This window comes from Maylandia zebra, linkage group LG17, assembly GCF_041146795.1.
Source record: "Maylandia zebra isolate NMK-2024a linkage group LG17, Mzebra_GT3a, whole genome shotgun sequence".
Taxonomy (NCBI): domain Eukaryota; kingdom Metazoa; phylum Chordata; class Actinopteri; order Cichliformes; family Cichlidae; genus Maylandia; species Maylandia zebra.
Window position 1 is genome coordinate 14,243,025 of NC_135183.1, and position 132,815 is coordinate 14,375,839.

The window sequence follows — 132,815 nt, forward strand, 5'->3', positions numbered from 1 at the left end:
AGCACAAAGTGTGCAATACTCAGAGACATGGCCAAGGTAAGAAAGGCTGAAAGACGACCACCACTGAACAAGACACACAAGCTGAAACGTCAAGACTGGGCCAAGAAATATCTCAAGACTGATTTTTCTAAGGTTTTATGGACTGATGAAATGAGAGTGAGTCTTGATGGGCCAGATGGATGGGCCCGTGGCTGGATTGGTAAAGGGCAGAGAGCTCCAGTCCGACTCAGACGCCAGCAAGGTGGAGGTGGAGTACTGGTTTGGGCTGGTATCATCAAAGATGAGCTTGTGGGGCCTTTTCGGGTTGAGGATGGAGTCAAGCTCAACTCCCAGTCCTACTGCCAGTTTCTGGAAGACACCTTCTTCAAGCAGTGGTACAGGAAGAAGTCTGCATCCTTCAAGAAAAACATGATTTTCATGCAGGACAATGCTCCATCACACGCGTCCAAGTACTCCACAGCGTGGCTGGCAAGAAAGGGTATAAAAGAAGAAAAACTAATGACATGGCCACCTTGTTCACCTGATCTGAACCCCATTGAGAACCTGTGGTCCATCATCAAATGTGAGATTTACAAGGAGGGAAAACAGTACACCTCTCTGAACAGTGTCTGGGAGGCTGTGGTTGCTGCTGCACGCAATGTTGATGGTGAACAGATCCAAACACTGACAGAATCCATGGATGGCAGGCTTTTGAGTGTCCTTGCAAAGAAAGGTGGCTATATTGGTCGCTGATTTGTTTTTGTTTTGTTTTTGAATGCCAGAAATGTATATTTGTGAATGTGGATATGTTATATTGGTAAAAATAAATAATTGAAATGGGTATATATTTGTTTTTTGTTAAGTTGCCTAATAATTATGCACAGTAATAGTCACATGCACACACAGATATCCCCCTAAAATAGCTAAAACTAAAAACAAACTAAAAACTACTTCCAAAAACATTCAGCTTTGATATTAATGAGTTTTTTGGGTTCATTGAGAACATGGTTGTTGTTCAATAATAAAATTATTCCTCAAAAATACAACTTGCCTAATAATTCTGCACTCCCTGTAAATGTCCCAATACGTAGCTTTCTCCTGAGCCCATTTTAATTTTGGAGAAGCTCACTTTGCAACAGTTTTCTCGACGACGAGTCGTATAGCGCTTCTGTTCTAATCGTACAGATCTGCTCAAACAGAGATCATCAAATGAAACTTTCAGTGCGCCATGAAAGTAACAAAATAAAAGGAAAGAAAGAAAATAAAGGAAAGCAAAGGAAAGAAAGGTCTTGTTTAAGTCATGACCAGTTTTGGGACTAACGCGTTATTAAGTAACGCGTTACAGTAACTACGTTGTTATTGTGGTAACGAGCACGGTAACTAGTTATTATGCCAAAACCGGGAACGCGTTACTCGTTACTGGGATTTAAATAGGCTCGTTATTCATTACTTCGTGTGGTGGCTATCGGAGAGCTTCCACAGATTCAGTAACATTAGCAGGTGGAAGCCAGCAGGTGGATGAAGGAAAAGGGAGGCAAGAGGAGAGACCCGAAGCGGCCGCTGGTCCGAGAGTGTCAGGTGAACTGAACTTCAGGTAAGAAGTTATGACCTGCAGTCTATCTGGGTCAGATATGAACCAAGTTTAGTTGGAGTTTATTTTCGTTATGCTGACTTTTTCAAACTGCGTGCTAGCTAGCATGACGGAGTTTCTATACAGCTGGGTGGGTGCTATGATGTTACTGATGTTGAACTTTATTTTGTTCATAAGGTTAATTATCAGAGTTGCCAACCGTCCCGTAAAAAACTGAATCGTCTCGTATTCAGAGAAAATATTACGCGTTTCGTATTGAGGTGAAAAGGAACAGTTTGTCCCGGACTTCAGCTACAATGAAAAAGACACAAAGCTGGAGTTATTCTGTGTTTACGCTGCACAGCTGCCTCTTCTTCTCTCATTCTCTCCCCCTCCCTCTCCTGTTTCTACTTCAATCATGAAACTGATCAGTGATCAGCTGACTGGCTTTTCTCTCTTGTTTATTTATCTCCCACTTTGCACCAGAAAGAGGAAACCAGCGGATGTCGCGGTAAACAACAGCAGCACGTTTAAGCACGATCAGCTGTTGTTAGAATTTATTTATTATTAATTTCTAGTATCAGCTGATGTTTGCTGGAGCCACAGCTGTAAACCTGCTGGTCATGATATCGGTTTGGTTATGTGGTGAGAGGGAAACATGAAGATGAAACCAGGAGATGTCCTTACTGAATCATCAGAGCTGTGATGGAGAAACAGGTTTACCTTTTAGTTAACATGAATGATTTGAAGGGAAGTTATGAACTGTTTCTGAGAGACAAATAACACCAGGATCCTTTTCTAAGTAGCTGAGAGCTGGTAACTGTGCAGGGGCGGGTCTAGCAAAGTGTTGCCAGGGGTCCATGTAGGGCATTAAAAGGGAAAGGGGGGCACAAGGAAATACTTTCTTATTCTCATTTAAAATGTCTCACTTTTAAAAAAAATAATTATCTGAGTCTTACAACAAACAATTGATAGATTGATTCATATGTACCATCAGAACAGTGTACATCACTGTCACAACAGTGTTTATTTTCATTCAAAGACTTTATGATTTTTCCTATAATGGTGGGCCGGTCTCTACTCAAAATGCCCGGGACAATTTTTTTGTCCCAGTCCAGCCCTGTAAGCAGCTCATCTGCAGTCTGGTGTTACCTACATCTTCCTATTCAGAAGGCAGAATTTCCGAGTTCTGAGTACAATCGAAAGCACCACGACTGCAGTTTTTGTGTTGGATGTAAAAAGCAGGCTAGGATAGAATCAGGTGTGGGATTTCTCTCGTGGAAATGTGCACATTATTTTTTCCTTTCTATTGGTAGGTGGCACAGTGCACTTGTGGCAAGTAAGCAAGCTAGAAGACTGTCAATCTTGCTGGGTATCCAGTTACGGAAACAACACATTAAGAAGAGAATTCTGAGTAAAACCAAAGTTACTTTCCCTAGTAACTAGTTACTCTGAAAGTAACGAGTAACTTGAAGTAACTGAGTTACTTTTGATATAAGTAACTAGTAATGTAACTAAGTTACTAATTTAAAGTAACTTACCCAACACTGGTCATGACACGTGTTCTTCATGCCAGGGGGATAAATCGTACCAACCCAATTGGCAGGCTCAACTTAGTAACAAAAGACAAATCAACAGCCAGTTTAATCTCAAACATTCATCCAATCACACACAACATACAGCATAACCCTGTTGTCTTAGCACATAATAAGTTTATTCTCATGTAACTAAATGTGTGCCTCATTAAAACTTCTTCACACACCAGAAACTCACAATCAGCTCACTCAGCTCACTCATTTAAGACCTCTCATCAGCATTCTGTTTTCTCCTCTATGATGCAACCATCTGTCCTCCTATAATATTCAGTCCACTAGTCTATGTATCACTTTCATCTTACTAGTGACTTGGACAAGATGGCAAACAGAATCTCATGCTTAAGATGCTGTCTGGTCTTCATGAATATCATTGTACATTCTATACAGGCGCTGTGGAGAGCATCCTCACACAGAACATGACATCGTGGTTTGGGAACAGCTGTGTGAAGGACCAAAAAGCTCTCCAGAGAGTGATCCGTACAGCAGAACGCTGCTGCAGGATTGCTCTCCCCCCGCTTCAGGACACCTACACCAGGAGATGCCGGACTAGAGCAGCGCAGATACTGAAGGACCCGTCCTATCCAGGCAACAAACTGTTCCAACTTCTGCAATCTGGTAGAAGGTTCCGCATCTTCCGGGCAAGGACAGAGAGACTCAAGAGGAGCTTCTATCCCCAAGCCATCCGTGCCCTAAACACACACACCCGCCCTCTCACATCATCTATAATTGACTGAGACAGGACTCTCTTCCAGACACTCTAAACCAAGGCACAATGTACATTTCAATTCCTTTAATTTTAAATATTTTTATATTGTCTATCCTGTAAAATAGTCAGATGTCTATTCATATTAATGTACAAAATTCACCTGCTTGCTGCTACTACTGCACATTCACCCAGTGTATATACTATATGTCTGTATATATATATATATATAATGTTCTTCCTCTACACCCCCCCCCCCAATTTTTGCACATGTCGAGGAGCGTGTCAGGCTACATTTCACTGTGTGTTATACTTGTATAACTATGCATGTGACAAATAAAGAACCTTGAACTTGAACTTGAACTTGTATGTATATATGCATGTAGGGTTAGTATAGTTAATGCATTTTCTGTATGTTTTTGTGTTCCTCTGTCATCACATTTGCATTATTCTCATCACTGCTTAAACAACACACATCTCGCTCTCTGTTTTTCTCCAAAACAGAAAATAGCATTACAGCTGTTTCAGGCTGAGAAACACCAAACACTCTTCATGTTATCATTCATCCACACAACTATTTTATTTCTTTTTGTCCACTGGGCAGGTGACCTTCAGAATCACATCTTCCCCAGCTGGATACCTTTTCACACACACCGTGACATCAGACACGCTAGCACTCACTTCTGCTTAGAGCACAATTTCACTTCATTCGTCAACGATCCACACACCACGTGCTGCCCAATAAAAGCTTTGTAGTGTATTTCATCCTCTTTCAAGGCAGACTTACACAGTTTATTCTCCATTACAAGACAACAATCAGCCACACTCACGCAGACCACGTCTGGCCCGCACACACACAACATAGGCCAATTGTCTCTACGCCCCACACAGCGGAGAAGCCTGCGTCTCTCATGCGGCTAGCGCGCTCCCGTACCTGCGTTCAATGCAGGGTCACGCAGCCGCTCTCTAAGGCCTTCTGTACTCACTGTTCGTGTTGTTTTCGTTCATGGGAAGAGTCTCTGGATCCCGTCAATTGCCATCCATCCCGAGTGGAGTTCAGGCGCAAACTGTCCGGCCGGGTGACAAAGTGAAACACCAGGGCTTTACGTCAATAGTCCCAGACGTTGCGGTGGCGTCCTCTCCCTCTCCTCGGTGGATGCGATGTGTTAGGTTCCGGCTCCGAAGGACCAAATAAATGTTGGGTCTGTGTTTCCACAAGCCCCGCTAATTCTAGAGACTTATTCATCATGAAGAAAACAAGACAGTCGATCGATCAATTAGTCGCGCAAGGGAGGCCTCGTCTGTGTCCACCACGGAAATGACCCCAACGACGGCCTCCTCTCACTGCCTTTTATTGAGAGACAGTTCACACAAAACACAACACAAAGCAACGCCCACATGGTTCTAAGACAAGGCATTGCATGTATATGTGTGAACTTCTGTAAAAATGTGTGTGTGTGTGTGTGTGTGTGTGTGTGTGTGTGTGTGTGTGTGTGTGTGTGTGTGTGTGTGTGTGTGTAAGAATGTGTGTGTGTTACCTCCTGCTGACCAAAGGGTCATAAAAGCAGGAGCAACATCACAAGAAGCAGATCTTCCAGATAGGATGTATCTGTAATAAAACATTACAGCCCCCCCACCCAGAACCTTGAGAAACTGGGGGGAAGGACACTGGAATTCCTTTCATCAGATTTGGCAAGCATAAAATGACAACATTTAACAATTCACTCTAACAATAACAACAGCTGCATCAACATCCATCACCGCAACTATAACTACAACCACTGTGTAGGGCTGCGACAAACTATTATTTTGATAGTCGACTGGTCACCGATTATTTTTGCGATTAGTCAGATCATGCATCCATTGGACGTAAAACGTACAGCTTATTGCACCAGCATGCACCTGCTTTTATATGACTATCATTAAATTACAGCTTTAAGTGTTTAAGGTATGTGCTAACTAAAAATAAAGAGAAGATGATAGTTTATTAAATTCTAATGAAATTTGCAGATTGTTTCGGTGGAGTTTAATAAACCTAGCTGTCTGCTCCTTGCTATCTAAATTATAACAGGACACCGGAGTATATTCTCTAGGATTTCACACTTCTGATAATCAGTTGTCTGCTTGATGTTTATTCAGCTGTGTAAAAACTATAACTTTAATCACAGCCAAACCGATTTACTCAGGAACAAATAAAACACCGAAAAAAAGGCAAACAATTACATTTTTAAGTTATCCGAGTGACTTATATATCATGTTTAACCTGAGTAGCAAAAGAGCGGGGATCTGAAAACGATGAAGTCGCGAGTCCGCTGTTCTTGCCGCAGAGGTGTGGACTCGAGTCACATGACTTGGACTCGAGTCAGACTCGAGTCATTAATTTTATGACTTTAGACTTGACTTGAAAAAATGTTCTAAGACTTGTGACTTGACTTGGACTTTTACACCAATGACCTGGGACTTGAATTGGACTTGAACCTGTTTACTTGAAAAGACTTGATATTTCACGCCAAATATAAAATTTAACATGCATATTATATAGAGATTGAAAATGTGACGTCATTCAGGCGTAAACCGCAAAGGATTCTGGGAACTCGTGGCAAGAGGTACTAGCGCACGCAGGCTTTCAATTGAAATCAGTGTCAGGTTCGACGGTGCCCCGACCGGCGACCTGTGTGTGTGTGTGTGTGTGTGTGTGTGTTTGTTCTCCCGCTCTGTTTTTGTCTCCGTTGTAGTTGTTACGCGGTTGTGTAGCAACGGGAGATGTCCGACCCGGAAGTTCCGCCACTCTGAGTGGTCCCACCTGCAACTGATTCCTCGCCAGCTGCTGCCAATCATCCACCATTGTGACAGAACTATTTAATGGTGTGGCTGAGTGACAGACAGCGCTGGAGTATTCCACCAAGCCGGGTAGTGACTCGAATTCAGCGAGTGTTAGACAAACGTTTGATAGCGGAGGGAGGCTAACCGCATCTGTTTGCCTTTTTTCCAGGCTACGAGTGAGACGGAGATACGAGAGGAGAGACGTCACTGTTTACGAAAGTCGTATGGACACACGAGGGGAGCACGGAAGGGACTTAGCACTATGGATTACTTTGGATTTGCTTCACTGTAAATAAAGACACTGTTCAATCTTAACGAGCGATCCGCGTCTGGGTTCTCTTACTCATCACTCCCGTAACAGAATACTCCAGCCACTTACATGGACCCAGCGGACGCCGCTCCGGTTCTGCGAGAACTCTCGATTCAAGGTGAGATGTTGGAACGCCATGAAAAAATGATGAAACATGTTGTTGAAGAACAAACTGTGTTACGGCAGCTGGTTGCTGAATTAAAAGGGATTTTGCTAACTCCCCCTGGGGCTGCAGCTGATGCTCCGTCGCCCGGGCCGTCTCTCAGCACAGCCGCGGCTTCTCCTCTGCCTCCTTCCCCTCCCACACTGCAGCGCGAGCACCCGCTGCCGGCCCCTGAGAAGTTTAGTGGGGATCTGGATAAGAGCCGCGGGTTCTTAACACAATGTTCGTTCATTTTTAGAGAACAGCCTCGGTCTTATTTCTCAGATGGAGCCAAGGTGGGGTTAATGGTGGAATCAATGACTGGACGCGCTTTACAATGGGCCCAGGCCGTGGTAAGCATGCAACCTGCTATCTCTTATGAAGATTTTTTGTGCAAATTTCGTTGTGTTTTTGACAAAGGCTCCAGCGCCGACAGCGCAGCACATCGCATGTTTTCCCTGAAACAAGGATGGAGGAGTGTAGCGGACTTCTCGATTGACTTCTGGATTTTGGCCGAGGAGACCGGCTGGCAAGAAAATGCACTACGAGGGGCTTTCATAAACGGCCTGAACGAAAATCTAAAACGTGAGTTGGCCTCAAGAGAACTGCCTAAGTCGCTCAGTGCTTTGGTGAATGTGTGCATTCAGTTGGATGAGCATAGGCGTGAGTTTGGACGGCGACCAGCGGGCGGCAGCAAAACCTCGGCAGGGCCCTCTCTCGAGTGGAGACGGGAGTGGGAGGAACAGCCGTTGGAGGAGGAGCAGCCCATGCAGATCGGTCGAGCCAGCTTTAGGTCTGTGGCCTGACGGAGAAGACCTCAGGGGGGTGAGTGTTTCACTTGCGGAAAGAGAGGACACTTTTCTGATAAATGCCCAGAGTCGGGAAAAGACGCTGCTCGTCAGTAGCCGTGGGCATACTGACGGGCGTTACCGCAAACATCTTGCCCCACCTCAGCTGTCCTGCCAAATTGATTTTCCAGTCCTGTATTCACCCATGTAGTGCTTTAATCGATTCGGGGGCCGAACAAAGTTTTATTGACGAAGCCCTGGCCCAGACGTTGGGCATACCTGTTGAACCCTTACCTGAGGTCCTCCAGGTGGCGGCGCTGAATGGTGCCCCCTTGGCCAGTATAACACATCGCACTACTGATTTGACTCTTTCTCTTTCCGGAAACCATGTTGAACAAATCAGCCTGTTTCTGTTCAAGGCTCCTCACACTCCGCTAGTTTTGGGCTACCCCTGGCTCGAACGCCATAACCCGCAGATCGATTGGGAGAACAGCAGGATAACTGGGTGGAGTCCTAAGTGTCATGAACAGTGTTTACGTTCTGCTACAGTTAGCCAGACGTCCACTAGCCCATCTTCACCTGACGCTCCTCCCGATTTGACTGCAGTTCCAGCTGAATATCACGACCTAGCCCAGGTGTTCAGTAAAGAAAAGGCCCAGTCTCTTCCCCCCCATCGTCCGTACGATTGTGGGATAGACTTGCTACCCGGCGCTCCCTTGCCCACAAGCCGTCTATACAGTATTTCGAAATCAGAGCGAGAGGTAATGGAGGGCTACATCACCGACTCGCTGGCGGCCGGGATAATCCGGCAGTCCACCTCTCCTCTCGCGGCAGGTTTCTTCTTCGTTGAGAAGAAAGACAAAACGCTCCGCCCCTGCATTGACTTTCGAGGTCTTAACAAGATAACCATTAAGAACAAATACCCGCTTCCTTTACTCACCTCTGCTTTTGAACTCCTTCAGGGGGCTGCCATCTTTTCTAAACTGGACCTCCGCAGTGCTTATCATCTGGTGAGAATCCGGCAGGGGGATGAGTGGAAGACGGCGTTCAACACGCATCGTGGGCACTTTGAATATTTGGTGATGCCTTTCGGGCTCACGAATGCTCCGGCGGTCTTCCAAGCCATGATAAATGATGTTTTACGGGACTTCATTAATCATTGTGTTTTCGTTTATCTAGACGACATCCTTGTGTTTTCTCGGAACCCGGCTGACCATGTCAAGCACGTGAGAATGGTGTTGCAGCGCCTGTTGGAGAACCGGCTGTTTGTAAAGGCAGAGAAGTGTGAGTTTCACGTGCAGACAGTCTCCTTTTTGGGGTTCATCATCGAGGAGGGACGGCTGCGGGCAGATCCGGCCAAAGTGAGGGCAGTGGTGGAATGGCCTGAACCCAAGAACCGTAAGCAGCTGCAGAAGTTTCTGGGATTTGCCAACTTCTATCGACGGTTTATCCGCAATTTCAGTCAGGTCGCCCTGCCTCTCACCAACCTAACCTCTCCTAAGCAGCCATTCCAGTGGTCTCCCGGCGCTGAACGGGCTTTTGTGAGACTCAAGCACCTCTTTTCCTCAGCTCCAGTGTTGGTACAGGCAGACATCAGTCAACCTTTTTTTGTGGAGGTGGATGCTTCAGACGCAGGTGTGGGGGCAATACTATCCCAACGAGTGAATGCAAAATTACACCCATGTGCCTTTTTCTCACGTCGCTTATGGAGACCGGGAGCTCCTCGCCATTAAGTTGGCGCTTGAAGAGTGGCGACATTGGCTCGAAGGCAGCGAGCATCCGGTGGTTATCTGGACAGACCACAAGAACTTGACCTACCTCCAAGCGGCCAAAAGACTGAATGCCCGGCAGGCCAGGTGGGCTCTGTTTTTCACTCGGTTTAACTTGACCATCTCTTACAGACCTGGCTCCCGCAATCTTAAAGCAGATGCTTTATCGCGCCAATTTTCCCCGGATCTCGACCCAGACGAGAAGGAGAGACCCATTCTGCCATCCTCGTGCTTCGTGGGGGCTCTGACCTGGGACATAGAGCGGGTTATTAAGGCTGCCCAGCGGTCAGAACCTGATCCGGGCACTGGGCCCGATGGGAGGATGTTTGTTCCCACGGCGGTCCGAAGTAAGGTCCTTCACTGGGTCCATACGGCCAAGTTTGCCTGCCACCCGGGTAAAAACCGCACTATCGCCTTTCTGCAACGTTTGTTTTGGTGGCCGACTCTAGGGAAGGACGCTCGGGAGTATGTGGCCGCTTGCCCCGTTTGTGCCCGAAACAAGGTCTCCTGTTCACCCCCTGCTGGCCTCCTTCGTCCATTGCCTGTGCCCAGCCGCCCGTGGTCTCATATTGCACTGGACTTTGTTACCGGTCTTCCCCCCTCCTCGGGTCACACAGTCATCTTGACCGTGATCGATCGCTTCTCAAAGGCTGTTCATTTCGTTGCTCTGCCGAAACTCCCTTCGGCCCTGGATACTGCCAAGATTCTCACGCAGCAGGTGTTCCGTCTCTATGGGGTTCCCCAAGATATCGTGTCCGATCGGGGTCCCCAATTCACGTCGCGAGTGTGGAAGGAGTTTTGTAAGGAACTGGGGGCCCAGGCCAGCTTGTCGTCCGGCTTCCACCCTCAAACCAACGGGCAAGCGGAACGGGCTAATCAAGAGCTCGAAGCGATGCTGCGTTGTGTGGTCTCTTCGAACCAGTCATCATGGAGCGATCAACTGGCGTGGGTCGAATATGCCCATAATGCTAGCACGTCGGCAGCTACTGGGGTTTCCCCGTTTGAGGCCTCCCTGGGGTATCAGCCCCCGCTTCTCTCTGTGTCGGAGGGGGAATTGTCGGTTCCTTCAGTCCAGCACCACCTGCGGCGCTGCCGGCGGGCATGGCACGCCACCCGGACCGCCCTCTTGAGGACCGCTGAGCAGAACAAGAGACTTGCGGATCGCCGCCGTGCTCCGGCCCCTGCATACCAGGTCGGGCAACAGGTACGTTTCTCTCTTCCCCGTTCCATGAGAATTCACAATGTCTTTCATGTGTCCCAGGTGAGGCCTGTCCGGACCAGCCCTTTGTGCCCGCCCTCCGGGCCCCCGCCACCCGCCCGGATTATCGACGGCTCGCCGCCGTATTCCGTATCGCGGATATTGGATGCCCGGCGCCGCGGTAGGGGCTTTCAGTTTTTGGTGGACTGGGAGGGGTACGGTCCGGAAGAGCGTTCTTGGGTGCCGCGCTCCGCGGTTCTCGATGCTGCCATGGTGAGAGACTTCCGCCGCAGGCACCCTGATAAGTTTGCTGGGTCGCCATTCAGGGGTACCCATTAGAGGGGGGGTACTGTCAGGTTCGACAGTGCCCCGACCGGCGACCTGTGTGTGTGTGTGTGTGTGTTTGTTCTCCCGCTCTGTTTTTGTCTCCGTTGTAGTTGTTACGCGGTTGCGTAGCAACGGGAGATGTCCGACCCGGAAGTTCCGCCACTCTGAGTGGTCCCACCTGCAACTGATTCCTCGCCAGCTGCTGCCAATCATCCACCATTGTGACAGAACTATTTAATGGTGTGGCTGAGTGACAGACAGCGCTGGAGTATTCCACCAAGCCGGGTAGTGACTCGAATTCAGCGAGTGTTAGACAAACGTTTGATAGCGGAGGGAGGCTAACCGCATCTGTTTGCCTTTTTTCCAGGCTACGAGTGAGACGGAGATACGAGAGGAGAGATGTCACTGTTTACGAAAGTCGTATGGACACACGAGGGGAGCACGGAAGGGACTTAGCACTATGGATTACTTTGGATTTGCTTCACTGTAAATAAAGACACTGTTCAATCTTAACGAGCGATCCGCGTCTGGGTTCTCTTACTCATCACTCCCGTAACAATCAGTCACACAGCGATAAAAAGAAACACAAAAATGTCAAGAAGCAGTTGTATTATTAACTGCAATAGCCGGTCGCATGACAGCCACGGGAAGCCGACGGGTAAAGAGATCGGTTGTTATCGGATTACGTCGTTGAAGAGAAATTGTTCAAGCCATGTTTCCGAAGTAACAAAGACGCGACGGATGGCCTGGATTGCAGCCATTCAAAGAGCAAATATAACGTCCCAGAACCCTCCAGCTCACAGGTTAGTCTGCTCCAAGCATTTCCACAAAGGTCAGTCTGCTGTTGTAGTTAATGCGTCATTTTTCTTAACATAATTGGTGATATAGGTTACAAGCAAGTCTGGCGCTGAACAGAAATTGTCGCGCTATGCTCCTTTGTTTATTGTGCATAAATAGTGAATTGTCCTGACTCAATATTGCGTTTCGCCTCTGTTATTATGGTACATTGACAAAAACATGTACTTTTATTCACAGGATAAAACAGGTTTTTTGTATCACTAATTGCCCAGTACGATTACAGCATACAATATTATTGTCACTGCTACATTTCTGTGATGCGTACCAGAAATTATTTCCACTACTAATTAATTACCCTTGAGCTCAAAGGTCCTATTAATAAACGGTTAACGAATGTGTATTTATGAAGACAATTTGTGAGACTGGTAAACTTATGATAGGTACGATGGTCTTTCGTTCTACACGGTGCATTTCAAGGTCCTGTACCCATCCATCGGTAAACTGTACCTGGGCTTGTTGCAGTGACCTGAAGTTACTAAACTTCATGAGTGTATGCACTCACTCCAAGAACCGTATGATTATAAATATGCATATAAATATGCTACGATGAGATAGCTGACTTCATCTAACTAGCAAATGTTGTCCAGGCTACGTTGGTGATGCAGTTTTTTTTAATATGTATGATATTTTTGTCATGCGATTTTAAAGCCGGTCCTACAACCGCATCCAAGAATAACATGCAGATTATCTCAGAACTGTCGGTGAAAATTATTCTTGGAGCTAGGTTTAATTGAGCTGCATTTTAAAGAGGTGCAATTTCACAATTTGTGTATATTTTCTAAGTTCACTATTTTGTCATGTGTTGAGAAAAACACAGATTTAAAAATTACATGGTCTAATATTTACATTTAGCATATAACTGCAACATTCTTTTTTCGTTTTTTTTTTTTTTTAAAGACTCGAAAGGACTTGAAATTCAAAATTTCAGACTTGTGACTTTACTCGGACTTTTACACCAGTGACTTGAGACTCGACTCTGACTTGCCTGACATTACTTGAGACTTGACTTGAGACTTGAGGATAAAGACTTGAGACTTACTTGAGACTTGCAAAACAATGACTTGGTCCCACCTCTGTCTTGCCGGCTCGAGTGACCACTGCACCCCCCGGCTTGCTATCGGTGGGTAACAGACGTCTCCGAAAACGTCGGCGCACTTTTGCAAATATGCGATGTCTTGATAAACCAAGCAGATATTTGAGATTTACACAGCTACATCTCGCCTGAAAATATGTTTTAAGTTTATTTTGTGACCCAGAAAGAGTAATAAGACTAATTTTAAAACTTAGCAGCGGCCGCCATTGTTGGCAGCTGAAATTTTGCTGGGCCGCGCTATGAATTCTGGGATATGGTGGGCCACGAAGGACACACCCGACCCATCCTTCAAATTCGGGGAAATGAAGGATGCATTTGTTGGCCGCATTTGAAAGAGTCGACGATTTGGGACAGCCTTCGTCGCCTGACTGTGCAGCCTTCGTCGCCTGACTGTGACGTAATCGGCCTTCAAATGCGGCCTCCGGAGGATGCAACCGACGTTTTGGGACACAGCTACAGACTCACAGGCAGGCACTACAACAGAGGGAACAGAGACGTGGGACCAGGGCAGACACTGACTGGACACGGGGATATAGCAGACAGGGGAGACAGCAACTAAGGATTACACAGAGACATAAACCACAAGACAGAACTCTAACAAAGAAACCAAAGACTAGAAATGATAAATAATATAATAAACTCAAAAAAACTCAGTGTATAAAGTGTGTAATGAGGGGTTTTACAGCCTTAAAACATCTATAATATTTTTAAAAAATAAAGCTGGCTACTTTGCAGATTTAATCTGTCGCAGGCTGTTTCCAAAACGTAACTCCTGCGATAAATGATGGACCATTGTGCAAGAAGTCCATTTACCATTTACCAAAAATCTAAGTTGTGTCAATTATGACTCATGAAACAGGACATGAAGTCATTCTTATTTAATGAAAAGTTAACAACGTAAAAGAAAATTTCTGAGCTTGTTTTGATGCATGAATACTTGTTGTTTAATTGAAGAAGAAAGGCGTGGTAAGATGCTTTGACATCATGATTTGACGAAAGAAGACTTGACTGTATGAATGATCATGCTGTAAAAATGTAAACACACCCAAACCTGATGTCACCTGTTCAGTATATAAAGTGCAGTGCTGCTCCTCAGCTTTAGTATCACAGTCCAGGGAAACTAATCTGCAGAACTGACCTGTTCATCACAATGAAGCTGCTGTTTTCTCTGTTTCTTCTCTGGGCACTCTCCACCACAGGTAACTACACTCATTTCACCTGCAGGTAGAAGGGAGTCTAATTTAAAGCTTTAAATCTTTTTTTATCTTACATTGTAATTTTTTTCCAAAGTTAGTGAGTAGTATTGACTCAACTGTAACCTGCTGTAACCCAATATGAACTTTCAAAACATCTCCTATTTGCTATATATTTAAATTGTGATGATCATTTCTGTATTCCTCTCCTGATTGCAGCTGGAGCCCTCCAGTGCCAAACCTGCACAAATTCAGCATGTTCAAGCACAGCACTACTTACATGCTCCTCATCGGAACCAATGTGTGTTACAGCTACCATTCTAGGTAATGTTTTCTCATATAATATTTAATATTTTCACTAAATTACATCCACTGTGAAGCTATTTGTGTTCCATCAACATTAACAAACTGGACTTTGCCTTTGTAGCTACTTCATCTGGAACTCCGGTCACACAAATCTACAAGGCATGTGCATCTTCCTTCCTGTGTCCAGCCGTAACCTCTCAGACATTTTCAGTCGACCTGGGTTTTCAAAGTGCTCTGGCTTCTGCTCAATGCTGCAACACAGATAACTGCAACTCAGTAACTCTGCCAAGTAAGTTAAATACTACATTGCTCATTGATGACAAAAGAATAATATAAAGAAATAAAAACAATAATCTGATGTTGTAAGAGTCTCTGTTCTGAAATGAAATGGCCTTCTTTTCTGTTTCAGATCCTGCTTCTCAGTCAAATAATGGTGGAGTATGCAACTTTTGTGACCCTTCCACTGGTCAGTGCTCCTCCACATTACAGTGTCAGGGAGTGGAGAACCAATGCTTCCAATCAACGAGTAAGTCTTTATGTTGTATCAGTTGTGTCATCGGTTTTCAATCAAAGATGATTTCAAATTCTTTTGTGATACTTCTGACATATAAATGAGCGGAAAATTTTAAAAAGCTGTTAAGTTGTTTTTTGCATGAAATATATTAAGCTTCCTGGAAAGTAGCCAATTTAAAACATATCCTGAAATTCTTCTTTTTCATCTGCAGTCAAAAGCAGCACCGGCACGTATCCAGGTTACGGCTGCGCATCTGCAAACCTGTGTGCAGCTGCTTCAATGCTGGGTTCTCTACCTTTCATGCAGAGCGTTGGTACAGTATCAGGTGTTGCCTGTTCTGCAGCACCAACTACAACTGCTGCCCCAACTACAACTACAACGACCACCCCAGCTACAACTACAACCACCACCCCAACTACAACTACAACCACCACCCCAACAACAACCACCACCCCAACTACAAGCACAACCACCGCCGCAACTACAACCACCGCTTTAACAACAACCACCGTCCCAGCTACAACTACATCCACCGCCGCAACCACAACCACTACCCCAACTACAACCACTGCCGCAACTACAACCACCACCCCAACAACAACCACCACCAATGACCCAACTACAACAACCGCCGCAACTACAACCACCGCTGCAACCACAACCACCATCTCAGCTACAACTACAACCACAACCACCATCCCAACTACAACCACCGCCGCAACTACAACCACCGCAACTACTACCACCGCAACTACAACCACCGCAACTACACCCACCACCACACCAACAGCTACAACCACCGCCCCAACTACAAAAGCCGCCGCAACTACAACCACCGCTGTAACAACAACCACCGTCCCAGCCACAACTACATCCACCGCCGCAACCACAACCAATGTCCCAACTACAACCACTGCCGCAACTACAAGCACCACCCCAACAACAACCACCACCAATAACCCAACTACAACAACCGCCGCAACTACAACCACCGCCGAAATAACAACCACTGCTGCAACCAAAACCACCGTCCCAGCTACAGCTACAACAATTGCCACAACTACAACCACCGTCCCAACTACAACCACCGCGGAAACTGCCACAACTGCCGCAACTACAACAACCACCCCAACTACAACCACCACCCCAACTACTACCACCGCCGCAACCACCACCACCGCTGCAACCACCATCCCAGCTACAACTACAACCACTACCGCAACTACAATAACCACCCCAACGACAACTACAACCACCGCGCCAACTACAACAACTGCCGCAACTACAACCACAGCTGCAACCACAACCACGATCCCAGCTACAACTACAACCACCGCCGCAACCACAACCACTGCCCCAACTACAACAACCGCCACAACTACAACCACCGCTGTAACAACAACCACCGTCCCAGCTACAACTACATCCTCTGCCGCAACCACAACCACTGTCCCAACTACAACCACATCCACAACTACAACCACCACCCCAGCTACAACCACCGCCCCAATTACAACAGCCGCCGCAACTACAACCACAACCACTGCCGCAACTACAACCACCACCCCAACAACAACCACCGTCGCAACTACAACCACCGCCGCGAAAACAACCACCGTCCCAGCTACAACTACAACCACCACCACAACTACAACAACCACCCCAACAACAACTACAACCACCGCTGCAACTACAACCACAACCACCACCCCAACTACAACGACCGCCGCAACCACAACTACAACCACCGTGCCAACTACAACCACCGCTGCAACTACAACCACAACCACCGCTGCAACTACAACCACCACCCCAACTACAACCAGCGTCCCAACTACAACCACCGCCGCAACAACAACCACAACCACCACCCCAACTACAACCACCGCCGCAAGTACAACCACAACCACCGCTGCAACTACAACCACCACCCCAACTACAACTAGTGCTACGACAACCACCACCCCAGCGACAACCATCAACCCAACAACAACCACCACAACTACAATCACCGCTCCAACGACAACCACTACAACTACAACCACCGCTCCAACGACAACCATTACAACTACAACCACAGTCCCAACTACAACCAGTACAACTACAACCACCGCCCCAACTACAGCTACATCCAGTATCCCAACTACAACAACCAGCTCAACAACAAGCATCCCAACTACAACCTCCGCCTCAACAACAACTACCATTGCAACTACAACCACTACACCAACTACAACCACCACCCCAACTACAACCACCGCCTCAACAACAACCACCGCTCCAACTACAACCACCGCCTCAACAACAACCACCACCCCAACTACAACCACGGCTACAACTACAACCACCACCCCGACTACTATCACTACAACTCCATCCACTACCCCAACTATAACCACCGCCCCAACTACAGCTACATCCAGTACCCCAACTACAACTTCCGCCTCAAAAACAACCACCACAACTACAACCGTCACCCCAACTACAACCACGGCCACAACTACAACCACTACACCAACTACAACTACAACCACGGCTACAACTACAACCACTACACCAACTACAACCACGGCTACAACTACAACCACTACACCAACTACAACCACCACTCCAACTACACCCACTGCCTCAACTACCACAACCACTACCCCAACTACAACCACTGAAATTACAACCACTACCCCAACTACAACTTCAACTGCAGGATCAAGTACAACTACTGCCTCCACAACCAAAAGTGATGCTTGTTCCATCAGACTGGGAATGATCCATCTGCTGCTTGGACTCCTTCTCTTTACCTTTCATTGAAGTCTGAATAACACAAAAACAAACAAAAAAACATATGATGTCACAAACCTTTTCGAGATTTGAGTTGTTTAGAAATCACTGTTAAACTGAAGTCCATGAAAAAAGGTAATAGAGTATTGTTGAAGCAGACTTGGAATAAGTATGCAAGACTTCTTTGTTTGTTGGCATAGTCAATTGTGTCAGTTCAATACTTAATATTATTTATAATATTTATTTTAAATATGTGTTATATGCATATTGTTTTCCATGTATGTATATGTCTGGATTTTAGTTTATACCAAGTGGGTGAAACAAAGGAGTCCTTGTAATAATAGCAAAGCATGCTTTGTAAATAAAAGAAAGAAGCACAATTATATTTATTTATTGTTTATTTGTTTCCCTTTGTCCCTTTGATTTTCTAAATTTCTCTCTCTACTTAATCTGCTGTATATTACTTGTGATCAAGATACAATGAAGTGTTTCAAGGCCATTTCCTAAATCTGCTGTGTGACCCACGGGTCACACATGTATACCAGTCGGTTAAAATGGGTTTAATTTTAAAAATAAAACCCAAACAAAATTGACAGCCGCAGCCGCCACAATATGTCAGATTACACCAGGTTAAAACAAATTAAAATACACCGCTGTATCGGGTCCTCGGCCCGCAGCCAGAAATCCACTCGGCAAAGCAGCAGCTCTGTACTCTGTAAATAAAAGCAGGAGATCACTTATGCTAGACAGTAAAACGCAGCGGGAGTATCTCTCCAATTATTTTGCTTTCATTACCTGTCCACAAGTTCGCGTCACACTAGAGCAGGGTGATATGACCAAAAATATTTATCACGATATACATTTGAAAATTTGCGATAACGATATAACTGACGATATAATTGACACTAGACAAAATACTTTACAACTCCACAATTTTATTAGTGCAAAAAAACCCATCAATGTATTTTCACTTAAACAAGCAGCTGTTTTTTACATTAAAGTTATATAAAAATGTAACAGTGCAAATGCAAATTCCTTGCTGACAGTTTAATCAAAAGGCATTTCCAGTGGAAATTAGCCAACATATCCTCAGCATAACCGTGTATAATATCCACAAAACTTAAAAAGAGCTTATATACACGCAATACGGTAACATTATGTTGAAGCACAGTACATATCACTCCGCGAGGCTCCTGCCTACGATAGCCATAATGCTCTGACAATCCATCAAGTGGTGCAGGTTTGTAGCTTAGCAAAGTCGTACTAAAACATCAGTCAGTAAACACAACCAGAATTCAAACATAAGGCACACGGGATTATAAGATATATATTTCTAGATTTATATTTCAGAAAAATCAAAGGATTGATTTTAAGTGTGCCATATTTTCCAAAAAACATGGTAATAACCACGGTCCGCTAGCATGCTCTACCAAAAATAGTGCTTTGTTGTGTATCCGGAGGACGAAAGCTAAACCAGTTCCACACCACTGAAGTTCCAGCATTTTTACAAACCAATTCTGGTTCATCCGTTCCATTCAACGGTCCGCTTTGGCCCTTGTCATTCTCCATCGCCGCCGTGCCTTTTTCGCTATGTGCGTATGAAAACAAAGGCACTGCGCATACGCGTTTTACCCATATTCTATTGCGATATTTCATTTTCTTGTCGTTGCCCAACATTATACTGGTATTAACGTGAATGGTATGATATGGCCCCGCCCTACGTCACACCCTAATAAATATTGGTCAGTGGCGGTGGACTCCACTACACATCTCTCTGCCAGAGTAGCGCAATGTTTCCCACCTACCTACAAGGGTGCAAATAACTTTAAATCTCTGCCAAAGAGCCAGACCTCAAGTGGTCCATTTGCTATGACCTACCGTTCTAACAGAAGGCTAGCGTCCATAAAAGAAGTTAAAAGTGCCAACTTGCCCGGCTCGGACCAAGCACTCGCAGCTTCAGGTGCGCTCCAGAGAATACCTAATTGCCCAAACCTGAGCTTATGAAAGGGACAAAAACCAGCTCTGCTTATCAGGGGCAGTTCTCAGGACTCACCTATCTCACATGCATTTGGTGCTGGGGAGGCTGCTGCTTACAATCCTCTGTACAGTTTTCATGACCATCAGCAGGGTCATCTTCTGGGAGGAGGGCAGGGAACTCTCCACCACAAATCTGAGTGATATTTTGCAGCATTCTCTATTGTCCAGCCTTTAGTACTTAAATGTTATAGAGTTTATACACTTATACAATAAGGCAATGATCCTCTGTCAGGACCTTGAGGTTTGACTGGAAAGTTCCATCATTCACCCGAGTTCCTTGGTCTCCACCCCTGGGCGGAGCCATCATCTCTCCTGCACTCCTGTACACCTGAGGCTGATTCTGGGTAATCAGGTTGAGGATTTAAGCTCCACCTAGACTCTCGTTCACCACCAGTTCGTCAACAACCTCATGTTGGTATCGTTTTTTCATGCTCTTGCTACTTCTTTTTTCGTTTACTTTGAGATTAGATTAGGACATTTGGTCAGGGAATTTTATTCCCATATTGATTATAGGGTGGGACCCGGGCATCAGATAATAAACTGGCGGTTAGAGTCCACAGTGATGCTTCCAGAGTTATTTAAAGTACTTAGGACGGGAAGTTGGACTTCCTAGGGGCGCAAAATGTTCTGAGGGTTATGCCTCCCCTCTGTTCCGGATGCGGGACATTGTCCTTGGGCGAGAGGGTTAATTCGGTTGGCCACCGCGAGCACTAGGGACACACGTTAATAGCTAGTGGTCAAGCACCACTTTACTTGCACCATTTGATGTCACACTTCTGATAATCAGTTGTCTGCTTGACGTTTATTCAGCTGTGTAAAAACTATAACTTTAATCACAGCCAAACCGATTTACTCAGGAACAAATAAAACACAGAAAAAAAGGCAAACAATTACATTTTTAAGTTATCTGAGTGACTTATATATCATGTTTAACCTGAGTAGCAAAAGAGCGGGGATCTGAAAACGATGAAGCCGCGAGTCCGCTGTTCTTGCCGGCTCGAGTGACCACTGCACCCCCCGGCTTGCTATCGAGCGGGTGGGTAACAGACGTCTCCGAAAACGTCGGCGCACTTTTTCAAATATGCGATGTCTTGATAAATCAAGCAGATATTTGAGATTTACACAGCTACATCTCGCCTGAAAATATGTTTTAAGTTTATTTTGTGACCCAGAAAGAGTAATAAGACTAATTTTAAAACTTAGCAGCAGCCGCCATTGTTGGCAGCTGAAATTTTGCTGGGCCGCGCTATGAATTCTGGGATATGGTGGGCCACGAAGGACACACCCGACCCATCCTTCAAATTCGGGGAAATGAAGGACGCATTTGTTGGCCGCATTTGAAGGAGTCGACGATTTGGGACAGCCTTCGTCGCCTGACTGTGACGTAATTGGCCTTCAAATGCGGCCTCCGGAGGATGCAACCGACGTTTTGGGACACAGCTACAGACTCACAGGCAGGCACTACAACAGAGGGAACAGAGACGTGGGACCAGGGCAGACACTGACTGGACACGGGGATATAGCAGACAGGGGAGACAGCAACTAAGGATTACACAGAGACATAAACCACAAGACAGAACTCTAACAAAGAAACCAAAGACTAGAAATGATAAATAATATAATAAACTCAAAAAAACTCAGTGTATAAAGTGTGTAATGAGGGGTTTTACAGCCTTAAAACATCTATAATATTTTTAAAAAATAAAGCTGGCTACTTTGCAGATTTAATCTGTCGCAGGCTGTTTCCAAAACGTAACTCCTGCGATAAATGATGGACCATTGTGCAAGAAGTCCATTTACCATTTACCAAAAATCTAAGTTGTGTCAATTATGACTCATGAAACAGGACATGAAGTCATTCTTATTTAATGAAAAGTTAACAACGTAAAAGAAAATTTCTGAGCTTGTTTTGATGCATGAATACTTGTTGTTTAATTGAAGAAGAAAGGCGTGGTAAGATGCTTTGACATCATGATTTGACGAAAGAAGACTTGACTGTATGAATGATCATGCTGTAAAAATGTAAACACACCCAAACCTGATGTCACCTGTTCAGTATATAAAGTGGGGCAAAAAAGTATTTAGTCAGCCACCGATTGTGCAAGTTCCCCCACCTAAAATGATGACAGAGGTCAGTAATTTGCACCAGAGGTACACTTCAACTGTGAGAGACAGAATGTGAAAAAGAAAATCCATGAATCCACATGGTAGGATTTGTAAAGAATTTATTCGTAAATCAGGGTGGAAAATAAGTATTTGGTCAATAACAAAAATACAACTCAATACTTTGTAACATAACCTTTGTTGGCAATAACAGAGGTCAAACGTTTACTATAGGTCTTTACCAGGTTTGCACACACAGTAGCTGGTATTTTGGCCCATTCCTCCATGCAGATCTTCTCGAGAGCAGTGATGTTTTGGGGCTGTCGCCGAGCAACATGGACTTTCAACTCCCGCCACAGATTTTCTATGGAGTTGAGGTCTGGAGACTGGCTAGGCCACTCCAGGACTTTCAAATGCTTCTTACGGAGCCACTCCTTTGTTGCCCGGGCGGTGTGTTTTGGATCATTGTCATGTTGGAAGACCCAGCCTCGTTTCATCTTCAAAGTTCTCACTGATGGAAGGAGGTTTTGGCTCAAAATCTCACGATACATGGCCCCATTCATTCTGTCCTTAACACGGATCAGTCGTCCTGTCCCCTTGGCAGAAAAACAGCCCCATAGCATGATGTTTCCACCCCCATGCTTCACAGTAGGTATGGTGTTCTTGGGATGCAACTCAGTATTCTTCTTCCTCCAAACACGACGAGTTGAGTTTATACCAAAAAGTTCTACTTTGGTTTCATCTGACCACATGACATTCTCCCAATCCTCTGCTGTATCATCCATGTGCTCTCTGGCAAACTTCAGACGGGCCTGGACATGCACTGGCTTCAGCAGCGGAACACGTCTGGCACTGCGGGATTTGATTCCCTGCCGTTGTAGTGTGTTACTGATGGTGACCTTTGTTACTTTGGTCCCAGCTCTCTGCAGGTCATTCACCAGGTCCCCCCGTGTGGTTCTGGGATCTTTGCTCACCGTTTTCATGATCATTTTGACCCCACGGGATGAGATCTTGCGTGGAGCCCCAGATCGAGGGAGATTATCAGTGGTCTTGTATGTCTTCCATTTTCTGATGATTGCTCCCACAGTTGATTTTTTCACACCAAGCTGCTTGCCTATTGTAGATTCACTCTTCCCAGTCTGGTGCAGGTCTACAATACTTTTCCTGGTGTCCTTCGAAAGCTCTTTGGTCTTGGCCATGGCGGAGTTTGGAGTCTGACTGTTTGAGGCTGTGGACAGGTGTCTTTTATACAGATGATGAGTTCAAACAGGTGCCATTCATACAGGTAACGAGTGGGGGACAGAAAAGCTTCTTACAGAAGAAGTTACAGGTCTGTGAGAGCCAGAGATTTTCCTTGTTTGAGGTGACCAAATACTTATTTTCCACCCTAATTTACGAATAAATTCTTTACAAATCCTACCATGTGAATTCATGGATTTTCTTTTCACATTCTGTCTCTCACAGTTGAAGTGTACCTCTGGTGCAAATTACTGACCTCTGTCATCATTTTAAGTGGGGGAACTTGCACAATCGGTGGCTGACTAAATACTTTTTTGCCCCACTGTATAAAGTGCAGTGCTGCTCCTCAGCTTTAGTATCACAGTCCAGGGAAACTAATCTGCAGAACTGACCTGTTCATCACAATGAAGCTGCTGTTTTCTCTGTTTCTTCTCTGGGCACTCTCCACCACAGGTAACTACACTCATTTCACCTGCAGGTAGAAGGGAGTCTAATTTAAAGCTTTAAATCTTTTTTTATCTTACATTGTAATTTTTTTCCAAAGTTAGTGAGTAGTATTGACTCAACTGTAACCTGCTGTAACCCAATATGAACTTTCAAAACATCTCCTATTTGCTATATATTTAAATTGTGATGATCATTTCTGTATTCCTCTCCTGATTGCAGCTGGAGCCCTCCAGTGCCAAACCTGCACAAATTCAGCATGTTCAAGCACAGCACTACTTACATGCTCCTCATCGGAACCAATGTGTGTTACAGCTACCATTCTAGGTAATGTTTTCTCATATAATATTTAATATTTTCACTAAATTACATCCACTGTGAAGCTATTTGTGTTCCATCAACATTAACAAACTGGACTTTGCCTTTGTAGCTACTTCATCTGGAACTCCGGTCACACAAATCTACAAGGCATGTGCATCTTCCTCCCTGTGTCCAGCCGTAACCTCTCAGACATTTTCAGTCGACCTGGGTTTTCAAAGTGCTCTGGCTTCTGCTCAATGCTGCAACACAGATAACTGCAACTCAGTAACTCTGCCAAGTAAGTTAAATACTACATTGCTCATTGATGACAAAAGAATAATATAAAGAAATAAAAACAATAATCTGATGTTGTAAGAGTCTCTGTTCTGAAATGAAATGGCCTTCTTTTCTGTTTCAGATCCTGCTTCTCAGTCAAATAATGGTGGAGTATGCAACTTTTGTGACCCTTCCACTGGTCAGTGCTCCTCCACATTACAGTGTCAGGGAGTGGAGAACCAATGCTTCCAATCAACGAGTAAGTCTTTATGTTGTATCAGTTGTGTCATCGGTTTTCAATCAAAGATGATTTCAAATTCTTTTGTGATACTTCTGACATATAAATGAGCGGAAAATTTTAAAAAGCTGTTAAGTTGTTTTTTGCATGAAATATATTAAGCTTCCTGGAAAGTAGCCAATTTAAAACATATCCTGAAATTCTTCTTTTTCATCTGTAGTCAAAAGCAGCACCGGCACGTATCCAGGTTACGGCTGCGCATCTGCAAACCTGTGTGCAGCTGCTTCAATGCTGGGTTCTCTACCTTTCATGCAGAGCGTTGGTACAGTATCAGGTGTTGCCTGTTCTGCAGCACCAACTACAACTGCTGCCCCAACTACAACTAAAACCACCACCCCAACTACAACTACAACCACCACCCCAACTACAACTACAACCACGGACACAACTACAACCACCACCCCAACTACAACTACAACCACCACCCCAGCTACAACTACAACCACCACCCCAACTACAACTACAACCACCACCCCAACAACAACCACCACCCCAACTACAAGCACAACCACCGCCGCAACTACAACCACCGCTGTAACAACAACCACTGTCCCAGCTACAACTACATCCACCGCCGCAACCACAACCACTACCCCAACTACAACCACTGCCGCAACTACAACCACCACCCCAACAACAACCACCACCAATGACCCAACTACAACAACCGCCGCAACTACAACCACCGCTGCAACCACAACCACCATCTCAGCTACAACTACAACCACAACCACCATCCCAACTACAACCACCGCCGCAACTACAACCACCGCAACTACTACCACCGCAACTACAACCACCGCAACTACACCCACCACCACACCAACAGCTACAACCACCGCCCCAACTACAAAAGCCGCCGCAACTACAACCACCGCTGTAACAACAACCACCGTCCCAGCCACAACTACATCCACCGCCGCAACCACAACCAATGTCCCAACTACAACCACTGCCGCAACTACAAGCACCACCCCAACAACAACCACCACCAATAACCCAACTACAACAACCGCCGCAACTACAACCACCGCCGAAATAACAACCACTGCTGCAACCAAAACCACCGTCCCAGCTACAGCTACAACAATTGCCACAACTACAACCACCGTCCCAACTACAACCACCGCGGAAACTGCCACAACTGCCGCAACTACAACAACCACCCCAACTACAACCACCACCCCAACTACTACCACCGCCGCAACCACCACCACCGCTGCAACCACCATCCCAGCTACAACTACAACCACTACCGCAACTACAACCACCGCTGCAACCACAACCACGATTCCAGCTACAACTACAACCACCGCCGCAACCACAACCACCGCCCCAACTACAACAACCGCCACAACTACAACCACCGCTGTAACAACAACCACCGTCCCAGCTACAACTACATCCTCCGCCGCAACCACAACCACTGTCCCAACTACAACCACATCCACAACTACAACCACCACCCCAGCTACAACCACCGCCCCAATTACAACAGCCGCCGCAACTACAACCACAACCACTGCCGCAACTACAACCACCACCCCAACAACAACCACCGTCGCAACTACAACCACCGCCGCGAAAACAACCACCGTCCCAGCTACAACTACAACCACCACCCCAACTACAACAACCACCCCAACAACAACTACAACCACCGTGCCAACTACAACCACCGCTGCAACTACAACCACAACCACCGCTGCAACTACAACCACCACCCCAACTACAACCAGCGTCCCAACTACAACCACCGCCGCAACAACAACCACAACCACCACCCCAACTACAACCACCGCCGCAAGTACAACCACAACCACAACCACCGCTGCAACTACAACCACCACCCCAACTACAACTAGTGCTACGACAACCACCACCCCAGCGACAACCATCAACCCAACAACAACCACCACAACTACAATCACCGCTCCAACGACAACCACTACAACTACAACCACCGCTCCAACGACAACCATTACAACTACAACCACAGTCCCAACTACAACCAGTACAACTACAACCACCGCCCCAACTACAGCTACATCCAGTATCCCAACTACAACAACCAGCTCAACAACAAGCATCCCAACTACAACCTCCGCCTCAACAACAACTACCATTGCAACTACAACCACTACACCAACTACAACCACCACCCCAACTACAACCACGGCTACAACTACAACCACCACCCCGACTACTATCACTACAACTCCATCCACTACCCCAACTATAACCACCGCCCCAACTACAGCTACATCCAGTACCCCAACTACAACATCCGCCTCAAAAACAACCACCACAACTACAACCGTCACCCCAACTACAACCACGGCCACAACTACAACCACTACACCAACTACAACTACAACCACGGCTACAACTACAACCACTACACCAACTACAACCACGGCTACAACTACAACCACTACACCAACTACAACCACCACTCCAACTACACCCACTGCCTCAACTACCACAACCACTACCCCAACTACAACCACTGAAATTACAACCACTACCCCAACTACAACTTCAACTGCAGGATCAAGTACAACTACTGCCTCCACAACCAAAAGTGATGCTTGTTCCATCAGACTGGGAATGATCCATCAGTCAATTGTGTCAGTTCAATACTTAATATTATTTATAATATTTATTTTAAATATGTGTTATATGCATATTGTTTTCCATGTATGTATATGTCTGGATTTTAGTTTATACCAAGTGGGTGAAACAAAGGAGTCCTTGTAATAATAGCAAAGCATGCTTTGTAAATAAAAGAAAGAAGCACAATTATATTTATTTATTGTTTATTTGTTTCCCTTTGTCCCTTTGATTTTCTAAATTTCTCTCTCTACTTAATCTGATGTATATTACTTGTGATCAAGATACAATGAAGTGTTTCAAGGCCATTTCCTAAATCTGCTGTGTGACCCACGGGTCACACATGTATACCAGTCGGTTAAAATGGGTTTAATTTTAAAAATAAAACCCAAACAAAATTGACAGCCGCAGCCGCCACAATATGTCAGATTACACCAGGTTAAAACAAATTAAAATACACCGCTGTATCGGGTCCTCGGCCCGCAGCCAGAAATCCACTCGGCAAAGCAGCAGCTCTGTACTCTGTAAATAAAAGCAGGAGATCACTTATGCTAGACAGTAAAACGCAGCGGGAGTATCTCTCCAATTATTTTGCTTTCATTACCTGTCCACAAGTTCGCGTCACACTAGAGCAGGGTGATATGACCAAAAATATTTATCACGATATACATTTGAAAATTTGCAATAACGATATAACTGACGATATAATTGACACTAGACAAAATACTTTACAACTCCACAATTTTATTAGTGCAAAAAAACCCATCAATGTATTTTCATTCAAAAACTGCAGTCGTGGTGCTTTCGATTGTACTCAGAACTCAGAAATTCTGCCTTCTGAATAGGAAGATGTAGGCAACACCAGACTGCAGATGAGCTGCATACAGGTCTGGACTGGGACAGAAAATTGGCCCGGGCATTTTGACTAGAGACTGGCCCACCATTATAGGAAAAATCTTAAAGCCTTTGAATGAAAACAAACGCTGTTGTGACAGTGATGTACACTGTTTTGATGGTATATATGCATCAATCTATCAATCGTTTGTTGTAAGATTCAGATAATTATTTTTTAAAAGCTAGACATTTTAAATGAGAATAAGAAAGAAAAGTATTTCCTTGTGCCCACCTCTCCCTGTTAATGCCCTACATTTACAAACCAATTCTGGTTCATCCGTTCCATTCAACGGTCCGCTTTGGCCATGGTCATTTCTCCATCGCCGCCGTGCCTTTTTCGCCATGTGCGTATGAAAACAAAGGCACTGCGCATACGCGTTTTACCCATATTCTATCGCAATATTTCATTTTCTTGTCGTTGCCCAACATTATACCGGTATTAACGTGAATGGTATGATATGGCCCAGCCCTACGTCACACCCTAATAAATATTGGTCAGTGGCGGTGGTCTCCACTACACATCTCTCTGCCAGAGTAGCGCAATGTTTCCCACCTACAAGGGTGCAAATAACTTTAAATCTCTGCCAAAGAGCCAGACCTCAAGTCAATAACAAAAGTTTGATTAGCCTGTAGAAATAGGAAAGAGAGAAACAGAAAAACATGAGTCTGTGTGGCGGTGTGTGTGTGACAACTTTGCACGCCCATAAAAGGACACTGGCTGATGTGCTTAGTGTGGGACCAGAGAGAGAGAGACTTAGTGTTAATACAGGTGCACTGAAAACGTGAGTACAGCGGCAAAAGCATAGATTAACAGAATTGGGAGTTAAACAGGCCAGGCTTTGGCTTAAATTTTGACAGCTTCACCACTCATTGTCTCCTTATCCTGAGAATAATAATAATAATAATAATAATAATAATAATAATAATAATAATAATAATAATAATAATAATAATAATGGATTGCATTTATATAGCGCTTTTCGGGGGCCTCAAAGCACTTTACAATTCCACTATTGTAAAGTGAAGAAAGAGGAGAAACTTAAAGGACAGTCAATCTCCTGATGAAGACAGGAGACAGACAGAACACTGTGTACTTGAATAATTACCAGCAGGCAAAAAGACAGTGCAATTGAACTCCCCAATCAACAGGACCAATTCTGTTTACATTATACATGCTTCCCTTAGGCAGTATCATTAGAAGACATAGCATACATTTTCACTGCTATGCAGATGACACCCAGCTCTATCTGTCCATGAAGCCAGATAACACACACCAATTAGTTAAACTGCAGGAATGTCTTAAAGACATAAAGACCTGGATGGCTGCTAACTTTCTGCTTCTTAATTCAGATAAAACTGAGGTTATTGTACTCGGCCCTGAAAAGCCTAGAAATATGGTATCTAACCAGATTCTTACTCTGGATGGCATTACCTTGGCCTCCAGTAACGCTGTGAGGAACCTTGGAGTCATCTTTGACCAGGACATGTCCTTCAATGCACATATTAAACAAATATGTAAGACTGCTTTCTTCCATTTGCGCAACATCTCTAAAATTAGAAATATCCTGTCTCAGAGTGACGCTGAAAAACTAGTTCATGCATTTATTACTTCCAGGCTGGACTACTGTAATTCATTATTATCAGGATGTCCAAAAAACTCACTGAAAAGCCTTCAGCTAATCCAAAATGCTGCAGCAAGAGTACTGACAGGGACTAGAAAGTGAGAGCATATTTCTCCTGTTTTGGCTTCCCTTCATTGGCTTCCTGTTAAATCCAGAATTGAATTCAAAATCCTGCTCCTCACATACAAGGTCTTAAATAATCAGGCCCCATCTTATCTTAATGACCTTGTAGTACCATATCACCCAATTAGAGCACTTCGCTCTCGCTCTGCAGGCCTACTTGTTGTTCCTAGAGTAATTAAAAGTAGAATGGGAGGGAGAGCCTTCAGTTTTCAGGCCCCTCTTCTGTGGAACCAGCTTCCAGTTTGGATTCAGGAGACAGACACTATCTCTACTTTCAAGATTAGGCTTAAAACTTTCCTTTTTGCTAAAGCATATAGTTAGGGCTGGCGATTTTGGTTCTGTTCTCCTCTAATTGGTGTTTACCCTGTTCCCCCCCGTGTGTTCCTGTTTTATTGTGACGGTCTGCGTCTTATGTGAGTGTTTTCAGTTTGCCTCCCTGGTCTCGTCATGTTAATCACTCCCAGCTGCGTCTCCCACCTGTGTGTAATCTCCCTGTGTTCTCTGAGTGTATTTAAGTTGTATTTTCTGTCTTAGTAATCGCTGGTTCGTCTGTGTTGTTTCCCCTCGGTCTCCCGGCGTCTCCCCGTATGTATTTCTCCGGACCTCCCTGCATCCTCATTCTGGTTTGTCTTATTAGTTTACCCAGTTTAGGTTTCCGGTTTCATGTTTTGTCGCCACCGCTGTTTGTACTTACACCCCTGTAAATAAACACTCACCTGCACCAGAGCTGCTGCCTTTTGGGTCCTTTTCTACATTCCACACGGCTTGCCCCGGCAATCCGTGACAGTACGAACCAGCCACCATGGACCCAGCGGCAGTAAATCCGTCCGAGGAGCTCCGGGACGACATTACGTATAATGTGGAGATCCTCCTCGGGCTGTGGCTGGAGAACCCCCCAGAGGAGCTGCGTCGCGCCGTGGAAAGACGGCTACAACGGCTCTTTTCCGGCCTGCCATGGCTATTGGAATCGCTTCCCCCGACCGCGCAGGCCTTTCTCCACCTCACACCTCACCTTCTCTCCGCCACAACTACCTCGCAGCCCAACTCGCTGGATGTGATCTTGCCCGGCCCGTCGGAGCCATCTGCGGGGAGGAAACGCCGATCGCGCCGCGGGCGCGCCACCCCACAGCCGGACGTTCGGACTTCTAATTCACCGGCTGTGGTGAGTGAGGACTCTTTTTCATTTTCGGACTGTATGACTGTTCATTCTGGGGCGGTGTTCTGTGCAGCAGATGATATTGTGAATAGCATGTCACCTGCCCCGCAGCCATTCTCAGCTCAGCCTCCAGTGTCGCTTTCAGCTCAGCCTCCAGTGTCGCTTTCAGCTCAGTCTCCAGTGTCGCCTTCAGCTCAGTCTCCCGTGTCGCCTTCAGCTCAGTCTCCCGTAGCTCCAGTGTCACCTGTAGCGCAGGCCCCAGTAGCTCCAGTGCCGCCTGTAGCGCATGCCCCAGTAGCTCCAGTGCCGCCTGTAGCGCAGGCCCCAGTAGCTCCAGTGCCGCCTGTAGCGCAGGCCCCAGTAGCTCCGGTGTCCCCGCTACCCGTAGCTCTGGCTCCGGTATCCCCGGTTTCACTCATTCACTCCATGCAGGGAGAAAGTCTAATTTCACCTCAAGGTGCTTTTCATGGTTCAGCCGCCATTGGCACAGTTTGCCACTCCAGGGCTTCCCCAGAGGCTAGGTCTCAGTCCCCGGCTGATTCTGGACCCCTGAAGTCTAAGCAGCTACCTGAGAACTGCGCCATGTCAGCATTGCCTGTGCAGAGCCCGTGCTCAGCGCATTGCCAGTTGCCTTCGTGTTTGCCAGAGGACTCCATGACTGCTGGCTTAGTGATGACTTCTGCTGGAGGGTCCGTAGGACCACTCCGGCCTTTGTTTCTAGTCTCCGCTGGTGGGTCCGAGGGACCGCTCCGGCCTTCGTCTCCAGTCTCCGCTGGAGGGTCCGAGGGGCCCGTTCAGCCTCCTGCCTCCGCTGGAGGGTCCGAGGGGCCCGTTCAGCCTCCTGCCTCCGCTGGAGGGTCCGAGGGGCCCGTTCAGCTTCCTGCCTCGTCGGCTGGGGGGCCCGAGGAGCCCGTCCAGCCGCCTGCTGCAGCTTCATCATCATCCTCGCCTGCTGCAGCTTCATCATCATCCTCGCCTGCTGTATCTTCATCATCATCCTCGCCTGCTGTGGCTTCATCATCCTTGGTGGCGCTGTCACTTGGCGTTCGCTCGCTCTGCGCTTCATCAACCTCGTCTGGTCCAGCCTCCGCGTCTTCAGCCTCGTCTGGTCCAGCCTCCGCGCCTTCAGCCTCGTCTGGTCCAGCCTCCGCGCCTTCAGCCTCGTCTGGTCCGGCTTCATCCGAGTCTTCAGCCTCGTCTGGTCCGGCTTCATCCGAGTCTTCAGCCTCGCCTGATCCGGCTTCATCAGAGTCTTCATCCTCGCCTGGTCCAGCCTCTGCAGCCTCACCTGGTCCAGCCTCTGCCTGTGCTTCGCCTGGTCCAGCTTCTGCCTGTGCTTCGCCTGGTCCAGCTTCTGCCTGTGATTCGTCTGGTCCAGCTTCTGCCTGTGCTTCGCCTGGCCCAGCCTCTGCAGCCTCACCTGGTCCAGCCTCTGCCTGTGCTTCGCCTGGTCCAGCCTCTGCAGCCTCACCTGGTCCAGCCTCTGCCTGTGCTTCCCCTGGTCCAGCCTCTGCAGCCTCACCTGGTCCAGCCTCTGCCTGTGATTCATCCGGTCCAGCTTCTGCCTGTGCTTTGCCTAGTCCAGCCTCTGCAGCCTCGCCTGGTCCGGATCGCCATCGCCTGAGTCGCCGCCATTGCCTTCCGCGCGGTCGGCCCCCTGAACTGCTCCGTCGTCTCCCTCGTCGCCGCCGTTGCCTTCCGCGCGGTCGGCCCCCTGAACTGCTCCCTCGTCTCCCTCGTCGCCGCCGCTGCCTTCCGCACGGCCGGCCCCCGGACCATCTTCGCCTGAGTGGCCGCCGTTGCCTTCCGCACGGCCGGCCCCCGGACCGCCATCGCCTGAGCCTGAGTGGCCGCCGTTGCCTTCCGCACGGCCGGCCCCCGGACCGCCATCGCGTGAGTGGCCGCCGTTGCCTTCCGCATGGCCGGCCTCCCGAACTGTGTCCACGTCGCCGCTGTTGCCGTCCGCACGGTCGGCCTCCCGAACTGTGTCCACGTCGCCGCTGTTGCCGTCCGCACGGTCGGCCCCCCGAACTGTGTCCACGTCACCGCTGTTGCCGTCCGCACGGTCGGCCCCCTGAACTGTTTGGACTCCTGTGCTGTCGGCCCCCTGGCCAGCCCCCTGAACTCTTCTGTTTTGGACTCCTGTGCTGTCGGGCCCTGGCCCCCTCCTGGGTCCTTTTGACCTAGCGTTTTGTGTTTTCTCTTCGCGATTTTGGTTCTGTTCTTCTCTAATTGGTGTTTACCCTGTTCCCCCCCGTGTGTTCCTGTTTTATTGTGAAGGTCTGCGTCTTATGTGAGTGTTTTCAGTTTGCCTCCCTGGTCTCGTCATGTTAATCACTCCCAGCTGTTTCTCCCACCTGTGTGTAATCTCCCTGTGTTCTCTGAGTGTATTTAAGTTGTATTTTCTGTCTTAGTAATCGCTGGTTCGTCTGTGTTGTTTCCCCTCGGTCTCCCTGCGTCTCCCCGTATGTATTTCTCCGGACCTCCCTGCATCCTCATTCTGGTTTGTCTTATTAGTTTACCCAGTTTAGGTTTCCGGTTTCATGTTTTGTCGCCACCGCTGTTTGTACTTACACCCCTGTAAATAAACACTCACCTGCACCAGAGCTGCTGCCTTTTGGGTCCTTTTCTACATTCCACACGGCTTGCCCTGGCAATCCGTGACATTTGGATTACGGACATATTTCCCCATTACATGAAGCTGGACCCTTAAAAAAAATGAACTTTAAAAAAGAAACTTTTAAAAAAGGACCAAACGGACTCTGAACAAAAGGACTCTTGCACAGAAAAAAATCACAGCATTAATTTATCAATTAATTGTGGGCAGGGGAGAGGTCACTGAGGCAGTTAAACAACTCCTTGGTGGCAGAGTCTCTGGTGTGGATGAAGTCTGCCCCGAGTTCCTGAAGGCTCTGGACGTTGTAGGGCTGTCCTGGTTGACACGCCTCTACAATGTTGCGTGGGGATCAGGGGCAGTACCCCTGGACTGGCAGACCGGGGGGGTGGTCCCCATCTTTTAGAAGGGGGACCGGAGGGTCTGTTCCAACTACAGATGGATCACACTCCTCAGCCTCCCTGGGAAAGTCTATGCCAGGGTGCTGGAATGGAGAGTTCATCCGCTAGTCGAACCTCAGATACAGGAGGATCAATGCAGTTTTCGTCCTGGTCGCGGAACACTGGACCAGCTCTTTATCTTCTCAAGGATATTTAAGACTGCATGGGAGTTTGCCCAACCAGTCTACATGTGTTTTGTGGACTTGGAGAAGGCATTCGACCGTGTCCCTCGGGGTGTCCTGTGGGAGGTGTTGCGGGAGTATGGGGTGTCTGGCCCATTGCTACGGGCCATTCGATCCCTGTACAACCATTGCAAGAGCTTGGGTCGCATTGCCGGCAATAAGTCGGACTTGTTCCCGGTGGGTGATGGGCTCCGCCAGGGCTGCCCTTTGTCACAGATTCTGTTCATAAGTTTTATGGACAGGATTTCTAGGCTATTTCTTGGCTTCATAGAGTGATGGCCTCCAGCTCTCACCGGAACGGTTTGTAGCCGAGTGTAAAGCAGCGGGAATGAGGATCAGCACCTCCAAATCTGAGGCCATGGTTCTCAGCTGGAAAAGGGTGGAGAGCCCACTCCGGGTCAGGGGTGAGTTCCTGCCCCAAGTGGAGGAGTTCAAGTATCTCGGGGTCTTGTTCGCAAGTGATGGGAGAAGGGAGCCGGAGATCGACAGATGATTGGTGCTGCGGCCGCAGTGATGCGGTCTGTCGTGGTGAAGAGGGAGCTGAGTGTTAAAGCGACGCTCTCAATTTACCGGTCGATCTACGTCCCTACCCTCATCTCTGGCCACGAGCTGTGGGTAGTGACCGAAAGAATGAGATCGTGGATACAAGCGGGGGAAATGAGCTTCCTACGAAGGGTGGCTGGGTGAGAAGTTCAGCCATCCGGAAGAGGGGCTCAGAGTAGAGCCGCTGCTCCTCCACATCAAAAGGAGCCAGCTGAGGTGGTTCAGGCATCTGACAAGGATGCCTCCTGGGCGCCTCCTTGGTGAGGTTTTCCGGGCATGTGCCACCGGGAGGAGGCCCCGGGGCAGAACCAGGACACGATGGAGAGATTAGATCTCTCGGCTGGCCTGGGAGAGCCTTGGTGTTCCCCCAGATAAGCTGGAGGAGGTGGCTGGGGAGAGGGAGGTCTGGGCTTCTCTGCTTAGGCTGCTGCCCCCTCAACCCGGCCCCAGATAAAGCGGGAGAAGATGGATGGATGGAAGGATGGATATTTCAGTGCTTTTTTTCCCTGAGATGTCATACACTTCAGATTCTAGCCAAACATTTTACCTTTCCAAGGATAGTAGGCGGGCCCAGGTACATATGTTTACTTTTAGAGCAGAGCTACAGATTAAAAATGCCCAAGGAAAAGCGGTCAACAGTCTGGCTGTACTTCACAGCAAAAGATGCAAACTCAGCAGCCTGCAACAAGTGCTTTTAGGTGATACTGTGCAAAGGAGGTAACACCTCGAATCTGATAAAACTCCTGGCGACTCATAGCGGGTTTTTTTAAAGCCAAGAAATGCACGGTACCTACTACGGATGTGGTGCCTGTTATCGGACCTGGAGTTAGCAACATTTGTTTGTTACAGTCAGCTTTATAGAAGTGACCCCATCATAAAAACCCCATGGTGTGTTGGCAAACTCTGTGTTTGTGTGTGTATGCACGAGCACATGAGTGCCTGTGTGTGCGCATACCCGTATCGTTAGCTTCATAGCATAAGTGCTTAAGTCATTGACTTAGTCAAATGACTTAGGCACTTATGCTATGAAGCTAACGGTATGTCTATGTAAGTGCACGTAAGTGAATGTGTTTGCGTACCTGTGTGTATGTGTGAGTGCACACCAGTGAGTGTGGATGTGTGAGTGTAACAGTTTAAGCACTGTGTGTGTGTGTGTGTGTGTGTGTGTGTGTGTGTGTGTGTGTGAGACTTCCTGACGGTCATAAAAGTAATCTCACCCAAGCTACACCAAATTCCTCTACACAACATAGAAAACAGAGTTAACATATTACAAACACTGAGACCCCCACTCTGCATCCACTGGGCCATTGCCCTCTTGTTGTCTTACATTTACAGATAAGGATGTGGAGAGTCTCCTGCAAACCTACTTCTAAGTTATAACAATTATGAGTTTTTATTAAAGGTACAAGCATCAGCATCAGCAACCCCCAACTGTAGCTCCCTGTCTCCTTTTATGACAGCAGACCCCCAGTGTCAATAAATGCCTTTCCCTCTAAACAATTACACACACTCGCAAGCCTACAGCTAACCCAAACTGAAACACACACTGTTACAAAAAACATCTTTTAAAAAATGGTAATATTCCAGCAGCTGGGGCGCCAAAATACTACCGTAACATAACAGAAAATGACTTCCTCATAAAAATACGGTTATTTCCAGTAAGGACAATACAGTTTGTTGCGCTAATTTTACATGGGATCTTGCCTTTTCAATTAATTTTAAACATTAAATTAGGAACATGGTAATGTGATTAAACAATGAAATTATCTATAAATAGGGGGGGAAAAAACAAATCTTAAAAAAACAGTAATATTCCAGTAGCTGGGGCGCCAAAATACTACCGTAAAATGACAGAAAATAACTTTCTCATGAAAATACAGTCATTTTCAGTAATGAAAATAGAGTTTGTTGCGCTAATTTTACATGGGATTCTGCCTTTTCCAAGTGTTTTTAGACATTAAATTGGGAACATTTTAACGTGATCAAACAATGAAATTACCTATAAACAAGGTCAATGAATGTGGCAATATGAATCATAATACGTAAAGGTACAGAAATATACAGTTAACAGTTGGTTTAAATAATAATGGATTGCATGACAGAAGCAAGGCTGCCATATCGCACCATCGGCCCCTCTGGCCATCACCAGTAGGTGAAGACTCTTGACCACAAACACAATACCGAGCGCGTCCGAGCCGGGGCTCGAACCGGCAACCTTCTGACCACAAGGCAAACTGCCAACTCTTGAGCCACGATCGCCCTAAATAGTGATGATAATAATACTGTGATGTAACTCAAGCTTATAGGAATCATGTTATATACTTTTCCATAGCATTACATTTGAATTCAACAGTTCAATCTTTCAAATAACGGACAGATATTTGTGAAATCATGATACATTTGTGAATGTATTTTAACAATCTAAATATGCATATGTACAGACAGATACATTTAATAATCATGAAAATTATGTTTTATTACATTACAGTGATTTAACATTAATTTACATTTGAAATGTGAAATCACAGTCTATTTACGTAACTTTAATGATATTCTAGAAGAACAGAACAAAACTGTAAAATGCACAGTAAAATACTTTTATATTAGGATTTTTTCCTACAGTGCAGCCATACCCACGACCTTGTGGTTGTTAGTTCACATTCATTGGCTGATGCTTAGCGTCATGTTATTATGTCTCCCAACACCCAATGGCATGTCACATTGTTTTCATGGCCACACCCTCACCCCAGGTGCAGAGGCCTACAGGGTGTTAGATTTTGTATTGTTGATTGTCATTTATGCTTAGAAATATTTAACCATATATGCTTAGAGGTGTATAATCAATTGTGTAGTGATAGGACTGTGATCTTTAGCAGGCTGTAAAGGCTTGGTGTGTATTCCACACTAGAATGCACACCCACAGTCTAGGAACATCAGAGAGGTCCTATCTTCTCATTGTTGATATATGGTATAGCAAACACACGTATATCTCTTTAAGTATAAGAGCCTTTTGTTTAGATAGATCTGCTAGACGCCTGGCACCAGCTTTGGGGAGTCTTCACAGGGTCACATCTTGACCTCACACAAATCATTCCACACACACACACACAGGCAAAGTACTCTTTGTGTGTATGTAGACGTCATATGTTAATGAACCTATGCATATTCATGTAACCTCAATAAAAGGGCAGTGTTACGGGAGAACGGACGAGAGCAACTGGGGTCAAGCGAAGGAACGGCGTTTGTCCGGTTATCTCCCGTGCACGAGAAACATGAAGAACTTTGCCTACTTCGTGTCTTGCTTTGCAGTGTAATTATATTGTCTCCAACGTTCCAGCGGATGGGTTCAAGCTACAAACCTATCATTAATTGGTCCTTCGATGTCGGATCCCTGGAGTCGGCATTCACCGAGGGGAGAAGAGGCACGCTGAAAGACTGACGTCAGCCAGGAAGTTCCTGTGGATTAACTGTCTATCTTTTCTCCTCGATGAATGACGATCGGCGGGATTCGAGGCTGTATTACACGCTAAGCAACGCCGAGTAAGTTGAGAGAGCGACTCTATAACCGCAGAACTGGGTTAGTGTCCCGAAAAAGAGGTTTTGGTAAAATTGCCCAAAGGCCCAAGTGTCCGGTGTGTGTCCGGTTTTGAAATCGCCCTGGGTGTGTGTCCCGAGCGTCCCTTCATTGGGTTTTGAAATCACCCTGGGTGTGTGTCCCGAGCGTCCCTTCATTGGGTTTTGAAATCGCCCTGGGTGTGTGTCCCGAGCGTTCCTTCATTGGGTTTTGAAATCGCCCTGGGTGTGTGTCCCGAGCGTCCCTTCATTGGGTTTTGTCACGCGACTGGGTGAGCGTCCCACAACTGGGTTAGTGTCCCGAGCGGTCCGGTGTGAGTCCAGAGTAGGCCTATTTTGTGTTGTTGTCGTTGTCGTTGTTGTCGTCGTCGTTGTTGTCGTCGTCGTTGTTGTTGTGTGAGTGTGTGCGGAGCAGAACACGTGGTCTGTGACACCGACTGTTGTTGTTATCATGGGTTCCTAAGCAACCATGAGTGTGTCAGAGGGTGACAGACGTTTGTGCTGGACTTTGCTCCTGGCAGCACAAAGTATTTAAATAAAAATGAGAGAGAGTGACGGCTCCTTAGCTGAGCGGGTTCACGCGAGCGCGGTCGCGCGGGTTTCACGCGGACCTGAGCCGTGCGGTTAATCGCAGGCTTATAAATGGAAGAGATTCAAAGTTTTCAGAAAACACACCAGCCTTGAAGAGCGTGTGGAGAAGGCCTGCCACATCAGCAGCACTTGAGATGTGCTGTGGTGAATGGCTTTCCCCCACCCCCTTGCTGACACAAAATGTTTATTCTTTAGCTTGCCCTGATCGACAACAGCCTGTGTGCCAGACCATAGATTTAATTGAGGTGGATAATTGTTAAAAGTTGCTCAAATTTATTACAATGACATATGAGGTGAAGTGATATAGATAAATATTTTAACTAATGATGTGCATAGAGGCACTTGACCTGTGTGAAAGACTGTGAAGAAAATATAATCTGATCAAACATTATTCAGCTTTAAATATTGTTCAGCTTTAAAGTTACTGTGCAACTGTGTAATAAAAATGTGCTCACGACTTTGGCCTTGAGAGCGATAAGAAGCGATCGCCTCATCCTGCAGGTGAAAGATATCTGCAAGCGAAGAGACTAGAACACCCAAGGCCGCTTTCCTTTTATGGAGTTGTTTTTCTGCTAATGCAGCACTTTCCTCACAACCCCCTCCTGTAAGTTTTAGAGAATATATACCCATCCTCACAGCAAATATTAGGAATCTCCTGATGTGAGCTGTGTTGAGAGGTTGTCTCTGTCTCAATAAAAGTTCACTGATTCCCCATCTGCCGCAGGTGTCCGGTTGTCTTCATTCTCCGCCAGCCTGGTTAAGTCAATTCCTCCTTAACATCTAAAAGAACCTATTTAATGAAGGAAGACGGGTTCACTTTGTGTTTAATATTATTCTATTGCTGTTGTTGTTTTTTTTATATCCTTCAATTGGCGTCACGAACAGGATCCGCTCCAGGTCAACTGGAACGGAGGGGAGGACATCGGCCGTGGTTTGAGTGAACGGAGTTTGGACAAAAGCTGTGTGCACACAAAAACAAGGTAAGCAGACCTTTTATTTCTGCTATATTGAACATTATAAAAATACTTAGTGTCCAAACTCCTAGTAATTCATAACCAAAATTGTCTGGCTTACTTAAGGCTTGTTGAGAATCAGACAAGTGAATAAGAGATAAGTGAATAAGAAATAAGTGAATAAGTGAATAAAGATAAGAGTGAACTGAGGTCTGACCACGGTTGCAGCCGACGGGTTGCTCTCCGGTGTCGGATACATACCTCAGTGCAGGTCTGGGACCTTGAAAGGGTTTATTAGTAACGCCTTTCTAAACAAATTAAAAGGTTAAAGGCCTTGAGAATATTTTTTAGTAATATTCTCTAAACTACAGAAGGGTTAGGAAGGCCCAGAGGACTTTATTAGAAAAGATCCTCTAAAACTTAAAAAGGAGAAGTACTGGTTGGAGTCCAAAGGAGGGGTCCCTTTGATCAATAGGAGAAAACGGATCTCTTCTTAAAACCCCGATGATTTTAGTGTTTTAAATGTTTTGATGTTCTGTTTGATATTGGACACACATAAATACACGCTGAATGCTTGCTGTGGAACACTGGGCAGGACAGTTTGGTTCTCCGTTGTTCACAGATTACACAATTAAAGGAACTAGGTTCCTCTTTTGGTTAAAATAATACACCACACATAGAATTTTTTTACACATTTATTACATACATAAGGAGGGTAATGAGTGACTGCAGGTAATGTATGAAGTGTGAATGAGACGTGTGAACAAGGTGACAACCAACTAGCACCCCTATCAGGAAGCTCTAGGCAAGGTTACCCGCCAGACTCCGGTTTGGTAGAAGCCTGGTAACACCTGAAGGGATATTTCAGTGCTGACTCACCTTTAAAGCAGCGCCCCAGCTGTTAGTGCCTAACAGAGGCAGAAACCCAGCTGGCCCAAATTCTCCTTTAAAATCAATAAATAGAACATAAATTACCGGTGTGTGTAAATAAGTTGTATAAATCTGTTAGATCTGAAACTCCTGCTAAAAAACTTCCTCTCTACAACTCTTTTCTCTTCTCTCCCTCTTTCTCTCAGTTGGGATTCTGTGTGTGTATGTGTGCTGGAGAAATAAAAAAAAAGGAAAAGGGTCTCTCTCTCTGTCTCTGTGAGAGGAAAAAGGTGGGGGCCGAGTGAGCCCGCGGGGCCGAGCGGGTCCGCGGGAGCGAGCGTGTATGCTGTATGAGGAAGAAGGGAGTGAGAGGGAGCGAGTGAAAAGAGTAATCGAGTATTTGGTGATTTTTTTATTATTTCAGAGGCACTGGGTAAGAGTTTTGACTTTAGCTGTGAGAGTTGTGAAAAGAGCAGGTTTTTCTTTTGTTGTAGACTGTGAGTAATCGGTGTTTTTCTGCCTATTGTGCTGCGTGTAAGACACAGAAGTGTAGAAATGTTTGTGGTTTATCTTTGTTTGACGTTTTATATAGAGTTGGTTGATTCAGGGTGATTTCTCCCGTTTAAGGGAGGAGTTGCATTGTGGTTATGTTAAAGCTTTGCTGTAGGGGTATGTGTGTGATTTTGTGCTGGCTTCGCATGTTTAAATGGATGCATAGAAGTTTGTCAGTGAGAAATTGTTATGGTGGGGTTTTAAAGTTAGTAAAGAGTCAAACAACGCCCACTGTTTTAAAAAAGGCCCAAAACATCATAAAAGACACCTCACATCCTGGCCACTCCCTGTTCGAACTGTTGCCCTAAGGCAGACGGTACAGGGCAATCAGAGCAAGGACTAATAGACTCAAACACAGCTGTTATCCAACTGCAATAACACATCTGAATACTACAAAAATGTCCACCATGCCACTCTTGTGTTAATCTATGCACGGTCTGAAGCATGACGGTGGGAATACTTAGTATTTTAAGTATTCTATCTATTTTATTGATTGAATTTTATTGTTTTTTTATATTTGATATTACTAGGGATGATGCAATGATCGGGGACCATTCTTAATGTCGTCGGTCTCATGACAATGACAATAAAGTTTTTGATTTTGATTCTGATTCTGAAATACACCCTCCTCAAGAGTTCAATGATTTAGGCAGTTATGTTTATACAAATACTAAATGTATGTTTAGTGTCTTCATACAGGTGTTTTTTCTTAACCTGGAAGCCTGAGTACGGCAGCAGAAGACAGGCCAAGCTTTGGCTAAAATTCACGGCTGGACACCAGAGTTGTCCTCACCCCTCCCGGTAAAACAAAAAAGAGAGAATGTAGTTTGAGGCGGGTTTTTCTCGCTGAACTGCTCTGGGTGCTGTGTCCCTGGATCTCACCAGTGTTAACCTCTGGCGGAAGACATGGAGAAAAGGAAAAGATGTTCCTGGTAAATCACTGAAACAAATAAAACCACACACAACCAGAGAAAGATATGAGAAGGGTGAGGAACAGACACGTGTGCGTGTTAGAGAAATGCCTCGTTTGAGAAAAAGTTAAAGTAACCCATATACAGACGCACCCATACATGCAATGAAGAAACAGCTTACATACATGTGCACGTACATGCAAGGTTAAAGTAGCGACACTTAACATACACCTGTTTTTAAATGATATAGTTTATACATTACTGACAATTAAACGCTTTGGGTTGCAGGACAACAACGTAACGTCAAAAGACAAAGACACTGGTCTGAGGATTAAGTGAGGACACGACAAATTTAGTGGTTAAAAGGGTCGACTTGGGACATGTTTTTGTTGATTGTTTAAGACAAATGACTACTGAATGATAGGAAATTCCTTTTTAGGTTTCTAAACAGGATCTTAAGAATTTTAACACGTACCTGTGTTGTCCTGTCAACTTGAGGGGTTATGAGTTGATTATATGGTGAAAAAAAAAAAAAAACAAAAACAAAAAAAGGGGGGAGACGAGATCTCGTTGTTTCTCCCCTCTCGGGATAACACAGCCAACACAGCACAGCCAACACAACATCATTTTCCTGTTCGCCTGTTTTGTTTTGTTTTTGTTTTTTCTGAGAGCCGAAGCTGACCTGGACTCCTACCCTCCCCTCTACCATCGTTGCCCTCTCCGCGACCATCTTTGACCCTTTGACCCCTGAAGGCCACAGCAGCTGGACTCACAACAACAACTTGAGGATGTCAACAGTGCTGCAAAAGAGTGATCTCATGCAGCAGAGACGGAGAGCACTAAACCTAAAGCCCGTTTCACTACACGGGGGAAATTCCCAGGCTGCGTCAGCTGACAGAGCTGTGACGAGACGCGCATTAAGCCCGGAGGAAAAGGGACGGTGAGCAGAAGGATGCTGACCTCTGAGAAGAGCCGAACAGCAGAGCTGCAGAAGGCCGTGGAGCAAAGTAAGGACAACATAAACAGACCCAAAGAGGAGGGGAGGACCCTAGGCCATGCGTCAGGCCGCTGGTTTACCTAAACTACAGAACAGGAAGGTGATGAACACAAACATATACCAACACACGAACACACACTTCTGCATGCGCCTACTTAGAATGAAGGGAAACACACACATGAACACTTATGCACTTGTTGAGGGAGTAAAAACTGATACATACCCATGCACTAAAATCAAAATGTTGATTTAATTTACTAAGAAGTGACACACAATGCTCCAGCTGCTGCAATGAAGAATGCTTTACTGACAAAGGCTCAATGCTGCACACAACAAAGTCAAATACAGAATTTGCTATAATAATAAGCCCAGGGGGCATTTGTGTGGTCTGGGGAGCAGAGTCCGGAGCGGTTTGGTTATGAAAATGATGCCCGTGCGAGATATCTGGGGCTTAAGGCCTCGACTTAATTGTTTACTCTACACTAAAAAGAAAAGAAAACACTCTGAGCAGTGGTGCAGAGTGAAAACGAGGAATTGACAGTGTGAGTTTTATTTCAGAGCGCCACGTCATTGTGATGGAGATTTAATAAAGGAGGAACACACGGACAAAGAAGAAGAGAAGGGGGGGCAGCCCTTGAACGCGATTGCCTGAGGCATTAAAGTTCTGTACTAAATTCTGGTTTCCAGTGTGAGAAAAGTCACGCAGTGCCAGTAGTAGAGCTAGGTTGAGTGATGATTCTAAATTACTGTAAGTAAATCATCGTACACCGTTCAAGTTTCATGATAACGGGGATCTAGACTTTGTTGAACCCTAGGCAATTTGAACAGGTAAAAGTCGAGTGACCAAGTAGCAGTTGAATAAAAGTCATTGAATAAGTGTTGAAATAAACTGGCAGAATTAAGAGAATTAAAACATTTCAAGAGCTCAACTTACTTAATGGTTCAATTTTGTTTCACGAACGCAAAACATATAGGTTTATGAATATGAAAAGGTTGAGGTGGTGTTGATTTGACTCTGTGTAGGTTTAGGTTGGTATTTTTATTGATGGGAAGAATATTCAGTGACAAGTCCTAAGACCCGGGCGTCTGCATTCTGTTTTTGTTATTTTTCATTTTATTTTGTTTTATATTTACTGATTTTTGTTTGTGAATCTTTTCTTTAAGCAGATCTGCACATCGGAAATTACAAGCATTACACGTCGGCGAGAAAATTGTTGTAAGTGAGTTTCTCCGCATTGAAATGGGTTCTGGAGGAAACACTTGTGGGGACAATTAGAAACGAGAGTCCCTGTTTAAAAAAGGATTCAGCGAGGTAATCCAAACTCAAGTTCTTGTTTCTTTTTGAGATGACGTCATTTTGCTGAGTGTGGAAACTAGATGCGACGACAGGTTTCACTATCAGCAAAGAACGGATGAATGGATGAAAGACTGGGAATAAAAACAAACGGACTGACTGGTAAATGATGACAAGACTTGACCATGACTCAAGGTTAACCACCTCCACCTAGATAGGATAAAAGGGTGGATGAATTTATGTGGGTTTCTTTTACAGGAGTAGAAGGATGACAAAATATTCGAGGATGAGTGAACCTGTAAATGCCATTTTTGTGTCTTGTGTTGCTTACAGAGGTAACTGCGCAGCGTTACCATTTACATTTTCTTCCCTACAGGGTTACAGTTTTAATGTTTTTCTATTACAGGATTTCTGGGCGGATGTGTGAAGAAACGGTGTTTATGGGTTAGGAGTTGGGGATGCTATTACACTGTATTCTGGTGAGAGTGTTGGGGGAGACACACCCTGTCTTGAAAACTGTGATTCTTTTACAGGAAATGTTTTATAGCACCTATGGAATGAGGATGCCTGACTACGGTCAATGTGCTGCTAATGTTTGCTTTGCTTTGGTGAGAGGGGTGCAGTAGAAAACAGACAAGTGACATGAAAACAAGTAATAATAACAAATAACAAATTTGGGGACAGTTTGACCTAGAGCCCACTAACTGGCCATTAGGGGCTCTCTCTCTCTCTCTCTCTCTCTCTCTCGCTCTCTCTCTCTCTCTCTCTCTCTCTCTCTCTCTCTCTCTCTCTCTCTCTCTCTCTCTCTCTCTCTTGGAATAACATTGCCCAAAGGGTGAATAAAGCAAATTGTGGCAATAATAGTGATTTAATGATTGGAGAAACCTGAACATGATACTTGTCTGTTGAGCTGAATCGTTTATTACTCTTATGATTTTCCGGTGGGACTATGAAGATTTTTTGGTACAGATTGCAGGTTGTTGCTCTTTAACTCCTAGAACACGCCCTTGGCGAGGTGGGGGGAACTGGACCACCTTTCTGTGCTTCATCATCCTCTATTAGACGACATCCAAGCTAAGTAAACATGTCTTGGCCCTTTCCCCCTGAAATGACAGGCAGGCAAAGATGTTGCGTCTTTGTTTGCTTCCTGGCCCTGGGTCTCATTCCCATTGGCATAATCCTGATCTGTGAAGGGCCCCCGACACTTCTGACACCTTCAAGTTCAAAAGCTTCGCCCCCTTCTGACAGTCCCAATCTGACAAATGTAGCCCCTAGGGTCTTGCCCACCACTTCCTCTCCAGTTTTACCATATTCACTTTTGAATGTCCTTAGCAGTTACCGTTCTGGGTTTATTTTACGGTTGATTTATTCTTTCACATTTTCACGTTTATATCTCTCATTATTATAGTATACTCTGTACTCTCCACATTTTTATCATTACTTATGCTTTTTGGTTGCTGAGTTACAGGAACTGTTAATTTTGTGTCACTACCCTGGTTGCACTAACTCGTTGTATCCGTGTGTGCAGGACAGCTGTTACTGCTTTCGTCGGGAACCGAGACTGCTTGCAGCCGACCCCTGGGCAGGGTGGTGCCTGGACTCTTTTCTCCTCATCTGCAATGACAGATAAAGACAAATGATAAGACCCGAGGAGTTTTTCGAGCCAGGCTTCGACACGTCTCTGTGTTCCTTTGAATGTTACTTATTTTTGTGTGTTGACCCATTTAAGATGGGTCAAAAGGGGGATTTGAAGAAAATATAATCTGATCAAACATTATTCAGCTTTAAATATTGTTCAGCTTTAAAGTTACTGTGCAACTGTGTAATAAAAATGTGCTCACGACTTTGGCCTTGAGAGCGATAAGAAGCGATCGCCTCATCCTGCAGGTGAAAGATATCTGCAAGCGAAGAGACTAGAACACCCAAGGCCGCTTTCCTTTTATGGAGTTGTTTTTCTGCTAATGCAGCACTTTCCTCACAACCCCCTCCTGTAAGTTTTAGAGAATATATACCCATCCTCACAGCAAATATTAGGAATCTCCTGATGTGAGCTGTGTTGAGAGGTTGTCTCTGTCTCAATAAAAGTTCACTGATTCCCCATCTGCCGCAGGTGTCCGGTTGTCTTCATTCTCCGCCAGCCTGGTTAAGTCAATTCCTCCTTAACATCTAAAAGAACCTATTTAATGAAGGAAGACGGGTTCACTTTGTGTTTAATATTATTCTATTGCTGTTGTTGTTTTTTTTATATCCTTCAACTGTCGTCTTATTATGAGCCATTGTTGAGATATAGAGCACACCTGTGAAAACAACTAATATGTTGAACCCTGTATGAAACATCTAAAAGTACATGATGGAGAAGCTGAATTGAATATGAAAGTGTAAGACTTTGCCACTGTGGGCAGAGCATGCAACTACTGTGTGATGTTGCGTTGCAGTCTCTTCTGAGCTGATGAGCAAGCTACACATTATCAGATCGAGAGTTGTCTGAGAGCTACTCAAAGAGAGGGAAACAGAGCTATGATAACTGTGATAACTGGAGTGTGCAGCGTTTCCGTGAGCAGTTTTCCTGCATCTTGACTCATGTGTGTAGAGTGTTCATAACATCAGCATCATGTTTTGTTATTTGTTTTGTTGGGTCGAAAATAGGCAATAAAATGGCAATAAAAGAGACAGTGGGACAAAGAGAGACACAGGACAAAGCTGATGGAGAACTGCCGGCTATTGGACTGTTGAAGTGGAAGAGGACAACAGAGTGAGAGAACAACAGACAACAGAGAGGAGTGGTGAGAACACAGAGGAATGCTGTTATTTAAATGTGGGAAATCAAAATTTGGGTTAGCAAACCTGGGGAAAAGAAAACTGACTGCTTAAGTTGGAAAATTGAGAAAGAGTCTGAAACACTGCGAAAATAGAAACATATACAAATCACACAAACAAGCAGAACATGCATTAACCCTACTAATACAAACAAAAGAGAGCTCATGAAGATTAGACAACATCTTAAGCATGTGAGTCTGTTTATCATCTTGTCCAGGTCACTTAGTGTGATGCCAATACCAGTGGACTCATAGCACATTGGTTAAGAAATGATCAAATAATAGTAGAGAAGTGTGTAGGAAAGGCAGCTTTAAGAACATGCCCTGCTGGAGATGCAGCTCCACAGACATGCATTAAACCTGCCTAATAACACAAACACATGTAATGAAAATCAGCTTGTTATCTTTCATCAGTGTTAAAATAGTGTCAATTTAGCAGACACTTGTTATCAAATACTGAATTTATCCAATTCAAAAAATTGACTCTCTAGGTTGCAGGGCAACAGTTTAACTTTTGTGGGGAAAAAAAAAAAGATCCTGGTTTGACCAACCAGTGATCAGACAATAACTTTAGTTGTTGATATAGTAAATTGGGAGATGCTTCCTGCTTGATTGATGCAGCACAAGTAATTTACTGTATGAGGGAAATTCTATTTTTGTGAGAACATTTTGAACATGCATTTCTGTTGTCCTGTCATCTTAGTGTGTTAATAGCTGATATGCAAATTAGTTGATCGTTCTTAGATTAATGAAAGGTGACTGAATTCTAGCACGAGTGAATGGAATGTGTTGGAGTTTGTTGTGTGTTGAGTGGAGACTCTAAAACACTGAGTTTCCTGTTTTGATGTGCGAGTGAATCCTGTACCTAGATACACAACTCTGAATACATAAGAATAAACATCTTTTGTGAAGTACATGACAGCATGTCACATGTTTTATGATGAAGGAAAAAAGGAAAATAGGACATTAGGCTTATGTTGTGTGTTGTGCAGCTGATGGTTGGTTTGGAGTTAATCTAGCTGATGATTTTTCTTTTGTTGTGAAGTTGAGCCTGCCAATTAGTATGATGGTATGATAAACCATGCTAATGGTATGATTTACCCTCCTGAGATGAGGAGCTTGTGTCATGACTTAACAAGGCCTTTTTATTTTGATACTTTCACAGTGCACTGAAAGTTTTGTTTGAGAATCTCTGTCGTTTGAGCAGATCTGCACGATTAGAACAGAAAGCGCTGTACGACACGTCGTCGAGGAAATTGTTACAAGTGAGTTTCTCCACATTAAAATGGGCTCTGGAGAAAGTCACTTACCTGGGACAATTAGAAAGTAAGTTCCTGTCCGAAAAGGATTCAGCGATGTAATCCGAACAAAAGTTCTTCTTTTTCTTTTTGAAATGATGTCATTTTGCTGGAAGGGGAAACTAAATGCGACGACAGGTTCCACTATCAGCAAGGAATGAATGAATGAGTGAAAGGAAAAAAAAAAAAAAAACTGACTGACTGACTGGTAAAAGCTAACAAAAGCTGACAAGACTTTACTGATGTAACACGACTGTGTGAAGTTAACCCCCACTTGACAAAGGTGCAGATGAATCTATGTGTGTTTCCTTTTACAGGAGCAGAAGATGACAGCCACTTTCGAGGTTGTGTGATGATTTAACCTTTTAAGTGCCACTTTCTGTGTCGGTGCATCTACCAGGCGTGTTATTCACTAGCTTGTGTTGCTCACAGAGGAAACTGTGAGAAAGTGTGTATACATCTGCGCAGCGCTAACATTTGCATTTCTTTTCTACAGCATGCCAGTTCTTCATGTGAATTGATGATGCGATTTATACCAGGACAACTGGTTGATGTTTTTTTCCTACTACAGGATTTCTGGGTTTATGTGTGAAGAAAACTGTGTTTACAGGTTATGAGTGGTGATGCTGTTACACTGTGTTTTTGGGAAAATGTGACAGTTACTTTGATGATATGAATAACATTCTTTCCACAGCAATGGATGGTTGATTTTATGGTCTTTTTTATGGCACCTCTGGGACCTGTTGACCTGTGTCTGACCTGCGTCTGACCACAGTCAATGTGTATTGCTAATGTTTGTTTTTCTGAGACTGCATGTAGAAGATTCAGCAGAAGCAGACAAGTGACATGAGAAAAACAGATAGGAGATGCAGTGTTTATGGAAAAGTTGAATATGGGCTCTTAGCTGGCCACTTTGAGCCCATAGTAATATATGAGTGGAGTGACTTTGCTTAAGAGCAGTCACCGATTACGTTAATGTTGCCTGAGTACATGGGATTATCCATGTCTGAGGCGCCTTATGGAAATAATTGTAGTTTACTGATTTGAGAAAACCTGCACATGACACTTGTCTTGCTGATGTTGAATGCTTATTGCTCTTATGATACAATTGTTTACAGGTATGAAGTTTGATTTCACTTCCAGATTTTGCTTTCCAGGCCATGATGGTGTGTATGCAGGCTCCTGGGAGAGCCAGGTGTTAAGCAAACTTAATATGCAAAACACACTAACATCTTTTATTGCAGGGTTACGGAGTTACTCCAGCGGAGATGCCCTGATGTTGCCTGGGACATGATCTAGCTAACCTTTTTCTTTAAGACAGGGATCCAGGTTTGATGAGTTGACGCGTGGGAGTGTCCATGCGTCAAGAGGTGGAGTCCAAGGATTAACATTAAACAATGTTTTCTATTATTGTTGCAGTGATTTGTGTGATTAACCGTTTATTTACAGGTATTAAACCTAGGCAAGTGGTGCATCCATGTTCAGATGAGGCTTTGATGGCCTATAAGTGAAGTTCACTGAACTAAAGAATGTGGTTTGATGATTGTTGACATGCTCTCCAAATAGAAGTTTTTGCTCCTAGCAAGGAAATACAGGTGCAGCAGTAATCTACTGAGGAATCTTCAGAGGCCCAGTGAGAAGCGAGAACCATTCCAGGCATAGCTGACAGCCCAGGCAGTGGTTGAGGTCAAAGGTCAAGCTGGTTGGGGCCCATCATGAGATTAAACTTCGAAGCCACAGCAAGGACCATGAAACTGCGTTGGAATGAGAGCTGTGCCAAGGGGGCTTTTCCAGAGGCCAACAGAGGAGATTGTGGACAACAGACGGGCACCTGAAGGATGAGGGGAGCGTGCCAAGGTCCATCGACAACGCAGAGGGAGTCTAAGGATGGCATCATGATTTTGTGAAAGCACAGGAACCAGAAGCTATGGTGGTGATGACAGCAGTTTCCTATGAACATCACCTAATGCTGTGCCACTATACTGTGCATACGATGACACTCTGAAGGCTGCTGGGATCATAACAGCAGTAAGATAACTGAACCCAGCACCCTTTCCACAGAGGTGTTTTTCTGCAGAGCGTGGACAATTGAGGAGTCATAAATATCCCCCTCGCAGGACGAAGGCCTGAAGTGAGGTGATGGGGGTTGGTAGAGGCCATAAAACTTGAGTGCTGAGAGGTCTGCAGCTTTGGAAATAGCTGAGACCCATGTTGACAAACAACAAAACTAACTGGTATGTTTGAATGTTTATTCTACAGGACTCTGGTCCTATGGACAGTCATGGAAACAACTGGAAGAGACATTCATGACGCCCTGCAGAACTCAAACCACTCTGCAGAGAGACATGTGATTTGCACACCCGGAGGAAGCCCCACCAAGCTGAGATGTTGTTGAAAATGTTACTTTCTTATTTTAACTATTAAATTAACAATTTCTTTGTTTGCCTGTAGGATGCAGTTTGCCATTGGATGAGATCAATGAGGAATGGGATCACTGCTAATACATTTGTTAAACTGTGTACTTTTACAGTAATTTACGGTGATTTGACATATGCTGTGTATAAAAATGTTTGCATTGAAACTGTCAGACATGAGGTATTCATAACTGGGAACTTTTCTAGCATAAAGGTCAATAAAGGGGGGAATGTTAGATTTTGTATTGTTGATTGTCATTTATGCTTAGAAATATTTAACCATATATGCTTAGAGGTGTATAATCAATTGTGTAGTGATAGGACTGTGATCTTTAGCAGGCTGTAAAGGCTTGGTGTGTATTCCACACTAGAATGCACACCCACAGTCTAGGAACATCAGAGAGGTCCTAACTTCTCATTGTTGATATATGGTATAGCAAACACACGTATATCTCTTTAAGTATAAGAGCCTTTTGTTTAGATAGATCTGCTAGACGCGTGGCACCAGCTTTGGGGAGTCTTCACAGGGTCACATCTTGACCTCACACAAATCACTCCACACACAGGCAAAGTACTCTTTGTGTGTATGTAGACGTCATATGTTAATGAACCTATGCATATTCATGTAACCTCAATAAAAGGGCAGTGTTACGGGAGAACGGACGAGAGCAACTGGGGTCAAGCGAAGGAACGGCATTTGTCCGGTTATCTCCCGTGCACGAGAAACATGAAGAACTTTGCCTACTTCGTGTCTTGCTTTGCAGTGTAATTATATTGTCTCCAACGTTCCAGCGGATGGGTTCAAGCTACAAACCTATCACAGGGAGTGCAGAATTATTAGGCAAGTTGTATTTTTGAGGAATAATTTTATTATTGAACAACAACCATGTTCTCAATGAACCCAAAAAACTCATTAATATCAAAGCTGAATGTTCTTTGAAGTAGTTTTTAGTTTTAGCTATTTTAGGGGGATATCTGTGTGTGCAGGTGACTATTACTGTGCATAATTATTAGGCAACTTAACAAAAAACAAATATATACCCATTTCAATTATTTATTTTTACCAGTGAAACCAATATAACATCTCCACATTCACAAATATACATTTCTGACATTCAAAAACAAAACAAAAACAAATCAGCGACCAATATAGCCACCTTTCTTTGCAAGGACACTCAAAAGCCTGTCTTGATGTTTCAGCTTGTGTGTCTTGTTCAGTGGTGGTCGTCTTTCAGCCTTTCTTACCTTGGCCATGTCTCTGAGTATTGCACACCTTGTGATTTTGGGCACTCCAGTGATGTTGCAGCTCTGAAATATGGCCAAACTGGTTGCAAGTAGCATCTCGGCAGCTGCATTCTTGACTTTTCTCAGTTCATGGGCAGTTATTTTGCGCCTTGGTTTTTCCACACGCTTCTTGCGACCCTGTTGACTATTTTGAATTAAACGCTTGATTGTTCGATGATCACACTTCAGAAGCTTTGCAATTTTGAGACTGCTGCATCCCTCTGCAAGATATCTCACTATTTTTGACTTTTCTGAGCCTGTCAAGTCCTTCTTTTGACCCATTTTGCCAAAGGAAAGGACGTTGCCTAATAATTATTCACACCTGATATAGGGTGTTGATGTCATTAGACCACACCCCTTCTCATTACAGAGATGCACATCACCTAATATGCTTAATTGGTAGTAGGCTTTCGAGCCTATACAGCTTGGAGTAAGACAACATGCATGAAGAGGATGATGTGGACAAAATACTCATTGGCCTAATAATTCTGCACTCCCTGTATTTCTGTTCAGGAATGTTGTGAATACTTTGAGATTTATTGCAATTGCAATTCCTACCTCTACATTTATTTTTTTAAATATATAATTAGAACAGCGTGGCCGTGCAATGTTTATATGTTTTTTTTAGTTTTTATTCCTATTAATTATATTTTCACTTGTTACCTCTGAATTATTGAGTCAGATCTAGATGACCTGAAATTTTCAGCACAATTATAATTCAAATACTCCTTTAATTATTGATTATTCTCATTAATTTTTGATCATTTTATATATTTTTCCATAGTATTACATTTGGATTTAACAGATCATTCTCTCACATATCAGACAAATATTTGTGAAATTATGATACATTTGTGAATGTATTTTTACAATCTAAATATGCATATGTACAAAAAAATATATTTAAAAAACAAGTAAATTGTGTTTTACTATATGTACAGTGATGTTATGTTATTTTACCTTTGACATGTAAAATCACAGTCTACTTATGTAAATTTCATGATATTCTAGAAAGACAGTACAAAACTGTAAAATATACAGTAAGATATACTATTTTTTGGAACAGTGCAGACCAATCCTTCCTTATTCCTCTGATGTAAACAAATTTAACACATCATATTATAATAATTATTTTCTTGTACTCACACTGGGCACAAGCTGCTTCCTGTCGCTCATAGAGGTCGGAATCCATGACACCCGTAGTAGACCCTTCTGAACAACTCTTCTTTCAGCTTCAGGAAGTAAAGTCTGAGCGGGGCGCTGAGGGCGAGCGGCTGAGGCGAGGCAACACGTGAGAGCTCCCTGTCGGGATGGAGCCAAGGCTTCCAACGCAGCTCCTCCTTGCGATAAGCCCGTAACACTTGCTGCCGCTCTTCCTCACTGAAGTCCGGCATCTCCATGCGCTGTGCTGTGCAGCTAGACAGTGGCAAAGACACGGAAGCCGATGAACCGTGATCCATCCTTTCCGGCTGTTTTAGGTTTAGTTCTGCGTTTAATCGGCATCCTGTCAGAGAGGATATCAGTAAAAGGATGGCTGCCAGTTCGAGGCCTGGCTTGGACAGTCTCGGTGTGCTGTCAGTGCGCCCCAGGGTGGCTGTGGCTCCAATGTAGCTTGCCATCACCTGTGTGTGGATGACAGGTTGTGTAAAGCGCTTTGGGGTCCTTAGGGACTAGAAAAGTGCTATACAAAACACAGGCCATTTACCTTTCTGTTCGTGAACATTACTTACCCATTTTCTCCTTCATATCCAGGAATCCTGTGGCATGGAATTGGAGAGAGTGCAGATGGGCAGGGTGAGGCTTCGTGAAACACTGCAATGTTTGAAGTATTTGTGCATAAACTGTATCAAGGCTTTGAAACAATCTGAAACCAATGTCACAGTGACACCTGCTGCCCAATTTGTAAACTGCCAAATCCTGATAGTGTTGTTCTGGGAAACAATGACACAGGCAAGCCCTGTACAATTTTAACCTCCTACACTGTAAAAAAAAAAATCCGTAAAAATACAGTACAATCTACTGTATAAACGTAAAGGGATTTTCCGTATTAGTCATTTACAGGTATTTTTCTGTAGTTCTCAACTACTGCAATGCATTGTGGGAAAAAGAACCCGAAAAGGTGGGAAAAGTAAGCGCAAGAGCAGCCATTAGGCTTCTTTCAGGCTTCATCTGGATTTTGGACTCTGAAGTTGGAGAAACTGCCTTCAAATTTCTGTCGTAAGTATCAAAACTCATGTTTTCTTTTATTAAAATAATTTTTTTCAAAAGACTCCGCGTTTTTATTTAGAAAGAATTGTTAATTTATTTGTTAACTGGTTTCGGCTGTCTCCAGACAAGTCAGGAATATTTTGCTGACTCATTTTTTAAAATAATTGTTATTTAGGTTTAACATGACTTAAGCTTTCCATTTCAGTTAATGTTAAAATAATTTTTACTGTGATACCACCAGTTTTGCCCTTCAGTGTCTGAACCAGTTTTCATAAATATTATAGTTAGCAGTCTGTGTCTCTCTGGGTATTACACAGCTGTGACTGCTAACTAGCTAATTAGCGAAAGTCAGCGATGTGGATAACTGAGAAAAGTGAGAACTTCATGGTTCTAGAAATTATTCTAGGACTCTAATAAGTACTGTATCAATACCTGTGTTTTACAGTTGGCTCTACTGTACACTTTAAAGGGTTTCAGGCAAAGTTACACTAACCCTAGTTTAAGCCTCAGACCTTCCTGGCTGATGCTAGCAAATGCTAATGTTAGCCTCTGATTTGGGCTGCTAAAGTAAATACTTTCAGCTAGCTGACCAGCATAGATTATTTCGGTGGTATTATTATTGAAAGTATAGTTTCACCTCAGCACATTTACAATTATGTCTATTTTGTAGCACATAGAAATGTTTAGTTAATATTTACAGACAGACACATTTTCCCTGTAACTGTGTTTTTACTCCAACATTTGTTGAAAATGTAATTTATGAAATGCTGAGCAGCATTTCTAGTATGTGGAATATTTTTGTCACCCCACTGTGCTAATGTGATCAAATACTAGAGCAGGGCGATATGGCCAAAAATATTTATCACGATATATATTTGAAAATTTGCGATAACGATATAACTGACGATATAATTGATGCGAGACAAAATACAACTCCACAACATTACTAGCGCAAAAAGACAACCTTCCATTTATTTTCACTTAAACAAGAAGCTGGTTTTTATGTACATTAAAGCTTTATAAAAATGTAACAGTGCAAATGCAAATTCCTTGCTGAAAGTTTAACCAAAAGGCATTTCTAGCAGAAATGGGCTGACATATCCTGAGCATAACCATGTATAATATCCACTGAATTTAAAAAGAGGTGCTTTGCAACATTAAACTGCAGTACGTATTTTTCGGACCATAAGGTGCACGGGATTATAAGGCACATTAAGCGAAACAAAGCAGTCAGATAAATCAAACTTTATTAAACTCATTCTTCTTGCGTCCTCCACTTCTGTGCCATTGATTGATTAATGTTGAATTCTCTGGCAGCTGCTCTATTCCCATGTTGTTGCAGTATATTAATGACTAACCTCGTATTGTGGATGGATTATCTCAGTTGTTCTCCTGACTGAAGTTTGGTCCGTTTACAGCATCCTGCCATGCGATTGCATTTGTCTCTAACCATGAGGAACCTTCACGTTAACTTTTATAAGTGGAAAAAGTGTTAGTGTTCGTCCTCCAGCTTCACTGTTTATGTTATGCTAAACATAGCTGTGTCGCTAGCGATCACGTAGCACATCATTGTATAACAGCTAGCCCAACTTCAGTAACCCTACAAACGTCACTGCTGTTTAGTTTCCTGTCTTCATTTATGTTGGAAATGACAGCAGAGCTGTACGTTTTAATTTTTTCAGAAATCTCTCAGTCAGAACATGCAATATCATGCTTAGGTAACTAGCGAAACTAGCGAGCTAACTTCCGCTAGCTTTCTGCTAACTTCTAACTCCGTTAAATGTAATAAATTTTGTTTTCATGGATGCCTGGAAGTTAAACTTCATAGTTACACCTGGTAAAACAGCAATGCTGATCGTTTTATTAAAGATGAAAGAATTTAGACAGTTTTTAACTCTCAGTGATGCTGCAGTGTTCGTTTGACCTGAAGCATACGGCGTTTAGGACCCAGATTACTCCCAGATTTAAGAGCATCTTAGTCCGACAAATACGACAATAACGACGGCCGCTTGCATGTTCTGCAAAAAAAATGTGCTTTGTCGTGTATCTGACGGACAAACACCAAACCAGTTCCACATCACTGAAGTTGCACCATTTTTACAAACCAATTCTGGTTCATCTGTTTCACTCAACAATCGGCCATGTGCATGAAAACAAAGGCACTGCGCATACGCGTTTTACTCATATTCTATCGCGATATTTCATTTTCCTATCGTTGCCTAACATTATACCGGTATTACCGTGAACGGTATAATATGGCCCGGCCCTATCAAATACTAATAAATATTACTAAAAAAAAATTCAATAATAAATCAATAATAACTATTTCTTGATTGAACTATAATGTAAGCGCAGTGCTAGTGTGCAGGGGATTTATATGCCTTGTAGGGGATGCTGACATATTATAAACTGTTGTGTCTATATCAAGCTTTTAGCCAAATATAAGCAGAGATATTTGTATCTTTCTTAAAAATTCAGATCCTTACATATTATTTGAGAAATTGATCAACAGCTATCACTACTTGAAGCACTTTAAAAGTCCTGCAGTGGAAAAATATCCCTTATTTCACCTTTGGTCACACACTTTGATTTTCCAGTGCAGAGCAATGGCCAGGAAAAGGAAAGACTTCCCCCAGTGAAAAAAAAGATGAAGATACAAGCTGGTTATGATCCAGAGCAGCTGGTCTCAGGAAATGAAGAAAAACCCTGATCACCTTCTCTACAGAAACAAGGTGAGTTTAATGTTGTGGTTGATTTAGTTTTTCAAGGTATGTATGTTACTTTAATTATAAACTGTTTTTGTTGCAACAGAATGCTGTTATGTGTATGCAACTCTACGTGAATTATAATCCTTTGTAGGGCGATGGGATATGACCAAAATCTCACATCCCAATGTAAGACATCTCTCCTGATAACGATATATGTAGCACCCAACTCAAGTAGCTCTGGATTAACCCTCAGTTAAGATGGTGATAGTACTCTGAGCGGGGCCCTGGGTACATTGCTTATTTTATTGGTAAACAGGAGAAACAATAGCTAACCAGTTTTAACCTTTGTACTTAGAAATCTTAATGTTAGCGGTGCCTCCACTTAGTGAAAATAATGAGTTCTGTTTAATCTTTATCTAACATGTTAAACCTCTCTTTTACCTTTTTAGTAACCCGTATCACTCATAAACTCTGTAAATCATAAATATGACACAACACAAAACTTTAAATTCAAAATGTAAGATTTAGTCAAAACAAAGTATGATTTAAATTAAAAAAAAGACAATATTCCAAGTTCCGAAGTGTTTCCTTACAATTCAAATGGATGGTTTTTTTCCTCTTCACAATTCACAGTCAATGTTTAGAAACAACATATTTATCCAAGATATTCCCCTTTAAGTTCAGTTCAAATTTGTAACCTTTTAGAGCTCTTTACTGAAACCGTTGCAGGCCTGATCGTTGCTCGGGCTCGTTGGGCCAGAAAAACACACAAATGGCGGCTTTGCTTGATAAACAAGCAGAAAACAAAACGCACGTGCTCATGGCTACTCACAAATCCTTCGGGCTAAGTGCGAGGACAAGCTGAGGGGCAGGCTCGGTTGGTGACCATGCGGCCTCCACTCGGCAACGTGGTCGGAATTAGCGGCATACATGGGCTGCTGAGCACACTGGGACAAACCCACGGAAATCCTATCCACAGCAGAAGGGTCCAGAGAATTCCTCTCGGTCCATCATCACAGGGTAAAACAGTCCATAACAGGAACGTAGCCTCTGCATCCACGGCTATTGTTTTGACTATTCTCCCGTTAGCTCTGGTACACAACGTCCTCCGGTAACGTGCTGCTGCCGACTCTCACTAGCTTAGTTTTTGTTTTCTTTCGCCTCACTTAGATCCCGGCTTCTTTACGTCTGATCGGACAATAGGTTTACATCAACCAATGGGATAAAAGCAAATACAAGATTGACAACCCAAAATGAGCGTGTAAAACAACTTGAAGCAAATACAAAGTTTTCCTTGTTTCACATTAGATAACAAACCTTTGGGTTTCTTGTAACTTTTAACTCCATGAACACTTAAATTATGATTGACTTCTATTTATTGTGATTTTAAACACATTTTTAATGCATTTGAACTATTTTTTGTTTTTTTAAACACATATATGAAATATTTACAATAAAGTTTTTACATGACAATATTTATATCCTTTTAACCTGTAGGGTCTAAAATAGATATTTGAGAGCAGGCTGCACCCTCCCCGTCTAAAGTATTTAGATGTCCTCATCTAACGCAGGATTTTAGACTTGGGCTCAGAGTAATGCCTTGGGTGTTTAGAGCGTTTTATAAACTCAACAAAAATATAAACGCAACACCTTTGTCACTGCTCCCATTCCCCATGGGATGGACGTAGAGACCTAAAATTCATTCCAGATACACAATATAACCGTCCCTCCCAAACAGTGGTCACAAATCAGTCCAAATGTGTGGTAGTAGGCACATCTGCTATATTGAGATAATCCATCCCACCTCACAGGTGTGCCACATCAGGATGCTGATCTGACATCATGAGTAGTGCACAGGTGTACCTCAGACTGCCCACAACAAAAGGCCACCCTGGAATGTGCAGTTTTGTCTCACAGCAAAATGCCACAGATGCCACAAGCAATGAGGGAGCGTGCAATTGGCATGCTGACAGCAGGAATGTCAACCAGATCTGTCGCCCGTGCATTGAATGTTCATTTCTCAACCATAAGCCGTCTCCACAGGCGTTTCAGAGAATATGGCAGCACATCCAACCGGCCTCACAATCGCAGACCTCGTGTAACCACACCAGCCCAGGACCTCCACATCCAGCAGGTTCACCTCCAAGATCGTCTGAGACCAGCCACCCAGACAGTTGCTGGAACAATTGGTTTGCACAACCAAACAATTTCTGCACAAACTGTCAGAAACCGTCTCAGGGACGCTCAACTGCATGCCCGTCGTCCTCATCGGGGTCTTGACCTGACTCCAGCTCGTCGCCGTAACAGACTTGTGTGGGCAAATGCTCACATTCGATGGCATCTGGCACGTTGGAGAGGTGTGCGCTTCACGGATGAATCATGGTTCACATTGTTCAGGGCAGATGGCAGCTGAGAATGTCCCAGTTCTTGCATGGCCAGCATACTCACCGGACATGTCACCCATTGAGCATGTTCGGGATGTGCTTGACCGGCGTATACGACAGCGTGTACCAGTTCCCACGAATATCCAACAACCTCGCACAGCCATTGAAGTGGAGTGGACCAACATTCCACACGCCACAATTGACAATCTGATAGACTCCATGCGACGATGTGTTGCACTGCATGAGGCAAATGGTGGTCACACCAGATACTGACCGGTTCTGGGTCCCCAGACCCCCAATAGCGCAAAAAACTGCACATTCCAGGGTGGCCTTTTGTTGTGGGCAGTCTGAGGTACACCTGTGCACTACTCATGATGTCAGATCAGCATCCTGATGTGGCACACCTGTGAGGTGGGATGGATTATCTCAATATAGCAGATGTGCCCACTACCACACATTTGGACTGATTTGTGACCTCTGTTCGGGAGGGATGGTTATATTGTGTATCTGGAATGAATTTTAGGTCTCTACGTCCATCCCATGGGGAATGGGAGCAGTAACAAAGGTGTTGCGTTTATATTTTTGTTGAGTGTATGATGGTTTTTATCTCTGGTGCTACTGAGGTTCAACTGTATAACCATGCCTTGGTGTACAATAGTCACAGGTTCCTCAGACTGCGTTCCAGGTTTGTCATAGGTCAAACGGATTACTGGTTTCACCTCTCGCATTGACTTTCGGGTTTTAGGTCTTGCGGGAGTCCTCAACTCCACTTCGGTGTCTGCAGCCGTATCACTGGTATCTCCTTCCACATTTGATGGCTGGCATTCCTCTTCATGAGAACTTTCAGAAGGTCCTTCCTCCAATTCCGGTTCACCCTCAGATGAGGGGGAATTATCAGAGGGAACAGATTCTGTGTTAGGTCTGTCTGACCTGAATTCATGTCTCTGAATATGGTCACTGGTAATGGTGGGGTACTTGTAGACATACTCATTCTCAGATTCGGAGTCTGGCAAGACATCAGATAACCGATCTTCTTGGTCTCGTATCTGACGTCTGTTGGCATGACGTCTTCTAGTAACTAGTGTTCTTACTCTTTCAGGTGAAACGGAGTTATCTGCGATTCTGACAAGATAACCGATTGGTAGCAGATGGTCTCTGTGTAGAGTTTTGACACCTCCAGATCCTTGTTCCGGTTTTACCTTGTACACAGGTAGGTTTGGCAGCTGTGTGATGACAATGTAAGGTATTGACTTCCATCGGTCTTGCAGTTTGTGTTTACCAGTAAGGCCAACGTTTCTTATCAGGACTCTGTCTCCCTCTTGTAAAGGTTGGTCTCTTACTCTTTGGTCATAACGTGACTTGTTCCTCAAATGGTTCTTTGTTGCATTCTCGGTAGCTAGATGGTATGCTTGTTTGAGTTCTTTCCTCATTTTGTCGACGTACTGCAGGTGAGTCATCTCCGCGTCATCTTCAAGAACAGCACCAAAGATAATGTCAATGGGTAATCTGGCATTACGTCCAAACATTAGATAGTATGGAGAATATCCAGTAGACTCATTTTTTGAGCAGTTATAGGCATGTACTAACTGGCTGATGTGCTGACTCCAGTTTTGTTTCTGTACATTTTCAAGAGTTCCAAGCATTGATAGCAAGGTTCTGATAAAACGTTCTGGCTGAGCATCTCCTTGCGGATGATATGGTGAGGTACGTGATTTTCGGATACCTAGCATAGACAAGAGCTCTTTGATAAGGCGACTTTCAAAGTCTCGACCTTGATCTGAGTGTATCCGGGCAGGTAATCCGTAATGCACAAAGTACTTCTCCCATAATACTTTTGCAACTGTGATTGACTTTTGGTCTTTTGTAGGGAATGCCTGGGCGTACCTTGTGTAATGATCAGTCACTACTAATACATTAGCAACGCCTTTGTTATCTGGTTCACTCTGAAGAAAGTCAATACAGACTAGATCTAAAGGACCTTTGCTAGTGATTTGACTGAGTGGAGACGACCGTTGTGGGAGAGTTTTGCAAGAGACACAACGTCCACACGTTTTGATGTACTGGTCCACATCAGCATTCATGCGTGGCCAATAGAAACGGTCTTTGGTGAGTTCTGTTGTCTTCTCGACTCCTAGATGTCCACATTCATCATGTAGTGATCTCATTACACTTGTTCTGTATCGATCTGGTAAAACCAGTTGTTTGTGAACTGTGCCATTGGCCAGTTTTCTCTGTCGATATAGTATTTTGTCTCTCAGTTCAAGTTTCCTGCTCTCACGACTTAACAAAGACATGTCAGGTGGTGAATTTTTGGATGTGATAAGTTGCTTTCCAGTTTGGATGGCTTGTTTGACTGGTCCAATGACTGGGTCCAGGGCCCTATTTCAGGAAGCCGGTTTAGTGCAAACTCTGAGTAAGTATACCCTGAGTTAACGAAAACTCTGGGTTTTCGGTTTAAAGCGAGTTCAGATTAATTCTGAGTGAGTTACTATGACGACACACTCCGTGAAGCTAACCTGCCCCCTAGCAGGTTTACTTCAACTAACCCTGACCTTCTCCGCCTCTTTGTCGGAAACCTGACTGTAGGAAGTGTCAGACATGGCGTGCTCCTTCCTTGAAGAGCCAGTAGATGTTGAAGCACAAATTCTCCGCAGAGCTCTCCGCCGGGAGAGAGTGATTAGAGCGCGTTCGGACATTTTATCATTTCCTGATGATTTTCTGTGTGAACGTTACCGTTTTTCAGCACAATCTATAATTTATTTGAATAACATCCTCAGGCCTAATATTGCTCATGTGACACATCGCGGACATTCTCTCAGTTCTGTACATATTATTTGTATTGCATTTCGGTTTTTTGCAAACGGGAGCTTTCTGTATAATATTGGTGACGCTGAGCACGTTTCCAAGGCTACCGTCTGTCGGGTAGTCAGGAATGTTACAGTTGCACTGAAACGTCTCCTGTACTCGTTTGTGGTGTTCCCCGGTCATAGACCCATAAGATTTATCAAAGAGGGATTCCACAAAATTTCAGGTATCAGGATGAACAAAACTTAATACATGATGTGGTGATACTTGAACTACTACTTAAATTTTACATTTATTCTCACGGTTCCCAGGCGTAATTGGCTGTACAGATGGCACTCACATTCCAATCATTGCTCCTTCAGTAAATGAAGGAGACTATGTGAACAGGAAGTCTTTCCACAGCATTAATGTACAGGTACATAGCTCCCTGTAGCATTTCAAACTAACAAATTATTTCATTATAGTAATGGATGCTAATTTGTGGTCTCTGCACTGTGAAGATCATATGTGATGCTGCCAACCTTATCACAAATGTGGAAGCCAAGTGGCCAGGCTCTGTGAGTGGTGGTGGTGGAGGACCCCCACCTGTTTTTCGGGCCTCCGCTTTTTTTTCTGTTGGCTATAACGGGTTACATTTGAGCATACAGAGTAAGCAAATATGTACTTGTAATGTGCTCAGATAATTTCAATAAGTGCTTACAGAGGGGAAATTAATGTAGCCTCTAACTGCAATTGATTTACATGGGACAAACAGACCAAGCACTATGGCTCATAATACAATTACACCTTACCTGTTTGGACTATATTTTTATATTTCATTTTTACTTGCTGCCAGGCACGTTTGGGGCCTGTTGGGTTGCACCTGCGCTCACATCACGTCACAAAATAAAATGTATAAAATACAAAATAAAATAAAATATAATAAAATAACGTGTTATATGGGTGGAAATCCCTAGATCAATGTTTAAATTAACACTCACGCATTGACTCTGTCGGCTATGTTTTGCCATGCATGCTCCCTTTCTTTTGCAGCTGAGGCTGTGTTACTTTTTTTCGGCAAAATTTGCATGTTATCGGCATATACTGCCATCAGAATTTCGGCCTCAAGCGCTGTAAAATACATTGACCGCGCCTTCTTTCCCTCCGTCTCCATGGTGACTCGCTTAATCTGTGCTCCACTAATCAGGGCTTTATGTATCCTCGTGCGCGCGCTTAATTTGGGGTTACAGCAACTCCGCGTTGACTGAACTAATTGTTATCAGCCTTTCTGAAACCGAATATTCCGAGTTGGACAGTTCGGGGTTACTCAACCCTGAGTATCGTTTTTCACTCTGAGTTTTCTAAACCGGCTTCCTGAAATAGGGCCCAGATCTTGAGCAACTTGTAAGTCTGTAGGAGTCAATTGATCTTCCAAAGTTGCTTTTAGACTTACTGGAAGGACATAAGCTTCTGGAATCACGGATGTAGGAACTCCCAGTTGGTCTACTAGCCTGACAGGGGACTTAGTAGCTTCATAGATAGATTCCTTTTTACAGATGGCTTTTATTGCAGACTGTGGAACATCTGTCCATTCAGTGTCATTGGTGTGTTGTCGGGACAATAGATCTGCGTCTATGTTGTGACCACCAGGACGATATTGGATGTTGAAATCGTACGTGGCTAAAGCTGCAAGCCAACGATGTCCAACAGCATTTAGCTTTGCAGTGGTCAACACGTAGGTTAGGGGATTGTTGTCGGTTCTAACCGTGAACTTGGCTCCATAAAGATAGTCATGAAATTTATCCACGACCGCCCACTTTAGTGCTAAGAACTCCAGTTGATGGACCGGATAGTTTCGTTCTGAGTCACTGATCTTTCGGCTAGCAAAAGCAACAGGCTTAAGGCCCTCAGGGTACTCTTGATTGAGCACGGCACCTAACCCGTTCAGGCTAGCATCCACATGTAGGACATAAGATTTTGTGGAGTCTGCAAATGCCAAAATAGGGGCATTGGTCAGACATTCAATGATTTCTCTGAATGCGGCTTGACAGGAGTGGTCCCATCGCTCTTTGAATGGCTCAGAAGGTTTGAGGTAAGTTTTGGTTGAGTATTTGGTTTGAGCTCACTTGTTTTTCTGAGTAGGTGGATAACCTTTGGTAAGCTCAGTTAATGGGCAGACTATGCTTGAATAATTTGCAATAAATCTGCGATAATACCCACAGAAACCAAGGAATAAGCGAAGGGTTTTCAGATCTGTTGGCTCTGGCCAGTTCCTGACAACCTTTACTTTTTCTGGATCGGTGGCTATACCATCTTTTGAGACAATATGACCAACATATTTGACTTGGGACTGACATTTGTCAAGCGACAATTTCAGACCAAACTCCTCAAGGCGATCTAAGACTAAGACTAAGAGGAGATGTTGCTCATGCTCTTCGAGCTCTTCTCCATGAGCCGCTGAAAAGTGGCTGGGGCTCCTGTGATGCCTTGTGGCATTCGTTCAAATTGATAGAACCCCAGGGGGCAGATGACAATATTTATATCCTTTTAACCTGTAGGGTCTAAAATAGATATTTGAGACCAGGCTACATATATATCACAAAATAGTGCATTTTCTGTAAATTCTGTGATTCTCGGGCAACTTGACTTATGTGAAGTGTTTTCAGTTGGGCGTCGTGTACCTGGAGTCGAGTGTTTTGACCGATGCGTGAAACTATACATTTTTAGACATGAGTTTAAATGGCCGCCATTTTCTTTCTGAGTATTTATTACGCGGCGTGCTGCGAGGAAAAGCCTGTTCTAACGTTTGAGTCTAAGGATTATTTTGAGCACCTGACGGCTCTTTTTTGCTTTTCATTCATAAACTCTCTCGAAATTCTTTCATGTGATTCTTGTGTAGGTGGTTAGAGAGGTTTGTCATGTTTGAGTGGTGGTGGGGACCAGTTTGTGGCATAATTTGCATAGTACAGTTTTCTGGGGCGTGTCAGCCTTTTCATAACCAAACCATGTCCATGCTACAGAGCTAGCCCCTCGTTTAACAATAAGGTCCTCGATTTCCTTTGACTGGTCCTTCAGTTTGGAGCTAGCTGGTTCTGCCTCATCCTTGCTGGCCATGCTGGTATTCTCTGTGCCTTCATCTGCGTGGTGACTGTAAGCGCCATTTATAGTTACTTGATGTTTTTATTTGAGGTCATTTGTTTGATGCATATTCTGAAATTTTATGTTTGAGAATAATGTATATCATTTCAGTTTATTTTGAAAAGTCTCAACAGAAACTTGAGCTTTATTGTGAAAGGTTTATGTGGAAAATAAACAAGCAGACGGCGGAGCCACGCAATGATTTTACCGTCATTGTTGGTAACGAAAGTACGCGTAAAAACAGTCACTTGTCCGTCCATAGTGTGGTTATTGTAAGTATAAGAGAAGGAGAGAACTTTAAGAAATAATATAGCCACTACAGTGACCATCAAAACCATGAAAAAAATATTGCCGTAAAGTTTATTTTCCAACACCACAAAACAAACAATAGTGTATAATATGAAACGATAGACATTTTTATATCGTCATCTGATATATATTGTCATATCGCACAGCCCTAATCCTTTTTTTGTTAATGTTGTTTATGTTCTAGGTAAAAAAAATTATAAAAATACAAAATTTTTAAATATGTCCTGTTGTTTCTCTTTTTTTCCTCAGAATAAATTGCGACTAGTCTCAATGGCTGACATGGAGGAGCAACACAGCGACACGTTAACCCCCACTGCTGCAGTTCCTGTATGAACTGAGCAACTCTGAAAATCCAAGGAAAAGCTGAGTGTAGTTTATTTAAAGCTCAGTTGGACCTTGATGTACTAACATGCAGGTTGCATTCAGGACTTTGTCACACTGGTATATGAACAGTGGTAACAAGACTTTGTAGTAATTTGTCTTACTATTGTCTTATTTGTTGTGATTTAGGGTGAGTGCGCACAAGCAGAGGTTTTTGTTTGTAACCGTAACCTCGTTTTCAGAGTCTTGTCTAACATTTAATGGTCATGAAATGTGTCAGACTTTTTCCTCTACTTTAACAGCTAAGAGCATTTGAACACCGTGGAGAAAAAGGTGTGCATTAAGTAGGGCTGCACGATTAATCGTTAGAAAATCGCGATCTCAATTCAGACTTACGTGCAATCTCATTTCCAAATGACAAGGATTTTTAAAAAAAAAGAAAAAGAAAAAAAAAGCGGACGACGATTGTACCGCATTTTGATCCGGGACGTAATCTGCATGAAAACAAGCGCTCACTCTTCCTGCTCAACAAATGACAAGGGCAGAGCCTTATACCACGTGATACAGAAGCTGTGCCGTGTGATGCTAAAATTAGCAGGGGAAAAACAACGGAGAGCACGTCAGGGATGACAAGAAAGTGACAGAAGAAAATCCGTCCCGGTCAACCACCCAAACATCAATAACGGGAACCTTATACAGTGCTTCCCTATACCCGTCGAACTTCTGCAGGCACAAAGAAATTACGGAGGCTATCACTTATCACCTGACCAAAGATATGGCTCCCATCAACACTGTGCAAAACGAGGGATTTAGGAAAATGATCAACACCCTAGACAAACGCTACACAGTGCTGTCCCGCAACTATTTTTCTATTGTTGCACTACCTGCTCTATACACGCAGTGTCGAGCAACGGTGGAGACGGAATTTCAAGCAGTACAACATTTTGCGGAAACCACAAAACGTGAGACATTTGTTGTTTTTATGTTTATTTATTGTTTTTATGTTCAGTCTCAACTGTTACGAAGTTGATGTGCAGTTAATAAGTGCAATAAATATTTATACTGGAAAAGAAAATCGTGAGAGAATCGTGGTCTCAATTCTAAGCCAAAAAATCGTGATTCTCATTTTATGCAAAATCGTGCAGCCCTAGCATTAAGGATTTTGAACTATGATGTTTAAGTGTTGTCACTGCTGAGGATTCGTGGACACAGATCCTTATTCACTACGCTGCTGTTTACAGTTTAACTTTTCATCAGAACAATCACTTCTAATTGTACTTTGCTCCTCACTGACAAAACAAGTCCAGTAAATACACTTTTATCTTTAAGTTTGGGACAGTAATCTGTCTTAATTTATTTTGTGTTGTAGTTATCATATGGGGAAAAGTCCTGAGGTTATCCATCCGTCCTGTTCGAATAAACCCAAAGTTCAGGCACATCTTCTTTGGATCTGTTCAGTTTTATTCATGTGGCACCACTTAAACAGTCAACAAATTTTGACTCAAGTATGTTATAGTATGTAAGGTAAGGTAATTTCAGACAAATGTTCAGACAAATGTGAATTACATTCACTTCATTAATGAAGTGAATGCAATTCAGTAATCAAAGGTGTTTGGCTATAACTGACTACATGTGTATACTGTATCATAAGTTGACAGACATGGATGTAAACCACACCTTAACCATTTGGCTGAGGCAAAACTACCACAAGGCAGGGATTCTAACTAGAAGGTCCTCTGGATATTATTAAATGTGAACATATCGTTAAATATGACATTTTCTGTTTGTCAGGTGTCCTGTTTGAAGAAAACACTTGGTAGCCACTTGAATGAATGTAAATAAACACATTTACATGAGGGCAACCTCATTTCAAGGAAATAAAAAATTTGAAAGCTTGTGAATTATTTTGTTCATGTATCAGCTATTTAGTCGTTTTATGACGAGCTGGATGCTGTCATTATATTTTAGTATAGTGTTTGAGTTGAGGAGAATAAAAGAATATTTAACATTAATTGTACCAATGTTGTTGTGTACGAAGCACAAATTAATTTAAGTTTTAATTTAGGAATTTTTGAGTACATGGTGTACTAGGTTGTAATTGCATAGAAATGTACGTTTAAGGATATAAAGAACTATTTAATGAGTTACAGTGAAAAGAAGTGCTTGGAAATAGTAATATAAACAGAAATTTCAATTTTTCTATTAACGGAAAATATCAGTTAATGATACAGAAAATATACTGTGAATAAACGGAATTTTCCGTTTTATAACTGAAGGAAATGTCCGTAAATAGTACAGAGAGTATACTGTAAATCTACAGAATTTTCCGTTTTATAGCTGAAGGAAATGTCCGTAAATAGTGAAGAGAGTATACTGTAAATCTACAGAATTTTCCGTTTTATCATTTACAGAAAAGTCCGTCAAACATCCATAAAAAAACAGAAAATGTACTGGCAGAAAATTACCAGGACATTTTCCTTTTTTATACGGAATTTTTTTTTACAGTGTAGGACCTGGCGTCCACATATGTGGACATCACATTTTGGGTTATTTAGACCAAAATACTCAATTTTGCTCTACAAGGGCCTGATATCCAGTTACGAGGACATTATACTGCTACTGTCCTATCGAAATTTTAAATGAATATCCTCATATGTGGCTCTCATTTTTCTTAGAAACAAAAATTAGGTAATAAAAAATCTGGTAATTCTTTGTTTTTACATTCATCAATGTAAAACAATGTAAAATCGTCCCAATCAGCCCAAATATCAAAGAGAAATTAAAAATGCATGCCATGAAAGAGTTCGGGTCTTAGGAGGTTAAACTACTTATTATACCAGACTCTAAATATTGATGGTCATCGCATGTTTTGGAAAAATCCCTGCACAAACAAGACAAGAAAAATATTGAGCCTGTTAAAGTGTGTGAAGCACACCAAAACCATTTTCAGTCATGGTCACATGATCTGGGTGTTTTGAACCATGCGTTGGAGCATAGTTTCAAAACATCTGTGCTTGAGAAGCTCAACACATGCTGTGCCCAAATTCGGGGGAACAATGCACCGAAGGATTCTACCTACCTACATCGCGTAGGTAGTATCCTTTGACAGACGGGTAGGCAGGAAGTGAGCAGCTGTGGACAGCCCCCTTTTTTCCATAGAAACTTTACTGAAAAAACAATGAGTATACAACATATAAAAAGCTATGGACAACCTGCCTTTGTTCAAGTCCGCCCTTACTTTTGTGTTTTCCGGTCGCTAGCACCACAGTGCGAGAACTTTTAAATGGACACAGAAATGTTGCTCCGTTTTTATATACATTTTTAATTCTGGAGGAGCTAAAAAAACCTTTCTCATTGCCATCTCTTTGAAACCTTTAGAATCTAATTTTTTGGTTTCTTTTTTTTCATAGCACTTTATCAAACTGCTGTCTGCTGTATAGGAGTTTCTTTTACTTATGCATTAATCACATTATTTTATTGTATAATGCCTTGGTGCCACTGGATTTAAACATGTTCCACACCCATACTGTAAGACAAATGGTGGGGGTCTAGTAAGGAAGTTGGGTGGAAGCAGACAACTCCACAGGAAAAGTGGGTGACTTTTCCCTGTAGGCCCATCTTCTCCAGAATTGTCTTGATCACACACACAACAAATAAGAGAAGAGAGGAAACCATGGCAACTATGTTAATCCTTAAATCTAAAAGGTTTTACAGCAGAACACTAGAGGAATACCGTCAGGACACCACAGGTTCTGTACAGCAGCGGTCCGTTAGTCATTTGGTACCGCCGCGAGAGTTGAGGCTCAGGTGTGAAGTTTATGGGTTTCAGGGTTTTTATTGTTAACTCGGTTTCCCTGGGTCTTTTCCCGTGTGATAGTTGTGTGTCTTATTTTGAAAGAAATATTTCCGTGATACAATAGCGACCAGAGAGCGTTAAGGGGCAGAGAGGAGGATGTTTCTCTCAATTTTGGCGAATTTCAGGAGGATGCTGCTAACAAAGCTACATAATTACACAGTGAATTCATGTTTTTTATTATAGTTACAAAATACCACAGTTTTTGTCTTGGTCATATCATTTCATTTTGTTTTTTTCTGCGACACCTTAAAGGCCGGTCCTTGTCTGACATAAACCAGTCTGTGGCGCAAAAAACGTTGGGGACCGCAGCTGTACAACATTAGGGTTAAATGTGTAAATTGATTTATTCTTGTACCTCCATGTCACAGTGGTGAATTCTTCACCGCAGTAAAGTAGTGATCCTTTTCTCCTCGTTTTAATCAATTGAGCCATTTGGTCTTTGTTCCCTACAACATATCACCAAAGCATGAATTTGTAAAAATCTAAAGTGGCTGTATGTAAGCAGCAATACATGAAAAACCGCAGAACCCACCACACAAGCTCGTTTACGGTTATTTAAATGAGAAAAAATCATGTCTATGCAGATGCTCATAGCTTAACAACACAACCCCTATAAAAATTTAACTTTTGTACCACCAGATTTTCACAGTGTTTTCCTCTCCTGCTTCGATCAACATTGTTATCAGAAAAAATGGCCCGCAATGAATCCTGGGATTAAGTAGGACAAGAAGGATACACTGGACCCACCCTTAAAATTCAGGGAAAAGTAGGACACATTTGTCGCCACATTTGGAGTACTCTTTGAGTACAGTCTTCGTGGCTTTGCTGTGACATCATTGCCTCCAAGTATGGCATTTGGAGCATCCTTCCCCTGAATTTGGACAAAGCCATCCTTCAAATTCGGGTAAAAGTAAGATGCATTTGTCGCCACATTTGACTCTTTGAATTAGGACAGAATTCCCCTGAATTTGGACACAGCTACAGTGTTAAAATGGCTGTTTCAAGCTTCCCATCCCTATAGTTCTGGGGAAACTGTGGAGGGAGTGTTTTTAGCATTGCACCAGGAGCTGGGGATTTTACTGCTGTGGATGTTACTTTTTTGTAACACTGGTTTTTGCCGGTCACTCAGGCACAGCTGGGGGCCGGCGGAGCTCATGGGCGCGTCACCGCAACTCCCCCTGGCTTCTGCTCCGCGGCTGCTGAGTGAACCCTCATCTGGGACTCTCCTCAGCTCTTACTGGAACAGTGGCGCGGCTGCCCCTCTGTTGGTCTTCCATGGTCTCTTGTGTTCTGGGGGCCTCTGGATGTCTGGAGTTTTGATCTCCTCCATACCCGCTTCACACCCTGGAGGACAGGGCTGTGGCTCCCCCACACTCCCTAGCAGATCGTTACATGGAGAAACCTTTGGAATACAAGCGCGCTGATCCACACAGGTATGCACACGGGTGTTCACTGCTCGTAGACCCAAATTACACCTTTCTTGGCTGCTACTTCGAAGCACATCTGTCCTGCGTGCTGCACAACAACATTGAATATTTAGTATTTACTGCTGTTTACACTTAGCTAGATTAATGCGATGGTGTTGTGTTTAGTATGTTGCTTTGTTTTTTTTGCTTGTTTTCTATTCTTCTCTCAACAGGTGATCCAGGAGATTTTTATTTTTTTTCTCCCCCCCTTGCTCACTGTCCCTCTCCCCTTCTGTTTTTCCTTTCCTTCCTCTTTCTTTCTCCCTTTCCTATCCCTCACTCATGTCTGTCCCGTCTGTAACATCTGAAAATAAAATATAATAAATAATAAAAACAAAGATCGACCAAATGGACCAATACGGCAATGCCACGATGATCCATTTGGCAAAGTAAATCCATTGGGTATCCTTGTTGGTCTTCAGACAACAATTCTGATGGCTAAAGAACCAAATGGGACAGGCAAAAAAAAAAAAAAAACACTGGTTTTTGCAACAAAACAGTGTTTCTGCTAAGAAAGTCCTGCAATCGAGTCCTGCTTTCCTGCCCAGTGACGAAACCTGACACAGTTTTAATGGGAAATTGTGACTTTCCCCTACCATCAGGCAGTGTTGTTTTTAGTTAAACCTTAAGCTGACCTTTTCATCTTCTGCATCCATTTTTGTTTCATTTGCTATCAACTGCTACATGGCTGAAGTGTCTTCAAATAAACCATCCTTCAGCTGTTACAGGACAACTATTGAATTTTTTAGTAAAAGAGGTTAGAAATGGATTATGTAAGACATCTGGTCAAGAAAAGGCTATTTATGTTATGCATATTTTAATGACCGCAACTTTAAGTCACCATGTAGCCTTTCAACAAAGATAATCTGATAATATTTCTAGCATTTTAAGGCAATAATAATGGTAAGACTTATTGGAACAATCTTGTTGGGACCTCATTTTTGACATATCATTGACATGTTGATCATTAGGGTGTATAGTAGTAGTACACCACAAATGAGCAATGTGTCAGTGAGATTTTTGTTATGCTTAAACTCGTTACATGTTTAATATTATTGTTGCTGCTTTATTATATGGTGTTTTGGTGATTTGTACAGCACTTTGTCAAAATAGTGCTTTATAAATAAATTGGAATGGATTAGATGTGCCAAGTGAACAGATGTATGAGGATGTGCGGTTTTTCTGTCAAGAATGTTTTATGAAATAAAATAATTGATTAAATAGAAAATCAAGAATTCATGGCTCATTTAAAAAGGTAAATTATTCTGTGTGAGAATTACTGCAGTAAATAACAGCATACCATCCACAGCATGGTATGCTGCCACTTCCCAGAAGGTCGGTGGTTTGATCCCAGGCTGCTCTAGTCTGCATGCCAAATATCCTTGGGCAAGATACTAACTCCATGTTGCTGTCCGATTCATCCATCGAAGTGTGAATTTTTTTATAAGGGTTAGATACTTAGCACTTAAGCTTAGAAGTGCTTGTGTGATTGGGTGAATGAATTAGTTGTATAAAGCGCTTTGAGTGCTCAGACAGAGTAGAAAAGCGTTATATAAGAACCAGTCCATGTACCATTTAGCATCCATCGGAATCTGGTCAAAGTTCTGGTGAAGGGTGGGATATGAAGATCTCACAGAACAAAGCCTCTACCACACATTCCCAGCAACTTCATCTATGAGTAGATGCCAAAACACCTGATACACCTCAGACTTATATAGGACACTTTTGTTGCGTCAACTTTGTAGCTTGCTACAAATTTGAGGCAACAAAAGTCTCACTGTCTCACTGCTCCTAGATCCTAAGACTCAGTGTTACTGGCAGCTTCCAGCTGTCCAGGCTGCTTTGGTTTTGTGCGTGTTCAATTAAAGGCTTGATCTGATAAAGCATAACTTCTGTATAGACATGCAGAAATAACAGCAATGCAGCACCCAAAGGTCCGATGGTCTTACAACAGGGTTAAATTCTGACATTGTCTGTCTTTGTTCAAAGGGCAAATAAACCAACTTTGTCACCTTCTGCCCAACATGCTGAGAAGACATACATTCTAAGTCTAGGTTTGCATTGAACTGCAATAGCATCTTGCCTTCCATAACAGTTTTTTGAGGAAGTGATTAGTTTGCCTGTAAGCTCTTCCAGTCCAGTGGAAAAGTGCATCCACATGGTGCCTGTAGCGCCATTTATAATTACTTCATGTTTTTATTTCAGGTAATTTCTTTGAGGCATATTCTAAAATGTTTGCGAATAATGTATTTTGTCATAATTTCAATTTATTTTGAAAAGTGCCAACAGGATCTTCAGCTTTATTGTGAAAGGTTTATGTGGGGAAAGAAAACAAGCAGACGGTGGAGGCACACGCTGGGTTCACCATTGTTGTTTCTAACGTCAACGTGTAAAAACAGTCACTGGTCCATCCGTAGTGTGGTTATTTTAAATATAAGAGAAAGAGAGAACTTTAAGAAATTAATATAGCCACTGCAGTGACCGTCAAACCAATAAAAAAATATTGCCGTAAACAGTTTATTTTGCAACACCATGAAACAAATTATGGCATAATATGAAACAATAGACGTTTTCATATCGTCATCCGATATATCTCGTTATATCCATCAGCCCTACAATGACGGTATATTGTCACCTTAAGGGATGGCAAAGTGGGTCTCCTGAAGTACCTATGGAACATGAGTTCCTCATGTTCCATAGGTACTTCAGGAGACCCACTTCCATAGGTACCTCATTTCTAGCACAACAGAAATGAGGAGACAGAATTGCTGACCCTTTCAGATTTAAGCCAACCAGGGAACAAGAGAATAACATCTATAGTGTATCTGTTGTGTTTTAGCCACTCTTCTCTTAACTTTATTATAATTATTAACTAGATTCTGTAAAATTGGGATTAAACGTCATGATGACAGCTTTGACAGCTGCAATTACAGAAAAACTTGTGTATGTGCAGACGTACTTAGTAGAGAACTCAAACTCAAAAGAAGAAGTTGGTCTCGACGATACTGATCCGATACCAATACTTTGTACAAAAACTTAATGTGTTATTGTATTTAAAATTATAGCTTCATAATACTTATAGGACATCAGACTACTTGTTCTTATTGTTTAATTAAGAAGAACTATCATATAGAAATAAAAAAAACAGTTGTGTGTTAATTGACACTATTTGAACACGTATATCTTATCATTTAACATGTACTGTATTTTCGCTGCCCCATATCTCCTTGTAATAGTGGCACCTGGGCCCTATTTCAGGAAGCCGGTTTAGAAAACTCAGAGTGAAAAACGATACGCAGGGTTGAGTAACCCCGAACTGTCCAACTCGGAATATTCGGTTTCAGAAAGGCTGATAACAATTAGTTCAGTCAACGCGGAGTTGCTGTAACCCCAAGTGAAGCGCGCGGACGAGGATACATAAAGCCCTGATAAGCGGAGCACAGATTAAGCGAGTCACCATGGAGACGGAGGGAAAGAAGGCGCGGTCAATGTATTTCACAGCGCTTGAGGCCGAAATTCTGATGGCAGCATATGCCGATAACATGCAAATTCCGCGGAAAAAAGTAACACAGCCACAGCTGCAAAAGAAAGGGAGCATGCATGGCAAAACATAGCCGACAGAGTCAATGCGTGAGTGTTAATATAAACATTGATCTAGGGATTTCCACCCATTTAACACGTTATTTTATCATATGTTATTTTATTTGTTATTTTATACATTTTATTTTGTGATGTGATGTGAGCGCAGGTGCAACCCAACAGGCCCCAAACGTGCCTGGCAGCAAGTAAAAACGAAATATAAAAATATAGTCCAAACAGGTAAGGTGTAATTGTATTATGAGCCATAGTGCTTGGTCTGTTTGTCCCATGTAAATCAATTGCAGTTAGAGGCTACATTAATTTCCCCTCTGTAAGCACTTATTGAAATTATCTGAGCACATTACAAGTACATATTTGCTTACTCTGTATGCTCAAATGTGGCCCGTTATAGCCAACAGAAAAAAAGCGGAGGCCCGAAAAACAGGTGGGGGTCCTCCACCACCACCACTCACAGAGGCTGAGCAGTTGGCCCTCAGCCAAAACAGTGGGCGCCCTGTGGCCGAAGGCATCTCTGCGGGGACATCCTCTGAGTCAATAACCCCGCAAGACACAAGTGGCTACATAAGGGGTAAATTCAAAATAATACATGATGTGCATACATCCTTTCTTCACAGTCACCTTTGCAGTGCTACTCATTCATTTGATAAACTCTTTACCATAATGGATTATTTTGTAGTGAAGTTATTTTCCGACTGATTTTGCCTTCCCTCAGTCTTGGTTGTCTTTGAGAGCATAATGACAATGAAGTGTAAGGTGATTGGTATGTTTGTTAATTGCCATTTGGTCCCTTGTAAGTTATAAGTGACCTGTATAAACCTCATATTCTATCAGTTGATGGTGATGGTGTACTGCATCTGGTGCAGCCTCCTGTTGAGCCAGACCAACATGCAGTTGTGAGTAATACTCCACAGATTATATGAGTTTACAGTAGAACAGCAATGTTGTTTATTTCTTTACTACAGGAAAATAATGAAGAAACATTGACAGCTGTTACAGAGGAGGAAGCAACAGAGACACTTTATGAGGTTTACATCTTTTAATACTTTGTGTACAGGAAATACAGGCGACCAATAAAGCCAGTTGAACAAAAAATCTGTTTATTCTTCTTTCAACATGTTGAGGTGATGGGTCAAAAGAAATGATTGTGACATATGGTGTCTCTGACTGCTCTTCCATCTTGTATGTCCGTGGGAGGGTCAGGATGTTCATGGTTTGGATCACTGCTGATGTTTGGTTCAGAAGGACAGTGTTCTCCTCTAATTGTGGCAATGTTGTGAAGAATCACACATGCCACAATAATGTCACATGCCCTTTCTGGGGTGACCCTGAGTCTTTTCAGGCACTGGAACCGGGCCTTAAGCATTCCGATAGTCATTTCAATTCTGGCTCTTGTCCTGCAATTAGCCAGATTATATCGCTGCTGTGGGCCCGGTTCAGGGTCAGGGTAAGGGGTAAACATGGATACCCCCTATCACCAAGCAAGTAGCCAGTGAACTCTCCTAAGACTGAAGGATACACTTCAGTTCAAATGTCCCTGAAGCAATTGGTCTTTATATATTTTACAGTATTCTCAACTCACCATGTCCAAATTTTGTGCTCAGTGTACATTCACGGAATATTTGTGAGTCATGAACAGAGCCTGGCCACTTGGCTTCCACATTTGTGATAATGTTGGCAGCATCACATATGATCTTCACAGTGCAGAGAACACAAATTAGCATCCATTACTATAATGAAATAATTTGTTAGTTTGAAATGCTACAGGGAACTATGTACCTGTACATTAATGCTGTGGAAAGACTTCCTGTTCACATAGTCTCCTTCATTTACTGAAGGAGCAATGATTGGAATGTGAGTGCCATCTGTACAGCCAATCACGCCTGGGAACCCTGAAAATAAATGTACAATTTAAGTAGTAGTCCAAGTATCACCACATCATGAATTAAGTTTTGTTCATCCTGCTACCTGCAATTTTGTGGAATCCCTCTTTGATAAATCTTGTGGGTCTATGACCGGGGAACACCACAAACGAGTACAGGAGACGTTTCAGTGCAACTGTAACATTCCTGACTGCCCGACAGACGGTAGCCTTGGAAACGTGCTCAGCGTCACCAATATTATACAGAAAGCTCCCGTTTGCAAAAAACCGAAGTGCAATACAAATAATATGTAATGAACTGAGAGCATGTCCGCGATGTGTCACATGCGTAATATATGGCCTGAGGATGTTATCCAAATAACTTAGAGATTGTGCTGAGAAACGGTAACGTTCGCACAGAAAATCATCAGGAAATGATAAAATGTCCAGACGCGCTCTGATCACTCTCTCCCGGCGGAGAGCTCTGCGGAGAATTTGGGCTTCACGATCTACTGGCTCTTCAAGGAAGTGGCACGCCATGTCCGACACTTCCTACTGTCAGGTTTCCGACAAAGGGGCGGAGACAGTCAGGGTTAGTTGTAGTAAACCTGCTAGGGGGCAGGTTAGCTTCACGGAGTGTGTCGTCATAGTGACTCACTGAGGCTTCATCTGAACTCGCTTTGTGAAACCGAAAACCCAGAGTTTTCGTTAACTCAGGGTATACTTACTCAGTTTTTCCACTAAACCGGCTTCCTGAAACAGGGCCCTGATTGAAGTTCAGATTACAGTTTTCGGCTGTATTGACTAGAGTTGACATCTCATTTAAAGCAGTTAGAACATCCTGTGGCATCTCAGCTTGGCCTAACAATGACCTAAACAGTGTAATTTCCTGGTTCACAACAAACTGCTAATAGTTCACATCTACTGGTGGACACTGTGTTGCATTGGTAAGTTTATCCAGTAGTCTTTGGCTAAGTTCATTTTAATTGCTCCTGGAACAAACAGCGGTTATTTAACACTACTGTATTAGCTTAATTTAATGATGACATTACAGACACATATATCGGGCAGCATAAAGGGTGGACTTAAAGATACTGTTCACATTAATGTCAACATTGGATACTCTGCCATTGTTTATTAAAAGTGTAATATCTAACAATATCACTCGAGGTTACCCTCAAATATCTCTCACCCTCAGTCTCCTCCCTTCCTCCTATATTAGTGTAAGTGTGACAAACAATGTATGAAATTCGTAACAAGTAATCATAAAATAGCATTAATATATGTGTGCGTGTGACAGACTTCTTGACACTGAATATGAGAATGAGCATGTGAAAGGAAAACAATTTATTCCAGCAACAGGGAATACTGTGATTTGATTGTTTGGTAGGTATATAAAATCCCCCACATTAAAACGCCTTTACACTTTGCAACATCTTTGATGTTACACAAAATCATGGTCAAAAGTCTGAAAATGCATTAAAAATGACCTGAAACTAAAAAAAATAGATTTGAAATAAAAAAGAAAATGAAGCAGAAAAATTGTGAAACTAAATAAATGCAAGAAAACAATTTATTCAAAGTAAAATAATTCATGTTTTCAACACATTTTTATTTTATTTTATTTTTTTAATTTTTTAAACTTCAAAACTTAGAATTTCTGTGTGAAATCGCTTGTTTAAATAAGTTTTAACCCTGATTTAGCTCTCTAGTTAGCTAGCCAGTTAGAGGAACTCAAAACTCCTCCTCATATGACGATAATTTTCTAAAAACATCACATGCCTTCAGAAATACGTATTTTCATTTTTTTTTTTTTACAATTTCACTTTTCTATGATGTTTTTTCATTACATTAAGCTAAACTACTAAGGGATACTTACTGTAGGGTCTTACAGTATTTCAAGCCAGACAGCCTCCCTCTTTGTGTCCTTTGTCAGAGTGGCATGAAGAAAGACCGCCCCTTTCCCGCTACTAATATGTCATGTTCCTGGGCAAGATTTGATTATTTTTCCAGCTTGTCTGTTTAAGCTTCTTTTAGTTTAATTTATTACCTATTCTTCCAAATTTAGTATACCATACACACCTTGGCCCACATTAAATCATAAAATATATGATTTGATAAAAATTAAAAGTGTAGGACTGTGAAAAAAACAATAATTGGATATTTACATTCATTCAGTTTATATTGTTAGAATATAATAGTTAACATACACTTAAACACAAACACATTAATCCTGAACTGCTTGTTTTAGATCCTGCTTTTGCTGGATTTTGAAAATAACACAAAAACAGTGCACATTTTTAAATATTTAGTGTTTTACACATTATATTAGAATTAAAAAATGTTTAACTTATTCTTTCTAAGAGTGGACCAGAGCTTTTTCAGTAATTTTACACATTTATTTCTTACAATTCAAGTCCAAAAAGACGTGGTCACAGAGTTCTTTCTTTCTCACAGCAACTTTTTCTTTATCATGTAGAAAAGCAGTTAAAGATGTGACTTCTTTACACTAACAGAAAAAAGGGTGTCACTGGTCCACTTAAGATCAAAGTGGCTTTATGTGGCCTGTAATCAGTTTGATACCCCTGATCTGCTTCAGTCTTTGTCGATGTGCACATTTTGTAAACTGTCTGTGAGAAGCTGAGGACAGTACTGCTTGAAATCCACCGTGCAGCTGCTCACTTCTTTTTTTGCATCATGAGCCCGTGCCAGCTTGGAGATGTTCGCTGATCACTCTGCATTCCTTTACACATAACTGTTATGATCTCATTTCAGAAGGTGTCATACTGTTCCAGATCATTTTCCAGTAACTTCATTTGATTGTCTCAGCCGCAGAGGATAACAAGAAACAAATACAAAAGCTCTTAAAAAAAATTATTCAACCTTTTCAAAATTAAACCTTTTATGTAAAACACAATTAAATGAATGAACAAAAAACAAATGCAAACTGCAAAATTTGGGTAAGAGTCAGCAACATTAATGGAACAATATTACAATCAATAAAGTTCTTTTTCAGGTCATGTATGTTCTTGTTACTGTTATAACAATATCTGAATCAATAATAATTTATTATTAGTTTCGTTGCAAACATTTAGACTGCCAGCATAGTAAATGTTCTTTATCTTTATTCTCTTTCTTCTTCGTAACTTTAGTGTGAGCTCTTACTGTTGCAGCTTGATTAGAAATTCCTCTATTTCTCTGCTACCATATTTTTTAGTGTATTTCTCCAGCATTGTAATGCTGTTTTCACGATGGAAGGATTGGTGTGGTATCACTGCTGCCTTCTTGTGATATTCTATTGAATTTTGTCTATCAATCAACTTTCCGTTAAAATATAAATGTTTTGCATATTTGTTGTAAAGCATTTGTTGCTCCTTATATTCCAGGTCACTTTCTAGCAGTTCATTGTATATCTGGTCAGCTTTGTCTTGCTTATTTACCTTTACATACATGTCTGCAAGAGTTATTTTCATGTTAAGTGAAGAATGAGGGTAAAGCGAAATCACCTCCTTACAGAGACTGATGGCTTTGTCAATCATGCTGTGCTCGAGCAGATTGGTCCTTGTCTGCCTGGAAAAGATCCTACTTCTGTAGCAGTTCGCAGCACACCACTTCAGGTAACGTTCATCTGGATGTCTTTCCAGAGCTTCTTCTATCAAATCAATAGCTTCATGTACAGATAAATATTTACTGTAAAGCATAAGTACCGGATTGATACCACTGTAGCTGCTAACTGGCTTTTTTAAAACTCTTCTGGCCAATGTGCATACTTCATCTTTCATTTTTGTTCCTTTTTGAGGACATGCATCAAGGTAAAGAGCAGCAAGGTACAAGTTCTCTGGATCGTGTTCTTTGGCGATTCTCATTTTTTCCACAATGGCATGGTCGCTATTGTTATGAGCATTCACTAATGCTAACACATAGCTGGTCCGCCATGCCACCATGTCAGGCTGCATCCTGATGGCTCTCTGGAAGTAATCTATAGCCAGCAGCTTTTTTTCTTTGTTGAACTTCATCAGGGTCCAGGCTTTTTCTGCAGAGATCTCTGGATGGAGTTCATCCTGGGATGGAGATGGGTATTCATTCATCAGTGCATTAATTTTTGACAGGTAATTCTGACTTTGTACTTGTTCTCCCTGTTGGTTGTGTAGCCAAGCCAGGTTCCCATAGTTCACTACCAGCCAGGGACCCTCATCTGATACTGTGTTTCTCATCTGACGGAAGGCTTCTGTGGCTCTGCTGAAAAAACGCAGGGCATCTTCACTGAAGCCCAGCTCGTAGTGAATGAACCCCTGCAAGTTATAAATGTGACCCAACCAGCTGTACCCCTCTTCGGTGCCAATGTCCTCCAAATTGTACTTGAGACGGAAAATTGTGGACCTGCTACAGTCCAGATTCCAGTTGAAGTGGCACTGCAGAGCCTCCAGTTTGGACTCCAACGTTGACTGACTCTGAGAAGAACTATGGGGATTCAAAATTAAAACAAATGCACATTCAAGAAATATAATGTTCTCTAAATATTCAAATCACATACGCCCCCCTCCCCCCCAAAAAAAACAAAAAACAAAACAAAACAAAACAGAAAAGCTGCTACTCACCTCATCTTCTAACTCAGTTGCTTTCTAAATAGCACTGGTGTCCTTTCTTTGGACTGTTTCTTTGGGTGTGGCACCATAAAAGTCAGTCATGTTTAACTTCTGTACTGTTGTAAATGATGAACTTTGAACTTAGTGAACTATTACTTCTCATGAAAAAATACCGCCACGTGTATGTTTAATTAGGTTAGCAAGATAGGTTAGCAAATGATTAATTTTGGGTGTTACCCAAAGTATTAGTCAGGAAACTGAAGTGTTGATTGCATACTTTTTTGATTTCTTTACCTGACGTAAGATATTTTAAGCCATCAAAAGGCAAAAATCTAGGTGAGGTCATACTAGATGATGTCTAAACTGAATTCCTCTTGAAATTATTTTTCAAAGTCATTCCATTCAAAGTGCAGTGTAAATAAATGAAGTTCACACAGTTAAAGGCTGAGCCCTACCCAATCAACTCTATCAAATGTTTTTTCTACATTTAGAAACAATACTGTGGTTTCAGTGTTTTTACTGTGTCTATCAAATTAAGTAATCTATGTTTATTCATTCATCTATGTTTATTATTGGGCATACTTTTCAGGGCTTCCAGATGAGTCTTTAATGGCACATATAGTCATTTTTTAATTTATTTTGACTGGTTAGCTAGAAATTGTCCTAATTTGTTACCATGTTCTTGGAAGGCATCCCTTCTATGTATGGAAATAGGGTGTTGGGCCACCCATCACCGGTCATTCGGTACCTTTATGTACGAGCTTGGATTATAATGCCAGCAGTCAGACTTATTTCCAGTAGGTGGTTATAAACTGCAGCAGTAGTGGGATTAAGAAGCCATTTTTATTTAATCTTGTTGTCTCTTTTTTATTGGTTAGGAGCATAGATAATAAAAATTGTCTTTCTTTGCCTTTTATTTTCAGTTAGGGAAGACGAGGGAACTTAAACCTTTGTTTGCTGTTTTGGCATTGTCCCAAATAAACTAGTGCCAGGCATTTCAGTTGTTCTGTGAAGCTGGCCTTTTCTTATGAGTTGTTGGAGTGGGGAGTTGCACCTCATCTCATTTTTTTAATTTTCTGTTTCTCAACATATATATATATTTTATTATATTTTATATATACATGAGTGTTACTTTATGTGCAATTTGGAGTTTTTTCTATGTACAATATTTAGGATTCCATTGCCAGTAGTGATGTGCCGCTGTTATCTGTATATGACTAAAAACACTTGAAATGTATTCAAATGAAAGTCTGTCTCTGCAGTAGTCATCATTTTGCACATGGATGTTTAGCTTTAAAATATGTGACCTCTCTAAACATTAGCAACTAAGAAAACTTGGCAAAAGGTGGCCTGGTAAATAATAAGTAAATAAATTTTTTTTTTCTCCTATCCAATTTGGGGTCATAGGGGGCTGGAGCCCATCCTGGCTGTCAGAGTACACCCTGGCCGGGTCTAGAGTCTGTCAATGGTCTAACATGGACAGACAGCCATCATGCTTACATCCACACCTACAGCCAATCTAGAATCACCAGCTGGAGTTCCTGGAGAGATCGTGCAAGCTCAACACAGAAAGATTGTAAAAGCTGCAGTGCTATTTTGTTGTTGTTGTTATTGTTGTGACATTTCAACTTGAAATACACAATGCTATTGCTCCCATTAAGTCCTTCTAAGTTTTAAAATACGAAGGAAAGCGGGCTCTTACTTACCTTACTTACTTTAAAACAAACAAACAAATTAACGTCAATCATAAGCGTTAACTCGAATAACAACCAGTAGAGGGCAGAAATACACCAATGTCTTTTCTGCCTATTTAAAAAACGAAGAAGGAAGAGGACCTCTGTGACGTATTTTGCTCTGCGACAGAAACTCTGTGTATGTTGCGGTTTAAAGCTACTTTTCTAGAAGCAGCTGCTTACTATGGAATATAAATGACACTACAAGACTTACTGATGACTCCGTGATTAATGATGTTCATACGCAAACAGAAAAGAGGCGGCTGGAGCATGTTAAAGCCCCGTACAGTCACATGGCAGTTTGGTGTCGTCGGCTAAACTTGGTGACTATTTGTGCACAGTGCCTTTTTATTCGCGTCTCTTGTTTAGCTCAGATGAGCATGTAAGAGTCAGCCGTGTTTTGGTGGTGTGGAGTTGTTCATGTCCCGGTTGCAGAAAGTGGAGGAGAGCAGGCGGAGGGCGTGAGCTGTGTCCAGGCGGCTGTCGGTGTCCGGGATGGAGACCTGGACCCCCAATCCCCGAGCTAAGCCCTTCATCCCCCGTCAACAGAGGAGTCTCTATCTCACCTGGAAATACAAATTGACCAACAAGAGGACGATTCGCCGGTTCTGTCAGGTAAATACTGATAGAGCTCAGCAAAAGAGTGATGTTGCTGCTGTAAATCAGTAAAGTAAACGTATTGTCCTGGAGAATTGTTCTGTTTTCTCGCTTATTTTGCATTTAACAAGCCACATTAGCTCATATTTAAAGGTTTCATATTGCCAAAAAGTTTTGGTAAACGAAATGTCAGGTGCTCTTTCAAAGTAAAGGCTGCAAGACATATCCTGGCTTGATTATATCAGTGCCCGTTCCTAGATGCACTCACTGGGCACTTTGAAGGTTACACGTTACTCGTACTGGGTTGGACCCCTATTTTCCTTAATTTTTCATGGCATAGATCCAACAAGATGCTGGAAACACTCAGTGATTTTGATTTATATTGACATGATGGCATCACACAGCTGCTGCAGATTTGTTGGTTGCACGTTCATCTCAATCTCCCATTCCACTGCATCCCAAAGCAATCCACTGGATTGAAATCTGGTAACTGTGGAGGCCATTTGAGTACATTGAGATTATTGTCATGTTCAAGAAACTAGTTTGAGTTGATTTAAGCTTTGTAACATGGTTTGTTGTCCTGTAAACAGACGTCAGAATAAGCACACAGTAGTCATAGAGGGAGGGATGTGGTCCGCAATAATACTTGTTGGGTGTCGCATTTAAATGACAGTAAAATAAATACCATCTGAATCTCACAACAGAAATCAAGACTCATTAGTGCCAGTAGATCAGCAATTAAGTGAACCATTTGTAGAGTTTAATAATATCAAAATTAACTAACTACAGACATCAAGATGAACACTGATACTTTTTTTTTTTTTTTTATCCTACAGGCCAGTGCCGTGTTGTTTCTGCTGATAACCGTCATAGTCAACATTAAACTCATCCTGGATACAAGAAGAGTTGCCAGTGAAGATGCAGCAGCCCAAGAATATGGTGAGAAACATGTTCACATGTCATTTTACTTATACTTAGTACACTCAGGTTTAAGTGAGTGTATGTATAAATTTGAGCCTGTATGTACGATTTTGACCCTGTGTGGATTGGTGAAAATCCTAAATGAATTCACACTAATGCGTCTAATTCTAAGACTTTAAAGATCTGTGCTGTATAATAACTCCGCAAAAAAAACTGCTACAAGCAACTCATTACCATGACATTCTACCCAGAGTGTAGAATGTCGAGTGACCACAGCTTTAGCTTTGAGTTGTAGCAGACTTTTGTGATTAGTAGTATTTCGGCCTGATAGATGGATGTCTCATCCTTTGACATGTTAACTTGAACTTTTTATCTTGATTCGTGATTTCAGAGTAAACTTTAACTACAGTCTTTCACCCATCAGTATACTTGGACAGACGCTGCGATTTTGTCATGGATTTAAATTCAGTTTTATTTATATAGTTTCCTCAAGGTGACTCTATAAAATATCTCATCTACAATATATGTGTACAGTATACAGTACAGTCTATAGTCCCCAAATGTCTAACTCTGTGACTCTCTGGACAGTAATGCAGCTTTCAGTCAATTCCTCTGAAACGTTTACTGTATGTTAATGTAACAGTCAGTATTTAAATATGTACAAAATCAGTTTAATAGAAGAGTTGAGGGTTGATCTGTCTGTTGCTATCTGACATATTCACTAGGGGTGCAACGATACACAAAATTCACGGTTCGGTTCAGTTCGATACTTTGGTGTCACGGTTCGATATTTTTTCGATACAAAAAAATGTTCATGCCTTTTTTAATTTGTAATTTATTAAGATTATAAATATTTCTTTTAACTCAAAAATACAGTTTTTAAATGAGATGTTGCTGAAACAACAAAATAATAAAAGAATAAAGGAGTTTGGAAACGAGTTTATTTCAGAGAAATGTCCTTTTCCAAAATAAAAGCTATGCTATACCCTTCTTCTGGGGTAAATTCTCACGAGCATATTGAACATATCAGGTCCCCATAAAATGAACCACTCTCTGATGGACCTCACCTCACACACATCTTCTGGAGTGCTAGCACTTAGCTGCATATACAACAAAAACAACTTAAATAAAAATGTATTGCACAGAAAGGCCTTCCTAAATATATTTTTAAACATTTGAAATGTTCTAAAAACAAGGTATCAACCACATACAGTTCTGCATTGTTTGGGAATCCCTGACGGTATTTTCTATTCTTGGCATAATATAAAACAACCACACCCAATCCCTGACATGAAAAATTTTTTTAGAACCATGTTCTATAGTGTACAGAAAACGCATGAAAACTTAAATCTGGTAAAGCTATACTTCACATATTTCTGTTGTGCAGACTTGGCACCATGTAAAACAAACAAACAAAAAAAACCCCACCATGTAAAGAATAAAAAATAAATACAAATAAAAGCTATTCTATACCCTTCTTCTGGGGTATATTCTCAGCAGCATATATAACAAATCAGGTACCCATAAAATGAATCACTCTTTAATGGACCTCCCCTAACACTCATCTTCTGGAATGCTAGCACTTAGCTGCTTATACAGCATAAACAACTTAAATAAACGGTCCTGTTAAATACAAACCAAAACATAGTTTACTCAATTTCCATGTTCTTCTTCAGAAAAATTAGGATGTCCACATGTTCTGCTGACAGTACAGATCTGCTTGCTGTGACAATGTCACCTGCTGTGGAAAACACCCTCTCACTTGGGACAGAGGTTCCAGGTACAACCAAGTAACACTGTGCCAACTTGGAAAGATGAGGGTACAAGCTGTGATGTTCCTTCCACCATCTCGGTGGGTTATCATCTGTGGGAATGCAGTCTGCTAACCTGTACAAGTTAATTTCCTCCTCTGCCACTTCGGCTGCAGACCTGGTCCTTGGCTCTTGTGACATGAACAGTTCTCCAAACAACTCCTTCATGGCCGACTTTTTCTCTGGTGGAAATGCTGATGGTGAATCTGAAGAGTTTGCTGCTTGAGTCTCTGCGGAGGTCGCAGTTTCTGTGGTGCCTGCAGCTTGGTCCTGAGGAAATATAAACAACCAAACTGTTAATTGTATTTGTTTAAATAATATTTATAAATCAAGCAGTAGCTAAATAAAATTTCAAAAATAAAAAAAAGAACACCTACTTGTTCAATGCTCAAGACAAGTTCTGTGGTGAGTGCTCCATAGACTCTCAGCTGAGTGACATTATCCAAGTGTCGCAGGGACTTGAATCGAGGATCTAAAGCTGTGCACTTGTATAGGTAATTCTGAAGGGCAGGATCAGCGTATCTCTTCTCCAGGTCCTCCCTGATGTTTTTTTTTTTTTACATCTCTCACTGCTGGGCTGTCATCACCAGACTGCGCCATAGAGTTCAGGATGTTCATTTTAAGTGGCAGGATCATGGATGCTGTTGGAGATGACGCTTCACACATCATGACTGTCACAGTTTTTAGGGTTTTCATGACTGTAACAAGATTTTCAGCCAGTGCATGTTCTTCCTGAGTTAGATTCTGAATGTTCTTCATACTCTTCTTCACAGTATTGTCGGCCATAGCAGCATACACTGCAGCTTGCTGTTCAAGGTATCTTTCCATCATATCATGAGAGGAGTTCCACCTAGTTGGAACATCTTGAATCAGTTTTTTCCACTAAGCTGCAGCAGTTGCTGTTTTTTCTTAAACACATTGCATCCTGTTGTGCTTCTGTGAAAGAAGGAGACAATTCTTCTCATCTTTGCTAGGAGATGGGGAAACCTTCTGCACTGCCATTCCTTTCTGAGCAGTTATATTAATTGAATGTGCAAAACATCCGATTTGTGGCCCCAGTCCAGCAGCTGTGACGGCATTAACTATGTTCTTAGCATTGTCAGTAGTTACAGGTATTGTCACATTTGGTCGCACTAACTTCCAGTCTTCCACAGCTTCAGAGAGACCTTTGGCTAAGTCGTCAGTGGCGTGACTTTCGACCAGACGTGTCTGCAAAACACAGTTTTTCATCTGCCATTCCGGATCAATGTAATGTGCGGTGACAGTGAGGTAGCTCTTGACGTCCAGCCGTCTGAGGTCAGAGCAACAGCGGGTGCTGCTGACACTGCCGTCTCTAATTTTGCTTTTGTCTCCTTGTACAAAGCAGGAACTGCGATATCGGTGAAATAGGTTCGTGAAGGAATACTGTAACGGGGCTCAAGTACTCTCAGCATTTCCTGAAACCCGGTGTTTTCTACAACAGAAAAGGGTCGCATGTCGACAGCAATAAAAGTAGCAATTGCCCTGTCGATTTCTTTTGCCCTCTTAGAATCATGCGCTAACGGCTGTCTAAATGACTCTGGCAAAGTGTGTAGCATGTGTGTTTGTTGTTGTTTTTGGCTGCCTTCACTCGTCTTTGCACTAGGGTGATGTCGGCGTAAATGTGCATTCATATTTGTTGTTGCCACCGATGTAATTAACCATGGCGTGGCACATCCGACATACTGTTGTAGTTTTGTGCACAACGCGCTTACCATCAGGGTGATACTTCACACGAAAGCCAAAAAAGTTCCAAACGCCAGATTTCAATGACAGTGGAGGAGGTTCAACTTCGGGAGGCATTAAGGCAGTTGCCATGTTGCAATGAGCTTAGCTTCTGTCTCGCTAGCTTGATTGAATGCATGTGGGTGGCACTCAGTGGATCTGTGCTCGACAGTGCAGCCTAGGCGGAGTAGTCGAACGCAGATTCACTGAGCGCTCAACACACACAGCATCGTCAGAAGAAAAGTTGATAAAATAAATTAAAAAATTGTTCGATACACATGCGTACCGAACCGAAAGCACTGTATCGAACGGTTCAATATTGATACGAGTATCGTTGCACCCCTAATATTCACCCATCACTCATTAACCTTCTGATACACGGTGTTCCATTAAAGTGTAGTTTTATTATGAAGTGCATCATTTTGATCTTGATGTTTGTTTTTCTCTCTTTAGAGGATGTTATTCCTAACATGGAGACAGCACGCAGGCCGGCTAATGGACGCAAAGTCCTCGACATTGAGGTGTACTCCAGCCGCTCCAAGGTCTACGTGGCAGTAGATGGCACCACGGTGGGTGATTAACTGGTTAACTGGCTGATGCCTACTGACAGGTTACTTGAGACATCCTGCTTTAATACTCAAAGGGGCTTAGCTAATATAACAGACTCACACAACAACAGAGGGTTTGGTCTCACTAACTTTCCAGGTGCCTGAAGACAACAACAATCTTACTCAGACCAAGTAAGCTGCTGCTTGGGCCTCTCACCATCGCAGTTTTCAAGACAATCTATACATCCTAGACTAATCTTTCCTCCCACTAACCTTCATTTTGTTGTTAGGTTTTCAGTTGAATTCGATTTTGTCAAGGGAAATATTGGTAATGCAAGGTGTTTAGATTTTGGCTTTTTAATGTCATTGAACTCATGTTCAAAATGGTAATAATCCTTTATAATGAATTTGGTTAATGATAGACACAAAGCGTCAGACTGTTTCTTCTGGCCGAGCATTCACATGCCACATTTCTCACAGAATTATATTGTATTTAATAAATAATACCATGTACAGCAACAACAATACAAATTAGTCTCCAGTAAGTTTCTCATCACGTGGATAACTTTACCATCTTAGACTGCCACTGGCAATGAAGTCAGTGTGTCAGACACTAATAAGATTAGTGTCTGACACACTTGGCTCAGTAAAAATATTGTTTTTCTTTATTTTACTTGTTCCTGCAGGTGCTGGAAGATGACATGCGAGAACAAGGCAGAGGGATCCATGTGATAGTTCTCAACCAAGCAACTGTGAGCATGTGCTGCTTATTCTTCATATCATGACGCATGTCTTTCCACTGGCAACTCATATGTAAATATAACAAACTGCAATTACTGTACATACTAGAGGTAGGAGGAAAAAATGGATGCATCATATTATGATTTTTTGCTAATTGTTTCACTGTTTTTATAGCTGTATTTATCACAATACAAACAACGTTGAAGTTAAACTTATCAAATGTCAGTAGTAGATTTTTTTTTTTTAGCAATTTCAGATTTTTGTGTGTGTCTGTCTGTCTGTCTGTCTGTCTCACACAGGGTCATGTGATGGCCAAGAGGATATTTGACACCTACTCTCCCCATGAGGATGAAGCCATGATCCTGTTCCTCAATATGGTGACTCGTGGTCGAATCCTCATCTTTACCATAAAGGTCAGGAGCTTCTAACTATCTGAGGAGTGAAGGGGATATTCATGTTCCAGTCATAAACCATACCTGTAACTGTGTTTTTTGGGGGCTTATTTGTCCTGCAGGATGAGGGCACATTCCACTTGAAAGATGCTGCTAAGAACCTGCTCAAGAGTCTGGGCAGCCAGGTGTCCCTCAATCTGAGCTGGAGAGACATGTGGACTCTAGTGGTGAAGAAAGGAGGTAGAAAAGCAGACCTTCATTTTTAACAATGACATTGAGGACAGCCATTATACAGAGCTTCACTAAATCGATCAGTCACAAAACATCTGAGGAGCTGGGGAGAATTATGATTGGTTGTTTAGAAACATTAAGAAGATTTGATTATGAGATTTCACAAAGTCAGCCCAAAGTGCACCATTTTATCGTGGATTGACATATGAGTTTTATTTTATTTTTATTTTTTTTTAACTAGAATCAGCCTAGATTGTTTTCAGGGCCACTACAACTTTACTGTGTATGACTGAAAGAAAGACTTTTTTTGTTCTACATATTCACATTTGTGTCTTGACCTTTGTGCTTGAGGTGTTGTCACTAATGGCTAAACACTTTTTCTTAGGCTGAAATTAATCATCTTTGATTTACAAGAAACAAAACAGATGGATATATTGTCTGTGCAGTTTTTCATCACTATTTTCTACATAAACTTGGATTTTGTTGAGAAGTTATCAGTGTAAACCATAAATAAGGCATCTTTGATCAAATAAATCAGTCAGTAGGGGGGAAGAGACAAAAGGAAAAACAAGAGTTTATACTTGCCCTGAGATTACCTCTCTTGACTTGATGTTGTTTTTGTGTTCAGGTCAGGTTTATGGAGAGAAGCATTCAAAGTCTCCAGCTCTGTCTACCTGGGGAGACCCAGTGCTGCTCAAGACTGAAGTGCAACTTACTGCCTCTGAAGGTAAGAGCCAGTTTTAGCATGCTTGACAAAGGGTGAAATATTTAAACTTGATTCCCCTCTCGTGCACAAAATGTTATAAAAAAACGAAAAGACTTGTAGCTTTTTTTTATGAATAATCTTTTGAAAGTGCGATGACATGCAGTAAAAGTTGGGTCCTTGAGAAAAAAGTCAAAGTTGGGGATTTGCTTCTCCTTATATTAAGATGTTTTAGTCCCGGCGGTGTAGGGACCAGATGGGTTAAAAGTTTGAGACAAAGACTGTATATGAATGATGGTTGAATTCACCGGTAGTTTTGGATTTCACATTTTGTAGGTTTAGCATGAGCATTTTGGCCACAGGTGGGGAAACTGTAAAATGTAAATTTAAAAAAAGATGATGATTTGAAGGTCTCAAACACATTTTATGCACAAAATAACACAAATGTTAAAACTGAGAAAAAATATTAGTTCAAACCAGTTGCTGAACTTTGGGGAGAGGAAAGTTGCTCATTCTTGTTTAATACAAGAGCCGAGCTGCTCAAAAGTCTTGTGTCATCTTTGTTGTATTTTTCATTTCATCATGTGTCAAATATTTTTAACTAATTAAAGGTCTCGGCTCCAGGCAGGCCAGTTCAACACCTATAATTCTGACCAATGTATTTTGCGGTTTAGCATTGTCTTGCTGAAATAGGCCTCACATGGAAAAAAAACGTGTTCTCTTTGAGAGCATATGTTGCTCTAAAAGCTGTGTACACATTTTAGCATTAATAGCGCCTTTTCAGATGTGCAAGTTGCCAGTTCTAATGCACCCATCTATATACCATCAGAGATGCAGGCTTTTGGACTGAGTGCTGATAACAAGCAGGATGGTCCCAGTTCTTTTTAATCCAGAGAATGCAACGGCAGCCATGTTTGCAAATAATAATTTAACATTTGGATTTGTCTGACAAGAGAATAGTTTCCCACTCTGCCTCAGTCATTTTACGTGAGCTTTGGCTCAGAGCAGAACACAGTATTCCTGGATCATGTTCATATACATCTTCCTCTTTTGCATGATAGAGCTTTAAGCTGTATTTATGGATGACACAGATGCAAGTTTGCCTCTCAAACATGTTCTTTTCAGTCATGTTGCTGGCCTGTTGACAGTTAACCTAATGTATTGCAACATGTTCCGCCTGCTCTATCTTTTTAGTATTATTTACTTCTTCAGCCTTTTTCCCCACCCCAACTTTTTTGGTGATATAGAAATCGGAATACTTTATGAATCGTCTGTGAAGGTTCTCAGTCATCCAGGTCATCGTAGTCAAAGGAGCTTGCAAAGAAAAGCGTCTGGACTTCTTTAAGTTGCTTGAAGACGTTTCACCTCTCATCCGAGAAGCTTCTGGTGTGGGTCCCAATCAGCCAGAGTTTCGGGTGTGTTCATTGGCTCAACTCTGGCTGATTGGGACCCACACCCAGTTTCACACCTTGGCTCAGGCGATTAGAGGATCATCAGGGGGTCCTTTTGTCCCTCTGTGGGGGGTTTCTCCCACTAGGTTTATATCTGGGACTCTCCACCATTTGACCTTAGAACTGAAGAAGCTTCTCGGATGAGAGGTGAAACGTCTTCAAGCAACTTAAAGAAGTCCAGACGCTTTTCTTTGCAAGCTCCTTTGACTTTATGAACCCATAAGAGAATAAAGTTCAAAATAATTTTATATGTTACAAAAAACTGTAAAATAATTTGGGATGTGTTCTTATGTTCTGCAGAGGCAGAGTGCCACTGGGCAGACACGGAGCTGAACAGGAGGAGGAAACTCTTCTGCAGCAAGGTGGAAGGATACGGCAGCATCTGCAGCTGCAAAGATCCGGCACCCGTAGAGTTTAATCCTGACCCTGTAAGACATGTAACAGACACGACTCTTTAGTTTCACCATGTTTTTCCTGCGTGGGGAAGCACAGGAATGCCAAGCTGTAAGGAGGGAGTAATGTCCTTGCATCAGTCAATGATATTTATTTATTTTGCTATAATTTGTATGGTTTTTTTGGTCTTGGATGAAGACAGAATCCCACAGAAGTGAGAGTAGCATTTGAGCGAGTAGTGAGGCACTGAGCACACTTGCTCGTATGTTTGAGTATGCTCAACTTCACTGTCTCGATGATACTTCCTGTGCTGCTCTGTAGTGAGCCCAGGATTTTGGCGTTAGTGCTCTTCAGGCTCAGTTAGAGTGACCCTCCAGTTTGCAATGGATCTCCACAACAGAACAGAACACACTGTCATCATCTGCAGTCCAAAATGGTGGAGCTGGAATTTGTCTGAGCATGTTGCGAGGGACTCAAGACAGTTGAATGACATAAGGGGCCTCCATCCGACAAACAAGCCCGAAGGATGCCACAGAACAGGAAGGACTGAGTTAGCTTAGAGTCCAGTAGTAAAACAACCACTTCTTAGACAGATGGAAAAATAAAGGTAAATTGACGAATTTACCTGGCCAGCTGTCCGAATACATGAGGCTGTATAGTCTATGTAAAGTGTCATTGTTAAAATGCTCATATACTTGGATTTAAGTAGTCAGGTGTATGCTTTACCGATTCTTGTCTTCTTGTCCACTAATTTGAGTTTCTTGTGTGCAAGTATAGATTCAGTATGATCACATTTTTACTGTTTCGTCATTGCAGCTCCCCATCAATAATGTTTTCAATGTCCCAGTGGCCGTTATTGCAGGAAACAGACCTAACTATCTCTACCGGTAAGATCTGAAAAATACTCTTCTGTCATACAAGGAAGTAATAAATCTCTGTCAAAATATAACTAAGTGTTTGGCTTTTTGTTGTTGTTTAGTATGCTGAGGTCACTTCTTTCAGCCCATGGTGTTAACCCACAGATGATCACAGTCTTCATTGATGGATATTATGAGGTACCTTCATTATTATTATTGTTATTATTATTATTATTATTATTATTATTTGTTTATGTATGTATGTATTTATTTATTTTGATTGCTGCAGTTTACTTCTGCCAGTGATTGGGGTGTACCTTTGCTGGTGTTAGGTCATGTGACTATCAAAGTCATACAATTTTAAGATCTTAATCAACACATCATATTTCAATACCTTATTTTAAACAAATACAACAACCATAATTTTATTTGCAGAAGTCTTTATAGATAGTTTAGGTATCTATATATCTTTTTCCTTGTCAGAGACTTTGAAGTTATTGATAACTTTTTACACCTTGGCTGTAAGAGGCTGATGCGGATTTGGTGTTAACCTGCCGGGCAGGCAGCGTTGGCACCGAAGTTGTGAACGCGATAACTCAAGTAACTCGTAGGAATTTGAAATTGATAATATTGGTGCTCCTAATAAAAATGTTGGATGAGTTTGAATCTCAGTGACCTCAACCTCAAGGTCAGAGGTCAAGTTTTTTTAGAAAGCCTTGTGAATGCAATAACTTGAAAACAAGGCTTTTGAAATTGATACTATCTCTAGGAGACGAAGGGGTACCACTGACCACTGCCCCCCAATTTTAAATTTTTTAAAATTTTTTATTGGGAGTCTGTTTGACTTATAACGATCACGTGTGTTTTACCAAATGAATGAACTGAATCTATAAATTATCTTGTTAAATGTTAAAAAAACTAATTAATCTCTACAGTGTATCCTCGTCATAATTACCACGAGAGTAGGATTAAACTGCATCCTTTGTGAGATTAAAAGAATTTAAACTAGAACTACAGAAATCTGTTTTTTGGATGTTTTTGTGTTTTCTCTTTAGGTTTCTATTTCTTTTAGAAACAGAATTGTCATTTCAGGTTATACTCACCACCTCAGTGGATTTTGTTCAGGGAAACAGTTTGCAAATTATTAAAGAATCTTTTTGTAGCTCTCAAACATCTGCCTTTTTGACTCAGGAGCCAATGGATGTTGTTGACCTGTTTGGACTGAAGGGAGTTCAACACACACCTATCAGCATCAAGAATGCCAGAGTGTCTCAGGTAAGCAACAGCTTCTCATTCAAGGGTTAACACATAATTCAGAGCAGTACAAGCATAGATTTTAAAGAACCAATGTTTCCTTTACAGAAACGTTGAGCAGTGTTGTTATTAAATTATTCTTTGTTACTGTGAAACTCAAACATCTCTTTCCTCAATCACAGCACTACAAAGCGAGTCTGACAGCAACCTTCAATCTTCACCCAGTAAGGACCAACATCAAACACTCAGCTGTATCATGTTAATTCAGTTTGTTATAACTCTTATTTGAATTTTTCATCTTTTATAATAAGTGCATTGTACAGCCTCAATTTTACATTGCACTTCAGCATTTCTTTAATTAAGAAAAAAAATCATTTGGCACGTCCAAACAGAGGTTTCACAGTGCACACTCAGTTGCTCCAATTCATTTGTTTCTCTGACCATCATAACTAACCTGCAACTTAACCAGAGGTAAACCCTCTAACATAAGTCTGAATTGTAACTGTATACATATAAATTTCTGCTTCCACTCAATATTAATGAGACTTCTGAAACTCTTACTGTCAACACTGACATTATGATTTTATGCAGTGAACTCTGTGAATGCACTGTGGGTGTTTTAGTGTGTGCAGTTGCCTGGGGTAGAGTCTGTATGCACCATATGTATGCGCTCATTAGAGTTTGTTGTGTCTGTTTTATCTTTTCCCAGGATGCTAATTATGCCATTGTACTAGAAGAAGATCTTGATATATCCATTGACTTCTTCAGGTATTTCTTCCAGTCTACATTACCACTACTAAAAGCAGCCAGATGTCCATGTTAGTTCCAGAAAAGGGCTCTTACTGATTGATATCTAGTCACTCTCTACTGACAACTTTTTATGCAGCTGCTGTTTTTGGTTCTTAACCTGGTAGTCTCATTCTGTTAGACTCTACTCATGCTTATGCTTATGGAAGCTGTGCTAAAAATTCTCCATTATTTCAGAGCAGAGTCCCTTTAAATTGATTTTACATTTAATGTTATTGTGAAGTTTATTTAATTGCTTATGTATTACTTAATTACTTCAGTGTAGTAAGCTGTAAATGCTTTAAACTGCTGTTAAAAGTTCAAAATGTACGCCCCTTACACTTTTTCTTGCTTGGCTGATTGGTGACTCCCCCCTTGTATTGTCCTGAGCAGCCTGGAGATCAGGCTGGCTGGATGATGATTAGAATGAAGAATAGGCCTAAACAGAAGTTCACGGTATTCCACCATCTTGAATTTCCCCCCCCCCCCCCCCCCCCCCCCCCCCCCCCCCCCCACACACACACACACACACACACACACACACACACACACACACACTCAGTGCCACACCCGCCAAGGAACAGACTCTGATTATTGGTGATTCAGCAACCATAATAGATTGTCTTCCAGGGGAAGATATCATACGGGATATCATAGTGTGGCTCAAGCACGTTCATCATAGTTTAAACCCCTTGTTTTGCACAAGGGAATACGGCCTCCCGTCTGCAGCTAAACACTCCAGTAGCTTTTGTAATAGCTTTAGCCCGGTCGGATTGGGCGGCAAAGGGCTGCTTAAATACCGCAAACTCCTCTGCTCCTCCACTTGGACCGCTAGCGCCGGCCATAACTATCGCTTGACAGACCCACCACGCGCACCATACACATACCTTTTTTCCTCCTTTTTCGGAATAACGTGCGTGCCGAACCGTGGAGTGGGTTCGGATTACGGATCAACCGTGATCCGTTGCACCACTACATCTCTCTGTATAATTTGTGATCTCTGAGCTTCTGTACTGAGACGTTATTAAAATTACAGTAAAAACTGACAGTCCTACACTTGTATCTTTGTCCTGGCTGCAGCGGCAGTGAAAGAACGCACCAAGGTGCACGACCGGTCAAAACGACATCAAACCAGCAACTTGCACCAGTACTCTAGTACTTCCATATGGGAGGGTGGGGATGTGAAGCAGAATCACGTCATAAGACACTTCAGGCCCATTGAATAGAACTCTGTATTTTCATTTTTAACCTTGGAGATGAACTCACAGTGCACTTTCTTGTGAAGGTTGCTTGTTTCAGTCCTCTCATAACAAAGCCACCTTTGGGTTTGAATGTAGGCACACATTAAAACTGGTGCTCAATCTCTTTCTCCAAGAGAAAGAGAGCTTGTGCATTAAATGAGATGCTTACTCTTAAGGACCCAAATGTATGCTAGGAATATGTGTCCAAACTGTGTGCTGTTGCTTTTGCAGCAAGCTGTGGTTTATAGTTAGCCACAATTTAATTAAGAAATGATGAGGAGAGAAAGTGGAAATACATCTTTATTTTTTTGTTAAAGGAACTTTCTGCATAGCATCCTCAGCTCTTCTGTGAAATTTTTAAAGATGTTTTTGATTCTATAATGTCAGCTGAGACGGCCCTTTAACACGCTGACCTGCAAGATTCACCACCAGATGGCAGTAGAGGGCAGTGATAATAATGCTCTGCTCTGTTAGAACCTCTAGCCTTCCTTTGTTGGACAGGCTGTGCTTTGAACTGTGTGTTTGCTGCTGTGAAAGCTCCAGCTTCCCTCCTGGGCTGACCAATCTGTTTGAAGCTCTGACTTCAATAGTGGAGAAGAACTTGCGGCCATCATCTGTGTTTGCGCCAGTTTGCTTTTGAGCTTCAAGCTTTCAGTTAGAGAGCAGTGAAATTAAAGCTTGGTTCTATTGACAAAAACAAGCCTGTTATTTCTTCTTTATGTCCAATAGTTGTAGTTTCTTGAAGGAATATCTACAAGTCCAGTTCAGAAGCTCCCCGTGTCAGCTGTCAATCACAGTGACCACTTGCTATGAAAGGTCTGGTAGAAAAGCTCAGTGTAATCTGTTGAAGTACCAGAAAAATGTTCCTGTTCAGTGATCAGACGTCTGTATGTTCGGGTCTTCTGTTTAGATCAAAGTTTTCTTCATGTTTTTTTGTTTTGTTTTTTTTCTAAAATCATAACTGCAAACTAGACCCCTTTTTATATTCAGTCTATTGTCAAAAAACGGTTACATTATCAATATTTTCTGTTTCTGTAGCTTTCTGAGTCAGACCATCCACCTGCTGGATGAGGATGACAGCCTGTACTGTATTTCAGCCTGGAACGACCAGGTGAGTGCTGACTATCATCTGTATTCCTTATTTTCACACTTAAGTGACTTCACTATTTGACTTCTCTAAGCCTGCTTTTCATGAACATTGTCCCGCCAGTCTTTGTTATGTAGATGATAACACTCCCCTATATGTGGTGTTGATCAGGGCTATGAGCACACAGCAGAGGACCCGGCCCTGCTCTACAGGGTGGAGAGTATGCCCGGCCTGGGCTGGGTGCTGAAGAAAAGCCTCTACAAAGATGAGCTGGAGCCAAAATGGCCTACACCCGAAAAGGTGCTTGAAGTTGTCTTTTCTTTTGTTGTGATATTTATCACCGATTGATTCTTCCAGTGGTCATAAATAGATATGTGAAGTGAATAATCTTCAATAACTTTTAATTATAAATAAAGTTTGTCATTTAGAAAAGTGATTAAAAGGAGCTGCATGAAAGGATTTTTAATATATTGTGTTGTTGATTTTATTGTCATGTTGTAATTCTAAAAATCTTGAATAATATCTATGTAGCCCTTAAAAAGAATAGTGTCTAGCTGACAAGTAAAAACAAATGCAGGAACACGCTGTGCATGCATGTGAGGCCGTGGCGAAAAGATCGTGACTAAGTGCGTGCCTGCGCTCTTTCTGGCTTGTAGCTGTGGGACTGGGACATGTGGATGCGAATGCCAGAGCAGAGGAAAGGCCGAGAGTGTATCATCCCTGATGTATCCCGCTCCTACCACTTTGGTATCATCGGCCTCAACATGAATGGCTATTTTCACGTAAGATCTGAAAGGAAAATGCTTTTTGTTATCAGCTTTTCATTTGTGTATTCCTGACACAAAGCGACAGGTCTGAAGGCAGCACTAGAGCAGTTAAGTCAGCTGTATCTTTTTAGCCCGCTGTTAAAGATTGCTGTTTTTGTCTTATCGTGTCACATAGGAGGTATATTTCAAAAAGCACAAGTTCAACACTGTTCCCAATGTACAGCTGAAGAACGTGGGCAGGTGTGTACAGCCATGTGATTAAATGCTATTGTTTTTTTGTAAGTAATCTGGCTACATGGTGACAGACTTGGTTTTAATTGGTCTTCACAGCTTGAAGAAAGATGCTTATGAAGTTGAGATCCAGAACCTGCTGAAGTGAGTACAAACTCTGGCATCACTCAGCGTGTTTGCTTATGGTTGTTGTAAACCACAAAAAGTAAATTTTGTGTGTGTGTGTGTGATATTCCAGAGAGGCAGAGGTGCTAGACCACACCAAAAACCCATGTGAGGACTCATTCCTACCTGACTCTGAGGGGAAGATCTACATCATGTTCATTAAGATGGAGTCTGAAACAGACACATCCACTTGGACTGAGCTTGCCAAGGTGGTCATATTTACATAAGTGGTCTTGCTTGTGATTTTTACAGGCAGTGATTTAAGCCCTAATAAATTCAATCATGTCTCTTGTTTAGTGCCTGCACGTTTGGGATCTAGATGTTCGGGGATACCACAGAGGTCTATGGCGGCTCTTCAGAAAAAGGAACCATGTGTTGGTCGTGGCTGTTCCGATCTCCCCGTACTCGTAAGTAACTCTCAGATTATATGTAGCCCATACCTGTAATCTTTCTGGGAAAACAAGAAAGTCAGAGATAGAGACATGGAAATCATATGACCATTATCTGATGGTTTACAGCAGTTGCACCCTAAAGCAGTGTGAAACAAGATGAAACATTTTCACAGCCCTAAGAGGAAACCGTAAAAGATCCTGTTTATTACCTAAGAGCAGCTTCTGTTTGTTAGAGCAGCAGGTTCTGTGTGACGGCCTGTAAATGCAGAACAGAAAATGGAGATGGAGAGGGATGCAAACAGCAGAGATGTGGCCTGGTTGTTACATGAATAATTCAGGGTTTTCAACACAGTGGAAACACAGGCAAACAATGACCTTTTACGTGACAGGAAAGGGAGAAAGGAAAAGTTTCAGGTACTTTGGATAGATAAAGGGCTATGCAAATAACTTATGCAATCTAAACAAAATATTGTCTCTGTTTGCTGCCTGCCTATGAAATCAGGCAGTCAGTCTGCTATCACCTGCAGTCTTCTGTTGGAATGGATGTATTCAGGTCCAGGTCTCAAGTGTTTGGCAGTCCAGCACACATTCTGTTACACAGTTGGTATTTAGCTTTGAAATGCTTAGAAGGTGCATTCTCCTAATATGTAGGCTAAAGTTTTAGCCCTATTGTTGATATTTTGGTGAGATGCTGCATCTTTCACTTGTTTATAGTTAGATTGATTCTCATAGCAACACAAGGAGCAGATTTATTAATTGTAAACATGATTAAGTGAAGGATCTAAGAGTTCATGTGGGAGGTACTGGTTACAACTGGTGCTTTTAATGAGAAGAGCATTTCAGGAAGGCAGACTATTGAAACACTCCTGAGTACCCTGGCTCATTTCTTTTAAAGAGGTACCTTGTTGGAGGGGAGGGAATAATTCATAAATAATTAATTAGCACCAATATTTGAAGAAAATGTTTGATTTCCTTCCATTGCCCATAAACTTAATTTATATAATTATATAAAGGTTATATAAACTCCACCTCAAGACATGATGTGAATACGATAGGATACAAAGAAGCAAAGTCACTCCTGCTGCACTGTGCCAGTCATCAGAGGGAGAAAGGGAATTTATTTCAAAAGTAATATGATAACTCCTGTGATTGTTTACACTTCCTTTCTTCAACCATCCAATTGTTTTTGTTTTATAAAACTTTATTTCAGTAAAATAACTTTAAGCCCTTTAACAGAATCTCTAGTTGGAGTGAGAATTTTTACCCTGTTTTTGCATTAATTACTGATTTACTGATAATGTTTCCTATCAATATATGTTTTCTTTGTCAGTGACCACAAGAGACAAAAATCACCATGGTTGATTAATCTGCTTCAGATTCACAACAACCAGAACAGCCAACTACAGTTGCATTCTTAAAGTCTTTTGCTTTTAATTCTCATTTTAATAACCATCTTGGGTAAATTCACACCAGATAAAAAAAACAATTTGCCTTAATTCACTTGTATTTCTGTGTAGGTTCTCTGATCTCTGCTTAATGTTATCATCGCTCCACTTCCTTTTTTGTAACCTCATGTGTACTCTCTTATTTTATTCTGATCAGTGTGAGGAAACCAGCGAATGTCACTCCCATTCATTTAGAGCCTCCTCCTAAAGAAGAGGGAGCACCGGTGGAGCAGATGTAGATCTGATGTTACACACACACACACACACACACACACACACACACACACACACACACACACACACACACACACACACACACACACACACACACACACACACACACACACAAACAGAGACTTCAACAAGCCCTGGCCTTAACACTACTACTTCTCTCCATCAACGAACATTAATAATCCAGCCTGGGGCCCAGAGCTACAGGTCTGTCTTGGGTACAAGAGGATACCTGGGACACAGAGTCTATTTTTTATGTTGGAGGAAGAATTAACACTACAAACAGCACTGGTGAGTCCGTCCAGCAGTGATGGTAAAACTAGTTATAGTTAATTGTGATCGTTCAACCACAACAGTGTACAGCTGCCAACAGCTGTGTCTTTTTGTGGATCGATCACTAAGCTACATCTTTGACAGAACAGTACAACTGACATAAACACACTGACCTGAAAGAAGGCAGTGCTCCTTATAGTTTGGTATTTTAACTACTGAGTGTTTGTCCATTTTTGTACATACATTTTAACGAATCTCTATTTATTTTACATCTGTCAAAAGTTAGTGTTTTTTTCTAAATAAGAAAATCCACTTTGATCAAGTTCAATGCATTTTTAAGAGTCTGACTTTTACAATGAAAAAATGTAAGTGTGTGTGTGTGTGTGTGTGTGTGTGTGTGTGTGTGTAAAATCTAAAGGTTGGCATTTTTCTCAGCATTAGATATCGAGTGTAAAAGCCCCATGGGTTTGTACCGTTATTGACTGTATAGATCACTTGCCTCGGATTAGTCTTGATGATGTAATCCGAAAGGTGGCTGAGAGACAAAAACCTGAAAAGTCATACTTTTAACATGTGCTGCATCTGAAACCAGAGAAATTGCAAATGCTGTGATGTTAATGTGTGCTCACCTACAAAATGATGCACATTGAACAAATCACTTTAAATTCGGGCAGTTTTTTTGTTTGTTTGTTTTTTTTAAGTAAATTAACCTTTTTCCATGTAATTATCTGTTTCTGGCATAGTTCACTACTGGCTTTTGCTCTGTCAGGGGAAAAAAAAGCACGTGGCCCTTCCAGTACCAACAAGTAATAATTGACACAGGAACTGAAAATCATAATTAACAATCATTAGGAACGAAACCTTTTTGTTGTGTACCCCAAAAAAGGAGGAAAATCCGTGTCTAGGATCAGATCTAAATATGCAAACGTGTGCTAAACAAACAGTTCAGGATATTTGTATCCTAGCACAGCATTTACGTGTGTACGCATTTTTTTTGTTGTTGTTTTGTTTTGCTTTTTCCTGAAGCAGACGCACTTTTTTTCTGTGCTTGCTGCTGTTTTTGATATACAAGAGACAGCGGCAGCTGCATAAGGTGCTGAACGTTCAGTTGCTTCTTTGTTTCCTGATTGAACAGTGTTCAACTACTGAAGCTACTAAAACTGAGCTCAACACTGTTACTTTTCACACAGCCATCCAGTCACGTAGGAGAAGGGCTCAGATAACAAGAACACCTGGTATAAACACTAAAGAACCGAGTCAATTTCTCTGCTTGTACCAAATGAAATCCCCAAACTAGCACTTTAGTCATATATTAATTAGATCATTGTGGGTCAGACATCACAGCAGGCAGGTACTTGCAACCAGCTACTTCCTGGAAGCAGCATGTGTTAAAAATGTATTTTTTTCCCCTCCTAATTTCTTAGTGTGCGTATAAATTTTGGTCTGTCTCAACCATCCTGGAGGCCAGAGGCTCCACCACTTCCATCCACTGAAGGTAGCAATGTGAAAAGAGTACTAAATCTTCGTTACATATATTTATCTGAGTTTCTAATTGCAGTGTTCTTCATTTTTAAGAGTAGTAAATACGTGAGAAGATTTTTTTTTTTGATAATCTCACTGGCCGCATTCAATGCCCTGAGATGCAGCTGAGAGAGAGAGAGTGTGTGTGCGTGTGAGAGAGAGAGAGAGAGAGAGAGAGAGAGATTTCTCTTGTAAAGCTTTTCTAACTGGTGGTCAAATAGAAACCAACCCTTTAAGAAAATGTTATTATTTATGGTAAGACATGCAAAAGCAAACAAAGTATTATCTGCTTATGGATACATTTATTTTTAAAGTCACACTATAGAACTGTCTAAGCATTTATTCACTCTGTACTGGTCATGTTATCATTTCAAACAACTGTTATGGATGTTTCAGGCAATTAAAAATGAAAAGATAATTGAAATATTTGTTCCACTTGAGGTCTAAAAACACTGACTTTTAATCCAGATGTTGATATTCTGCCAGATGTTTTAAAAGAACGTGGAGTTTTCAACCATGTTAACAGAGAGGTGTGAGCGTGAGGAAGAGATACTGGACATGTTCTTACCAGCTGATGTAAGAACGCATTAACCAAATGAGTGTGAATTTTAATTCTGTTAGTATTTGCAGTTATTTGATTGGAAGGTGTTTACCTGTCAGAATGAACCACTGACGTTGGGGCTAAGTTTAAGTCCTAGTGTGTTTCTCTGGTTTCAGATCTCTGCAAATTGTCTTTTTTCCCCCTCTGGTTTGTTCTTTCATTTCACTTTGTGGTGTTCCTGCTTTTCTGGGTTTCAAAGGTTAAATTAAATTGAATCATTGTTTCAATAGCAATACAGTTGATTTAATACTGTGGCAGGATTCTGAAAATACTGGAAAGTGCTTCGTATGAGTGACAGAGGAGGATTTGTGGACTTGAATGCAGTTTGACATGTATGAGTTTCTTTTATCTTGGAGATGAATAAAGATTTTTTTTAAACTCACTCTCATGCTTTTTTGCTTTTCTTTTTTTCCCCCCTCAAGGCTGTACTGTACAATATTTTAATAATTCAGAAATAAAGATTTATTGTGTGTATAATATTCATGGAATAAACCAGAAGCTCTTGTTGTTCTGAGAGTGTGTGTGGGAGAGAAGAGAGCTGCCTCCAGATTTCCCATGAGAGGCATGCAAAGGAACTGGGAGGCAAAAACCACATAGGGAAATGTATGCAAATCCTCAGGACTCGGTGGATTTCTGTATTCATTGTGGCTGACCAAGGATGAGTGCGGCTTCCTATCCTTTGAGGTCCAACTTTTGCAGCTAAACTGTTTGTTTTTGGTGATTAACCCCACTGACATCAGTCTTTTCTTTTGTTCAAGGAGAGCCACATGTTATGATGCATGTATGTGTGTGGAGGCAGACTTCTAGAGGCGTTTTAAATTCTACTTTATATTTAAGCCAGCAATCAAAATGAAACGGATCTGAGGCTTTACACTCATCAGAGTTTGGCTTGTAGATGCTGCAGAGGACATGCATCTCTTTAAAGGACCATTGTTCAACATTGTGAAATTTTTTGAAACACTGAGATTATTTGGGCATGACAAGGGGGATCTGAATTGAATTGCATGTCAGTGATAGTATTCTTTAATCTTTCATTTATTATTATTATTGTTATTATTATTTTCAAATGACTTTGTAACAAAAGCAAAAGAAAAGGATCTTCACCCGTGGTCTCAGATCAGTTAGATGTTAAACTTTGAAATGGTGCAGATGAGGGGGTTCTGTGGGAACAAGAGCAGTTGCAGAGATGAATGGAAATTCTCTGTGCATTCATCATTATGAGTGACATGTTTCATAGCATACAAAGACATTTTGTTCATGCATCATCTAAATTATAGATTAGTGTGCCTGCTGAAAATTTAAGGGTCTCCTCACTCTCACTTCACTACACAACTGCAGCCATGACAGAAGGAACTCAATCAATTTATACAGAACTCTACAACTTGTAGTATAACTGTGTAATAAATATAACATGATCTCATTTGATCAAATATCTTACATGCTGTTCCTTTTTCATTTGAAAGTCAGCCATGTCTGTACTTCTTGCTGTTATTTTTTGGTTATAAATGACTGTTTGAACAAGGCTAATGGATAATGTTTGAAAGCATTAATTCAAGAGCAGTGAATAAACAGTTGAAATTAAAATAGAGAAAAAATGTCTTAAAAAGGTAAAAATATTAAGTTGCAATATTACAATAATACAGAGAAAACATAAACATTCAGACTACGCCGTCATCTAGAAATTTGATTCTGGATTTAACAGGGACCCAGTGAGAAGAAGCCAAAAAGTTACATCAGTACTCTGCAGCATTTTGGATCAGCTGAAGGCTTGAATTTAGAAGCAGGACATTAATGATCATCTTTGTCCTTAAGACATTCCTGTAGTTTAAATAATTGGTGCGTGTTATGTGGTTTCATGAACAATTCAAGCTGCATATGTCATCCACATTCTTGTGTTGTGGCATTGTTATGCAAGGCCTTCTAATTATACTCCATAGAGGAATCATATATAATGCAAATGGTATTGGTCCTATCTAAAAATCCTTTTTAAAAAAAACATTTATTGTAAATTCCAGTACTTTAGATTTTCATTTTCATCGTCAATATGATGTCATGTCCGCCATTTACGTTTCTTTCACATCACATTTAGCATATGTCACCTGAAGCAATTTGTTTCCACAGCAGACTTTTGTTCAACTCTCCACTAAATATGGGTAAATATGGGTAAAGGTTTTTGTTAGTTAAACTAAATCATTTTGTTCTGGGTGCTCGCTGACTGAACCTCTTCAGCTCACAGTTTTTCGTTTGCTTCTACCTTTAGGTCCTTATACTGAGTTGACTTTCTGACTTTTGTTGCAGATCTGAAACTGTGGCCACTAAATGTGGATATTAAAAAAAAAGCAAAACCCAAAAGGTGTTGAAAAAAATAACCCAACACTGAAACATATTCAACAAATGTTTGAAATATTTTATTTTATACATACATTCTTTTTGAAAAGGCAACATTGAAAACCAAGGATGATATTGGTAAAAGTGTACTACTTCTAACAGAAACTTATATATGATGTTTTTTTTACATAATAAATATGACTTTATAGCTAATTATTGCATAAAAAGAATAAGAGTGATGTTAATATAGATTTGATTTTTAATTAAATTATCTGTCACTCCCAAAATGTTCTCTGTGAAGACCTCTCAGCTATCTTCGTTATCCAGGTGGCAGTACAAATTAATGGATACCAATATGGCAGCAATCTGGAGAAACAAAAGTGTAAGAGTCCAAACAGAATGACATAAACAGGTTTTGAATGCATCCTTAAGCTTTGCATGAGTTTTTACCTCCAGTAATCCAATTCCTGCAGCAGTGCCTCCCATGGTGCTAGCGTTCTCTTTGATGATCATCAGGATCTGCTGAAAACAGCCCTAATAGGAAATGGGCTCTGGTTAATTCCTAATGCATCATCATAACACGCATGGCTGACACTCATGCAGACACTAATGCAAAAATAACAATCGCAAAACTGCAAAATAATGGTTGGCTCAAAATCCACTACATTTCTAGGCCAGAATCAAGATGCTTGGGGCAGTCAACACTTGGTCCAGAATCAAATATTTTAACTGTTGCTACCGTCATAGAATTTAGACATACATGGTCCCCCACTGTTAAAATCTTAGTGACGTTTTGGTGTTTTTCATTTGTTTGCATAGCTCTGAGGTTATGCAAAAAGAATGACTGTGGAATTTCAATCCATGCAGGAGCTACAATGAGACTTCAGTTGAAGATAAGTTAACCTGAAAAAATGTTAAAGCTTAAAAACGTATGGCAAAAAACAAAAAAATAGCTGCAGTAGACAGTTTCCATTGTTTTTACTGGACATTGTTGTCATTGGGCAGGATGTTCCACACATTTTCACACCACTACATGTGTCAGTAATGAACTACAATGTGGGTGGCATGGTTTCAATACCAGGAATATAAACTTTATTTATGCTTAGCACCATTTATGTCTATGTAAAAATATTTAATATTACAGCATTAAAAAGGTCTTTTACAGGTTTTGGTCTCTATAGTAAGTTCTTATCTAACAACCATACTTAAATTGCACTTTTCTTCTAGAATTAAACCCTCGAAATGCAGTTTAATAATACAAGTCTCATACTCCCAATCACTCACACATTCATACAGTGCTTTATTCTATGCCATACCATCTTGTCTAGCACACATACTCTAATATAAAGCCATCAGAATCTCGGCCGAGGATATTTCAACATGTGAACCGGAGGAACTGACAATCAAACTACCAACTTTCAAATTAGTAGGAAACCTGCTTTACTTCCAGGCCCACAGTCCCCAGACAACTTCATAGCATGACAGAATATTTGTTTTCACTTCTTTTGATTCTATTTTGATTCTAATTAGTGGTCACTAACAGCTACATATGTAGCTGGCAGTTGTCTGCTACATATCAGTGAACTGGACCTGGAATGCCACAGAGCATGGCAAACAGTATTCCTGCTAAACACTAGCTTGTTTGAATTGTCATTGTTTTCATGCCAGAGCTGCACAATGTATAATATGGTAATTTCACCTGCACATTGCTGTACTCTGCCTGGGCTGGGGTGCAAGTGTTGTTGTTGGTCCTGCAACAGATGGAAGGCAGGCTGCCTCCAGTTGCATTTTGGAAGTTAGAGCCCATGAAATCAGTGTAGTTGGAGAAACCACAGCAATGTAGCTGAAAGAAGGATGACATTCTTGTGTTATTCATGCCGCAGGAAAATATGTGAAGAGGGTTATCTACATAATGGTCCTTTCTTAAAGGCACTGTCTTGTCTTGATGTTAGTGGTTTCTATCTCCTCTTTCAGACATATATTCCAGCAGGGTGTAGGTGTTACTTGCCTAAATCTCATTCTTCTCTTTCAGCTAACTCTTCTGGACTTGCCTTAGTCTCTGCAGGTATTTGGTGGTTGCAACTTTCCTGGCAGCCGCTTCATGATTCCCACATCCCTGTGAGATTGCCCTGTAATTCTCGCTATTCTTAGTGTCTGCAATGTTCCCTTTTGGTTTTGCAATCCCCTCAGTTCTGACTACCATCACTCTCTTTGTTTGTTCCCTCTCCAGTTCGAATAGCATTCCACTGTCACTGGTGTAGATCTTGGTGGGATGGATAAGTGAATCGATGTCCTGTTTACTCCTGGCATACAGCTTGATATCATCCATGTAGAGGAGGTGGCTAACGATTGCTCTATTCTGTAAGCAGTGTGTGTAATCAGTCTTGTCAATCACCTGGGATTAAAGAGTTCAGGCCTACAAAGAACAGTGGGGGGAGAGCATCTTGAACAACTGCTCTGTTTACCAGTAGCTGATGTTTTGCCCCTCTGATCCCCAAGGATCTGTGAACATTGGGGATCAGCACTGTCCAGCCTTCAATTATCCATTCCAGCTACGTGTTGTCCATTATCAACCGGTTCATTTCTGCTGCCAGGTGCTCATGGAGTGCAGTTAGTTCTTCAGCAAGCAGATGTGAATCATGTTGGGGCCTGGTACTGTCCAACTGGTGCTGTTCATGCTTGACACTCTTTGTTGGATGTTTGTAATGGTTACTAGATCCTGTTCAGGCAGCAGAAATCCAGACTCATCCGACAAGACAATGTGTTTGCAATTGTCTGTTATTTGAGTTAGTGTTGCTTTCCTACCAGCTGAAAGCATCCCAGCCAACCTTGTCTGACTTCCAACATTCAAGGAATTTCACTCCCTGGATATTTTCTCTTTTGAAGATCATTGTCTGTAGGATGACTATGTTCTAAAATACAGGTAGATCAGCGATTTCTGAAATACTCAGACCAGCCTGTCTAGCATCAGCACCTATGCCATGTTCAAGTCCCTTAAACCACTTTTGTACATGACTAAATGCATTTGTTTCTGTCATGTGATTGGCAGAACAGATATATATGTTAATATGCAGTTAAGCAGGTATACATAAATCAATGGTGAATGTATATACAGTTTATATATATAAAGTTCTAAACACATATAACAAGAATAGGAAAACACAATATCCTGTACCTGTGTCATGGTGCTGTTCCAGAGCTTAGTGACAGCAGGATCATTACCATATTGATTCTGTAGAGCAGGAGTCGCCCACGCTCTCAAGATCCCCTCAGCCTGTGGAAAAAACTGATTTACTGACATCATATATAAACAAATATATCCTCACTGGACACATCTAGTCTGAATTTTATATTTTGTTTCTAAAGTCACTGGGTCAAAATTACCCAGTGACAATCCTTTCTATCTATACTCGCTAGGTTGTTATGTTTAGTTTTAGTGTCTTGTGATGTCTAGGTAAACTGTGTCAGATGTGTCCTCACTTCCCACATTATCCCTCTTGTATTTAGTGTCTGTGTCTTCCTTTGCTCCGTGTCGCGATCCATGGCTGTGTGTTTACTTGTGTGCCTCTCCGTGTATGATAATAAAAAAAAAAAAGAGAATGCTTGGATACTGCTAGTATAATGGACAGAGTTTTTTGGGGGGCTTCCAAACATCGCCAAATATGTTTCCAAACCAACTTCTGTCCAAGCCAAAGATTAGAAAATATGATGAAGCACATCTTGCCGTTGGCTTCACCTACGTGGCTTCACCACCTATGTGTCGCCTTCTGTTCCTAAAAAAAGCAACAGAGCACTCGGTGGTCTCACAAACTCAGGTGGGATACTGTCTGTCCAATCCAAAGTAAAGTCCGGGTTCTGTCTGAGGTTGATGTCTAAAAATGATCAGTGCATTGCTGGAAGATGCAATAAGACGGTAGTTGGGAGCACTGTGCCACTGGATACGTCCATACGTGCCAGCAAGAAGTAGCTTTCCAGAAGTGGTCCTTGATTCTTGGAAAACTCTGACTCTTCTAACCCTTCTGAGAATTCTGTTCACTGCTCTGTGTGAACTCTTGTGGGGAACACCTGACCATGGCTGGTCTATGGTGAAATTACCCTTTCTAATGCGCTCAATACTGTTTAGTAACATGGACATGTATGTTTTGGTTTATTGCATGTGTGGGTTAGAATGGATGTTACCAATATCTAATCAGAATTTCATGTTAATGGCACATTTAGAAATATATTTACTTAGAAAATTGGTGGCATGTTCAATACTTTTTAAAAAAATCTGTTGTACATGTATCAGTACAACATACATTTATATTCCTCTTGTTTTTTGGGGTTTTTTGTTTGTTTTTTTAAGGCATTTGGTTTTTAAACATTTTCTAAGTAAGGATAAGAATTAAGAATTAAAGTGGCGCAACTGTTGTGTCACTAAACATCACAGCACATCTATTTCACAGCACATCTATTTCATGTACTCATAACTCATATCATATCAGCCCTGTAATATATCTCCACTTTGGTCACTTTGTACAAACAGAACCATGACAACGACCACTGACAGCTTCTCATAATACATGCTGGAAATCTCAGTTACTCTGACTACCTGAAGGTTATTGACTTCCTGGTTAGATGAGCAGCAGAGACCCAGAAACCAAAAGGCAGATTTATGCTGCAGATAAGTAATACATGATAGATCAGGTCTTTATTTATATCCTCCTTTATTTGTACCCTCCTCTGTCTTTTACATATTTACACAGGCAGCTATATATATGCATATTAGATGTATATTGTCCATTTTCATTATTCCACTGGTATACTGTTTATTGTGTCTTATGAAAAGCAGGAGATGGAAAGCTGGTCTCACACATTAATATCCACGATGGAACTTACCATGTCTGCAATGAACAAATGATGCTAAAGATAACAAAGAGCACATTAAATTGTTTTAATGAAAACAAAGCTGAGTTATATCTTACATTTAATGGGGGTTCAGGCAATAGCTTGGACCCACTCCTCACTTTCTCTAGACAAGCATGCTCTCTGTTGTCAAAACGTGTCTCACCAGTTGCCGTTTACATGGTTGGCTTTGGTTTGCTCAGCTTTTGGAAATGAGAGTGGAGAGATTGAATTTAACAAACTCAGAGAATGACAGCAGGAGAGCAGCTCAATGTTCAGTCTCCAAGGACAACCACCAACACACTTGCCTATAGCTTCTTTGTTTGATAGGTGGCACACTCAGGATTGAACAGGAACATAATATATTACATTCCACCCAGAGAAAGAAGTTAAATGCAAACCTGGACACTGCAAAAAATAATCTTTAACAGAACATCAGGGCAACTGCATAAAAGATTTAAATCGCTCAACATATATATACATATATATATGTATATATGTCAATTTAGTTCAAAAACTGCTGATTCAAAAGCCTCAGTTTTAAAGTATTTGCACACACATACATCAATGAACGAGAAGGTCGCTTCCCTTTGCCTTTTGGGTCAGAGAATGGGTTCTGTCATTTGTGCTTATGCACAGAATGGCAGTTCAGAATACCGAACCTTCTCCTACTGGGAGACTTTAACACTGTGGGCAACAACAGTGAGACCTAGAGGGGTGTAACTGGTCGGAACAGCGGGTTACCCTGTGGGACTTCAGAAGTAGCTCATGGGTACAGGCAAGCCAAACAGAATGTGGCTCAGCAGTAGCTGAAGCCAAAAAATCTGGTGTGCAGAGGGTGTTCCTGACCTCAACTGAGGATATAGTCAACCAGTGGAAGGAATACTTTGAGGATCTCCTTAATCTCACTGACACATCTTCTGTAGAGGAAGCAGAGTCTGGGGACGAGATCACTGAGGTAGTTTATCCTTTATTGGCCAAGATTTGTACAGGTCCAATGGATTATTTTGTTATTTTGGGTGCAAAATGAAAAAATAATTAACATCTTTTAGGAACCATTTGAATTTTCTCTCTAGCCCAAAATGGTTGAGGAATATGAAAATGTGAAGCGCATGTGAAATAATCTAATCAGACCTGATTTTTTTTACATCCATGTTCAGACAGTACTACCTTGTGGATGTCTTCTGCTACCATGATAACACAATATCCCTGTAAAGCTCACTTTTTCTTCTTTCCAAAGCATTTTGTCTCTAGCACAAATGGTAACAGAGTTATTGACATTTAAAAACTCCTTGTAAAATGGGCCTGCTGGTGGGCAAATGGTAAATTATAATGGCCAACAATAAGTCTGTTTGGTTTCCACCGCAGATGCCCTTTGTCACCAATTCTAAAGGTTAGCCAGGTGGCACACCATTTGTCATCATCACTATACATGAGATTGTTGTTTTCACTGGATTATCATACAAATGATATGGGGCAGCTCTGTCTCAGGAGGTACAATAGGTCATCAACTAATTGGAGCATAGTGGATGGATCAGTCTGTATGTTGAAGTATCCTTGGGCAAAATAATGCGTTGCCCTCTGAGTTACAACCACATTCATTGGAGTCAGTGTGTGTGAGTATGAGAGTATGAGAATGTTATGTCATAGAGTAGTAAATGCTGTATGAATGTGTATGTGACTGAGTAAATTAGTAGAGAAGAATCAGTAGAAATTTAGAGTAAGTTAAAGAAATAAATGCAGCAGCCACTTGGCAAATAATAATGAGCCAGTCAAACTGTACAGTGGAACCCCGACTTACGAAACTAATTCGTTCCAGAGGGTAAGTCAAAATGTTCGTAAGTCGAAGCACCTTTTTCCATCGCCTTTTCCCAAAACCAAAAACGTCCTCCAGTTTTTGGTTTTGGGAAATATTTTAGCAGTTATAATCTACAGGACTTTCTTTTGCTTGTTTTGTTTGTTTTTGCTTGTTTTTGTCCTTTTTTGTGATACTTTTTGCAGTGTGTACCTGCAGCTTAAACTGGTTTATCAATAGCAGAAGTTCAAACAAATTAAATGAAATTTTCAAGCACTGCAGAGTTCCCTCTGCTCTATTCCCCATTTCCCAGCTGCAGAAAGCCAAGTATTAGATTACCATTCTTGCCTCTGGAATTTCAGGAACAACCGATTTTCTCTTAGGACCCCAGTCTTCACTAACCTCCCTTTTCACAGCGCCTTTGAATTCCTTTTAATTTTTACTTGGTGTGGCACTAAATGAAAATGGAGTATGCATGTATGCAGGTGTGTGTGTGTGAGTGTGTGTGTATGTGAGTGAAAGAGAGAGAGAGAGAAGGCAGACAGAGGGGAACACATATCTAAATAGGCTGTTTTGCATATAAAATGCTTTAGGTTTTATATTTCAGAGTAATATATTGTTCAAAGTGAGAGACAGTGCACACAGCCCCAGGCTATCCCAGAGTCATTAAGTAGCAGAAATGTAGTGAGGTGGACATAAAGCCCATAATTCAATAATAGTCCACTGCTAAGATAGAAAATTTATATTGAGATAAAATCCAGACAATAGCACAATGAGGTGAAAGGGTGGGAGAAAAATCAGAACTAGATGAGAAAAATAAAAAAAGACAAAAGGAAAAGGAAAAGGAATGAGAGTAATGGACAAAGAGAAAAAGGATGGATGCAGGAAATGAAAACTTACAAACGAGGTGTAGGTCAAAGCTACGACTCCAGTAGCCACTTCAGAAATGAATATGATGAGCATGATGGAGGCAAACTGCAGGGAGAGAAGAAGAGGGGAATGTGTCAAGGTTTTTCAAATATACTGATTAAAAAAAAGCTTATCTATAGTCGCATTGTTGTAAAATCAATGGACAGTGAGTACACGGGTCTATGCTGAAAGGACAGAGCTGATGATCCATCTTCATTTATTATGTTTAGTTCATTACAGCAGTTTCTCAGGTAGGCCAAATATCTGCTGCTAACTGTGATGCCAGTTGTAGAATATACTCCTCTGCTGTCATTCAACTCACCAGGAGCTGTAGACATGATGGGGGCGCTGCAGGGGCAAAATGTGCTGCCTGTGCTCCTCATTACTCACTGCAGTGGGCTAAGAGGTAGTTAACGTCTTCGCTAATGAGTGTAATAATGTACAATGTGTTGTACAAGGGTTGGTGGTGTTGCTGATATGGATGAGGAAGGAGGGTGGCTGATGAACCCAGTGTAAAAGCAAGGATGGGTGGGATACCAAAAAAAATGTGGGCCACTTCATGAAACCACACAGTATCATTTTTAGTGTTTTTGATCTTAATATCAGTGTCCTCATTTAAAAGCAGTGAAGCAATACATATATGGATTATTAATCCATGATTGCTGTTTTATTCCATCTAATGAACTGAAGTTTAACATTTAGTCTTATTTCTTTAGTTGCTCAAACTTTCCATTGAGATGTGATTGAGATATGATTCCACTGAAATAATATTTAAGCAATTACAGGTGACAAACTTTTATTGACTCTGAAGACAGACTGAAACCACTACCTGAAACTGTGCATGATATCAGTGACTGACGTGACAGGGTAGTAAAAATATTAGAAGATTGTCTAGGCCTCCGGAGCCTGGAAAATCTGTTAGTGACTCATTATCAGCTTCAAAATTCTGCACACCAAGTGAGTTTCTCCATCTGAATGCACACAGAGAGTGACTCTGCGTGCACCCTATGGTTTTCCTTCCAGTATTTGTTCTTTTCCTATTTGTTACTGTTTGCTACACACTTATTTGTTACGCCAGTGTTCAGGTACTTTATTAGCCATCGTCTAAAGCAGGAGTTGTCCACTTACTGTAAGGAGTAGACACTTGCTCTTCTTATGGGCTGCATAACAGCCCAAGATTCCCAGCAGCACCAGCGCAGCCCCGATGACAATGCAAAAGAAGCCAACATTGACCACCTGGGTACTTTGTTTGGAGAAAGGTCTCAAGATCTGTAGCAAGGAAGCCCCATCACTGCTCACCCAGATCCCCAATGCCAGCAGAGTGAGGCCACCCATCTGTAGGAGAAACAAGATCCATATACTGTACACTTAAGAAAAAATTGTGTTCATTGCAAATTTCTGTTAAGTATGTGCAAGTAATTCCCATTTGACAAAATAAGTAAATTAAATTGTTTAATTGAAAATGGGATGATCTGTTCAGTTCACTTTTTTATTTCTTTATTGACTTCTGCATTTACTTTGCCATGCGTCAAGAGCAGTGCATCAATTTTAACATAGTATGTCCGTTTCTGTTTCCCTCACTCTCACTGTTATTTTCAATGTATTCTACTAGTACAGAATCATTTAAATTGTATTATTGGATACATTAATTGGTTACATTGTTTTTTTTAACAGAGCTGACAAATCAACAAGTTATAATCTCAGACAGACAGCCTCACGCTGATCTTGTTATATCAGATTACTGCTTTCCCCAGGGTGACTGTAGCTTAAGCTATGCATTGTAATGTTAACTGTAAAGTAGTATTTACAGGTAAAAAGAAATTATGAAATAACTACTACAATGACACTTACTTGTAGCATTCCTTATGTTTCCTGCATTTTTTATGTTTGAAAAGACAAATAGGGTCATCATCATTATTATGCACTAATTTGCATATATTTCTAATACACAGAGTGTAGTCAAATAAGTACCCAAATGTGTATCTTGGATATTTCTTTGCACTAATGAGAAAAATGGCTATGTAGCCTAATAGAAGGAAACCAGCTTAAAATATAAAAAAAAAACTGCTTGGTTCATGAAGTCTTCAACCTGTAGTGTCTCACACTGGTCCACAATCAAGTAAGCCTCCCTATGGATATAGCCATTGCCGTTACTTAAGAAACCACATTACAAAACATTACATGCTGCACCAATTAGATTGATGCATGAGCATTACAGACAACAGATAAATTCTTTCAACCACAATTTCCGACTATTTAATGATGTGTTATGAATCCAAACAGAGGTGTCACCAGACAGTGTAGTAGTCTTTGTGTCTAGATTTCATGCCAGCAGCCCCTGAGGGTAAAAATAAAAGTTCTTTTCCTCTTTCCATCTTATAAAAATCCCAATTAACTTCAATGTCTGCAGCAGGCTGCTCTATATGTTTTATCAGTCTCTTGTGGCAGGCACCATCTTCTTTGCTGTAGCGTGCTGGGTTGCAGGCATCAAAGCAAAGGACACAAACAGACTGAACAAACTCATCAAGAAGGCAGAGTCTGTTGTTGCCATGAAGCTCGCCACCCTGGAGGAGGTGATCAGTGACAGAATGCTGGCAAGACCGCAGGCAATGATGCAGCCCCCCCCCTCCCCCCCCCCCATAACACACTGGACAATCTGAAGAGCAGTTTCAGGAACAGGTTCCTTCAACCTCGCTGTTGAGGGAACGTTACAGTAGGTCTTTCCTTCCCGCTGCTATTATTTATATGTATATTTATGTTTATACCTATCTCTATTTATGTATTTATCTTAATATTTATTATTCTTAACATTTCTTAATATTTATTCTATCAATATTTCTGTTTCTACACTCATTTTATATGAGTGCTTGATGTTTGGTGTATATTTGCTGCTATGACAACTCAGTTTCCCTCTGGGATTAATATACAGTAGTTTCTCTGACCTGTGTGAAGGCATCTGCAAAATGACAGCATCTTTATGTCACTACCTTTAATTCACACAGGCTCATTGACCAGGAACCGATTCAATAATCATCCAATGCTGTTTGAGAAAGCCAGCCTTCAGGTTTCTGGAGGAAGGCTCCAGGATTACCGCTTTGCCCGTAACAAAGAGAGAATGTTACTATCCTCCATTAATTTTATGGACTGCAGTGTAATTTTTCCATCTCCAGCTTTACAAAAACTGGACACTACGTATGTGTCCAGTATCCCCATGGGCATTCACCGAATAGCTTAGTAGTTAACAGCACTGTTTCACAGAAACTGTTATCTCCAGGTGCTTTACAACACAACATCAAAGTGAAGCCCAGTGAATATTAGTCTCTAGGTTTGGTGAGCGAGATAAATATGGATAACAATTGAAAAAAGGTCAATATGATAAGGGCTAAATGTGATGTTGTCTTGCTGCTGTATTAATCATGTAAAAATATTTAATACATTTTCATTAACATGACAAAGAGTTATGGCAAATTTAAAATTGGATCACATTTTATATCATGTCTTGCTGTCATAAGTCAGTAGTCAATTCAATTGCTGATTTCACTGCTGCGTGATACTTTCTGGTGAATTTCTGTTCACCAGATAGCTGTTGTACTTTGATTCTACTTGCATTTGCTAACAAACTACTGTAATGCTATCTTTGCAGAACTCTAACTATATGTATGTATGATAAAATGTGCTCTATAAATAAAATGTAATTGCCATGATCTCTCCGGCTCCTCCTTCATGTCTCCATCTTTGACTTTCTCTTCACTTTCTTTTATACCCTTTTAACCTTCTCCCTCCCCTCTGTGTATTTCACCCTCCACTCACCCTACTTTGAAGCCTCATATGAGCAGTCAGGCTCTATCAGACTGGTTTCAGTCATGGGACCCCCTTCTGCTCCACATCAGGAACCAGCACTCCACACTCCAGCACTCTTTCAGACACTGACATGTCCCTTATGGGAAAAATCTCCTGCTTCCTGTCTTTGTCTTTCCTACACATTCTCTTTGTTTTTGACTCTCTCATTTATTCTTGTTTTCACTCTCCACCTCTTACTCTGGGGTGTCTCTTCAGCCTGTTCAGTTCATCATAGCATTGTCGACTAAATGTAATGCAAGAAGCATATTTCCCCTCAAACCCCATTTCTGTCACCATCATGCCCCATCTACAAAAAAGTGAAAAGTGTGCCAGCTATAAATACACTTATCACAGCTGGCACAGTTTTCACCTTTTTTGAGACCTTTGACGGTGTGTTATATGCATTTGGATGTCTTTTTCAGGATCTACATTGCAAAGGGAATGGGAGTAAACCAGGTTTTATGAGACTGAGAATTGGTGCTAGTGGTGGAGAAACAATATCTTTGTCATCTATAGAAACAGAAAGAGTCTTACAGTTAGTGGACTGTGACTGAATAACAGGCTGCAGAATGAGAAACAAAGGCTCCAATAAGGGGAGAGTAAAGCTACAGTGGGAATGAAAAGAGAACCTCAGGGGAATTAGTTCACTTTGAAAAGCTTGGAAAGTGATAGAAGAATAGACAGATAGATTTATCTTTATTAATGGGCTATGTACCACAGCCCTTTAAGGTGGCAGTATTAAAAAGCCATCACTTGACCCAGGAGTTATAATTTTGGATATTGGCCTAATTATAAGGTAAATTATAGAGTAGTTGTAAAACAGCTAACTGGTTTGATCGAACTCATCACATACAAAAAGTGCAATAGTGAAGATCAAAAATGATCTGCTTATGGCCTCTGACAGTGGACTTGTCTCTATGCTTGCCCTGCTAGAGCTCAGTGCAGCTTTCACCACTGTTGACCATAATATTTTATTACAGAGATTACAACATGCCATAGGTAATGAAGTTGCTGCACTGCAGTGTTTTGAATCATATCCATCTATAAACTCCAGTTTTTTTCATGTAAATGGAGAGTTTTCTTCACACACTGAGGTTAACAGGTATCTGTGCTAGGACGCTTAGGCCATATCATTAGAGGATGTAGCATACATTTTCATTGCTATGCAGATGATGCATACCTTTATCTATCAAGAAAGCCAAATGACACACATCAAATACTTAAACTACAGGAATGTCCTAAAGACATAAAGACCTAGATGCTTTAATTTCCTGTTTCAAAATTCAGATAAAACCATGAGGATTCTACTCTTCCCTAAAGTCTTGGTGTATAAAAACATGGTGTACACATGGTGGATGGCATTACCTGGGCTTCCAGTAACACTGTGAGGAATCTTGGAGTCATTTTTAACCAGGATATCTTCTTCAATGCGCACATTAAACAATTATACCATCAGTCAGTACTGATGCAGAGAAGGTTGTTAATACATTTCAGCTCCATTGGTGTTTATAAAATTAACAACGGGTTCACTAGAGGGGCCAAAATGAGATATCCCCACTAGTTCACCAGTTTTCCTTTTAGGGCCGGTGTAACTACTGGTAGCATGAGGTGTTACGTGGAACCTACGGACATTGGGCAGGTAGTCCAACTCCTGGCAATGCAACATATTGATGTGCCATCCTGGAGGCTTGCTGTTTCTCCTAGCACAGCGGTCCCCAACTGTTTTTGCGCCACGGACCGGTTTATGCCCGACAATATTTTCACGGACCGGCCTTTAAGGTGTCGCGGATAAATACAACAAAATAAAACTAGTACCGGTACCGAAAAAAGAAGATTTATTCATAACACACGTGAAAAGACCCAACGATAAAAACGATAACAAAATAACGCTCAAAACCGAAAAAAACCCTGAAAACCATACATTTCACACCTGAGCCTCAACTCTCGCAGCCCGGTACCAAACGACTCACGGACCGGTACCGGTCCGAGGCCCGGGGGTTGGAGACCGCTGTCCTAGCACACTCTCAAGCCACTTACTAGTGTTTTGATCATGAGCAACACATTCACAGATTAGAAGATTCAGTGGAGAAGTACAAATCATATGTTAAGATAATCTTGAACAGTTAAACACTTCGATTATTAAGTGTGAGATTCAGATTTTGTTTGGACTCTACTATAGTAGTTTTGCATGATTAGCATTTTGAAATAACTGGGCTTTTGAGCTGCCCCTCATTTCACTTCTCTGTCCGATGTGACATATTTTAGCTGCTTCCCTGTTCCCTATGAGATTTATCTCTCTTTAACTAGCATTTGATTACCTGGACCTTGTATGCACCTGAACAGCAGGAAGGGGCTTGTGTGCTCATAGCTCTCGCTTTTACTACATTTAATACTTATGCATATGTACTCACACTATTTATTTATCACTGAAGATAAGGAAACACAGTCTTAGTTGCTATCCTTTAATGTTCCTATACGTGCTCACTTATTTAGTTTTCTCCTGCCACTATGAACAACAGGGTTTAGTTCTTGAAAAAACGTCTGCTTTAGATATGTTTTGAAGGGAGCTGCAGTTGCAAAAATATGTTTGAGCGTTCACATTAAAGCAAGATCTTCATGACCAATAAATAACTGTTACATCATTCTCCTGTGCTGTCTTAGATTTCAGACGGACATCACAATCGCCGCACCTTGAGAGCTGCTGCACCAAATTTATCAAGCAGCACTCAGCCGATGATTTCCATTTTGAGGAAAATGGCTCATGCTATATCTCATCTATAGCTCACCTGGGAGAGCAAGAACCCAAGTGAGCCCAGACCCCAAGCAAACTTAGCTTAACATTGGTAAGACTGAGGTGAAGATGTACGTGGCATAATTAATGTACAGCCTTTAAAGTTAATGAGGTAAAAATTGCAACAACCAGGCAAAATCTTTGGTATAGAAAAAGTATTATTTAGACCTTCAGAGTGGTCAGAGATGATTATGTAACATCTCTTTTTGCACTGAATGGGAAAGGGAAATTATTTTCCAGGTTGTTTGTTTGTTTTTTTTACTTTTTTTCTACGAATGTCACTCAGTAAATGAGTGTCTCACAACCATGCCTCAACATCTTCCTAGTCGTGCTGTATGTGTAATCAGAGTGGAAACATACTTACAAAGATAAAGAAGTTGAATAGCACCATCATGAATTTGAGAAACATGAAGGAGCACATTTTAATCTGCAAAAGGAGGAAATTAATTTTAGGGTTTTGTACTTACATTACTGAGGACTCTTATCTAACACACACGCAAATGTTATTGGAAGGTTATGAAAAGGAAAATTAGAGAAAAGATAAAGTTCAAAAGTGGCAGCGATCTTACCTCTTTCTGTAAAACCAAAGTAGAGAAAAATTAAACCAGTTGGCTTTCTGAATTAAATAGTGACTAAAAATGCAGCAGAAACTTAAACACAAATGATCATCTGTCTCTTTAGTTTATCTCTTTCCAGGAACTTCCAGAGATGCAGGTAAAAAGTGCATGTCTGAGATCACAAATCTGAAATTTGTTTCCTCTTGGTGGAGCAAGAGGAGTGCTGGGTGTGTCTTGGAGGATACAGGTGACTGCAGGTGAAGGTGTGGTGCTGCTTAGGTGGCAGCTGTGAACCCTGCAGGGACAGGGACACATTCAAAGCAGTGGATTTTCTTTTTTTCCTTTTGTACATTTTTACATATTCATCACACTTACATATATCATTTACATTTCCTTCATTTGTGGATATGGCTGTCCATGTGGTTTACTAGAGTCCCAAATCCTTAGAAATGTGTTTTTGAACCCTTTCCAGACTGATAGAGGTCATTAACTTGTTTACTCATTTGTTATTGAGGTTGTTTTTTTTTTAGATTGTGGCTTGACGTATGTGTCTGTGGTTTTTCACAGCATTGAAAAATGAATTTGCAATAGACCTTTAAACCTGTGACAAGATTAAAACAACCCACAAATCCTAGGACAACAGATTAAAGTGAAGACCGAAAGGTGCTGTAGGTAGCGCAGTATTCGACTTTGAAAGACAGAACCTTTCAATTCTAGCTCGTCAAAACTTGCAGCTGTGTCACGCTGTGTGAAACTTGTTGATGTTTGAGCTGTTCATATACTTTACCATCCAACTCTGAGGTCCCATTTGTACTCGAGCTGAACACTTTTACCGTTCCCATCTTGGTGTTTGAAATCAGAGCATAATAAGCAAGGTGAATCTGCTGACACACACGCACAGATGCATCAGGCCAGCTTAGGGCTCACTATCTCGCCCCAGGATCCTTCAAGATGACTTGCTCCATCTCCTCAGCCACATCCATCATTTTTGAGTCCATCTGTATAAGCAAGACCTGCCCTGTAAAATAAGTTTTCTCAACCTCAACATATGTTGCATACATCATCCTACATTACTACAACTAAATAGGTCAGAGTCTTAAGAAATCAGTAAATCCTAATAAATGAACAAATAAACGATACAATTGTTCCATTATTTTATTACTTCTGTTTTTGATGTCTTCAACATTCATAGATTTGCAAACTGCCCTGTTCAGCATTGTACACAGCCTCTCTCTCGCATCTTTTGGAAATATTATTACAAGACTTAACAAAGTACACTTATTTTATATGATGAACCACACTCTGCATATGTTCAGTTACTGTCACCACATTAAAACGTTGCTCACACTTGTTGGCACTCTCCTTGTCTTTGCTGTTTAATGGTTACTATCAGAGCCACAGATCAGCAGTATCTGATCTCTGTTACTGCTGCCTGCTGTCAACTCTATTGTTCATCTCTGCTTTCTTTGTTCTGTTTCTTACTAAGCACTGCAGCATCCCGTCCTGACCACCAGAGGGGAGCAGTGAACTACAGAGGTACCTGTCAGAGCTTTGTCTCTATTGTCCTGCAACTTTTACTGGCTAACCGGTCTTTCTCTGAGTGCAAGAGTGTGCCTCCCTTTTTCTTTGTTCTTCATTTTAACTAGCTGTGTGCACCTTTAGCAGCCAATCAAATGTAACTGTCTAAATAATACTTCTCCAAAATAAAACCTAGTATATAATTAGGAGTGTTGTATGTTGACCGTTTTCCCATATTGTCTTTTATGTTTAAAGAACAAAAGCTTCCTTATCTCCCTTTGTGTCTTTCTGATAGTCTTTATTTGAAACACATTTCTACAGCGCTACAGCGAAGGGGGGGGGAGAGAAAAATGACAGGAACCCTCAATCTAGTGCCACCTTGTTGGGAAGTTGAGTCCATATCAGCCAAAGTCTTTCTCAGTAATATCACTTTAATGGTCTTATTGTGAGTTATGACAGTCTCACCCACAGGGTCGTTAACCCACTGGTCCTTAATCTCAGTGAGTGAAGCACCTGTCAGGCTTTGTTAGCCATTAAACTGTTAATAATCTCTGCTCACGTCCAAGAACGCACGTACTCTGCAGCCACTGTGTGTGGAAAAAGAAATGGTGATTTTTCATCACCTCTGATGAAAGAAGTGGCAGCTTTGTAGATGTCTCACCGAGATGAAAAAGGTAAAAAACAAAGGTCTCTTAATGAGGTCATTTAGACTGAGTATTATCAGTGGCCCTCCAGGGCAGCCACCACAGTTATACATCTGCTGTTGCTGGGCTGTTTCCATAACATGTATACCTTATAAATCCCATGTGAGCATCGACTCACCTTTTACCTTGATTTTAAAATTGATGTAATATCAGCCAGTATGTGATCTTCTGATCATTAAAAGTTCTCAGAATCCTCAATGGAGTTTCAGTCTAGAAATAAATTATTACACTAAATTGCAGAGCCATACCTATAATTTGTTGGCGAGACATAAAAATATCCTTTACCTGTAAGTTTTAGGGAAATGTATTTTTTGGCCCTGACGATTTCGCTGTACGTTGCAAAACAACATGTTTGATTACAAAGATTAGTTAATAACTTTAATGTCGACCATGGAAATACTGGGAGAAGTATTTATGGTTGGTGTCTTTTACAGGAGTCACTTTGTGTTAAAAAGTGATCATCATTGTGGGAAAAAAAATCCATAACAGCTCAGCAAAGGCTATCACAAAGACAGTATGAAAATTCTCAAGCTAAAATGCAAAACACTGACTGCACACCTGACTGAACACCCATAGGCATCCTGACCACATCAGCAACATTACGTCAGTCGAATAATGACAGTGTACCATTCAGTCTAAAAAGCAGCACTGTTTGTTTATCAAACCATTATTGTTACAGTATTACATTTTAATGCCCTGAAAACCAGCCTCAGCCTGAAAGCATGTCTTCCCCTGGGGTTGATCTCAGCCATTCAGGAGAGGCTTGGTCATACGGAAAGTAGAGGCGCTTAGTTCCTCACATGGAAATGAGCTAGGTGAGCTGATATGGGCAAATACTATAACCCCTTGAACACCTACAGAATAACTAGCTGTTGTCTCTTAGCTGCCTTGAGCATGCATTGCTACACCACTGAATGAGGTGACTGGGGTCTGCACATCTCTGCTTCTCTAGAAGAAAGAAAGTTGGATGGATGCATGGATGACTCACCTAAAAGATGAAAACAAAAGAAAAGAACAATTTTGATGGAATATTGTTAGAAATTTTGGCCTCCTACAAATAAACCTTTCTCAAAGCATATTCCTGTTATTATTATACATTTCTTGGCACACGCTATTTTTTAGAACTACCATGAGCGTGCTCCAACTTTTGACTGTTACTATGTTACTGCATTATTATATTACCATTTTAGTACACTTTTGATATGCACACTGACCATCCACAGGATTAAAATCTTGCACCTAATGTTATGCCCCCCAAAACAGCTGTTAGGACTGTTAGAACATGAAGACGGGATCTCTGAGCAGCTCCTGTAGTGTCTGAAACAGAGAAATTGGAAGCAGATCCATTAAATTCTAGGGTGGAGCCTCAGTGGATTGGGCTTATTCAAGCACATGCCACAGATGCTTGATCGAATTGGGATCTGGGGAATTTCCCTGGCTGGGTCAATGCCTTGGGCTTTTTGTCATGTTACTCGAGCTGTTCTTCTGTGAAAGGCCCCTACTGTTGGAAAGCACTATTGCCATGGGATGGGTGTGTGTGTGTGTGTGTGTGTGTGTGTGTGTGTGTGCGCTTGTCTTCTGCAGTTATGTTGGGTGAGATATGTCAAGCTAAAATATAAATGAATTTAATCTGACACTGAATGAGTGATAAATCATCAAATGTCTCTGTGCTGTGTAGAAAAATCTCCAAGATCTTTTCCCCTTTCCATAAGGAGGAAAATGTTTGTTCCAAAAAAGCGAGCATTGGCATTGTGAAGATGAAATGTTTCCACCTGACAGTGATGATATGCTGTCCGTGTGTGTGGGCAGAAAGGGACTAACAGGCCCCCTTTCAGACAGTGTGAAATCTGGCCTTCAGAGTTCATGACCCTGCTGTAAACCACCAACACAGGGCCTCTTGATTTGTATTGGAGCAAATAGCCTCCGGTCATAGCATGTGAATTACAAAAATCAGATGACGATGATGATAAGGGTGATGATTGTGATGTATGCTAGCACCTATCCTGACCTCTCCTTCCTGCTACCCCAAGGCAGGCTGTGCTGCTAATCTCTGAACTCAGCAACAAAGAGGATGAAAATATGAGCCGATGAATCATCTCTGCAGCCCGGTGATGCCCTTTGTTCGCACAAATAACAATTGCAGGTTTCACTCATTATGAAAGGACTAATTATTTCCACATGCTAATGATATTGAGAGACTTTAAACAAGCACTCCAGTCACTCCATTATTGTTCATAATCTATTATGTCAGGATTACAGGCAGATTTTTTTTTTTCAAGAGAGGGACCGACCAGCACCAATTTAAACACAGTCAGTATAGTGATACCTCTGTGACCTCTATTGTGTCTCCTGGTCCTTAATTTATCTCCCTGTCTTACACACACATGCACACACACAAAAGCATTGCATATTAAATTCACAGCCATCCATTAGGCCATAGGCGGCCCATGCTCTATAAATCAAAACTAAAGGGCCAGCTAATTGACTCACACACAAAGGAACAGGATCGCTAGATCGGGAGATATATGAAGGGGGAGAAGGGATGAAGACGAAGGGATGAGGAGGAAAGGGTTAATAGAAAAGGAAATGTATGGGGGGGGGCAGGGACAGAAATGAAGAGGAGTGGAGCAGCAAAATCCAGGAGTGTATTGCTGCCTTTGACCTGGGTGCCTCCTTTGTTCTATGACTGATGGTGTTCACCAATGACACACATTGCTTGTGAGCCCCCGTGGCCACAGAGTTGATCTCAACACCTATAGGGCCATGGTGCAGCAGGGGCAACTCTCAGAGGGCCCTTAGCAGCACTGCTAATTAGTTAAAAGGGGTCATTTTTATGCAGTCTCTCCGTCTCTTTATCTTCAACTCTCATGCTCTCTCTGCCTCCCTCTATATTTCTCTCAGCTATCACTCCATTTCCCTCACACCCCTCTTGCACTTTGTCACTGCCACTCTAATTGTATCTGGTCTAATAACCAGTGTGACTTGGGTCTAACATGCTGATCGTTAGCTCTTGATTTAAGTTTAGAAACTTTAACTTCCGTCCCTCACTGCTTTAGACTAATCTGTTGAATATAGGAACCAGAGTGACATTATTCTTTCTACAAGTAAGAACTCTATAATTAATGAATGGAGATTGAGAAGGCCCAGTGAGTTACAGGTCACCAGGGTCTGATGACTAATCCAGGACTTGAGCTGGCCAGAATTATAATTATATCTGACTATAGTTGGAGAAATCTACTGTCCCAGAGATCATATTTCTCTGTAAAATTTTGAAATGTTAGTGATTTGTGATGTTTAATAAAATTATTCATGGTGGTGTTCTATAGACATTCAGGCCTAATATGTACAGTGCATACAGAAAGTATTCACAGCGCTTCATTTATTTCACATTTTATCATATTACAGCCTTTTTCCAAAAATGTCCAATATAATTTTTCACCACAAAATTCAGCACACAATATGCTATGAAGATAAAGAAGAGAACATTTTTGTGTATTAATTAAAAATAAAAAACAAAGTGTACATAAATATTCACAACCTTTGATCAGTACTTTCACATGCTCTGTAGCATCTGACCTGCTGCTCTTATAGTGTACCTTTAATAAAATGTATTAAAGGTACACAACAGGGTTATTGACTGCACTTCTATATTGCAATGAAGTTACACAGTAACATATTTTCACAACTTTTCAAATCCTCCATTTTTGTTCACTTTGCTACAAGTTTTTCTATTTTCCTTTTCTAAAAGCAGAGTTGAGCGTTTCAAATCCAGAAGTTTGTCACTAGGCTTGACAAAAACCTTAGCGCAGCATATAAAGATTTATTGTTCCACATTTCCTCAATTTTATCTAAATATTAAACTAGTCCAGCCTTGAATCTTTTAGTCAGAACTGTAGCCTGTATAAGAAGGCTGCTGTCATGTCGGTTTTTTTGAAACAAGAAGTAACTTTTATTTAAATATGGTTACTTTAGGTTTAGTGCTCAGTTATCAGCTAACACAAACAAGCGCCACTTAAAACTGTATGAATGAACATTACTAATTAGTGAAAATGAAGCATCTTGGTAATTTTCAAAAAAATATTACCAGATTAAGTATTTCAAGTTTTGATTTCAGGTAACCAATTGAATCATAAATGTTATGCTTTCATTTGTAAATCATTTGTATAAAGACACTGAAATCATGAGTATGTGTCAGACAGTGTGTCAGCCCCAGATTTGCTTTGTGGTCTCTTTATGCCATTCAACAAGTGATGATGATGAGAGATGATGAGATAGCCTTTATTTGTCAGTTGCAGTTGCCCACAACCGAGATGACAGACCTTGCCAACCGTACATACAATACACAAACATCACATTGGGGAGGCTAGGTAGCAAGGGGGGGAAAAAAACATCGAAATGTGTAACACAAAAGGATAATACAGAAAAACTCCTCTGCACAGAAGCACATAAATGTCCACAGCACAACATTATGGAGCACGTGACAAGCAACTGGGGTGGGTAGGGGGTGAGGAGTAATCCCAAGCAAACACAGCAGCCATCCTGCCCTGCAGCTATTTTTCCAGCGCTGGGCCCAGACCCGCCGTGTTCTCCAGGAGGGAACAAGCATCGAAGGCGTTTGGGAAGTGAAACAATGCTAATCAGATAAGTTTGAGAGAGATACAGGTCTTCTTATTGAGGCTACAAGATGCTTCAAAGAAGAAAACAAAAACAGATGACCACGTGGCACAGATGAAGCTAACACAGTTAAACAGCATGCCAGATGTTTTAGAGATCTTTTGTATCCGTTTGCATTGTGCCTGCACCGCGCAGGTCATTCTGCTGCACTCTGTGAAGGTCACATCTCCACACTCGTCTCTACTCAGTGCACACGTCCTGGGCCAATCGATGCATGAAGCCATTTCTGGGATGTTGAGCATGTAGCTCGTTGACTAATGACATAGCTCTATCACGCATGAGAGTTGCAAAAGGAGTTGCCATAGCAACAGAGTCTGTTTATCTAAACCCGCAAGATTAATAGCTTGAAAATGAGTCTTCTCTATAGGGGAATATTTTAACAGACAATCGTGGCTCAAGAGTTGGCAGTTCGTCTTGTAATCGGAAGGTTGCTGGTTCGAGCCCCGGCTCAGTTGACACTTCACCTACTGGTGTTTGCTGATGGTGTGATATGGCAGCCTTGCTTCTGTCAGTCTTCCCCAGGGCAGCTGTGGCTATAACTGTAGCTTGCCTCCACCAGTGTATGAATGAATAGTGGAACTGTAAAGTGCTATACAAATGCAATCTATTATTATTATAGGTAGAAGGTCCCAAGATGGCATTATCTTGACATTTTTAACCAAAGGGGCCACAACATGCTACACTTGTAGAACAAGTCAAACACTGGGAGTTAAAGATTTTATAAAGGGAAAGGTGCCGTCGAACAGTTTGGTAGTTCTACTGTTAAAGGAAGGAACAGGCTCAGGAATTCTAAAAATCTTTAGCCTTGTTGATGTCTCATGAGCCTCAGTAAAAATGGGACTAACTCTTTGTTTTGCTCTATTTCGTCAGATGCATATTGTATCAGACCTCATTATCCTCCGGTCAGTTTCTGACGATAACTCACTAACCTCACGCCCCTCTGTGGGTCTCTCCATGTGAACTGTGGTTTGTGCTTATTTTCTGGAGCTGTTTCTGGGATGTTCTTCCTTTCCTTTCTCCTTTTTTCTTGCTAAGATGTACCAATACACACAGTGTCTCTGCTTCATTCCCTCTTCTGTCATTTCCCACCTTTAGAAGGAGATTGATGGAGATATGGGAGGCTGTCATGCAGTAAATAGCATGGACATCGGCACCCCGCCATAAAATTGTAATAAAGCCCTCTTTGTCTCCTCCTAACACCTTCCCTTTACTATAAGCTTCCAGTGTTCCTCTCCAATTCCTCGCACACTGCCTCCTCACCTAAAAGTACAGACCATGGAGGGCAGCATCACCAAGCCTCCCTACCCTCTCTCAATCTCATGCATCAGCCAATCTGTTATCCCAAGCAAAGGATTTTCCACCAAATCACTCTTTTTTCCTCCTCCTCTACCTCATTTATTCTGCCTTCTTTGAACTCCTTCCTCTCCATTTCTTTGTCTTGTCTCCTGAATGCATTATTTCCCTGCATCATTTCATCAGGCATACGAACTGTTTCTTGGCAGTACCGTGGACAATGAGTCCCCGTGGCTCGTGAAAGGTTAAGGCTTTGGGGTGTGTGAATGTAAACAGTTTGGACTATTTTAAAGAGCTGTGAAAATGAATAACTCAACCATAGAATTTGATTTGCTGCTTTCCCTCTCTTCGTCCTCCAACTCTCATCTGCAGCACCCGTCACTTCCTTCAGTCGTTCTAATTTTAGAGGCATGTTTTGATTTTCCATCACATATGGAGGCAACTTAAACAACAAACCTGGTCATTCAACTTGTCCTCTCAAAATGCGGGACATTTTCAGATGCTGTGTTTTTTGTGAAGACAACAGTTGTGATTTCCAAAGTTAAACATCAGCTAAGAAAGAAAGAAAGAAAGAAAGAAAGACTACTTCTCTATACATGTCAAGATTAATAGAAAATCTGTCCCTTGTTAGATAAACATGTCTAATGTTATATTCAGTGAAATCACAAGAGTCGATGTGTTCTTTTTTATTTTATCATATAGATAGTAACTCTAATCCTACCCGTACTCTACCCACAGACTTTTTCAGAAAAAAAATATGAATTATTTTTTAGCTTTGTCAGTTGAAATAACCTGCTTTATTTAACTCCCTGGTGTGTGTCTTCAAAAAAAGAAAAAAAAAGAAGTCAAAAGACTAGTTTATCCTGCCTGGTATGAGGGGCTAATGGGAGAACACCTGGTGGTCAGGGTTTAGGCCATGGACTGCAGTCAGTCGCAGCCCAAAGAGGTGACATGGACTCAGGAAGGAACCACCACCCACAGAAAGACCCGTAGGCGTCGGGTTGGGCTCACCTTAATGCAGCATAGAAAAAAGTGCTTATATGAATGACTGAATGAGGCAAGTTGTATAAAAATGCTTTGAGTGGTGATTTACCATTTACAATATTAAGCGCCTTGAGGTGACTGCTGTTATATAAATGGTGAATGGACTGGTTCTTACCGGTATATAGCGCTTTTCTACTCTGTCTGAGCACTCAAAGCGCTTTATACAGCTAATTCATTCACCCAATCACAATCCATTCACACAAGCACTTCTAAGCTTAAGTGCTAAGTATCTAACATTCATACTCCGATGGATGCATCGGAGAGCAACATGGGGTTAGTATCTTGCCCAAGGATATTTGGCATGCAGACTGGAGCAGCCTGGGATTGAACCACCAACCTTCTGGTTGGTGGCTGATCCGCTCTGCCACCTGAGCTACAGCTCAGGGCTCAGGTGAACTGAACTGAATGAATTTCCACTATTGGAACAGGAGTGACCATCATCAGTCTTTCGCTGATTAGGTGTTTTGGTGATAGTGGTGTCCAGCACATGAAATTTTGACGTTAGTCAGTATTTCCCATAGGTAACTTGAGATGTCATAATTGGAAGTCCATAGCATGTGATTTCCACCAGTTACCTCTTTGTTAAACCTTTCAGTCGGTGATAAAGACAAATTTTATCAGGACGGAAACGTTCCATTACAGGGGAAAGATACAGTAACAACCCCAACCCTCACTAATGGGACCCATGATAAACCACAAATACAATAACAGGATTTGGTCACCTGCTTGTAGGGGTCAAGGGATCAAGCCTCCCCCTTTTCACTCTTCCCATATCACCCATCTTTGAAAGGGATAGAAAAGCAGAGTTATTCATAAAGGCAGAGTCTCATTTGGTCAAGCAGCACCAAAGGTCAGGAAGGAGTAATGAAGTAAAAAGTTCAAGGAGAGAGACAACAAGCAGCAGAAGATGCTGCCTGAAAGATGTACTATGACAGAGGAGTTAGGAAAGGAGCTTGTTACCAGCAATAGACAGATGTGTGTCAGAGAGGGCTGGGAGTGAGACATTTCATGGGTAAATGACAGGAGAAGACAAAGAAAAGAAGAACAAAGAGGAGGACAAAGAGAAGGTGTGCGAGCACAGATGGAGATAATGAATCCATCAAGGTCGGCTCATGTGATATGACGTATCAGAAAGAAATTGCCTCCTATGTCCTTCACTCATATGTCCATCCCTCAATCTGTGATGGCACTGCAATGTTTTAATACCACACTTTTGGCACTTGAATACATATATCGGGTCTGATGAGAGCTATTCATTAAGAGGAGGGGGGCTTTTCATATGGGGTGCCACTACCTTGCAATCACCTCCACGGCATTCCCATTACCTCCAGTCTAATTGATGTTAGATTTATTAAAGTTAATGAGCCAACTGGCCATCTGTTGAGCAGCTGAGACAGCACGAGGGACGATTGGCAATGTGAGGGCAGAAGACAGACGATGGAAAAGCTACAAGGGCAGATCTGGTTCGCATGGGGAAGGAGAAAAAACTGAGTGGAGACAGACAAAGAGCTTCACTGCCAGCTCCTCCCTCCTCCCCTTCCTCTCCTGTCCTGTAATCAAAGACAAGCTCTCACATCAGTCTCTGTTTTTTCCATACTCCCATATGTCTTGCATCTGTTTTATGGGATTCATATTTCAACTATATGGCTCTCTATATATCCAGTATATATATATTAGGAGTGCAACGATACACAAAATTCACGGTTCGGTTCGGTACTTTGGTGTCACGGTTCGATATTTTTTCGATACAAAAAAAATGTTCATGCCTTTTTAATTTGTCATTTATTAAATTTTCACGGCACATTCTGCACCACATCTCTGTGCGTTCATCATTTGTTTGAAGCCAGCTCACCTCCTGCAACCACTTTTCCGAGAATACGTGCTTCTTTTGCGGTTCGGACTCCTTCTGACATTTCTTTGGAGATGGAGGAACATCACAGTAATTGCTTAAGGGAGCTTCTTCGACATCTTTAAGAGTTCTAAACAAATGTCTGTCCTCCTCCTGAAAATCTTATGTACGCAAACACGCGTTGCAACTTCTTATCTTGTGCACGTTTTTTATTTTGACAGCAAATGCGCACCTGCGGACCACTTATGTGCAGCCCTGGTTATTTAGCTCGTCATATTGCAGCCACAGAAATTATTTTGTCCATGAAACCATAAAGCTGCACTTTCTTTTTGCCTTATAGTCTGATTTGTCATAACTTCTCCGTTTTGTGGTAAGCTTTTCTTTGGCTGTCACTTCTTCACGCTGACCTGTCTTATTTGGCTCAGCAGAACTAAAATATATATCGTGCTGCTTTTATACACGCACTCACATAAGCTCAGCGATTCTCTGCGCGATCAACCTCTCACATGTTTAAGCTTGCTGCGGGAGATTTCACTTGTCATGTTTGCATAGTAAGCTAACGATTAATAAGACGATGTCAGAGGAATTGGTGCACAAATTATCATCACTCACAGATCAGTGCTGTCGCTCTCTATACACAGTTCGCGCGATTGCAAAGTGAAAGCAAAAAACAAGCGCAAATTCAAACGCGATTTCAATATGTCACATATTGACAGTGGCTCACCGATGCCAATGACATAATTACCCAGCTACATTTCTGAAAGAATGCAAAAGCATTGACATATATTTTTCCTTCCTGAGATAGATTTTGGTAGCCCGACTGGAAAAATCGCTAGCGATTTTGCGAGCCCTGTATCTGATTGAGGAATCACTCATCTTTGGAAAAGAGAGTTTATTACAGAGAAATGGCTCT

At 41.8% G+C, this 132,815-nt stretch overlaps 4 protein-coding genes and 1 long non-coding RNA gene across 7 annotated transcripts; 3 read left to right on the top strand and 2 right to left on the bottom strand.

The window, feature by feature from the left end:
- The first annotated feature begins 23,702 nt into the window (after positions 1-23,702).
- On the top strand, positions 23,703-27,156 carry LOC143413338 (uncharacterized). The gene is made up of 7 exons (XM_076876168.1): positions 23,703-23,778; positions 23,992-24,096; positions 24,200-24,367; positions 24,488-24,604; positions 24,804-26,170; positions 26,509-26,729; positions 26,904-27,156. Exons 1-7 carry the CDS (start codon positions 23,730-23,732, stop codon positions 27,154-27,156), a joined length of 2,280 nt encoding a protein of 759 aa, XP_076732283.1. The 5' UTR covers positions 23,703-23,729.
- A 12,203-nt stretch (positions 27,157-39,359) lies between these two features.
- Positions 39,360-46,677, top strand: LOC112435296 (uncharacterized). The gene is made up of 2 exons (XR_003024530.2): positions 39,360-39,750; positions 39,880-46,677. It is a non-coding gene; the product is annotated as an uncharacterized LOC112435296 (long non-coding RNA).
- A 32,814-nt stretch (positions 46,678-79,491) lies between these two features.
- Positions 79,492-81,618, bottom strand: LOC101467351 (interferon-induced protein with tetratricopeptide repeats 2-like). The gene is made up of 2 exons (XM_004569369.3): positions 81,614-81,618; positions 79,492-81,476 (listed from the first exon to the last, which is right to left on the bottom strand). The coding sequence occupies exons 1-2, from the start codon at positions 81,616-81,618 to the stop codon at positions 80,177-80,179; spliced, it is 1,305 nt and encodes a 434-aa protein (XP_004569426.1). The 3' UTR covers positions 79,492-80,176.
- A 1,799-nt stretch (positions 81,619-83,417) lies between these two features.
- On the top strand, positions 83,418-104,098 carry pomgnt1 (protein O-linked mannose N-acetylglucosaminyltransferase 1 (beta 1,2-)). 3 transcript variants are annotated; one of them, XM_076875682.1, is made up of 22 exons: positions 83,418-83,949; positions 84,768-84,870; positions 88,860-88,975; positions 89,641-89,706; positions 89,995-90,108; positions 90,210-90,327; positions 90,947-91,045; positions 92,773-92,900; positions 93,682-93,752; positions 93,845-93,920; positions 94,914-94,997; positions 95,159-95,200; positions 95,686-95,744; positions 98,042-98,114; positions 98,262-98,390; positions 98,747-98,872; positions 99,033-99,097; positions 99,188-99,232; positions 99,327-99,462; positions 99,551-99,660; positions 101,248-101,339; positions 101,426-104,098. In XM_076875682.1, exons 1-21 carry the CDS (start codon positions 83,830-83,832, stop codon positions 101,327-101,329), a joined length of 1,962 nt encoding a protein of 653 aa, XP_076731797.1. In that variant the 5' UTR covers positions 83,418-83,829; the 3' UTR covers positions 101,330-101,339; positions 101,426-104,098. The 3 variants fall into 3 exon arrangements, with proteins under 3 accessions (XP_076731797.1, XP_024661450.1, XP_024661449.1); XM_024805682.2 differs by having other exon boundaries at positions 83,419-83,657; positions 83,770-83,949; positions 101,248-104,098; XM_024805681.2 differs by having other exon boundaries at positions 83,419-83,949; positions 101,248-104,098.
- Positions 104,099-106,190: 2,092 nt separating this feature from the next.
- Positions 106,191-120,914, bottom strand: tspan1 (tetraspanin 1). Its single transcript, XM_004569368.2, has 8 exons — positions 120,833-120,914; positions 120,628-120,690; positions 114,761-114,967; positions 113,624-113,698; positions 109,220-109,318; positions 107,744-107,887; positions 106,495-106,578; positions 106,191-106,410 (listed from the first exon to the last, which is right to left on the bottom strand). Exons 2-8 carry the CDS (start codon positions 120,682-120,684, stop codon positions 106,351-106,353), a joined length of 726 nt encoding a protein of 241 aa, XP_004569425.2. The 5' UTR covers positions 120,685-120,690; positions 120,833-120,914; the 3' UTR covers positions 106,191-106,350.
- Positions 120,915-132,815: the final 11,901 nt, after the last annotated feature.

Bases quoted from the DNA above. Each gene is read 5' to 3' on its own strand.
- LOC143413338 (XM_076876168.1), top strand. From the start codon at position 23,730: ATGAAGCTGCTGTTTTCTCTGTTTCTTCTCTGGGCACTCTCCACCACA. The intron at 24,605-24,803 runs GTAAGTCTTTAT...TTTCATCTGTAG, and splicing joins CCAATGCTTCCAATCAACGA to TCAAAAGCAGCACCGGCACG. The intron at 26,730-26,903 runs GCATCCCAACTA...CCCCAACTACAG, and splicing joins AACAACCAGCTCAACAACAA to CTACATCCAGTACCCCAACT.
- pomgnt1 (XM_076875682.1), top strand. From the start codon at position 83,830: ATGGAGACCTGGACCCCCAATCCCCGAGCTAAGCCCTTCATCCCCCGT. The intron at 92,901-93,681 runs GTAAGACATGTA...TCGTCATTGCAG, and splicing joins TAGAGTTTAATCCTGACCCT to CTCCCCATCAATAATGTTTT. The intron at 99,661-101,247 runs GTAAGTAACTCT...TATTCTGATCAG, and splicing joins GTTCCGATCTCCCCGTACTC to TGTGAGGAAACCAGCGAATG.
- tspan1 (XM_004569368.2), bottom strand. From the start codon at position 120,684: ATGTGCTCCTTCATGTTTCTCAAATTCATGATGGTGCTATTCAACTTC. The intron at 113,699-114,760 runs GTAAGTGGACAA...CTCTCCCTGCAG, and splicing joins GCAAGTGTCTACTCCTTACA to TTTGCCTCCATCATGCTCAT. The intron at 109,319-113,623 runs GTAAGTTTTCAT...TTTTTTCCACAG, and splicing joins CTTTGACCTACACCTCGTTT to GCTGAGGGGATCTTGAGAGC.